Consider the following 118918-nt stretch of genomic DNA (forward strand, 5'->3'; position numbering starts at 1 on the left):
GCACTCAGGAAAGTATACTTGCCAGTGACATACGATGTCGTATGCAAGCAAGACCCACAGAACTTCCTCGTCTGACAGAGTTGATAGCACGGTCCAATCCACGTTTCCATAGCTGGCACAAAGAGTTAGTATCCAACACCCCTTGCAGCTGGGGCAATGAGCAACATTTGGGTTATAGCCCAGAGGGGCAATGCACAACATATGGGCTATGCATATATTTTGATATATTATATTAAGGGAACATGATATGACTAATATAGGATCATATATAGGAGGGTAAATCACCTTTTCTTCAGGCCGAAGACTCGGTATGTAATATTATGGGCTTAGTGTAGCACAAAAAGAGAATCAATATTAAATCAAGTGGGAGTGATGTAAGATCACACAGGCATCAAAATCAGTGATCTCTTAGGAAAATGGTTCCATAATCAATATATTACATTAGGAACACTGATCCCATCACCATTCACCTGACATAAGACACTAAAATAGTCAAAAGAGATAAAAGTCAAATAAAGAAATACTTGCGACAGAGAAAACTGGGTTATATCCCATATGTTGTGCATTGCCCCTTTGAGCTATAACCCAGATGTTGCACATTGCACTAGGGGTTCCAGCTGTATCCAAGTTGTTCCTGGCATCAAGCAACCTTGCCGTTCTCCACGTTGAAGGTCTCCCATCCCTCGACGACGCGTACGAGGCCGTGCCGTGCACAGACACAACCAACTACGCCAGAAACTCTCAGGCCAGTGGTCAATTTGGTCTCCTTCTGCAAAAGAGCAGCAAACGCAGCACAAGCCTGGACCTGAAGTATCGCATTAACATGGAATAGATTCGACTAGAGCGCACTGACATCTTTTTCGTCAACGAGCGTTTTGATATGTTCTTTATATGGTCCAGATCGCATGAAGTATCCCAAGCCATCGGTCAACGCCGGATCCATGCGTTCTCCAGCACGAAGCTTGTTCTTCAGGCGGAAATTGGCATCGAATGCCAACATGAGCTTATACAAGTATCTGCACATTTGTTGGTCAAGAATAGTTTGATTAAATAGCTACTCATGCCTTCGACTCCGGAACCTTGTCCCATCCGGAAGGCAAGTTACGAGAAGCATCTGGGCATGCCCAGCAACGCACAGCCAACGCCCCTGGCGGCGTAGTTACAATTCCATTGGCTTCATGCCCGCGACCTCCACGCTTCATCATTTTAAGATAGCTGTATTGTCGAGCCATTCGACCGAAAGCAACGCTGACGATCTGGGACCTTTTCCAGTCCGGTTGAATCCGTCAACTTCTCCAACGTCGCACATAGTCTTGGACATTGATGTTTGCGATGGAGCGCAGGAAGCGAAATGTCTCCAAAACGTTGAAGGTTGCACAGGTCGCAGGGTTTGTTGTCATGGCCGGATACCACGCATTTCGAAGCAATTGTCTGACGGGGTCGAATCCGAACGGATTCACGCAGCCACAGTACTGCACGTCCAAAGTAAAAATGCCATTGACATCGATGACCACCAACGGTCGACGGTTACTGGGGAATGGGCATGGGGCACCGTCATGACCAAGTTGATAACAGCCCGCCAAACCACGAGCTCCATGCTGGATGGGTCCGGCATAAAACAAGGAGGCCTTCGTCCAGAAGTGACCCGTCCATTCCTAAACAAGCTAGGTAAACAAGTAACAAAATCGGTGAAGAAATAAATACCTGCAATTCATGGAGCGGCAATTTCTGATGAGCGGCTTCCACACAGGTCTCACAATGGAGTCCGTCCCCACATTGCTTGCAGCGAAAAAACGGAGCCCCGTCTCCTCCATATGATTGGCTTGACAATTCACACATTCTTGGCATGCGTTAGGGTTTCCGAGACCGTCTCTTCGTAGCATTTCCTCCAGAAAGAGAGCCGTCAGTGGTTGCCACATTGCCATAGGATCGTCCTAAGGGAATGAGCTTCTGTATAAAGTCGTAGTATCAACCGACCGATGCATAACGTTTTCTCTTCAATGTCGATTCTTCTTCCAGTTGAATCTCCAACGACGACACAGTATCCACCAGCTCTCTTACGTCCTCCAGTTGCGCATCTGGGAATGGCATCCAGTCAGCGAGTTCAGGTTGAGTTTCAATGACCTCTTGATTAAGGCGAGCCTTTTTTTAGGCGATGGATTTGTCTGCTGGCTCAGCACGCGCTGTCCATCCAGAGAATAATGAACTTGTAGGTGGTTGAATTCCTCCTCAGCGGCGTCGTCAAAATATGTGTGTCGCACAACGTTGGGGAGTCGAGGCATGCGAAAAGATGGAGGCATCAACTTGATGCGCTGTCCATTTATTTCACGACAATTATTTCTTTTGGTCCATAAGTAATTACAGGCTACTCTGCGTCAACCTTGGCTGGCGAAGTTGGGGGAAGTTCAGGTCGGGTTGATTCCTTGACCTCCCGCGTCGGCGCTATGTGAAGATAATGGCAGTCATAGAGACTGCCCGTCTCATCGGACAAGGCCCATCCGCAGTCCAATCCACATTTTCATAACTGTCCAAAAATGAGGATTGCATTGCTCCCATAAGCCAAGAACTTGCCGCTCTCCAAGTTGAAGGTTTCTTGGTGTTTCGTGGATCTTGTGCAGGACATGCGACTGCGGCTGGTAGATTCGCATCGTTTCAAAGAAGTTGGTCGGAAGGGGGCACCTCGCGGCGTCTGAAGTACAGTGTAAACCGTCACGGCTGGTGGATACAGCTCGCAACGTCCGAGAGTTTCGCGAAAGGGCTTTAAAGTACTGTGTAAACCGTCACGGCTGGTGGATACAGCTCGCAACGTCCGAAAGTTTCGCGAAAGGGCTTTAAAGTGTGTAAACCGTCACGGCTGGTGGATACAGCTCGCCAACAGCTCGCAGTGTCAAGGAACAAACTAACAATCGGAAGGGACCGCTTCCGAGTCGTCACATCGTCACCTATCGTCACACCTCATCAGACTTCATCGCACCAAGGTCACGATTCTGCCATTTTCTCAGTCTGGATCGTGTTGCGAAGGTACACGCTGAACACTGTTCGTTTCTCATGTCTGACAGTTGGCTGCAAGCACATTCTCACCGTGCTCAAGTTGTGCGAGCGAGCGACGACGACATTGAACACTCTCTTCCTTGTTGCTGGATACTCTCTTCCTTCCTCTCTTGTTGCTGGCTTAGACGCTAAGACGTCGGGTCGGGCCGTTTCTCAGATCTCAAGACTAGCTCAGACGCTAAGACGTCGGGTAACAACCATTCATGGCGTCATGCGAAATGTCGACGTCCGGGAAATTCATTTGTGCGGCTGCTACCTCTCAGCGCTTGATGAGGAGGAGTGACCAAAGGTAACTTAGCTCCCACCAAACCGGTTCTCGACGTTAACCTCTGTTATCAAGACCTCCCCCAAACATTATACTGGTCTTGTGCGAAATAAGCCCGCAATTTTTTTCGTGTTCAACGGCGATCGGGCTGTCATTTACTCCATCCCCAGTCAGCGGCAAGCCCCTCCCACTTCCTCGAACAAAACGCTTAACGGCGAGATGGCCAAAACGGCCTGGCTTAATATGGACCTACCTCACTTGTTATTTATGCCTCGTTTCCACATCTTGCACAATACTCTATTGAAGCCGCTGGACTTTCAGATCGGTGCAACCCCGCAAGAGGAGCTTGTTGTCCCGCATTTTCGTGGTGCGCAGCACGTTCGAGTTAGGGGTATGAAAGGTGACTTGCGTGATCAATGGCTCCGACTCGAGGGTTTTTTGCGAACGACCTTGACTTGGTTAGATCAAAATGTTATGAAAGCGCCAAAGGCTCCGACGGAACTCAAATCTACCGTTCGTCCGTGGCACTCTCTACCATCAACATTCGGGTATACACAACACTTTGACCTTGAATCCCCACAAGATCTACACAAAGCTGTCTTGCAATCTCTCCATGCTTTTCGCCCGCTGCTTGGGGCTATCACATTATTGACTCTAGTTCTCGATGACATTAAAATGCCAGGATGGCGCGAACGCTATATCAAGGAGAGTCAAGTGGATGCGGCACTGTGGGACGAACTAGAAGAAGTCGTTTTCCAGATTGCCGGGACCCATTGGAGGTATCTTAGACTTTTCAAGCCCAGCAGCAATCGAGAAAGCTCGGTCTCTGGATTGGCTATTCTCCATGATATTGAAGAATGACATTCGTGTACCCTTGTATTTCTTCTTGAACAGCACCGATCCCACGTTGTTCAATGCTCTTCCCTCCATGCGATGTTACCACCTTTCTGTCCAATCAGAGCACATACAGAAAGTTCGCAATCTTAGTGGCCAAGATGCAATCATGGAATGGACATTCATCGACAACGCTAGGCGCCGATTTGGAGTATTCCGTGCGCTCAAGCTGAGGAACTGCCAAAGAAGCCGCCGCGCCGGGAAATGCCGCCGGTTGATCCGAATAGCGGCCAAAGATTCGGCGAGAGTTATCAAGATTTTTTCCTGCGGCGCACCAGACACAACACGGCGATCAATTCCGCGGAGGAGAAGGCACAGCTTAAAAAACGACAAGAGCGTGTCACGAAGATGCAAGGACTGGGTCCGAGTTCGAAGAACACACAGGTTTTCATGTGGAATGCTTATGACGGCTTTTTGATACGCAGACCGATAACACATTCATTTGCTGTCAGTGTGTGGAAAGATTATGAGCCCTATCAACGTGTCTATGATGTGGGCTCGAATCAATGGGACCTCTGTCCTGGAATCAGGACTTGGGAAGAGAGCACGGCTTTGACGACAATCGCAGATGATCCGGCACCGAGGACGAGAACCAGTCAGAACTCTGCTCCGGGCCAAGCAAAAACTCTCGAATCGGGTCAAAGTTCTGATGATCAGTCCGATGACTCGAGTCTAATTCGGGCCAGCTGGAAATTCCAAACTCTCAACTTGAATCCCATCCGGTGACTTTCGACAGCGAGTCTGTAGCGAATAGTGTCGGGGATGATGTTCAGCTGGAGCCTGACGACAAGCTGGAGCCTGACGACATCGAGTCTCAAGTGAGCGACTTCGAGTCGAACACGGTTGGGATAGCCAGTGTCAGTGATGTTGCCGACGACTCGGATGCCAGTGGTCGACCTGCCTTCCCAAATCTTCCCGTAAATCTTCCGGATAACATGTCGTTGTTGCTGAACGATGGAGGTGGAGCCTCCGCCAATGTCGTCGCTTTCTACGAGTCTGAAAGAATGGACTTTGAGACAACGCAACTGGAGTCTCTGACAAATTGGGATGATTGCGGTGTCGTCTTAGCAGAACGCTTTGGTCATATAGAAAATCAATCCTTCGACGCTCCAGGACCTGAGGTTATCTCATCCGAGAACTGTTTAAATGTGCTCGGAGACCTCCGTTCATCATACCTAGTGTCAAATTCGACTCGAGTTCTATTCCAGGAGATTGCAAATGCAAAACCCCTAGCCGAAATCCCAGCAGTGTTGCTTGATTTGGCCCAGGCAGAAGAAGAGACGCACCTCTGGAAAGATCGGGGGATTAACGTTGTTTATTTCCGACAACAAGACGCTCCGGTCCACGAGAGCCGCGTTTCGTGATAACCCCCCGTGGAAGGAACAGCGACCATGGCGAAAAGATTCTGCTTTTCAGTGCGACCACTGTTTTGCACCTCATTCGACTGAGATTTCAAGACTGGGAAGATCTATTGTCGGAACTTGTTCATCTCGGTTGCCCATTCCATATCATACTGGCGAATTCCAGAATCCCATATGCTCCTAGATACATGAGATGGGTTGGTCTTGGGGTTCCTCAAGAGGGTTATCGGCCATCTCGACTCGATTTCTTGTCCTATGTGGCCCACCGAGACCGATTCCTTCACTCTCCACGAGGTGTGCTTGCGCTATATTCCGGTGGCATCATCAGCCGTATCGCACGTCATGTTCTCGATGATCCTCTACACAGAATACGTTGGAACTCAGTCGACATCTTGCGGGCTGACGCGGAGATTGTGGATCCAAAGTTCGCCGACCACCACGCGTACTATTACCATCGCCTCACCCCGCAGGAAGAGGACCTCATTTGTGGTGTGTACTTGGTCGAAATAAGTGGGTGTATCCAGATTATTTCCATGACTATCATCCATTCAGTATGTTGTTAGACCACCTGGAACATAGTCGTCACGTCCGAGTGGGCGGTCAGCAAACATCCACAGCCAGATTATCATGGTGGCCTCAGCCCGCAGCATTCTTCAAATCAGGTCTTAATGTTGGATGGTGGATGCCTAATTGCGAGCACTTCTTCCGGAAGATATTGAATGAGATGGAGTCGGGTGGTGGCCGGATGTGGACTCACACAAAATGGCGACGAAATATTAAATACTTTCAGAAGGCCCACCACATTTACGAACATCAGGATCTGTTATGCCAAGAATACCTTTCATCTCGATTGTAAACCACTGCTTTGTATGTACAGGCTTATAAATCTTAAGAATTCTTCCAATCATTCAAACAGCGTTATTCTGATGATGCTGATGATTCTGATGTCACGGGTCACGTCACTCTCATCCTCCTTTCAACCAATGACCACGCGCTTCTGCGAGCGTTGCGGGCTTTGGTTTGCGACTGTCCGCCGTGTTCACCGGCAGCAGTGGTCGATGGGACTTGATGACTTGCCAGCTTTGGTTTGCGACTGTCCGCCGTGTTCACCGGCAGCAGTGGTCGATGGGACTTGATGACTTGCCAGCTTTGGTTTGCGACTGTCCGCCATATTCACCGGCAGCAGCGATGGGCGCCTTGTCCTATGTCTTGTCCTGCCGGTTCTGACCCGCTTCCCGAATGGCCGTAAAACGACTTGTCAGGGACGATGGGTCAGTCTTATCTCAGTAATCGTTGTCCTGCTCTGACCCGCTTCCAGATTGGTTGTGAGTCACGAACGAGAGTCTGCCAGCTGGTTTTGCGACTGCCCGCCGTATTCACCGGCAGTAGTGATGGGCGCCCTTGCCTATTCGTTGTCCTGGCTAGTGTCCGCTGTATTCAACGGCAGCAATTCATCTTAATATATTTTTTTGTCCTTTGTTTCTTCTCTGTTTCTTCCAAGATCGATGCCCAGCTAGCTACCGTTTGTCTCTCATATGCCGACATTCTCCCACAAGCCACAGTCATTGATTACAAGTAAAGAAAACAAAAAAGCAACATTGGTCACAAAGGAAGAGAATAAGCGCTTATGTATTTGACTCTTGATGCACGCCCTCCATCGCAAACCAGGCCCCCTGCGCTGAGCTCTCCAGTGGGCAAGCTACCGAAGCCATAATCCGCTCCAAGTTGCAAGCAATTGAAGCCCACGCCAATAAATGGAGACGTCTACTGCAATTCCAGGTTGCGACCAACAAAGGAGTCAGCGACCGATTGGGTGGTATCGTATTCGACACAAACTCTGCTCCCGTGGAAGTTCTCAATATCATTTTTGAGCACTACGTTACCAACCCTGCGGGTTTCGAAGGAGAAGGAACACCTACGCTCTTAGCGTCGGTCTGTAGACGTTGGAGGGAAATTGTCCTCCACAACTCTCGGCTATGGGCCTCCTTGCGCTTCCAGCGGGTGGATAACCCAGGTTTACCTCAGCTAGTTAGGCTTTGGGCCAACCGTTCTGGCCAACAACTCCTCACATACGTTATCCGCCCTCGGCCTCTCGTTCCAATTCACGACCACTTCATCGATGCAATAAACGCAATTTGCGCCGTCCGAATGCGATGGAAATCTCTCTGCTTGGAATTGCCTGCCGAGCTGCTCTCTCGATTCGACGGACCCGCCCCAAGGTTGAAGGAGTTGACTGTTCTGGGGGAAGGCGTCCTTAATCTCGACTCGCCCAGCCAACTGACTCACTCCTGTTTTTTCGCTCATCAACCAACACTGGCTCCTTCCAATCTTACGGTGCTGTGCATCAACGATACTCATCGTCCCAACGAGCTTGAGGCCGACCTTGTCGCGATGTTGAATTTTCTACCAAACCTTCGGCACCTGAAATGGGCTGTGTGCCGTAGTCAATCCGACCTTGAAGCCACCCAGGTTCATTTGCCCGCTCTCGACACACTGTTCCTCTTATGCTGCTGCTCAGAGCCTGAAAACATCTGATCGCTCTTCCATCATATCGTCTATGGCCGTTTGCAGAATTTGGTGGTTGCCAGCGAATCTATGGCAGTCGCGATAGAGGAATTGTCCTCGCACCCTCCTCCTCCGCATACGCTGATGTGGTTCGAGCCGACTAATTATGGGATCGACGAGCACTTTGCTCGCAATGCGATAATAAAAGCCGAGCAAGTTTTCTCCGGCGCGGACCAACAGCGGATTCGAATAATGGGTAGGACTATATCCGACAAGAAAATATCAATGAGAAAAGCGAAGCAGATTGCGCAAAAATCCTCCCCGTCCTGGTTTAATCCTTCCGAAGATCGGGATAGCCTGCCATGGGAGAAAGCATGCTGGAATGCGATGATCTCACAATCTCATGCCCGAAGCAGGGCTGTTAACGAGGGATGGGGACACCTCCGTGCGGTCGGGTTGGCGGAGTCTCAATGGAGCGTACACTACGGCTGGGGCGAAGCAGGGGACTTGGACGATATGCTGGAAGTCGTGCATGATTGGCTCTGGTGCAATCCGCAACTAGAAGCAAAGATAGCTGCAGCTGGCGAATTTGGTTCCGATTTCGATTCAGATATTGATGGACAACGCCTTATTCAGTAATTAATACATCGAAAGCAGAAATGTGTAATGCAGTACTACAGAGCTGCCAGTGCTACCCACTCGGTCGCCGACTTATTTCCTACTGACCGCGCTCGTGCCTCGCGCAGCCAACAATGTGACAAGTCATGAGTGTCACAACGATGACTTGTCTGATGCACTGTCACCAGCTGCTCGCCAGCGATGACCTCGTTTCCTACTCTTGCTCTTTCATGAATATCACCAGCTGTTCACCAGCGATGATCTTGAATAGGTCTCGTCGATTGTGCTCATCATTCATGGCAATATATACTATCTACCAAGGCAACAAGGACTCAATTTCGTCTTTGAGAATGTCGCTTTCCGGCGCATGCGAACTTCAACGTGAAACAAGGCCCAGTATGCATTGAATGCATCCTTCTCCTCCTTCTTGGCCATCTTAGCTCGAGCTAGGTGGTACGCGATTTCTCGATGGTGTTGATTCGCCTTCACATGATGCCCGACTTCTTCGCACCAGTCCGCCACGCTTTGGTTGGCTCGAATAACCATGCCATGATATTGACCACTCAAATCTCGTTTCTGTTTGACGAGGTCAAAATCTCCAGCTAAGGCTTGTATCTGGCTAATAAGGGTTTGAAGTGCTTTGCGTCGAGTATTCAATCGTTCTCGTCGCTCTCGCTGCCTTTGGCGAATCTCCGCTTTGTCTGAAAGAGAGTCAGAGATGCGTCGACGTCAAGCAGAGCGTACCTTGACCAGTCAAAGGTCTGGGACTTGGCCGTGCGTAGGTTTTTTTACCTCGAATGATTGCTGGAGAAGCGAAGCCTAGACAAGTCAACGACCAAGACTTTTAAGACGACTGCTGGATGTCCTTACGACCAGACGACGGAGGCTTTTTGCGGTTTTGATGGAGGCTGGAAGTGTGAGGATATCTTGCGAGGAGTCGAAGGAACGGTTATATGTCCCTCATCTTCTCCACGAGGGGGCGTCGTAGGACTGCTCTCGCATGGAAGAAATAGGTTGAGGAAGTGAAAAAAAGACGGACTTGAAATGAGTGAAGCATAACATTTGATGCTGACGCGACCGACACCGGCTACGCTGATAGATCCAAACCCCCCCGCTATTCCAAATGAGAATTGGGCCCGTAACTTTCCCAGTCACGCAAAAAAAAAATTTCGTTCCACCACCATGGACTCGGATCCCCCTGCTGAAAACTTGGACGATTCTCATCTCTCCTTCGAGACTAACACCGTTCCTCCACACCTCCACCCCCCGCCATCCTCCTCTTCTCCCATAAGTTTCGATTCAGGTCTATCTCCTACTACTTCAAGTCCTTAAATTGACTAAATTGAGGCACAGACGACTGTATGGACGATGAACTTGAAGACGATTCAAGCCGTGCGTCTGAAGACGATTCAAGCCGTGCGTCTGAGGACAATGCCCACCAGTGTAAGGCCTCGTTTTGTCCCTCGAAGCTGGCTAAATCGTTTCAAAGCTGGCGGTGCTTACTACGCCCCTTCGCGATTCCGACATTATGCGACAACTTATTGCAGTAGACGTCGAGGTTGAGCTCGCCGAGCAACGGGCTCGGGCTGCTGGCCGTCTCCCTCGCCACGGCCCGCCAGCCATTTCCCCTACTCGCAGTGGCCCTCCTCGTTTCAACGTGGATCGTTTTGTCCCGAATGTACCGGCTGAACTTGTGCCTCACATGCAATCCGAGCGTCAACGCCTTGTCGAAGGGGAAGCTATCGAGACAGCATGGGCTTCAAGCCCTGCATCTCGCGGCCGTCGCCAACTGCGGACTCTCAACATGCCCTCGAACCCTTCTCTGGCCCATCTCGAGTATTATTACCTCGGATCACAAAATGCCTCATCCCTACTTCGTCGCTCGGTTTTTGAGGAGTTGTACACTCTGGTCGACGACGAGGGTACGCGATACATCCACGAGGGTCGATTGGCACACACGTTGGACAAAGCCAACACTAGGATCAACGCTCATAATCGAATTGTTGTACAAACGTTGGATGGCCCGGTGACATATACGCGCGACGCGCAGTGTAGTGTAGACCATCATCGCAGTACTTAGTCAGCAGATTGTCGCCCAAAAAGTTGTCATAAAATTCCAAGAAATATTTATTGTGACCACGACTTGTTTTCAACTCTTAAGAGTTGCGTTAATTTTACCTAATTGTAAATGTCCCAAATAAAAAAATGCCGTTATTCGTAATTCAGACAATGTCTGCCCGCCACTGGTGGATTCTTTGTCGCATTTCGCTGTCGCAGTCCAGAGAGTCATTCGTCGACGAAAAGTCTGCATATCAACTAGTATGTAAATTGTACATTTGAACGGATGATGCCACTAACGAGACTGCTTTGCCCTTGCCCTCTCATCTTCTTCTTTCTGCCAAACCAGCCGTTCCATCGGATACGTATAATCGCGTGCGACTTTTTGGGCCAGCCGATCGCTATATATCTCGTCGAAATACTGCTTGGCGTGAGCAAATTGCGAGGAGCACACACGATCTTCTGGCGAATGCCCTGAAGGAGGAACAACATCTCGTAGGAGAAATCGCCGACCGTGCGGTCGAAGTCGGTAGAATAGAGAGCATAAGTGAGCGCATTGATGGGCTGCACATAGTCTAAGTACCAGGCGTGCTTCTGCAGGTTGGATTCAGTCCCTTGAAAATGGAGGACCTGGATTGTGCTCGTGTGAAAGGCGGTTTTGAAATTGTAGTCGGTCACCATCCGATCCTGCTTGGCCATTATCTCCACAGCTGGAACGTCCTTTGTATGCTCCGAGGTTGGAAGTGCACAAATACGATCGCGGTAACTGTGCACGATGTATCGACAAGCGGGGAAGGTTAAAATTGAATGGTCCACTTTCACAACACGTCCGGCACGGACAGAAAGGGAGATGGGCTTTGGACCAATGTGAATGAGTTGGTACAGGTGTCGGAGGAAAGGGGGAGGTGACAAAGACCCTCTCCATGAACTCCTTCGCTGTGTCTGTTTCCGGGTCCCAATATTGATATAAAAGCCAAAGAACCGGCTCCGCGGGTATGAGCGACATATCGCCTTGGTCGAAGGAGTTATGACAGGTGCCACAAACTGTAAGATTGAGTTCAGCAACATTGAATTCGTCCTAAGTAAGTGAAACCTACGCCACATGCCGTTCTTCGTGGCATCCTTTATGCACAGTTCGCTATCACTCTCAATAAGACGATCGCTGACAGCACGGCTTCGAAGTTTGTATGCGACCTTGGCAGCGGCAGGAAGACAATGGGCCATTTGTCCAGACGGATTGGCAACTCTATGATGAGCAGGGCCCATGCAGAGATTGCAGACCCCCGGAGCCGAAAGCACATCCCGAGCCGCGGCGAGATTATCGAAGCGCATTGACTCGATGCCGATTGGTGGTTGCTGGGTGAGACTCGATTCGGCTTCGGAAGGGTCAGTTGCTGATACTGCAAAATTGATTTGCCCGGATTCCGCAGATGGAGATGGAGAAGCCGGAGAGTGGGTATAATTGGGGACCTTCCAGGCTGCACGCTTCGAAGGGTGTCCTGTGTTTTCTGGTGCGGGATTCGCCGACAGGTTGCGACTTAGAATCTTCGGCAGGCCCACCGACTGACCATGGCGTTCCTGGAGCATTGCTTGTGTGCACCTGAGGGACTTGGGGTACGACCTTTTGACGTTTATGTGGAGGTGCACTGGTTGTGTCCGACACGACGGCGGTCGTCATTGAGGTCCAAGGACTATTAGCCGCAACCGTACTACTCTCCCGTTGCACTTGTAAATGGAGTCAATGGCTGAGGAAGGGGAAAAAAACCTCGCGCACCTGCCGCTAGTTGCGATCTGGGGAACTGCGGGAGGAGGCATAGAGTCAGTACTCTGAGAACGGGACCTCTTTTGCCCCCCACTAGTGCTCGGTTCCAGGTTGTGCATGAGCCTCTGGGCCTTGGTTGGACTCTCGCTACGACTGGACGGTTTACTGATGCTACTTGCTGTGAGCGATTCTATTTCGGGAACATGGGGAATACGGTTTACATTGGTCCACGATTGCCACTGTAGAGCGAGTCCGTGTTGCTTCGTCGCCTTGGTGCTGTAGCTGGCGAAAGGATATCAGCGCGGTAGATGTCCGTTGGGTCCAATAACGCCTCAGGCTCAATGCCACTAGCAGCTGTGAGCGATGTTGGAATAGGCAAAAACAGCTTACCTTTGCACTCTTTTCCCTTGAGGATCCGGCATGTTGGACAGATGAAAGGGACGGCCGTGACAGTCACATTACTTTCGTGTGATTACAGCGATGACTCACTTTGTCATATCTAAACCTACCCAAAGGCTATTTCACCAGCTGTTCACCAGCGATGAATATCGAAACCTACCTGAAAGCTATTTCACCAGCTGTTCACCAGCGATGACCTCAAATATCGAAACCTACTATACCCGAAGGCCATTCTGTCTAGCTAGCATGTGGTCACCAGCTCAGGCTGTTCACCGGCGATGACCTCGAATATCATTATATCAAAACCTGCACGAACTCTCTGTAGCTAGCATGCGGTCACCAGCTGTTCATTCACCAGCGATGACCTTGAATATCTATGCAAATTTGAAGGTTGTTACTTATCTACTAAGGCTGCAGAAACCGAATTTCGTCTTTAAGGATCTCGGCGGCATACGGCCTTCGTCTAATAAAGACTAGTGTGTGGATGTGTAGTCAAATTTTACGACGATAACCAAAATGGCGCGAAGGCACTAATGAGAAATTGCCTATCTGGGTGTACTAACTTTAGAGGGTCGGGGCGTCCCTACCAGAGAGAATACCGGGGGGGACATTTACTGGGTACCGACATGCCCTTGGGTAAATAACAACTGTTCAAAAGGCGGTAGGGAGGACGATCTCGTGGGTCGCGGACAAAACAAATTCCTTACTCGGATCGTCTAACAGCTTCACAAGCCGCCGGGAACACGAAGACAGGTTTGGATTTCCAAGCGCAGCATGCCCTTGGGTAAATAACAATTGTTTAAAAAGCGGTAGGGAGGACGGTTCTGTGGGTCGCGGACAAAATGAATTCCTCACCCGGATCGTCTAACAGCTTCACAAGCCTCCGGGAACACGACGACAGACTGTGATTTCCAAGCGCAACAGAACCGTGTTAATTACTGCGTTTCCTTATTGCTGACTCGAACAAGCATACTACTGATCATGATGACTGAACCAACGTTCGTTTTGACTTCCATGTCACACCCATTGGCCACTGGCAGGAACTTGAAGAAACGAGCTAAACAGCGTGACGGTGGGCAACTTCCATGTTATGCCTCCAACCACTTGACTTTATTAGCGTCTGACGATTTGGAGTGGGAACCACCACCAGTGAAGACAAGTAGTCCTAGTAGTAAACACAAAAACTATCGTTTGCGGTACGGATCCAACTAACGCTGCAAACCTGACAACTAACGACGGCCTCTAGTCACGGGGATGCGATCTGAACGGGATAGAATTCGCAAGGCAAATGCCCGGTAATATTGCTTGGAAATAAAGCGACCACTGTTCACTCACTCCCATCAGCCGAAGGCAAAGGCACTGCGTAACGAGCGCAAACTTCCGCTGGGCCGACGTCCGAGTCAATGCCCGCCACAAATTCTTCAAACTACGACTTCGACGGAGACCGTCCCACTGGCAGCGACATGGCCTAGCGAGTTGCTTCCCGACTCGCCAATCTCTGATCTGCCAGACTCATCGGTTGAACCTACTACATCGGAGGCCGATCGTGGCCGACTAGTAGCTCAGGGACGCGTTCAAGTTGCATAATCCCAGTGCCCCGCATTTTGAACTTCAAGTTCAACTTCCTGTTGCTCCGAGTCTAAAAGCTGCAAACAACTTCGATCCCTCACAACTAGCGGACAACATGTCTGATTTGCTAGACCCATTACCTCCGATATCGGAAGCCCCGGCGAGTGCCTCTCACACATTACCACTGGCTGCACGAAAATCTGTAGCATACAATGCACCTCAATCGACTCCTACTAGTATCTCAGACTCCGAGTCGCAACCAGTTCAACTTCTACCTTCAGTGGACCATCCGAGTCAAAATCCCACTAGCAAGCCGCGGTACCAAGACCTGATGATCCTGCTGGACGTGTACTAATGTTTTGCAGACTGGGATATCGCACTGTTTCGATTTTCAGTTACCAGGAGGTCGTGCCCTTTGCCGATTCTGAATGTTATGATGATGTTACTATCTTCAAGTCGAATAGGAAACACTCAAAGACAGACTCCGCGTCCGAGTCGAATCAATCGGCAACGACGATTGAGTCTTTTGGTGGGCTGGGGATGCGTGTGGAGTATGGTCGTTGCTGCGGAGACAGGGTTGGCTTGGATATTGTTCCTGTGCACAGAACTGTCATCGCAGAAGAGTAGGATGGTTCTTGTCGCTGGTTGTATGCTTACTGACGACCTGTGCAGCTATAGGGTGTGGCGGCGTCGCTGGCGTAACTTCAAAGCCTCATCCCGAGCTCACTGGGCTAAATTCTTTACCCCGAACGTTATGGACGACCTAATGAGAGCGTTCAGCCGATTTCCCCCGGGTGTTGCACCACTCACGACACAGCAGCAGCAGCAGTGGGCAAAGCTCGGAGAACTTTCAGTTTCTCCAGTACAATATGGTCAAATGCGGGTCTGGGTATTGAACAATGTATGGATTACAGGGACACCGCCAACGACTCGCGACATGGAGCGATGGAATAGACATCCCATACTGTCTGGAAAGTATCTCAGCGAAGTCAAGATCAAAGTCATCGAAAATTGGAGACATGATGTATTATACCCTATGACTGAGTCAGAGTAGTCTACAAAAAACTTAGAAAGTGCGATTTGCACGTTTTTTTTACTTTGGTGTGTATGTGAGGGAAAAAATACAAGCTTTATGGCCGGTTCGATGAACAGTCTGCAGCAACAGCCAGTCACTCGTCGACGTCACACATCATTCGTGCTCCTTCTCTTGAAGTTCGTCCCAAAAAGATGTCCTTGACTCGTATTAGCAGGTAGCCGTCACACCAGCGCCTGAATTCGACGCAACAGCAAAAGCCAGCTTTCTGAATTCAGCTAATTGAATCGGTGATTCCTTTTGTTGAAGCAAAGTACCACCTGCCTGACATAGTTTTTTGCCCGCTCAAAGTCAATGCCTCCACAGGAACCTTGACTCTTATGAGAAGGCAGCCGTTACACCAGCGCCTGAAGTCGACGCAACAGCAAAAGCCAGGCCAGCCGCCTTCTCGGTCTCCCAGCTCCCTGAATTCAGCTAATTAAATCGGTGATTCCTCTTCGTTGAAGCACCTGCCTGACATAGTTTTCCCCCTTCGAGCTCGAAGTCAATGCCTCAACAGGAACCAGCGAGCGTCGCCGTGCCCAAAGCGTTTTAGGCTCTGGATGTCGCAGGCAGCCGTTTCACCGGCATCTCGAAGTCAATGCCTCAACAGGAACCAGCGAGCGTCGCGCCGTGCCCAAAGCGTTTTAGGCTCTGGATGTCGCAGGCAGCCGTTTCACCGGCGTCTCGAAAATTTTATTGCTCCGTCTGGTGTTGTGCCCTCCAAGCCCTTGCCGTTCTCAGATTCTGCATGTCTTGAGGGCAGAATTGTTCATCCTGATTGTCGTATTCGAGGCGAAGATATCAGTCGGTGTTGTTAAAGCGCGAGTTTTCCTGCAGCGCTTGGCATACTTAGGAAATTTCACTTTAGACGAGCATTCATCGTTCATCTACTACAATCTTTCGTAGAGTTATTTCCTGGGCCAAGTTCTTCATCGCGCCAAGATATTCTACAACGGCGTCCCTGGTGCTTCCTTCAATATCAAATCAAATAGAACTGGGAGACATACCATGTACCCAACATCTGGCGTGTTTTCACTTCGTACACAGTCTCTTCAGGCGTATTGCACGGTGAATCCATTGCTCTCGGCCCATCAATAAACGTCGTTGAAGTGTTAGGAAAGGCGTGAGACGACGAAGTAGTTGCCCCTGCTGTCGTCGTTCTGTCCATCTGAACGATAGGTGACAAGTCCTCCCATATTGGTGGCGAGCGCGGAGAGGGTAAGGGAGATGGTAACGGAGAGAATGTGGTGTGGGACAGTGCTTCAAAGGATGCAGTTTCTGAGTTACACGGGGATGGTGGTTGATTAGAAGACGATTTTGGAGGTAGGGAATGGTAGAATCGCTCAATCGATGGCCCATAATCGCCTTCCATTGGACTAGAGGGTGTATTGCAGCCCGGACAGTCTTCCGCTGCATGCAATGGGTGTGGAATTGGTTTTGCGAATCGTTATCTGCATGAAACTGTCGGCCCAGTGCTGATTGTTGTCTCGATGTTCGTGGTGAAAGACGCAATTGGCAGCCCATAGGCGCAGGACCTCCTGCCAGCTGACTATTTCGTAGCAGGGGATATACGGCGTTGTCATTCCCAAAGCAATAGGTGTTCTGAAGTCGAGTGAGCTCGAATACCTTTGATGCAAGTTGACTCACTCGTGGGGTAGGCGGAAAGTCCTATCTCCTGCAGTTAACTGATGGTAGAATATTGGCTGTCCTTCGTGTCGGTCGCTGACAAGTGCACTGGAAGCAATGGGTTAGAGTGGACCCATCCAAGGATGCTCACATACCGAGAGGCGTATGCGCCAGACCATTGTCCATCCAAAACTACCCAGAATTGGACAGAGGTCTGGCGATTACGCGTAAGATGCTGGAGCTCTTGAGGAGCAAAGAAATGTGGGTGGCAGACGTTCCTTGACAGTGGCTGCATGTTGACGAGGTAGAAGGGACACGTGATGTCTTTTTTTTGTTTCTTCGTTTACATAGACTACAAAATAATCATAAGAGTTTTCAGCGCCCACACGGCCGCAATAGTTCCTCTTCGGAGTCTTATTTGAGCCTCCAGGTCGTTGCCAGAATTGATCGACGGTCAAACGGTCACGGCGTGACATTTCTTTCTCATTCGCACCATGTCGTGCTACGTTTGTGGGAGCAGCAACTTTCTCATGACCAATTTCCTTTTCCAATGCAACGGTTGCATTAGACGCTGTCATGCTCGTAAGTTCATCGTCTTCTCCGCGACTTAATACTTATTGACTGCCTTAGTATGTGCGGTTCCAGCTGTTACACCGGCGGAATTCCGTGAATTATTAAGGGCTTGGGATAAAAAAGCACAACGGTCAGATCGTCATCATGTCCTCCGCTGGTTCTGTCAAGTCTGCAAGGTCAATTTCTGTGGACAGGTAGTTCCGGATTCTCAACGTTTTTTTAGCCAGCGCCGGGCACTAGTTCCTCGTCCGCCATTCTGATTCCCGATGGTCCTGTGCAATCTTCGCCGATCATTCTCACACGAGAATTATCACTCGAGCCGCAACAGGAAGGCCAAACTGTCGAATCTCCAACGACGCAGGCTGTCGTTGACCTCATTCACGACCATTCTGACACCGAGACAACGCGCCATACCCCTGTAAAACTTGAAGATGCTGCACCAGTTCTCCCAGCCCAAATCGGAGCATCGGCCGCGGAGTGGGCGAATTCCGATGCCAAGACCGTTCATTGCGAGACACAGCCGAACGACATTGACGAATGGGCCAATTACGAGGACAACTGGACCCCGACCAGCCCAATAGACCAAAATGCATCGCAATAAACATCTGTCGTGTCATTCTTTTGCGAAAGAAAATCATTGTGCGTAGTTTGCTTAATATGTATATTGAAGTATAAATACGACGAGTATAATTCTTTGCGAAAGTCACGTGTATGCACAGTTCATCGAGTTCGCCATTCGTCAGATGAATAAGTCCGCTAAGGTGAAGCACGAAGGAAAGGACGACAACGCCGAAGACAAGGGGACTGGGAGGGGAAAGTCTACGCGAGAACGGCGGGAAAGGGAATCACACCGCCAGAAGATTCCAGAAAATAAATTGGCACCAGCAGACTGGCATCCGACAGTCAACCACGTTCAAACCCGCAAAACGGGCAAGCTACTCAGACCAAATGGCAAAAGTGAAACCGGCAAGATGTGAGTAGTGAGGGCCTACACAAAAAACGCGTTGAAGTCCTTAAAAGCTTACCATGGCTGGATCGCCAAAACCGCGCAATCGTCCGCATCGTCTACGGCAGCGATCGCGGGTCATACCCTTACCGCAGACTTTGCGCATCATCATGGGTGTGAACCCCATTCAGATTCTCATGGCGGTTAGGAATCAGTACAAGCCGGCTGATGACCTGAACGAAGATTATGGATGCTTGGACAACAGCGACGCATGGAGGGCAGCATTTCCGCCAACAGTAAGTGCCATAGGAAATTGAAAGAATAGAACAAACCATTCCAACAGAAAAACTCTCAGGGGGATCTGCAGAGTCGCGGAGATGCCAACGTTGTCACCACTGAGAAAGCTCTCGCGACCACCAGTTCCGACAACACGCAAAGAGATCAACAGAATTTCCCGAATGTCATTGAGCGGTTCCACCCATTAGCGAATCATGTTTCGCCACCGTCTGCATCATCCCAAACCCCGGCAGCTTCACAAGGCAACGATACTACCAGTTCTGACAACACGCAAAGAGACGTCAGACGTCAACAGAATTTCCGAATGTCATTCAGCGGTTCAACCCATTAGCGAATCATGTTTCGCCACTGTCTGCATCATCCCAAACCCCGGCAGCTTCACGAGGCAACGATACTACATCCGGTTCCGACACTGTCGATGCTCAAGTCCGATCCTTCGTCGCTGACATTGTTGGTTACGATCTCACCCACCATATTCCGCTTCTCCGGGCGGTGGGACTCACTAACATGGAAGGTTTCCGAGTTATGGCGGGCTGGAAGGACGCAAAGCGCCTCGATAATGCATTGAAGCGGTTGTTGGGCGGGGACAACGGAATGAAGGGCTTCGAGTTGATGTTTTTGAGCATGGCCATCGAGGCATTGGCAGAGTAGCTATTGAGTTTAGCCAATTATACGATACAAATATATGTTCCTATAAAAAGAGTCTATCGATAGAAACAAATACATTATCTGAGTTGTCTGAAGAAGAGTTGCAGTCTGTTGCTTATAAGCGATATTCTCCGTCTCAGTCGCAGCTCGGTTTCCACGATGTCGCTCCGCATCTGGCCTCGTCTCGTCTGAAGAGGTATTGGTGTGGAGCAATCTGTGATTCGTTGTTCACCTTAGCCTGGCAGCCCGCTGCTTTTTAGTGATATTCTCTCGGTGTCTAGAATAGTTAGGAATTTGCACGCTTGGATGCTTTTGACGGAGTCAGACGGACAAGGCTCGGTAATTTTGGCCAGTGAGCTTGGCCCTTTCGCGGTCTGCTACACGTTCGCTAGCAGTGCGCTCTGATCATCGACTGCATATGCTGAGTGCACGAAAAGGTTAGAGATAGGAACCCACCGAGCCATCCTCTCCTGTGTCCTCTGCCGAACAAGTTCAGGATTCCTTTTCGACATTAAGTTGAAGCGGAGATGTTTGTTGCCCTACGCACCTGGTTCTGTACCTGGCGCTAGCTCGACGGCGAGCCAGAATCGTCGAAAGAGGACGCGGGATGGAAGTTTTGGAGGGCATGAGTCAGCGTATGTTTGATCGCTGTCATAGCTGTGGATCACAGAGACGAGCAACGTCGTTGGTTCGTTGGTGCAATGACCAGAGCCAGAGACTGGCTGCTGTCACCTCCAGCTGATTGGCTGCCAGGACTTCCACGGTTGTCGCTACTGTTGCAACAGCTGACTTTGTCAAGGCTGTGGGAGCTGCCAGACCGTGGGTGCTGTCAGGGCTTTCACGGTTGTCGCCGTTGCTACAGCTGACTTTGTCAAGGCCGTGGGAGCTGCCAGACTGTGGGTGCTGTCAGGTTGGAGCTGCTATGGGTGCCGTCCACGGTTAGCCGGTCGCTGTTGCAACAGCTGACTTGGACGGTGTGGGAGCTGCCATACAGTGGGTGCTGTCAGGGTTTTCACTGTTGCAACAGCTGACTTGGTGGACGGTGTGGGAGCTGCCAGACAGTGGGTGCTGCCACGGCCCAAAAGCGACTTAAGGTTGCTCAGAGGTACATGGTCACACTGTAACATGGTCACAGATTCGATCTTTCGATTCGATTCTGTTACCACCTCTTGCATTCGTTACACAATGAGTGGCTAGCCGTTGTACCGGCAGCCGTAGCGAGGTTGACTCTGGCGAGGTTGACTCAGCTAGACGGTGGTCGCAAATAGATGCCGAGCGGTGGCCAGCCGTTCTACCGGCAGCTTTGGCGAGGTTTACCGGCGACCGTCCCTAGTTGGTCGTTGGTTACTTCGCAACTACTTTGTGTTCTGACTGTTAGTTCGCGTCTGTTTCGGTCAGCCGTTCTACCGGCAGCCGTGGCGAGGTTCTTGATCAACGTTTGCTCTTATTCTTTACGACGTGCTTTCCTGGCGACCGTCCCTAGCTACTGCGCAAATACATACCGAGAAGTAGTCGTAGGGCTCAAGGATTGATTCGCTTTTTCACAACAAGCGGCAGCCAGTTGGTCATCTTGACGACGATTGCATTATTTGCAGATGTTTGTTGATGTTTGCTAGTGGCAGGTGCCAGAAATCGGCATCTTGCAAAAAACAACAACCTTGCTTGCTTCTTCCAGTCCTTGTCTGCGCGAGCGGTATGCCAACAACTTGCTCACGAGAGTATCCTAACCTGCTTGTTAGATGACCGTCACAAAGACGAATAATAAGTTTAAGCGCATGAACAAGAAAGACCGCAAAAACAAGAAATTTTGGGCGGAGGGCGTCCGAGCGCGTATTCTACAACCTCACGTTCAGCGCTATGCGCTGGCACTGTCACTAGACTGGAGGAAAAATCGCGACTTCATTCAGCAAGTCTGCAACGAGTATCACGCCCGCATCCACTGGCGGCTGGAGGACCACGAAGAGCCTGACCTTCCGGATCCCTTACCGCCTTTCAATCCTCTTGCTCCACATCCTGTCGAGAAATTGTCAACCGAAGACACCCAGTTAATGCAGGAGAAGATTAAATCTGACAACAAGGTTTGCCGCGTCGTTCTATCAGCTTGTCCAGTCTAGTTGATGCTGTTGTATAGCGTATCTCGCGGTATCTAAAATACCACGCGAGGAATCTCCGTGGCAAATACTCACATCCCGACATTGATAGCCCTTATACCCGGCTCTTTTACAAGATGGACTGCGCCCGAAACCAGCGAAAGCGCTCAGCTTCTCAGCAATACATGCACGAAAACAAAGAAGAGTTGCGGCCCAAATATGAAGAAGAGAAAGCCAAAGAAGAGGCGGCAACTGGCCGTAAGGTGACCATCGACGCGCCGTTTCGAGCGAAAGTGGTGAAACCCATTCTTGCCGAAATGGTTGAAGAAGCAATACAAGCATTGAAGGATCGAGCCCAGGCAGACGTCGCAGAGAAGAAAAAAGAATTCGCCAAGTTTAAGAAGGACGGAGTGCCCACGACGCCCGAGTTCCCGCGAGCGGTGAGCCTTTCATACGTGCGAGTCTATTAGTTCTAATGAAGGACAGGTGTATTGAGGAATTCCAAAACTTCTTTTGGGGGATTGCTATGCGACTTGCCGAGTTCACCGGATGTCATGTCTTTTGCATGATCGGTGGACCCAGGCCCTCGCTCGGGGGCCGTATATGGACGAAGTCGTGAGTTGTGTGATTGGTCTGATAAAATTATGACTGATTATACCAGGACCTACTTCGGTGCGAACCAGGCACCTTCCCCAGTGCCGTGGCCTGCTTGGGACAAGGAGCGATTCCAAAAAATGATCGACTTTTGGATGGAGTATCTGGAGACAGCCTTCAGTGAGTTTGGCTTCATCGTGGTTGAGTTAGTGTTAAAATTGTAATGCAGCTGAAGAGCAAAAGGCCGATGCCGCTCTGCCGAAGAAGACAGACGGATTAGATGGGTTGATCTCTATGAATGACGAAACCCAGCATGTCGACTTCCTCCAAGTTACCGAGTCGGACTTGGACGGGTCCGACAGCGACAGCGACGGTAGCAGCAGCGATGATGAGAGCAGCGTTGACAGTGGTGATGACGAAGTCACGTCCAGCCTTCGTAAAAAGCGTGATGTCAAGGCAAAGGAGAAGGGGAAGGGGAAGGAGAAGGCAAAGGAGGGGAAGGGGAAGGAGAAGGCAAAGGAGAAGGCTCAAGAGAAGCCAACACCCTCGACAAAAGCCAAAGCTTCAACCTCGAGGAAGGCGCCAACTGTCAAGAAAGCCAACAAAAGCGCGGCATCGCTGGGCGAGGCCCAGGTCAAATCAGCCACTACTTCCAAGAAAAGGAAACGACAGCAGTCAGGTAGTGATATCGAGACCTCTGAAGGTTCAGACATCGAGTCGTCGCAATCGTTGGCTGCTAATAGAGCTCGGAGGGAGAAGAAAAAGGGGAAATCTATGATGCCGGATTCGCAACCGCCTCCAATTCCTCCCGTTGTTGTTCCTCCTCCTATTGGCATGCAACCGCCGCCTCCAAGTCCTCCTGTCGGCTCGCAACTGCCCCCAATTCCTCCCGTTGTTGTTCCTCCGCTGCCTCCAATTCCTCCTGTCGGCTCGCAACCGCATCCTCCCGTTGGAAATCAACCTCTTCCCCCAACTGATGCGCCGGCATGGTTCCACGATCTACACAACGAGTTGATTAGGATGGAAGCGGGCCCGCAATATCACCACATGTTGCGACTGCTGGGGCAACTAGAAAGGGCCTATGGCTGGATAGACAAACAAGCATCACTGTCTAATGTTGATCGACCTAGCCAGGTTGCGGCTTGGTTCAAACGAGCTAGGAAGTGGACGGCGGCCAACGATGACATTCGTATTAAGGATGTGGCTGCTTTTGCGACCCAATGGCGAGCGTGGTGGACTCGACGCCAGCCCACCTGGCGCAAGGGACCCGCCGGAGAACTTTTTGCGGGTGGCATCGGATGGTCGGGTTGGGGAGATCTTGCGTTGCCAGGCAAGAGCGGAATGTCAGTCATCGTTGCAACCCTTGGGTGGTGGGGACATGAGCTTAGTTTAGCTAAGCTGCCCTTGTCGGTTGTGGGAGGAGGCAACTGCGGAGGTGACCTGGGTGCTGGAAAATCTTGTCAAAGATGCTCCAACAGAGATTATCCGACTCCGTGCTGACTGGCAGCAGCAGGAAGCTAATGGACAAGGCAAGAAGGGAAAACGTAAACTGTAGTGTAGTCGCGGGTTGTGTAAATAGTGAGAATGTCGAGTCAAGTTGTGAAAGAATTCGTCAAACTTTTTTTTTTACTGGGACTGATTTAAATTGTTTCTGCTCTGTCGTAAACTGTAGTTGTGTGTAAATAGTAAGAATGTCGAGTTTGTTTGTTTTGAAAGAATTCGTCATGTTTTACTGGGACTGATTTAAATTGTTTCTGCTCTGTCGAATTCGTGATTCAAATCAAAGGTAGTCAATTTTTTAGACGAAGAATAAGAATGATCATGGCAGTCGTTGGGCATGCTCGACTATTGTTTGTAACATCAGAAGTGACCTAAAGGGTAAGAGATTGGGACCAACAAACACAATTTGATTAACTGTGATCGCCTGACTGGCACCCGTGGTCCGTGTGATTGCGCTGGTGACGGAGTGATATATCACCTATTTGGCAGCTGCCAGAGCCTGGCTGCTCGCAGAAGCTTTGTAATTGAATGGCCTGACAGCTGCCGGGTCATGTTTGATATATATTACAGCTATGGCTCCAATGCTCCGCTTATCGTTGGTCCTCGCCCTCATTCGATTTGTGGTACCCAAGCTCCACATCCACGGCCACACGCTGACTTGTCAACTCCTTTACTCGCTTAATTGGGTCCCAGGAAGTGGACAAACGGATGGAGAAGGGATCGAATGGCCGTGGAGTATGATAGGTGGTGTCGCGGCGAGCACACGAAGTCAGTGGACCCGGCGCACGCGCCGATATTTTGGATGATCATTGGTCTCATTGGAATTGGAAGAAACTATTGGGTTTGCGTACGTGACAACTTTTCAAGTGTTCTGCTTCCTATCTAACTTTCTTCTCCCATAGCTGCTCTTCTTCGTAGACGGCTGGATAGCGCCGTTAACGAGCTCGCCCGTCAACAAGAGGCTTTTTCTCAATTTACGTTGCAGCAAGCCGATCGTGTGCCTCAGTGGAAGGCTATGGTGGAAGAGTTCGAAGCAGACGGTAGTAAACAGAATCCCTATCAGGCAACGGTGAAAGGTGCAAAGTGCTGGCCTCTTCCAATATGCGAGAGACTGACTTTTCTGGCAGGCGCGACTGAGGCGCAAGTGCGCGAAATACTCGATCGTCAAGATGAAGAGCAGCAGGCAGCTGGAATTCAACCTATCCACGATATCAGCCCATCTGCTTTTGTGGTAGAACTGCTGGATATCGAGCAAGAACAGTGAGTAATTCGTTGTAAATTTGTAAAAACATCTTACTCAGAAGTCAAGCAGACGTCGGGTCAGCGCTTACGCTGAGTTGAAGAAGTCCAACTCGACAACTCTATCCTTCAATCTACGAAACTCACGTCAGACATTGAACAAACGTATCGAGCATCTTCGCACCCTCCAGGCAACGTATACTCCCGCCTCATTGCAACGACTTGCACAACTTCGCCTTCCTCAAAGCACGGTCGCGGAAAAAGTGCCTCTTTTACCTCCTTCGGCATTAACTCCCGCTCAACGCGAAAATGGAGGGTGTGGCCCTGCGCTCTTCGAGATGGAGCGGCTACTACGAGATGCGCAATGCCGTTCAGCTCTGGTCAGCTTGCGAAACCAGCTCCACATCAAATATCGCCTCCTTCTTTATAAACGCACCCAGTCTCGGCATCAGAAGACCAATACACGCTCACGAACCCTGGTCACGCGCAATGAATACAAGATTCTTCTACATTCATGGAAGTATCAAGCAGCATGGGCATCGTTGGTGGCGATTGCGGGTGGGAAAGCAGCAGATGTCCCCTGGCCACAATTGCACAAGGACGACATCTGCTGTCTCGAAGACTCCGATGAGCTGGCCAAGCGAGAGGCAAGGGAGAAAAGAGCTCAATTCCGGCAACAAGAACAAGACAGGGCTCTTCAAAAGGCCGGATTGACTCCCCTGGTATCTCACGGACGCCCGGCCGAGCGAAGCGATGATGAAAGCGATTCTTCGGAAGGCGAGCCGGCTACTTTGCTAGAGACGTTTGGAGGAGGTTCGACCGTAGGGAACCACGACCAAGGTGTTCAGCATGGCGAAGCACGACGATCAGTGTCATGGATTTGGACTACAGCCGGCAGGACCGAAACAGATGGGGAGTTGGAGGAAGGTCAGTTTGTTTCCTCCTACTTATCCCCGTTCTGAAACTGATCTACGGCGGATATAGCTTTAAGGATCGAATGGGTGAAGGCTTGGGCTCGCGTTCGGCGCTGGTCGGAAGAAGTTGACATTTTGAAGGAGGAGTGGCGCCGCTTGGCGGTCTCCCTGGCTTATGAACAGAAGGAATGGGAAAAGCGGGCTCAGGGAATCGAGGTGTCCAGCATGTCTGTGGAGGACGATGAGGGACTGATTGCCTATGCTGTGAAGCAGGCAGATATTTTCAAAAACCTCCAGATCCGAGCTGAGCTAATTTGCTCCGAGGTCAAACTGTCAAAAGGAGTTCGAAGACACTGGCCGGCTCAATTTCGCACTGAAGTAGGGATGGACTTGAGCCCAGATGATGGTGATGGAATCATCGAGGACGATGTGGATGACGAGGATGGGAATTTTAGCGAAGGGGAAATGCTGTTGACGGGCGAGGACAACTATAGTTAGGTGTATCATGTATTTGGAGATAATGCGACGCAAGAATCCACCGAATACGGGGAGATGCCGTGTTCACATCCAGGTGGCCAGTGGCCTGCTGTTGCCGGAGTTGGTAGCCCTGGCGAGCCGGCATAAGGTGGAGCCGGCCAGCGAGCGCTACCAGCGCCCGGCAACAACAGGCTGGCCGGCGCAATTTGATGGCCCATCAAAGTGAGCCGGCCAGCGCGCGCTACCAGCGCCGGCAACAACAGGCTGACCGGGCGCAATTTGATGGCTCATCAAGCTGATGAGCCGGCCAGCGAGCGCTACCAGCGCCCGGCAACAATAGGCTGGCCGGGCGCGATTTGATGGCGCATCAAAGTGAGCCGGCCAGCGCGGCGCTACCAGCGCCCGGCAACAACAGGCTGGCTGGCGCAATTTCATGGCCCATCAAAGCACGCCAAGAGGCCGCCCAGGATACCTATTGATGGGATGTGACACATACCTATTTTGGAAGAGATCTATTGATGAGATCACGCCATCAATGGACAGGGACGGTCACATTAGGTCACCCTGGAGGGGAGCCATATCTTATGCATAACACTCTCTGGACCCCACCCATATCTTATGCATAGGTCTGGGTGCACAGGGTGGCGCGGGAGTGGTGAAGGCGCGGACGACGCGTAAAGTGGGTCCCGGACGAAGACACGCGAAAGGTCAACCCCATGCACGGGGAGGCAGATGACCTGACGGGCGGGAAGGTCCACCAAATCGACAAGGCCCGACTGCTGGACGGGGAACGAGGAATGGTTGGGGTCGCTGGTCGGGGCGAACGACGGGAAGGCGAGGGCGTCCAAGAAGAGGAAGTGCTCCAGAAGGAAACCAGGTGTTACCCGTAGCGGCGGGACAGCGCTGGAGTACGGCGGCAGCGTTTTGTCGACGAAAGAATAGTGGGGGGCCATGATGGGGAAACGACAAAAATCGAAGGGAAAAGGAGAATCGACGCAGCCTATATATGGCCCGAAACAGGGAATATTCCATATGGAAGCCCTCGTGAAAAGGAGATCTAAGTGAGACGCCCCGAGGACACCCGAAATAGCAAGAGGAGGACAAAGGACGCAAAATAAATTGGCAACACGAAACGCAGCGCCGCACGTGACCGCGGTGAAACACTTGATGGACAGGAAGAATCGATCTGCGGACGCCACGAGGCAACAGAAGCCGCGGGAGATTAAAAACGCGCAGCCGAAGCTTAGCTTAAGCTTATGGGCTGGATGGAATTTGCGATTGGAAGGACGAGCTAGAGTCAAATTAACCCAAGAAACCGGGGCGACCGAGCCACGCCGACTCGAGACGAGTCGTTCCTAGGGAGGGGGTGATGTCACGGATAAGACCCGGCCCGTCCGCTCCGGCGCTGGTGTCGGGCCATTGCGGGCCCGTAACACGCAGCACGTGATGACGGGGAACATGCGCCCCAGTAGGAGGAATGCACATGTGGGAAGCACGTGACCGAGAACGACGCGTCGAGCCGTCGCCGAGCCCAACTTCGACACCAGGGGACTGGGAAGGAGTGCTTAGGAGGTTAGGAGTAGCGCCTGGCCCGCAAGGGATGTACGATCGTCCCCTCTGCGGCCAGGAACGGGAGCGAGGAGGAGGAGGAGGAGAGGCCAGGGTGTCCAATCACCCCCTTTGCGGGCCCGTGTATATAAAGTGCGATAGTGTACCCTGTACTCTATCGCTTAGATCGTCTAAAGAACCACCTTACTCCATGCAAGGAGGCGTTATCGACTCATCGGGCCCGACACGACCCGATTCGAACCTTCGACTACCGACAGCGGCAAGGGACCGAGTTCACGGGCCCTTTCGGTTTCGATCTACCCCGCCCGCCGTACTTGCGGGCCCAACTATCCGTCTGTTCTGTTCCGGGCGTGCGTTCTTAGGAGAGGTCCTTGCACGGCCTGACCCGCAGTCTGACAGCTATCCTATTTGTCCTACAGGATGGGCCTGGATGGCAATATACCTGTCCTACAGGATAAATAGACCCATCCTGCAGGATAAATGAGAGCCTGACCATCCTGCAGGATGGAATTACAGCTGTTTTCAGAATAGTTGGCCATGGCCCAATTTTTTCATCACATATGAAAATTTGCACAAAATTTACATCTGAGATTGTGGAGGCTCTTCCTCGCGCAAAACTATGTATTTCTATGTAAAATTATATTCAGAATGTACTTGATAAGCAGGACCCAATGACTGGCCCTGGCCCAAAGTGCCTGCTTGCCATGCGCTAGTTTGGGGGCAGATGAGAGGGAGGGAGGGAGTGGCAGGGGGGGGGAAAAATGCGAGAGACAGGGCGGGCATGTTGGGGCTGTGGTGGCAGTGTGAACAGGGCAACTTCAGGCACTAGCGTGTTTGGAGATGGACTGGGGCGAAGAGGCTTGCAGGGAGGTGGTGGAGAGAGTGGTAGTGGTAGGGAGCAAAACACAGGTGATGACATGCTCCCCTTTGCCCTGTACCAATTGTGGTAGGTGGCAGCAGAAAGCAAAGCATCTGACTTACACTTGGCCTTTTAAACAACATGTCCAGTCACATTGTGACATGTTGTTGACACAAAAACCTTGCTGATATGATTCAAGGTAGGGCCGACGAGTGGTGTAGCACAAACTGATTGAAAGTACATAAAAAGTGTCCTACATATACAGCATTGTAGTAGCAATTGGGTCCAAGACTGGCAAATGTTGGTATTTTCAGATTCTAAATTATCCTGGTAGGAGTTTAAGCTTGATTTTTAACTGAGAGCAATATTCCTTCAAAGCATTGAATCACACCAGGGCTTCTGCTAAAGATTCCCAAAGCAGAACATAATTCTAATGTTTAACAGCTTTAATTGATGATCAAGAAAAGAACATTTAATCTCGTCAAGGAGAAATCAAGTTCTGTATCAGGGCATAAAATCTAGAATATTTGTTAATAATAGATGCATCTCACTTAAGCCTCAATAATTATTGCCTGAATTCTTCTCTTAGAATATATATATAATAGGCATTTTTTCACTTATCTCTGATATATTGGGTACATTTTGCTGCTGGACCTGGCAGATCTGGTCTTATACTTTGTAGCATATTTGCCGTATTTATTTGCTACAGATTATGGTTATAAAATGGTCTGTTGATATTATCTTTGACTTATATCCTATCTGAGAAATTAATATATGATCCCATTACTTGCAAATCAAGTCTACTTTCTTTAAGTTTCATTTTCCATCTGTTCAAGTTATTAAAATGTAAATTGTCACTGTCCCTGGTATGAACTGTTATGGGTTGTCCTAAGTACTACTAAGGATTATTTTACATTTGTTACTAATAAAATAATATGTCTTGAACATGCTTTTGGTTTACCATACTCTGGGAATACTGTGGTGCAAAATATTTTCTGGGCAAGCTGTTTTAACTTTTCTTTTGTAAGTATTTTTAATTAGTATTCTAAAGCAAGAGTCTCTTTGACGTGAGAGCGTGATGCAGCATGAGTGATGCGGTGGTCGTCACAGATCAGGGCACTTTCAGTTTGGTCACTCCCGGATGACAAGCCTTTGGCTTGTTGTTGCTTGTTTGTGCTTGTTTGTCCATATTTGGTAGTTGTTCCTGATCTCTCCCTTTATGTGTTCCTTAGTTCCTATATGGTTCCTTCTAGTTCCTGTTCCTGTTCCTTCTCCTAGCTCCTAGTCTAGTTAGTATATAAGCCTGTCTCTAGTTAGTTCATCATATCATATAGTTCCCCAGCAGAGTTTCCCCCCAGAGTTCAAAGTCTTTCCTCTTCTTCTCCCTCTCTGGTTGTGCTGTAGCCTTTGGTTGCAGTTGGAGCAGTTTGAAGGGCTCTTGCTTTTCTTGTTCTTTCTCACACCAGTGAGAAAGCTTGTCATTTTGGAGCCCACCGCGAGGGTACTTCAAAATTGCATCCGACGCGCCTCTTGGCCCACAGCACAGCTACGTGAAAGTCTCAAAAATCAGTCTATTACTTCCCCGCTACAGCTTCTACCGAATCTACGCTCACTCTACTCCTCTCGGATCTCCGCTCCGACACCCCTGCTTCATCTCCAATCCCTCTGACACCCCCTGCTGCCACACACCCCTCTGATCCCCTCTCCGACCCCGCCTTGCACCTCACTCCTTGCACCTCATCCTGCAGCTCGCCTTGTTTCCCATCATGCCAACATTCACGGCCTCCGCTCCCGCTCCCATCCCGATGCCCGCTCGCGGTGCCTTAACTGCACCAACATTCGACTCATCGAAGCCCTCTGAGCTGCGGCGCTACTTCGCGGATGTCGAATACCTTCTCGATCTGGCGCAGATCAGTGACGAACAACAGCGCAAGAAAGCTTGCGCACGGTACCTGTCAGTCGATGACCAAGAACTCGTCGAGGGCATCAACGAATTCGGCGACACCGCAGCCACCTACAACGACTTCAAGACGGCGGTCCGAAAGCTCTACGCGGGCAACGATGAGGACAATCTTTACACACTGAAAGATTGGGAAACTCACCTCCATTCAACGGCTCTAATCGGAATCCACTCTGAGAATGACCTCGCCACGTTCTATCGGACGTTCGCTCGCATTTCCCAATTCCTCGCTGCCAAAAACCGCCTCTCCGAGACCGAATGGAGTCGTGCTTTCCTTCACACGCTCCAACCGACTTCGCTCCAGGCATCCGTGAAGCAACGGCTTCAAATTCTGCGGCCCAACGTGCACCTAGACGACCCCTACAACTTGAAAGACGTGTACGACGCCGCAAAGTTCGTGCTCGCCGGGTCGTCTTCGCTTCCGGAGCACCCGCCACCTCCCCAGCTCGCTTTTGAGCGCCCGCTCAGTCCCGAAAAGCCGCAATCCGCCAGTCAACTCGAAACAGACTTGAAAGCATTACTCACCTCGGTTAATGCGCTCGTTGCTCTCCTCGACAGCCAGACACGCGAGTCCGCTGCCCCACCTCCCGTCCAGACGTTCCTGCACGCTCTCCCGAGCCCCAGAGTCGCCCAGCGCCCGCCCGGCTGTTCGTATTGCAGCAGAGCGTCGCATTTTATCCGCGACTGCCCGCAGATCCTCGAAGACCTGCAAAACGGACTCGTAAGCCGCAACAGCGAAGGCAAAGTGACCCTACCGAATGGCAGGTACCCACCTCGCGACCCCCGACTCCCCTACTTGCGCCAACGCGTCTTGAAGTGGCACTCGGAAGCCACAGCCGCCCCACAACTCGTTGTCGACGTGTTTCCCCACTCCACCTCTCCAGGCTCTCCCGTCCAACTTCCCAGCCACCAGTCCTTCGTATTAGGCGACAAACGGCGTCTTGAGGCGATCGCCATCGAGCAGCGGGTGCTGCTGGCCCGTATGGCCGCGAGACGAGCAGGAGAAACGAGGGGGGCGGAAGCAAAAGTTGCTGCCAGCACAGCCCTATCGCCGGCGATCAGTGATCACCGCCCGAAGGCCGATCTTCGCGCTGATTGCGCCACAACATCCTCGGACAACTCCCCCGAGCGTCCGGCCACCTTCCCGCTGCAAAAATACACTCCAACAGCGACCTACTGGCTTGCCTCAACGGCCACAAACCCGGACCCGGCTCACAACAACACCCAGTCTCCCCCGGCCTCCTTTTCGACCTTCCCCGGACATTATTTCGCCACTGCGCGTAATGCCGCTCACGTACAAACGGACTTTGGCCGTTCAACGTCTCCCTTCAATCCCGCGGACAACAATACCTTCACAGTTACTCGACAATCTACGTTGGCTCTGACTGCCGCTCCCGCCTCTTTAACCACCATTTCCCCGCGCTTGCTAGTGCTTCCGGGCACTCCCAGAACAAATCAACAAAATGCTTGCGTGCTTGATGCTGATGATCCACTGGCCGCGTCGAACGCTTCAACCTCACTTCCGACACTCGTCTCGTACTGCGTGTGACAGGCAGATCACCTGACCAGCATCTCTCATTGACTTAATGCCTTCAACAATTCACATATCTCCCATAACCCTTCACCAAGCCTTCCTCTCTTCTCCATCTTCTTGTCAGTGACTGGGGACAGTCACATTTTCAGTTGGGAGGGGATGACAAGCCTTTGGCTTGTTGTTGCTTGTTTGTGCTTGTTTGTCCGTATTTGATCAGGGCACTTTCAGTTTGGTCACTCCCGGTCAGTATAAGCAAAACTGATAAATGATTGAAGGTGAGCCGACGAGCGGCATTGCACAAACTGAGGACCAGCGGCCTTGTACAAGATTCCATAGCCATATATTGGCTGGTGCAAGTGCAGAAAAGTACAGAGCCTGAGTAGATTATCAATATTACAGTATCTGAATTTATGCTATTACAGTAGGACAGCCGGCACTTGTTGACTCTTTAAAGTTTTCCAGATGTTTTAGGGACCAACAAGCAGCTACAGATTCAATATTCTGGGCTCATTACTTCCAGTTTCCCCCCCCTGCTTCTCATCTTGAAGTTTACTAGTGTATCGACAAAAAAGGGCCGGCCCGGAACATCCAGTTTGACGTGAGAGGCATCAGTGTTACAGGGGTGGGGTCGTGACAATCATTCTCATTCTCGATGGTCCATTAGCACAAACTTAAATGAGTGGAGGTAGAGCCGACTGAGCGGCGAGGCACAAACTGATTAGTTATCATATTTCATTCTTTATACTGGATTTCATGTTAGCCTCAGTTCTTCTTTTAACGAAGAACATTCATTCAAATTGACCTTGGACTCATATGTACACGTCAATAAAGAAAGCGATGGGCACAGCCGTGATTCAAAAATGTTTAGGTGGGAAACATTAGTGGGAATATATAAAGTTTTTTCTTGGCCCAAAAACTCATTGCAAAACATTAAATATTTTGGTCCTAAAGTTCTCTTTGCCCCAGCCATGTTAATATTTTTTGGGCAGAAAAACTCAAAGTTCTTTACACAATAAAAAATTAATTGCAAAACTTTATATATTCCCACTAACGTTTCCCACCTAAACATTTTTGAATCACGGCTGTGGGGAAAACCAAAAAAATCAGGTTCAACGAAAAAGAGTGACAACAACTTCAAGCTTTTTACGATATCAACCCCTACCCTTCAGTAGAGGAATGCGAAATTATGGCGCAAGAATTACAAGTGCCAGGAGAATGCGTACACAAATGGTAACTGCATCGGTCCATGGCAATAAAACCTACCATAAAGAATTCACATGTGTCGGGAACAACATTATCGAAAAAAAGAGACTCATTCAAAAGTTGCCATCACTGAAACGAGTATGCGTTATTAAAACTTACCGAAAAAAAGAAGAGCCTTCGACGTGAAAGTGGTAGAAACATTGAAGGAGGTATACGCAACAGATCGGTATCCTGCCCGGAACACAATTCTGCATTTAACAGAAACATTGAACGTGAGCGCAACACAAATACGAAATTGGTATATACATAAAAGCACCATAACCTGTACTGAAAGATCTATAGGTTCCAACACAAGCGCCAACGAGATATAGAAACTAAAGTTCAACATACACACCACAAAAGTTTAAGTTCCAAGCAACTTGAAAAATTTTGCGTACCGAAGTCGAACGGTATCCGAAAAAAGATTTCTGTCACCAATTGGCAGAAACATTAGGTTTACCGAATCAACAAGTGGATAGTTGGTAGGCATTCATTAGGAAAATTTTGAAATACTGATCATAGCAAAGGTTTCAACAAAAACGGCGAGAAATACAGCACACTCGCTCAATTTATAAAAATATGGGAAATTGAATCAGTGTGACTGTAGTTAAAAGTTAAAATTGGATGTAACGCAAGAACGACGTCAGTGATAGAGGGATGATGCCATTAAGAGATCATGATGTGACACGGCATAGGTGTTGCGGAGGTTGTGACAATGATGGCATTCTCAGAGGTAGACATTCTCGGGAGACTATAGGCAAAACTGATAAATCAGTTTGTGGATCAGTTTGTGAATCAGTTTGTGAATTATTATATAAGAATATGTATATCTATCCTGTAGGATGGGTCTATCTATCCTACAGGACAAGATAGGTCTATCCATCCTGCAGGACAATGTAGCCATCCTGCAGGATGGTTGCATCATCCTGCAGGATATGTACCTATCCTGCAGGACATGCCCATGGGCATATGCCCACCCACGATGCCCATGGGAACCCGCACAGGATTGGGTCCACTCTCTATCCCAGGTGCGAAAAACGTATTCATTCCAGCAACATATTCAACTCCAGGTCTAGTACAGAACTAGTGATAATATTCGCGCAGCCTCGTTTGCAATTGACTTCAATCCACGGCAGTCCGGTGCACACTTCTAGGTTGCCCATGGCATCGTACGCAAGGGCAGCTTCCTTGTGCAAGTCATTTGCCAGAACACTCCTGAGTTCGAGATAGGGATGGACTCTATTGCACTGGTTGAACGCGGGAAGACGAATACGGAGGCGGCTTGGCGCGTCGCCTTTTGTTGAGCGGCATGCAGAAGCGCGCTAAGAGAGTCTGTTGCTTTAGCGCTGTCAGCCAAATGACGAGGAGGGCCACGTATGTTTTCGACGAGAAGCGGGGCAGAAAGCCCAACGACTTCCAGCAGGTGAAAGGTCTTGGGGTACTTGTCGCTAGTGCTAGTGCGAGTGCCGGGCCAAGCAACCTTCCTAATAAGATCTTGTGTGGTGCGGATTGGGGGCTTCGTCATCTGGAATGACGCCCGGTAAGTCTCCAACACTGATTGCGTTACTCTAATACGGGGAATAACCAGTGCATGATCTACGAAAACTCCTTGGGCAGCGGGATCATGATAAGATCTACTTGAGTCAATGGAGGAGTCGGGATCCGCTGGTTGATCAAATTCCGAAATGTGGATGGAAAACTGAGGATTGGAGAGTAAAATGGTCGGATAGTCGGCACGAAGACAATCCACAATAATATCATTGAAGGCATATCCAAAAGCTTCTAAACGGCGAGGGTTCTGTGCCACCGAGTGTTGTAGCGCCAACACACAGATGGCTGCTTCAAGTTGCCAGCCTGCTTCGTCGGTGTTACTCGGAGTATCTTTCATCGCACGAAGCTAGGTAGAGGAAACACTGGGAGCGGGGTTGGAGCTCAAGTTGGGGATGGGGATGAATTTTAAGCGAGAGAGAGTTGGTGCTTAAAAGCATTTCCAAGTGTGTGTGTGTCACGGCGTGTGTGTGAATGCTTGTTGTGCCTGTGCGTGGCGAAGGCATGTAGGCTGACTCAGTTGGTTGAAAACGGCGTTACAAAACGGCGTTTTAAAACGGCGTTTTCAACCACTTGACTCGCCATATATGATTCGATATACGATTTTGAACGCGTGTAATGACACACCTTGCTGAGCGCATCGAATATCTCGTTGAAGTAGACGAGCACTTCGCCCTTCGAAACTTTGGCGATATTGTAGAGACATTCGGCAGAGAAGTAGCGTATCCTATTCTCCGAATCGACGAAACAGTCGAGCAGCGGGTAGACAAACTTATCCATATACGGCGCGACATCGACGCCGAGGGCAATTGCAGTGCCTGCAAGCCCGATGAGACCACCATTGCGGATGTGGAGCGCGTTGTGAGTGTTGCTAAACATGTCGACCAGCTGGTCAATTATCTGGCTTATTCTTCGTTGGTCTCCTTGTTGGTGACATTCTCGGATTTGCCTATGAAAAGTCAGCGGCTGGTTGAGTTACGCCGCATAGCGTACTTTTCGAGGTCAAGCGCTGCGGCCTTCCGCTTCTCATAGATCTTGTCCACGAGTTGTTTGGCGATTGCGGACTCTATTTGCGTATAAGAGCATGCGGAAATAGGCGAAATGGAACTGACCCATGGCTGTCGCATGCAAGGCGCGTCAGATCATGGCCACTCCCAAAAAGGAAGTCTCACCAACTTCATTTCCAAACTCATGGCGTCAAACGACCCTGAGCTGGTCTTCGTTCATACTGTTGCATTACCACCTACCTCACGCTCCCTCTCACCACTGTCCGAGTTGGAAGGAGATATACCTGTGCCGCCACCCGAACCCCTTGCTTCTGGTTCTGAATCTCGTCCAACAACTTCTCCCTACGCGCTGCGCACTCGTCGTATTGCTAACGACGAAGAGGTTTTGCCGGCAGTCTCTCAACCCAAACTGCATGAATTTCGCGGCACTGTTGACACCGTGAATTGCGAATGGAACGACTGTGGCATTGTATTCGGACATCTCCCTACATTCATTGACCATATCCAAAACAGTAAAGTTCTTCTAGCTACTTGTTGCATCGCTTAACCGGCACAGCTCATATTGGCTCCAACAAATCGTCTTATACTTGTGAATGGGCGAGCTGTGCTTCCTCAGACATCTCGATTTGCCGTCCTAGCTCATGTGCGGTCTCATACCGGAGAAAGGCCATACGTTTGCTCCCATGCAGGTCCCTCCTGATTATCTGGCTCCTCATGTTCAGCTTTAAACCAATCATACAGAATGCGACAAGGCATTTGCACGCTCTGACGCTCTTGCAAAGCACATGCGGCAGCAACACGGAGTCGCAGCGTCCCTCCCCGGTCGTTCCAATAAACGCAAGCGTGCAATGGAAGAGCTTGAAATGCAACCTGTCCAACCTACCTCCGAACCAGCCACAGCTGCCGCATCTCAAGTCACCAAACAACCACGTCGAGGTGGGATGCGGAAACCCAAGGGACCAGTACTTGCCCCACCACCACCTCCACCACCTCCAGTCAAACTTATTATCCCACCGCCAAGACAACCTCACGAATGGGAGTATGAGTCCGAACCCGAACGTCCATATTCACCCAAGTCTCCCACCATGCCCCCTCATCTAGAAGAAGACAACGAAGATGATGACTTGAGATTCTCTATAGAAAACCTTCCACCACACATTAGAGCCCGTGTTGACCCTGTCGATGGTCAAATTGATGGGCAGTACTCTGTTCCCAAAGTCATGTATCTGATTCTCAAAGCCAAACATCGATATGCGCTACAACACCAAGAACAACTTAAATTCGAACTCGATTCGATGCGAGACGAGCTAAGGTATTATAAAAGCGAGGAGATAGCACTTAACAACTTAATGCGTGGATACATCGGGTAGGCTCGCCGTTTTTCGTTGCTCAAGTAGCTAACCGATTGTCTTAGTCCAAGATCTGAAATACTCATTGACCCCATCTATATCCCGGAACCAGTTCAAAAACCCCTTCCTCACCACCGAAAGAAGATAATGACATCATCCCTACAGTTGCGGCGCCACCACTCGACCCGCAAATAAACATCCCTTATCGAACCAGAACCGCCAGAGGCCTAATGTATATCACGCACTTGCAATTCTGTCACATCTATTTCTCATTTAAAGATACTAGGTATCCTGCCGAAAACAAAAAATCAGTCCTCCTCCTCTTCTGAAGCGTCTCCTTCTGAAAACTCCGAAATTTTCGCTTCCCACTCAGTGACAGGCATGGCTTTCAACTTCAACATCAACTCGTCGGTACCTGGGTAATGAAGATTAGCGCCTGTCTGCTCATACTTTATCTTATCGGCGTTGGGCCACAATTTCTCGTAAATAGGCATCATGGTTTCATGCCAAGGGGACCGAAACCAAAGTGGCTCATGGTCATCGGGCAGTTGGAGAGTCTTTTTCACAAACTCCACGATCTGGCTCAGCATGCCCTCCAGCCACGTGCGGCTTGGATTATTGAAGGCGAGATGGATGATTTCCACCAATTCTGGCTCTGCATTTTGGCCCAACGATGTGGGAGCAAGTCTTGCATTCCTGACAGATACAGTCAATTAAATGTCATGGTGAATGAGAACAAAGGCTTGCGGGAATGCGGCGCGGAAATGTGGCCTAACCACAGCTGCCATAAAAGTACTTGCTGGTAGGTGGTACTCGAGGCCTTCGAATTTGAGCGACCATAGATGCTTCAGAGGCACGACCCAGCCAAGAATGTATCGTGGCGTGACAGGGCCATTCGCTGGTTGACGTGTACCATGGAGGGCCGGGGGCTTGTCAACAGGAAGAGTGTCAGGGAAGAGCCTGCGAGTGGTTAGTTTAGTAAGTGCGGATGAGTAGACTCTAGATCTATGGATATACTGACTCTGTTTGGAGTTTCTCTTGAAAATGTCCGGTAGCCATAAGTATGATGAGCTCGATTGCGAGTGCGATGTTGGATTCTGAGCCTGATATTCGACTGTCCGAGGCTTTTATAGTCCGTCGGAATGTTCGGGCCGTCCACGAAGGGATTGGGACACGCTCGCTTTTTGGATGGATGATTTGATGATATATATATTTTGTAGGTAATGGGAGGATGACTCAGCTCTGAGCCCGCTATGCTCCTGGAGAGGGAGGGCCTCGGTAGCCCACTGTCTAGCTAGCAAAAACTAAAACAAGCATGCAAAATAAGGCAAAGGGATGGGTGGGTGGGGACAGAAAAGGAAGGGAAGAGAGGCAGTGAGGAGGGAGGTAGGGAGACAGCAACGACGACGACGAGCGCGAAAAAGAGAGTGATGGTGATGTGACAGTGTGATGGTGCTCACTGCCCAATCCCGACGGTCTCGCCAGACCACCCAGGATTGGGACACGCTCGCTTTTTGGATGGATGATTTGATGATATATATATTTTGTAGGTAATGGGAGGATGACTCAGCTCTGAGCCCGCTATGCTCCTGGAGAGGGAGGGCCTCGGTAGCCCACCAAGGAGAGATCTGAGCGTGCGACCAGCCAGAGGAGGGGGAGCAAGCAGCGCAGATGCCAGAGGCACTCCATCAGACACGCCAACCCCCTTCGCGGCGGGCCAACTCTGGGGAACGGGTCGGTGGAGGAGGAGTGGGCATAGCAAGTGTCGACGAGGAAGAGGCAGCTGTCGCAGACAGGCCCCGCGGCGGCTGCTTACGGACAGCCACCCTTGGACGGTCACCCCGCTTGCGTTGCGCTGGAGGGGGATCGGCTGGGACATGACCACTATGTGGGGACAGACTCGGTGGAGGGAGGCGAATAGTGAGACGAGGAAGACGGGGGTCCGGGGCCGGAGGGCGGTTCGGTAGACGTCGGGAGAGGGATGGAGGAGTTGAGACCGGGCGAGGCAGTAGCGGGGGCGGCTTGTGCAGGCGGGAAGACAATGTGCGAAGAACCGACAAAGGCTCATCCACGTACAACTTCCACGCATCCGATTTCCACCGGCCAAGAAGCTTGATTTGCTCAGGCGAGTAGCCAGCCTCCGCGGCAGCAAATGCAGCACCACGGCGGAAGCTATGACCAGAGAACTCACTGGGATCATAGCCCGCCTTGGCCAGATAGTCGTCGAGCGCGCGCAGTGCAAAGGAGCGGGTAAGAGGCGAGCCAGCCGAAGTGACAAAGAGCGGCGCAAATGGGGAAGTTGCAGGGTGGATATCGCGATATGCACGGAAACGTGCGACAGGGCAGGTCTCTGCCCCTGGCGCAGCACCGACCAGCACACATGCCCCACGGCGGCCCACGTCCGTCTTACTCGCCTGAATATTACAGAGCAAGGAGTGGTCTGTAACGGCCGTGACACAAGCTTCCGAAAGGTTGAGCGAAGGGTCGAAGACAGCCCCATCAGCAACCGTAAACTCGCCGCACCGCATGAACGCAGCCCATGCCAACGTAAAGGCTGACGCCAGCATCCTACCATCATGATCGGTTGGGAGCTGCGCCAAGACTGCCGCCAGGATATCCCGAGTGATTGGGCGGCGTGGGCGACGAGGCTTTGTCCCATAGCAGTGCTCAGCCCCCGCAATGATCCTCTTGAGAATCGGGCTATAAAGCGCGTCCATCGACCAGCCATGCTCAGCGTGAATAGTGCGAAGGCTGGTAAGGTACTTGCTGAGGGTGGCGGGCTGGACGAACTCTGCTCGGGTTGCGAGAAAGAGCTGTACTGCGGAGGGTTCGGCAGGGAGGACAGACCCGTCTGGGCGAGTGAATCCACGTTCATGGGCGAACTTGCAGAACATTGCAACATGACCATCGATGCTTGCCCCGAGTTGACTCCCGTAAGCTGAACCAGACGAGGCGGGCGACGGTTGGGTGGAGATGCGCATGGGCCGCGAGCCAGTCCGATGAGGGAGCACCCAGGCCGGGCGGAGGGACGCGAGCCTGGACCACTGAAAACGGGACAAAGCATCAGCGACAGAATTCTCAGCAGTAGGAATCCAAACAGAGTGAAAGGTGAAGCCCTCCGCCGATGCCAATAATGCGAACGTCCGAAAAAGAGCCTGTGTCGGCGGGTGGTCAATGGAGCCTGAGTTCAGACACGTCGCAATAGCTTCATTGTCAACATGAAGAACGACCTCATAGCCCCGCCAGTGGGACCCCCATAGCTGTGCCGCCCGTAAGACTGCCCACATCTCCTTCCAGTGTATTGGCATGGCCATCCTGCGCTTTGGGCAGCGTTCCGCAAAATAGACATCATCCCAGAAGCCCCCAAGGCCCAGCTTGCCGCTTGCATCTGTCCACACCGAGATGGCCGGCGGAGGAGGACGAATAGCAAAGGAGCCATTGAAGATGGGAAGGTACTGCTGCCACCAACGCAAATCCTTCCGGGCCTCGGCGGGGATTCGGCGCTGTAGAGAATGGGGAAGGGCCACAAGAGTCCGCATGAAGTCCCGAACACGACGCGTGAAGAAGCGAGCAGCAGGTATAACAGCCTGAGCAAAGACAAAGTGGCCACAAAGTTGCTCCAACTCATGATAGGAGGAAGAGCCCCGGCTTAGACAGCGCTCGACCATACCAGCCAGGCGGGTGACCTTATCAGCAGGGAGCCGTGCCTCCATCGCCACAGTGTCAAGTTCTACTCCGAGGAACTCCAGGCAGTGGCAGGGACCCTCCTCTTTACGCACAGAAAGCGAGAACCCAAGCTCCCGGGAAGTTGCGCGGAAGCTGTCACGTGCGTGAGTAGCATAAGCCAACCCATCCGACGCGAGCGTGACGTTCAGCCAATCGTCCAGATAGTGCTGGATATCGGAAAGAGACGCATGGCGGTGTTGAAGGATCCAATGATGGGCTTCCGCGAAATAATTGTAGATCCGAGGGGCTGTGCGAAGGCCAAAGGGGAGGAAAATGTCAAGGAGGGTACGGCCGCGCCAAGTAAAGCCCATAAACCTCCAGTCCGCTGGGTGAATGGGAATATGCCGAAAAGCTGCCTCCAGGTCAGCCTTGTAGAGAAAGGCACCAGGCCCCGCCCGGCGGATGCGATCGATGGCCATGGCAATAGAGTCGAAAACAAGAGTGCCGAACTCGACTGGGATAGCATCATTAACTGAGTGAAGACGAGGCCAAGACAGATGATGAATCCTGCGGCGCTTAGTCGTGTACTTTTTAGGGACGGAGCCCAGAGGGGAGAGGAAGGCGGAGGAGGCGAGTGGGGTCCCAGTCACGTCGATAATGCGGCCCAGGTCGACCTCCGTCTTGACGTCAGAGTCTACTGCGTCAGGAAACTCGAGGGCCGAGGGGAGTGGGGGAGGGGGAACAAGTTTTCGACGAAGGAGATGAGTATGAACCACGCCAATATGGACACCATAGCGAATTGCGGCTACCACTGATTGAGCGAAGTGACGATCAGGATACTCGGCCAAGGCGGTCTCCCAGGCTGGAGCATTCAAGCGGACAAGGGGCATAGGGAGGGAGTGAGGAGATGTTAGAGGAAATAGAATATGTGTATTAGGTCGAGCTGGTAGTGACGACAGGATAGGCGGAGCATTAACGATCTTTGAAATTATAGAAAAAGCATGGTCAGCATCGGTTCCCAGAACATAAGAGGGGAGTGAAAAGACTTTCCTCCTCGCAGAGCAAGGGGAGGGTCTAACCTCTCCCCCTCGCTGGCCCGGATGTTGAGGTGCGACACGCAGGGGGCTAGTCCGCGGTGCATGAAACCGGGCTACATTCGGGGAACTCAAGGGACGGGCAATGGGCCGACGAAGGAGGACATCCTGAAGAGATGCCCGGATTGGGGTGGTAGAGCAAACAGACAGTCCCGGCCCAGACTGCAGCGCTACAATACCACCCCCAAGACGCCCTCAGGCAGTGTCACCCCCTACTCCCGCTGCAGGCTGAGGCACTGTACAGAGGGGCTGAGGGTGCAAGCCACCACATTTCCCGCAGACATGACGGGCGGAGACACCCAACCGATTCGCCATTGCAACCCGAATTGTTGTACCGGAAGCAAATCTCCGCTGCAGCGCCTGCTGGCCGGGCACGAGCTGGCGCTGCTGCTGTCGGGGAGGAAGAGGCAGAAGGGGTTGCGATGGGAACGGGAATGGCAAGAAGGCTGGGGGCCAGCAGGTGGGAAGTGTGAAGGTGGGGGTCGCTCTCCGCCCAGAGGACAGGGTTGAAGAAGGGGTCTGCCATTCGTTTCTGCCACGAAGGCGACATGGTAGTCGAGAACGGAAGCCCACGAGTAGGCCTTCGCGATGGTGATAACGTTGCAGAGGTAGATGTTGAGGCCTTGAGTCACCGGAAGCTCCAGGTGCTCATTCTGGAGAATGGCCGTGAATACCGCCCAGCATTCCGCAAAAAGACGAACGTCTGGCACCTCCCGGAGCAGAGCGGAGGCGCCAGTTGGCAGCGGCGGGGGTGAAACCTCGAGTAGACCATTGACCCCCAACACAAGGGAGAGGGCAGGGGGTGGAGGGGCCGAGTAAGTGCGGAGAAGACGGCCAAGATGGGCCGGAGGGAACTTGAAGTCGCGGATTTGTGCAATGGCATCGGCGGAGACATGCGTATAGAGAGCACCAGAAAGAAGTGAAGGATACCCACCTTGTGACCCAGGAGGCATAGCCAACGGGTTTGCCGGTCGGCCCATGACCCGGTCTAGCGGCGAGACAGCTGGCTGATTGGCTGTAATCCTTGCAATAGCCGCCAACAAGTCCTGGTGGTTCTGGTTGATCTTGGCCTCCAAGTCGGTGGTAGATGGTGCCCCAGTCATGATAAAAATGACAGAAAAGGAAGGGAAGAGAGGCAGTGAGGAGGGAGGTAGGGAGACAGCAACGACGACGACGAGCGCGAAAAAGAGAGTGATGGTGATGTGACAGTGTGATGGTGCTCACTGCCCAATCCCGACGGTCTCGCCAGACCACCCATTTCCCACCTGACTCATGCATCGAATCATATATCGAGTCAAGTGGTTGAAAACGCCGTTTTAAAACGCCGTTTTCAACAGGTTTTCAACCAAATGAGTTAGCCTACATGCCTTCGCCACGCACAGACACACCACACACACGCCGTACACTCACACGCCGCCGTGACACACACACACGCCACTTGGAAATGCTTTAAGCACCAACTCTCTCTCTCGCTTGAAATTCATCCCTATCCAGGGAGAAGTGCTGGTATGCTTCAACGAGATATTCGATGCGCTCAGCAAGGTGTGTCATTACACGCGTTCAAAATCGTATATCGAATCATATATGGCGAGTCAAGTGGTTGAAAACGCCGTTTTAAAACGCCGTTTTGTAACGCCGTTTTCAACCAACCGAAGTCAGTCTACATGCCTTCGCCACGCACAGACACACCACACACACTCACACACACGCCGTGACACACACACTTGGAAACGCTTTTAAGCACCAACTCTCTCTCGCTTGAAATTCATCCCCATCCCCAACTTGAGCTCCAACCCCGCTCCCAGTGTTTCCTCTACCTAGCTCCGTGCGATGAAAGATACTTCGAGTAACACCGACGAAGCAAGCTGGCAACTTGAAGCAGCCATCTGTGCGTTGACGCTACAACACTCGGTGGCACAGAACCCTCGCCGTTTAGAAGCTTTTGGATATGCCTTCAATGATATTATTGTGGATTATCTTCGTGCCGACTATCCGACCATTTTACTCTCCAATCCTCAGTTTCCCATCCACATTTCGGAATTTGACATTATGTCTCAACCAGCGGATCCCGACTCCTCCATTGACTCAGGTAGATCTTATCATGATCCCGCTGCCAAAGGAGTTTTCGTAGATCATGCGCTGGTTATTCCCCGTATTAGAGTAAAGCAATCAGTGTTAGAGACTTACCAGGCGTCATTCCAGACGACGAAGCCCCCAATCCGCACCACACAAGATCTTATTAGGAAGGTTGCTTGGCCCGGCACTCGCACCAGCACTAGTGGCAAGTACCCAAAGACCTTTCACCTGCTGGAAGTCGTTGGGCTTTCTGCCCCGCTTCTCATCGAAAGCAAACGCGGCCCGCCTCGTCATTTGGCTACTATTGATGAATATATGCGAGACCTGGACACACTTTTGGATATTGCTCAGCAACAAGCCCAATGTCAGGCTGCATGCGCATTCGTTTGCCCGCGTTTGGCCGGTCAAGAGGATCTCATCCTTGTCATAAACTCTGGGGAGTTCTGGAAAATGATTCACTTTAACAAGACATCCGCACCTCTATGGGATGCAGGCGACTATTATTCGACAGCCCAGGAGTGGGAATATAAGCTTCAACAAATACTAGCCAACGAAGAACATAATTTGTCATCCAAAATGCGGAGGATGATTAATTTTTACGGGTCCTTGAACTTGGCCCCACAATTTAACACCGAGGAGCCAGATACTAGTAGTGAAGTCCAGAGTGCTGAGAGGCAACAACGGGCTGAACAGTATGCTCAGCGAAAGGAACAACCAATGAAGCCTGCCAGTGCCGCAGATCTAGTCATCCGAAACGAGACACATGTACAGCCCTTCCACGATAAGGATATCGATGCTTATTGGATGAGAAAAAAGAATACTTCTTTTTTCGAGCCAAACCCCAAGAAGGAAGTCAACCTCACGGTAGGTGTTTGGACTAAGGTGATGCGATTTGGCACATCAACATCCAACAAGTATTTGGCCTATTTACACAACTACTGCAATAATTTTGCCCAGGAAGAAGCCAAGAGGCGCGCTGAACACTTGGTGTTACCCACTCAACAAGATGGATCAGTATTGCCAGTGTGATATTAGTTCTGGTACTAGGAGATTCTACTGGTGATTAGATTGAGTAACATGTTGTACCATTGCTATAAAATGATTAGTATTGGTGTTCTCTCATTCACAAAGTGACCTGAATTAGTGCTAATGTGGTATGTTGGTCCAAGACTCCAAGTCTTTGAGTGGGAACAATTAATTTCAACACATCTTACCATATAAGTGAGAACCCGTGAGACCATGTGTGACAGCTCTGATGAGCCAATGGGAAGGCCCAGTCAGCATTTTACCTTGCTTTTTCTGCAAGGTCCCCTATGTGAATAATTCGATCAATAAACATGTGTAAATAATGAATCCTAACAATGCCAAACAATTACTAAGTGATTGCACATCCTATTGATGATCTACATAGTGCTTCTCGTCCGAACCATCGTTTGAATAACCAATGGTGTTTGTTGTCAATACTGTTGCATTTTAATCATTTCGTCAACATGTTTTTGGTATGACATGCATGACGAATTTGAGGTTTCGTCATCCACGGATCAATTGTGTGACTGACGAAAATTTTTCGTCACTCATCTTCTTCGCTGTCGCCGAGCCATCCCTGGTCCACCCGCCTTCCACGATGCCTCTTACAGCTGCTCGGCTTCAGCAACTGCGGCTTCCCGGCGATCTTTGCGCTAAGATCCTTCCTGACAAAAAACTATCTGTGCACGACTTCCTGGCCTTCCGGATTCCGGCTCAGCGTGCTTCGACACACTTTACCACACCAGACGATTATCTTTCATCACGACAGCCAACTTCCTCCCACACCGACATCACCGCTCTCACAACACCACCATTAGCCGTCATCCGCACACTGCTTACAGCACTGGACGAGGCCGAAGCAGATGATGAATGGAACTTCGTTGTTTGTCCTCACATCCCAGGGAGCAAGGAGGCCTACCCATTGTATCTCCTGTCATACTGGGCGGAGTTGGTGAAGCTCTGTGAAGTCCGTGGCCTTTGGCAAGCGGCCATTGCTTCGCTTGAGAAACAACTGCACGACAGCGCCGTTGCGTCCGTGATGGAGAAGCTCCTGGGTCTTCCGTGGGATGCCATGCTTGGGGGCTTCCGTGCGAAGGCATCACTCTGCGACCTTGTCCGACTCTGTACTCATGACTGGCTGCAAACGACACACATCAACCTTGCGCTCGAGCTATTAGATTTGGATGGAGACCTGGAGCGTGCTGGAATACAGATTCTGCCTAGTGATCATTCCCAGAGGCTAATCGAGCTCTATGAAGACGGCGGAGAGGGATACGACACCGAGCCCGGCTATCGGAGACTTCGAGAGCAAGGGAATTGGCTGGGACTAGGCGTGGACTCTCAACTGCTGACGATTGCGAACGTGAACGACAATCATTGGGTCGCCCTAGTTATCGATTCTAGCAGCAAGACAGTTCACTATGGGGACGCCCTGGGTGGTAGCTTTGACGAATCGGTCAAGTGCGCGTACAGTTGGTGGATTGCCCAGCACCATGCAGATGACTTTGCATGGCATCAGCTGGAGATCACGCGTCAGAAGGATGTGTTTTCGTGTGGGGTTCTTGCGCACAACGTGCTCAATCATTACCTCCACAATAATGTCCCGCTCCTTGACGTTGGGATGCGAGCGGCGACCTACGAGCGCCTGCGTTTATTTACCGAACTTGTGGAATGACACTATGCTCGGACCAAGCCTGAGGTTTGTGTCGTATTCACCAAAGCTCTTGATATTGATTTATCCTCAGGTTGTCTCAAAAACAGGCTTTGAATTTACATTCCGCTATGATCTTGCGCAGGATGAGCTGATGGTGGTGCCGCCAAACCATCCCCCGTTTGCCCTACATGGTGCTAGTCCATTGCCGACTGCCAACGAGGATTCCAACTCAGCATCATCAGCCTGGCCCCGCGTGATGCCCATCCCAGTCTTTGACCGCGCAGACACGCATGAGGAGGTTGATGAGACTGACGAACTCACTATGGGTTCCTTGTCACCAGCGCCACCGCAACTGGTCAGCCAAATTTCGCGCAAATACAAGCCCTTGCCACGACGAGTAATCCTGTCACCAACCTCAAGCCCGTCTCATTCAGTCACCAGTCTTTCGCCGACTTCGTCAAGAGCATCAGCGGAGCCGCTGGAGCCTGGCCCATCTACGACACCACCACCGACGCCGCGCCTCGCAGAAATCTTCTCGAAGTTGTCACCCGTTAAAGGCAAAGTCAAGCGGTCTACAAGCGACCGGGATCCTCGTTCTGTACCCACCAGCCCTCCCCGAAAACGCTCCGCCCACAATAGTCCTGACAACGGGTCAGAGCATGGGAAACTTCGAATCAAATACAAGGAAGGGATTGAAGAAGATGACAGGCTTGCTCCAATGGATGTCAAGGGCTACACCAGAAGACCGTGAACAGGAGCGGGAGCGGAATCGAGAGTGGGCAGACCGCAGCCGAGAGCGACAGCGGGCCGATAGCCTGAGAGCTCAGCAGAGAGAGATCGAGAAGAAAGAAGAGCTGCGTGCGGCAGCCTGTAGTTGAAAGCGAAAGCAAAGGGAGCGAGAAAAAGCTGCCGAGATTGAGCTGGGAATGTGCAATACTGATGGCACCAAGCGGAAAGTTCGGGTATGGCAGTCCTCGATCGTGACTCAGAGTTTGCACTCATGTCGAATTATAGCTCATTAAGGCTGTCTTAGTCGACCCAGGGGTGGATGTGAATGTCGCTACCAAGTCACGTCTTTGAAGGACTGTCAAGGAGGAGACATTGGCTGGTTTACGGAAGCCCTCGGGGTGCAAGCGAATCCATGAGCCGCGACCAATCATGTATGTCAACTGGAAGACACTGTTCCTCTTCCGCCAAATTCTGTCAGCTGGAGCAGTCAACAACACTCCGAATACCAGGCTCAGCTCCTCGGGAATCATCAAAACGCTAATTGGCCGGGATAAACAAACCTTCAGCAAGCTCTCACATACGACTGTTAACGGCTGGATTGAGAAGAATGCGGATGGGAAGCGTGTGTGGAAGAAAAAGGTTTTGGATGAAGTTGAGCTTCGAGGAGATCGGCCAGGACATGCACTTGGAGGCCGTCGTGGAGCTCTGGCGGGTGATTTTCATACTATCGGCGCACCGACTCATCGTTCGACAGGCAGGACGGGCAGATATTGTTGATGAAGTCAAACGCTGGCTCATTGACTTCCGTGAGGCTGGTGCTGCAGTTTCTACCATCATCGTGCGCGCCATCATTGTCGCAACAATCCAACGAATGGCTCCCGAGATCTTTGAGAAGACCTATCGCGACAACTCCAAGTTTAGAGCTTCGGACAGCTTTTGCCGCCACTTTCTGCGGACGGAAATGCGCTGGTCGGAACGTCACGCAACAAACGCTGCCCAGAAGCTCCCCAATAATTGGGAGGAAGTCTGCGCAAATGCCGCCTTACGTCGAGCGCATATAATTCAGACCGAAGACATCCCGGCCAAGTTGGTGATAAATACAGACCAGACCGGAATTGTTTATAACCCGGGCGGGCGTCTAACATGGGCTCCCCGCGGCTCAAATCAGGTCAGGCTCATCGGTGCTGAAGAGAAGCGTGCCTTTACAGCAATATTGGCTATTTCGGCTTCTGGCGACGTCCTTCCCATTCAAGCAGTATACGAAGGCCTAATGAATCAATCGTGTCCGCCAAAGGATGCTGAAAAGTACGAAAAATGCACTGCTGCCGGGTTTCAGTTTTTTCCATCGCAAAAGAAGAAAAACCATCGGGCCAACCAGGTTACAATGCGGAGCTATGTCTGCGACATTATCGAGCCCTATATCGACCGTCAAATTGCGCATCTCAACCTCTCTCCTTCCCAAAAAGCCCTCTGGATCATCGACATTTGGTCTGTTCACCGTTCCACCGAGTTTCGGAGCTATATGCGCGAAGAACACCCTCGTATCATTGTCGACTTCATCCCTGGAGGGTGTACCGGAGTCTCGCAACCGCTAGACGTTGGTATCAACCGCCCATTCAAGCAGTCAATGAAAGCCTCATATCATGCTGGGGTTGTCGATGACCTTTCGGCGCAGCTCGATAGTGGGAAAGAACTCCACTTCGACACACATATTGGGCCGCTACGCAAGGCGTCCGTTCGCTGGCTTTGGGATGCCTATAACTTTATTCAAAAACCTGAAGTCGTGAAGAATGTGCGTAACCACCACGAGCGCGTCCTTTCTGCATCATTGATCTGATTCTTCTTCAGGCTTTCAAGCGCTGCAAAGCTGGAGGATGGAATTTGTCCTATGACTGCTTATCTTCGTCACGTATTCGTGCCCGTCAGAAAACTGCCTCAGAATCAAGATCAAGACAATATCATGGATATGCAAATGAAATGAGAGATGTTCAGGAAAGTCCTGCATGGCAAAGCCTTGGTAACTTTGTCTTTTCACCAAACAATTTGGTGTGGGCAATTTATGTTGACTAGTTCAATCCCTTCTCCAATAAAATAGCAGGTAAATTATTGACAATAACCTAATTTATATTTGATTGACTGACCAATTTTAGGAAAACAGGTTTCTTGTGGTGCTATTGTTCTTTACTGCTTAAGTCTTCCACCAGAGCTTAGATTCCAGTTGGAAACACCTGTGGATTCCACATATCCTCTCTAATTAGAATGACCATTACCCCCCCACTGGTCATTCTAATTAGAGAGGATGGCTCTGAAACCCTACGCTGTGATAAATACTCCAATAAAGCTGCTATAAAGTGCATAAATCCCAAGCTCTAAGGTAACTGAGGGCTTATTGGTTAGCATAAGACTCAGACTTGAACTGGTATGTAACATCACAAAGTGGTTTGTTAGTTGCTATACTACAAGTATATTATGCTATGAATAATGTTGAATAATTGAACCCCTAATGACTTGTGTTCATCTCAGCGTCTGAGTCACGCTGTTACATAGTGTCACATAGTGTGACAAATTTCCAAAAAAAGGAAATTTTTCGCCATTTGACAGGAGAATCATCAGAGAATGTCACAGATCGTCACAAAACCAAAGTTGTATGTTTTGTCTATACGAACAACTTTCATTAAGTAACCTATAGTCACAGCTGCAAGGTTATGCCAGCATAAGCCAATCACTAGCTGATGTATAACTGATGAGATGATATCTTAATAACTAGACAGGCTACACAGCTGATTGAAGTACTCCTGAGAATACCTGAATGGTAGGGTCTATATTCCCATCAATTTAATATTATTTGTGTATCCACACTATCAAATGATTATCCATCAGATATTTTGATCTAGCCATATCTTCACCAGTTCTTTATGGATTCAGATGATTGTTTTACTAGTAGGCAGGTAGTTATACTGTCTTGAAATGATCGGATGTGAATATGATCTCATTTCCTCTGATCATACTGTTATACCACTTTTCTGTAGCTCTTCTGCTTCAAATCTGATGAAGCACAATGATGACTTGATATCTTGGTGAGGAATATATAGGTAATCTTACTATAAGTCATGTTATGGACTAATAGATATCTATCATAGCTCAGAGAAACCCATCTATTTTTAGACATCCTATATGTTTGTATAAATGCCATGTATCCTATTCTGCCAATCTCCCAATAACTCACTCAAAGATGAGAGACCCCACATGTATTAAAGGTAGGAAGTATACATAGGGGTCCTCTGATGACATGATGACCCTCACACCATTCTATATACATATAATATGCTGGTATTCTCTAATATCCTCCTGAACTGACTTCTACATCATATTGGCCATACAGCTATGATCAGGTAGTTGATTATGGATCAAATATGTAAAAGCTTGGTAAATGAGGTGTATACACCTACCTGGATACTTGGATTAATCTGTGTATATCCTTGGAGGATGAATTGGGGTAAACATTCCAAGACATGCGCATGCAGTACTGGTTTAGATTAATAGTGAGGTCTATAGACTGAGTGTTGGTCCTTGAGGTGGGTGTATGAGGATATTTGGATGTGTACTAGGACCCTGAAACATAATCAGTTATGGTTCTGTCATGTGTCACTGAAGGTAGCTGAAGAGAGGGTAGGTATCCAGAGAGCAAAAGAGAGTGTCTTCGCTCTTACAACTGGTCAGAAAATAATTTCAAGGATGATCCAAGACTTGAATGTAGGATGGTATAGACCTTCAAATAAACCTGTCTAGCACTTGAATCACCCTCATAGCTATCTTGGATCTCTCACAGTACCATTATCAGTGTTATCTATCCCAAAGATGATGTGCTCACCATGGCATGAACCTTGTGAGTCTGAGGTATCTGAGTTTATCTCTTGGTAGGAGTATGGTCTACCTCCTAGAAACTGGTGCCCCTACCCCTCTAGCATATCTCTATCCTGGGTTATATAGCACCTAAGGTCTCTGGGGATTGACTAGCCCAAACACTTGCTCGATGGTAGAAAATGGGTGGGATTATAGTAAACTATCATATCTCATTATATCAACTTAGATCATGAGATTCCATGCATTTAGTCTCATGATATCAGCAAAATACTACTCAACTTAGTCTTCAATCATGCTTGGCAGTCAATAGGTTGATGTGAGCAGACTAGATCAGATGACTAGATGGATAAGACCATGGTAGGATAGTATACCTTTCAAATGAGCACTCTCCCAGCTTTATCTGCCCTGACTAGCTAGAGATCCATGGTTATCTTTCAGAGTTGATGGAGATCAAATACTACTGATGTGTGGATACATTGCATTACCAGTATCATATTCACTCAGGATCCAAAACTCAAATACCAGAGCCCTGGTATGGAGTATCTGAACATATAAGTCACCTACCACATACTAGTTTAAGTACCAGATACTCCCTTTGTTATGACTAAGAACTGAATACAGTCATCATATGGTATGATAGTGATCAAATAGCATGGTAAATTAATGGTACTGCTCAAAACCTTTCTGGTAGTGCTTGAATCATATATTTATCTTAAGTAGTTATGGAGATAGAGGCTCATCAGTTGTGGATCAGTTAGTGATTGGCTTATGCTGGCATAACCATTCAGCTGTGACTATAGGTTACATAATGAAAGTTGTTCGTATAGACAAAACATACAACTTTGGTTTTGTGACGATCTGTGACATTTTCTGATGATTCTCCTGTTAAATGGCGAAAATTTCCTTTTTTGGTAATGTGTCATGCTATGTGACACTATGTAACATGTAACAGTGTGACTCAGGTGCTGAGATGAACACAAGTCACTAGGGGTTCAATTATTCAACATTATTTATAGCATGATATACTTGTAGTATAGCAACTAACAAACCACTTTGTGACGTCACATACCAGTTCAAGTCCGAGTCTTATGCTAACCGATAAGCCCTCAGTTACCTTAGAGCTTGGGATTTATGCACTTTATAGCAGCTTTATTGGAGTATTTATCACAGCGTAGGGTTTCGAAGCCATCCTCTCTAATTAGAATGACCAGTGGGGGGTAATGGTCATTCTAATTAGAGAGGATATGTGGAATCCACAGGTGCGAAGCGTTTGTACAACCAGAAATGGCTCTCGTCGCAGCTGCAAAAGTATGTCGAGGACCTGCAGGTCTCGAAGGAGGCGTTCGAGCTGTTTGTGGCGGCAACTTCACGCATGGTTGGGTAAATGGAGTGTATTGAGTAGTTACTGTCATAGATAGTCCAAGCGAATACAGATTCCTCCAAGAATGTCAGCGAAGAATACTAAGAAAATATTCAGAACAACGCTCCAAGAGATATTGTCAGAGTTTACCCGTCTTTGGGGGCAGTGAACACTTCAGATCATCGATTCCAAGCTGCTGCTGGTCAACGGCAAGCAGTATATGTCGTGTTGTTTTCACCGAAAGTCACGACGACAATCCGGGGACCAGGCAGTGCTGCTGGTCAGCGGCTAGCACGACGTCGAGATAGAGTTCAGACTGCTGACGGTCAACGTCAAGCAGCGAGTAGCCAAGTGCTGCCGGTCAACGGCTAGCACAACATGGAGGCGGACTTGGAGGTCGAATCGGGAAAGCGTGGATGTGACGTATGTCACCAACGCACGTGCACATGATTCCGATCATCTTTCACACAACAACCACCACTCGGAAGATGTCGAAGAACTTCAAGAAGGCTTCCCGCAAACCACAACGACACTTCGACAATGACCGTCAAGTGCCTGGGCCGTCGAGACTGGGGGCCGACCACCACCATGCCTCTCGTCGCCAACTCGAATACCATCCGTACCGACGAGATCAGCACTTAGACGATGACCGTCAGGTGCGAGGATCTGCGTCTTCATCGACTCGGCAGCCACTATCGACGCCGCCCACAAGTCAGAAAACAACAAAAGCGCCCTCTTCGAATAATTCTGCTCCCCGTCCGTTGCGTCTCGTCCCGCTTTCTTCCTTGGACCAGCACGAAATACCGCCGGTAAGTCATTTGCTTTCTAACTCGTATCTATAGTCTTACTCATGAGCTTTATAGCCCTCGAAGACCTTCAATGGTCTTGCTCGATGCGAAACTGGCGTGTTTGCGGTGTTGAATGGGGACCGGGAATTCATCACCAGAATCCCGACAATTTCCCAGTGCCCCGGTCTCGCGTCTTCAGAAACTCCTCCGACGCTTTACCAAACTTCATGGCTGAATCCCGACTTCCCGCACACCCTCTTTCTCCCGAGCATCAACATATTCTCTGGTCCATTGCTTCATTCTCTCGATGTCGTCCCCGCTTCCGTTCCCACTTTGTTCCGAGGCGATGTCTGGCAACTGGACCCAGAAATCCGCCTACGTTGGTGCAGAGCAGAGGGCCTGCTCGAACTTGCTCTCACCTGGGCATCTAAGAAAACTCGGGAATGCTTTCCAAACCATTTTCGCGGGTATTTGCCCCTCGTTCCTGCCGCGTATGGCTACACAATGGGACACACTACTGAATCTAAACTACTCCAGGCTGTCTATGCTTCGCGCGATGCCTTCCTACCTCTGGTGGCCGTGCTTACTTCGAGATTACTGATGCTCAACTTCGCCCGGTACGATTGGTGGACAACTATTACGAGCGAGCTAGCGATGCAACCTTCAACGCGAGATACATTGGAAGATATCATGGAGACTTGTATCCAGAATTGCGTTGGAGGCATCATCGAATTCTCGACGGTGGAGGCCATTAGCAGTTATCGACGGATCGAGTGGTTTGTGAAGGGTATTCTTGAAAATACTATCCATGTTCCATTGTTTCTACATGTCACTATTCCCTTCTGCAAACACCTTGCGACCGCAAGCTCCCTGCAAGTCGTCCGGCTCGAAATCTACAAAGACGATATTAAACGTGTTGAATCTATTCCTGGCCCACAAGGCTTCTTGGAGTGGGTTTATGTGGATCCCGCCATTCGACGCCTTCAATACCTTCCGGAATTGGGATTATGCACCTTCAGTGGTCACCCATTCCCACCCACCGGTTGCTAAAGGAAGCGGACAGAAGCAAGATGAAACTTGGGTCGAGTTTTTTGCCCGTCGAGAGATCGTCAATGAAAAGATGTGTGCTGTGGAAAAATATTCGGAACGACAACGTCGTTCTGCTCGTGAGGCTGAGGCACAGAAGGGAAAGATGTTGAAGAGGGCAACTTTTTGGCGTTGGAAAGACACCAACAAAGATGGATACTTCATCCGTCGGTCCATAACTCGTGGCGAAGCGGAGGAACTTTGGGATTTCTATGGGCCAAATCAACGCCGATTCGATGCATTCCATGATCAATTCGACCTTTGCAAAGCCTTTGCGCCCCACGAACACGAGCCACAATGGGTGAATGAGGTTGCTGAAGACCGTGAAGATCCCAATTTCGCGTTTCTCTTTGGCAAAGAGGAACCTGCCAAACACAACGAGTCCGAAGACCAGCTTAACATGGATAACATTCCCCAAGACACTCTGCAGATACTGCAGGATGGGCAAGCCGCATCCATTGACATTGAAGAGTATTTCACGCGCAAAAAACGTCAACGACAGCGATGACCAAGATCCTGTGCATAATTCTGACACCATCGCCGACTTGACGATGTTCTTCGGCTTATTGAATGTTGACGAGCGGCCTGACAAATACAAGGAATCGAAAATGCTTGATCAAGAGAACGCTCTCAAAGTACTCGGAGATAGTCGAACAACAATGATCCTCTCATCAAGCGCCCGATTTCTGCTCTCTCGTTTGGAGTATGCCCAAGCCATGGCTGATGTGCCAGCTCATCTCTTCGATTTGCGGAGCCAAACGGCCCATCCATGGCTAAAACGTGGCATCAACGTCGAGTTTTGGGAGCAGCACGACTCCCCAGCCCATGAACACCATGGGTGATGGCCATAATGAAGAGTATCGCATCTTGATGTTCGATCCATTGCCTGTTATATATCTGCTGCGCAAAGGAATTCGGCATATGCAGGACATCCTCCGAGCATCAGTTGAGCTCGGGGGAAGATTTCATTTGGTAATTCGCGGTTATGCCCCCGTGGATTGGCATCCTCCCCATCCCTATTGCCAAGGGCTTGGTTCTCGTGAGGAAGATTATCGTCCGCGTGCTATCGAGTATGATGCCTATATCGAACGACGAGATCGATTCCTGGCTACCATTCGCGGCCTTCTAGCCATATATGCCGGCGGCATGATTGCTTGCATTGCTCAAGAGGTTATCAAGAACCACGTAATCCAAGTTCTTGTGGACGTGGTTGATATCCCGTCAGCTGATGCACGGGTGCTCATCCCGGGCACTGATGATGCCTACTACTACCATTGCTTGACGGAAAAGGAGGCAGCGTTGTGTTCGGGGATATACTCAATTCCCATGGGTCAGTTTTCAATATATATACCAAGACATTGACTAATATACAATAGAATGTAAGCACAAGACGAATAGCAGCGGAGTTCAGCAGAAACAGGTCTCATGGTGGCCGCAGGCTCCCGCTTGGTCGCAATCTGGCCTGAATGTTGGTTGTTGAACCGTCAATTGCGAAGACTGGTATTGCGCACAAGTGTCCGATGCCAAGGCCAGTTCAGCGCTGCTGCGAAACAACAACATATGGAAACGAGACATCCGTTTCACGTTGTCAGCTGCTCGGGTCTTCAAGAGTCAATGTCGCCTTGCGGTCAAATATTTGCGTCAACATGCCTTGCCTGCTCCAATGTAGATATCATCAGTCGGCCTATATAATGTACTTTTTTTTACTACAATGCTGAACGAGTGTGTTTGCCTTCGATTGGACTGTTGAGACGCGCGTCGGCCGCTCTGCGGCCAACAACTAAACGATGCCCCGATACTCCGGATATCAGGGCCCATTTTTTTGGGCCCTGATATGTGTCATATAAGTGAATATTTTTCGGTCCTCGTTTTGGTGCAAAAACCAGTCCAAAAAAGGGCGTTTGATATGCCTCAAAACTGGGTGACAAAAACCGAGTCCGTTTTGGCTTGATAATGGAGGAAGAAAAGGGAGGCTTTTTTTGTGTCTAATCGGCTGCTGATCCGGTCCCCGTTTGTAGCACCCATTTCTCATATAAGCAAGTAAATTTGGGACAAATTTTTTGGACGCAAATAGAGGTATAAAAAAAATTATATTTTTTGGTACATTGATTAGAGGCGTATAATCGATCGAAAGGGGCCCCGTTTATTCCGGAACTCCCGCAGTGATAAGCCCTGTTTGTCTCGATGACGTCCGCTGGGTTACGTCGGGTACGAACGACACATGGCGAGCTACGACGTTCATGTTTGCTCCAGAACTGAACCTTCATCAATTCTTGGTGATCACCGGGTATCACTGACCGAGACCCCCGTTCCTCTAATAGGCCCGACAACCCCGAAGAGACACCCCAACAGCTGTGCTCGCAGGCAGACTCCGGTTATATAAGCCCTGTTTTTTTCGGTGACCTCCGCTGGGTTATTGTCGGGTACGAACGACACATGGCGAGCTACGACGTCTTTGCTTACTCCAGTACGAATCCTTGAATGAGATTGTGTGTATATTTCACGAGACAATACTCTCTAGTAAGGAGCGATTGGACTGGGAATTTTCGGATAAGTGTATTTGATGGTTGACGTCACGCGTTTGATAACACTTTTCTCCACACCGTCATGCTCAGCGCACTCTACAGCGGCATTGGACATGTTATAGACTACTTCACCGCCGAAGCCCCCGCCAGCTCCAGCTCCAGCTCCTCAGAACCGCACCAACCAACCATGCAGGATCTCATTGCTGTCCGGACTACCCTCACCAAATTCGTGCCGCCAGAACTGGCCTACATAATCCTTGATTTTGCCAACTACTGGACTTCATACTCGCTCGAGTGCACGAAAAGTCAGAGCGCCTCGGCATCTATGTCGCCCAATACCGACGCGACGAATATATATCTGGTTTCTGACCCCATACTCCCGCCGAATGGAATACGGGTTCGCGGCGTGCAGTTTGTAGTGCGCAGTCGAGATCAGGGATGGTGCAACGATGGAAATCTTCGGGGTGAGTCCTCTACAACCCCGAGCTCCAACGAATAACACTCGGACAGAAACTTATCATGGTGCGACATGGCACGAAGCTGCCATTCTCCGGCCATCGACCCCACAAACCTCGGATGTAATACGGTGGCTGGCCCTCAACTCACCAATGGAACTTGAGTCGTCCGCCATCGTCGCTGGATATACGCCCCAGCTTGAGGTCCACTCGTCCTGGGACGCGGCCAAGTCACGATGGCTTGTGCAGAAGAACTTTACCGCTTCGTACGAGTCGAGGACCCACTCAGTCTCGTGGTATCACGATACCGGGGAAAAGTTTGCAAAGAATGATCTAGATGAACAAACGGGCGCTGGTGACGGGAGAGGTTTCGTCCAGCTCCTAACTCCAGGCGACAGAATTGCGTTGATGGTTAGAGCACGGGTAAGTCTGTGGCCTTGCTTCTGTTTCCTACGTCTCAACTTGTGTGCACAGTATCCTGGCTGGGTTAATCACATAGAAAGAGCTGCGATTATTGTGTATTATGCACTTGCTTAGAATTCAAGTCATCCTATGCTTGTAATCTTATCAACGAGTACACTTTCAACTTTAGCCAATCAATGGTGCTCGAACGAATATCAGTTCAAAATACCACCAATCATCTTCGAAGATTTGACATGTTGACCGTGTCCACGTCGGAGTGGAGTAAAAACCATCTGTTTCGCGAGATTCGCGCCATTTTGCTCCCCAAAGTGGCTCGTTTCTATGGCCAAGTGAATGACCGGCACACGAGGAAAAGATGTCAACTCCCATCCTTTTGCCTCTTGACCTCGTGTCGATACCCGGCCAGCGAGCCCGCCCACATTCGTTCATACCACACAAATGCTCCGAATCCTCATACCCGTGCTCGCCATTGTCGGCGCTTTCGCATCCGGCGTCGAACAAACACTGGAAAGCCGCGCTGAACTCAGCTCCCGCCTCTCCCTCTTCAACACAACCCAGCTATCCTACCTGTGGGGCCACAACAAAGTTCGCGCCACACATGCTGCTCCAGGCCTGGTGTGTCATTATATATCGCACAAAAAAAGGGGAGGCTGATGTAATAATAAAGGTTTGGAACGACACTCTCGCGGACCGCGCGCTGGCCTGGGCGAATCAGTGCCAGCTAGAGCACTCTGGCGGTAATCTTCTCGACGGAACGCCGTACGGCGAGAACCTCGTCGCCGGGACAGGCAACTTCCCCATCGAGGACGCTGTCAAGCAATTCGCGCAAGATAGAGGTGTGTTGTGTCTGTTCTCTCCCTCTTGCTCATTGCTCAGATGCGTAGACTTGTATGACCCCTCGTTCCCCACATATAACCACTGGACACAGGTGGTATGGCGAGACACACGAAGCCTAGGTAAGCAGCAATGTCGAGTGCTTTCTAACTGACGGGTCGCAGGTTGTGCTTCTGCCCAGTGCTCAGGGCTGTTCGAAAGCAAACTTGGGCCCGCAAGCTACTATGTGTGCTTGTACTACCCTCCTGGAAACGTCATCGGGCAAATTTCGTGAGTCTGATCAGCCATAACCTTGATAAACCTGACCCTTTACAGCGACAACGTCAAAGCTTAGATATACCTTTCGGTCAAGGGTCGTCCATGACGCTGGTGTACCCGATGTCCCGTGCTAGCCACTTCTGCAATCAGTCAATCTTACCATGTATCGTCAAACTAGCAATCGCTCTTTTCATAGATCGACTGTTGAGTGGTGCTTCTATTCTATGATTCTATGGCCGTGGTCGAGGTGGCGATACAACAATGTTTAGTCCCGGAACACCCTTCAAGTTCATCTTCCCCACCGTCTTCTTCTCGATATCTGGCAGCTGCTCCCCTGTCCACCCCAGCGCCTCGGTGACATACGCATTCGCACTCCGCACCAACTCCTCCCTGGTCCACTTCATCCCTTTCAGACTTCCGTTGTAAAAACCCAGGAACGCGCGATACGTCTGCGCCTTCGTCTCGTTGCTGACCAGCGGCAGAACCGTCTGAATCGCCTCGCCGGCCTCTGCGAGCTGCGCGCTGTCCAGCGAAGCCATGTGGGGGTTCTCTGCAGAGGGCGACGCGGCAACGGGAGTGATGCCAAATTCTCGGACCGCCTTGTCTCGCAGGAAAAACGACTCGTTTTCCGTTAGGATCACGATTCCGCGGCCGCCTGCACCCGCTCGCGCGGTCCGCCCCAGACGATGGACGTATTGTTCTGCATTTGCGGGGAGGCCGGCTTGAATGATGAGTGTTACCCTGGATAATATTAGCTTTCAAGTTCATCGTGAGGAAAGAGACCAACCCCGGAAAGTCCATTCCGCGCGCTGTTACGTCGGAGCTGATCAGAACACCTTGTTTGGCCTCTTTGAATGCATCTGCTGCTTTGACACGGGCCGGTTGGGACTTGCGACTGTGAATTTCGTAGACCGGAGGCAGAGTGCCGCGTGGCAGTTGCGACAACGCTTCATAGAAGAAACTAACCGCCCGTGCAGTTGGCAAGAAAACCATCGCTTTTGTTGAACCACTGTTTTTAACGCGGTCTTGAAGGAGGAACGCTAGAGTTGCGGGAAGGTGTTGGGGGAATGGGACGATGAGAGATTGTTGCGGGACTAGAAGAGGTTTAGTTACCACATTATCGTCGTCAAAAAAAGCCCCTACCATGTTCATGTGTGTTGACTTCATCCTCTCTGAGTGTGCTGATAAATTTGTAGTTGGGCATCATCGACTCCTTCGCAATCTCCTTGATCTCCTTGCTGATAGTCGCGGAAAACAACAACGCCTGCCTGCGGACCTGCTTTCGATCTGGCATGAATTTGAGGATCTTGTCGAGCTCGCGACGGAAGCCAGCATCCAGCAGGCGGTCGGCCTCGTCGTACACAATCACACGCAGGTCCTTGAATAGGTGCGAAAAGTTGGGCGTGTTTTCGAGATGGTCGACGAGCCGACCAGGTGTGGCGATGAGGATTGTAGGAGGCGTTTCAAGGAGTCTGCGACTGAAAGATTGCATGCTGAAGTAGCAAAGCATAAGAATAGAGAAGAATTCAGAACTAAGACGCACTTGGTACCACCGATCGCGTGGTTGCTGGTGAACGGGTGGTTTGCAAGTAAGGATTTGGCTTCTTCTTCTATCTCAACGAATACCAAAGTCAGTGGTCAGTATGCGGCGTAAAAAGGCAACACACTTGAAGAGCCAATTCACGTGTGGGAGACAATACAAGCATCGATATTTTTCTGCTTTCCAAATCCGTCATTTTGGCGAGCCGTTCAACGGAGGGCAGTAGGAACGCGAGTGTTTTGCCGGTTCCTGTTTTTGCTTGGACAAGAAGGTCGTGGCCGGCCAGGGCATACTAGTCGGGAGTCAAAAACTTGGAATAAATCGAGAAGAAGACACACGTCGATGGTCGATGCTGCAAGAGAAACCTGAGCCTCAAACGGCGGAGGGGAGATGATGGACACACACCTTGGACATCCGACATAAACCTATATTCACGTTCAGGAAACATGTTGAATAGAGGAATGACGGAGGAGCGTACTCGTGTTTAATTCCCTTCTTCGAGGCCGCCGATATTGGGGCGTCGGCGAACCGCTTCGCGGAGAAGTGTGTTTCGTCGCGAGCCTGAGAGGTCGGCGGGATGCTCGCTGTTTGTGGATGGAGCGGGACTAGACTTGGAGGTTGTGTGTTGGACGCGGATGCTTGTTGGGTCGAGGCCAGGTGAGGAGGTGCCGCCCTCGCAGTCGCTGTTGCCGTTGAAGCCATCGTTCTTGCGCTGCCTGCATTGGCCGGGCGTTTGCGTGGCCGGTGTCGGGAACGGGTTGCGGGCGAGGTGGTAGAAGGAATCATCAGGCGAGTGCTCCTAGAAAAGATTGACCTCGTTGTCGAAAGCATGAAAGACAAAAATTCAAGTTTGACAGCATTGATGGGCAAGGTTAGGGTTACATTCTCTACGACTGAATCTACTCCAAGACGATTTTGATGCCTTGTTCCTCCGCCATGGCGATACCGATGGCTTCCTTAGAAGCTGCGAACTCGATTAAATCTTCTAATATATTTCTTTGTCCTACTAGCCCATGAGCGGATGCAAAAAGGCAATAAAACTGACTCGGACCTTGAATGTAATGCTCAATCATGAGCGCTACTTCCTCTCGAATACCTTCTGCAGAGATAACAGGAAGCTTATCCAGCAATCCAATCACCATTTCCGAAAGCATTGAAGAGGCGTCGAGGTATTCCTCGTAGGTGATAGATTTGTCCTCTTCGGAGAATGACTGCAATATGCTTTCCCAAAGACCCTCAGCACCTTTTGCATGGCGACCCACTTCCCACGACTTTCCTGCTAAGCCACCAATCTTAAGAACGATCGTATCATCAGGGTTCTGTCCCTTGTGAACTAGTACAAACAACGAAAAGCTGAAACTTACCTCTGGCAGCGAGAAGCCGTAACCAAGAATGAGCTCTGCGTTGGGCTTGGGACCATAATTATTGAATAGTTCAGCTCCAGCGGGAGTTTTGTCGTGAAGTACAAGCGAAATACTTGAACCAGGACCAGGAATCGCGTCATTGCCGATATAATTCGAAACCCAAGATACTGCCGTGCCGCGAGCGTGGTTTAATGCATCGATTCCAGGGAGGAGCATTGGTTCGCTGTCCGGCGCAGAAAGTGAGGGTGCTCTAGAGAGCAGTGTTGACGGAAATGCGCGTGAGGAAATATGCGTAGCCGCGGTCAGATATCGTTCCCTGGCCTTGTTGTGAGATCGAGCGTCGAAGATATAGAAATGCGCACCAGGTAAACTGTTCTGACCATTCTCTTTTAAATCGGACAAGCGTGTCTCGACATTGCGTCCATTCTCGCCTCCAGTCGCGTTCACCTAACTTCATAGATTGTCTTCCTCAGCCTTGTAAGGATTGTTGCTTACGATCTATGGTCGCGCCATGTAAGTTTGAGCCTCGAAGATCCTCCAACTCAGAGGGTGAGAAATGAAGTGGTGTTCGGAGTTGAGAACAATCAGGAAGCGAATCAACATAAACATGGTGAGCGAGAACTGGAAAGCTGTCCTTTATCAGGTTATGGAACTAAAACATTACTGCAGCATTTACCTGCTTCTTTCTTCGACAATCGCATGGAAGGCAAGGTACGAAGACAACAACTGCCGTGTCGGCCATTCCTCCAATGAAAAACGTGAATCGGAGCCCAAGAGCACAGAGAGGGCGTCCAATGCCAGATCGCGAGTTATGACAAGGTCGAATGGACACGACGCAATCGTTTCGTCTAAAAAATGGGCCAAAATCGCGTTCAAAGAAGGTAAATACCAGCAGCAATGTCTTGGGCGGCGATTACTAAGGCTCCTGAGGGAACTGTTTACGTCAAGCACCGCACAAGTGGAGGAGGTTAAATCACCTTACCTTCCGAGAAATGGGCGTCCAGGTGGAAGTGGCCTCCATGTTCTGTGAGCCAATTCTGGAGCGCGGTGTGGGCCGACATGATGGCAAGATGTAAGTTGCGTCCGCATCTTGATCATTCGCATTTGCTGTCGATACCATTGGCGCAGGAAGATGCTTCAATAACCTCAACACTCCAACTCATATACATATTATCGCAGACGATTTGAAGGTGGGCTTGTAGTTGTACTTTCACGATCACGACCTGCACGTGATCTGGCCCTCTTTCCTTCTGTTTCCTTCTTTCCTTTCAATCCCTTGGTTCTTCGAGATGTTCCCTGTGCCCTCCGAGTTCGCTCCTTCCCTGCAATATTTGAGCAAATGTGCCACTGCTTCAGCAGCCAAAGAGAACGACCCAGAATATCAAACGCTGATCGCTTCTTATGGCACGCCTGAGGCAGTAGACTCGCTCGTCCGACTCCGTAACGAAATACGTTTTTTACAAGGCTAGCTTAGCTCGCCGTATAGAAGTTCATCCGCTGACCAAAGATGAAGCTTTATCTGGCAACAACGAAGATGCGACCGAAAGCGATCTCCCCATCATTGAAGCAGCGTCGCCGCAGCCTGTTGGCACCCAGTCTGAAGATCGTAAGCTTTCGACGCTTTCTGTGGTGTGTTTGCTCATGCAGCGAAAGAAACAGTCTACGATGCCGACGTCGCTCCAGCAGTTTCAAAACTCCAACAGACAATTCTGCGCTTCCACTCTACCGAAATCGAAGTGGGATTGGCCGAGGAACGAATATTAGAAGCTCGCATCAACCTCGCCAAGCAAGAGATGAAGGGAATGGTGGCCAAGCGAAGCTTGTTAGTTATTCGAAATGACATCGCTCAGCAAGTCCGCGACGGGCGCCAGAAATTGAAGGACATAGAAGAGGCAGAAGTGCGCGCCAAAACGACCAAGAGACAGTACCTTGAGTTGCAAGGCGTCAAGCAACTCATATTGGAGAAAGCTGGCGGGGAGAATGCGGATCCAGCCAGACTTCAGCAATTCCTCCTTGTCGGTGAGGTGTTTGCCCGGGCCGCTAGAGGTATGTCGAACGTTGATCTGCTCGTGGGCTTCGACTCATTTCTGTTGGGTAGTGTCCAAAGAAACAGACCATTCCGAGGCGAATAGAGAAGGAGGTGTGGACGTGGCGGCAATGGTGGATGAGGATGAAGAATCGTGCCAACACCTGTCGTCCACAAGTGCGTATTGCCGCTTCAAGTCTCTTTCAATGTTGACATGAATTGCAGTCTCTGAAGGCGCAGAGGGGGAGGACGGCTTGGCCGAAGTAGCTTTGAGCAAAGACAGGTCAGTAGACGAAACCTGGCTGCGACCACCTTCGATGACCCAACAATCAGAACCGCGACTGAAAACTATGGACCTAGCGCTGGTACTTGGTCCGGTCTTCATCTGTTGCTGCCTTGCTCACGGAATTGACAGAAGCAGGGCCATCCAGCCTGACACCACTAATTGCCGGTTGGGATATCGTGAACTGTGCGTACATTATTCATCGTCGAGTATATTGTTGATCCTCTTCGAGTAGTGAATCGTACCGGAGCGGCGAAAAGAAAGTGGCTAGAGGGAAATGTTGAGAGTAAGTTGTGTTCCTCCCATTCCAACACGCGTGCTCACATGAGAGTGGACCACCCTGCCACGAAACGAGTGGCTTCGACTCTCCCGACTTCTGACCTTCCCGCATGTGAGTGCAATTAAAGTCCTGTGTATGCTGATGAATGTACGGTATTGAACTGTCTTTCAGTTAAAAGAAACGACGAGAAGAGTGGCAAGAGAAAAGAAGAACAGCATCGGAAGGTTCAGGCTACTATGAAGCATGATGGAGTCGATGGTTCGAGATAAAATGTGTTTTGATGTCAGGTATCACGCGAACCGACGACAACCGTGTTACTGTGTAGCGTACAAATCTCCAGCATTCATTGTGGTCCATAAGACTTAAAGGCGCGCGGCTCAAGTATATATTGTACCACGCTATGGGTCGGCTTTTAAAAGGGATACTACACAGGAACACTAGGAAGCAGACGAGGTTGCCAACGCCTATTACAGGTCAACTCTGGAACACAGACAGACGTCTAGCTCGGCACAAGTCGTTTGTACTCCGGCACAACTCAGCGGATGTTATCGACACAGCCAGGACTTATATAGCCAGGTAAAACCCAGCTTCCTGCGAGCAGGTTGCCTTTCCACGTCTCGTCCGGCTCGGGAGTCGCAATCTACAGGCAGGAATTGACCCACCTCCCGTCATTCTGACACCGCCATTGCCGTCCTGCGACCAACCATCCCTTCTGTGCGGCGACAGAAGAGCAATCAGGAAAGACGACAATTTGATGCGCCAGCTGACGGGGTCTCCCTCAGAGGAACCGGGACTACTAGAGGGGTGGGGGTCTCGGTCTGTAATGCCCAGGGTTGTCACCAACAAGAAAACTCCAAAATCGACTGGGAAATTTTGGCCAGTCAATCTTGGAAGCGAAAGCCTCGCACCGCGCCACATGACCACCTCTCGCATCCGACCGACCAGGGAAATCGAGGCTTGATGCGGCGACAGCACTTTGCGCATATCGGTGCTAGTGGTCAAGGGCTGGGAATTCAGTCACATTGTTGGACATGTAATAGTCGAAAAGCCAGCCCAGTTGGTAAGTACCGGCCTGGAACACGCACAGACGTCTAGCTCGGCACAAGTCGTTTGTACTCTGGCATAGCTCGGCGAACATTATCGATACGGACAGGTCTTATATGACCGAGGTTTGCCTGCAAGCAGGTTGCCCGTCCGCGTCTCGTTCGGCTTGGGAGTCGCGTTGAAGCAGGCAGGGATTGACCCACCTCCCATCATTCTGACACCGCCAATGCCGTCCTGCGACCAACCATCCCTTCTGTGCGGCGACAGAAGAGCAATCGGGAAAGACGGCAATTTGATGCGCTAGCTGACGAGGTCTCCCTCCAGAGGAACCAGGACTACTAGAGGGGTGGGGGTCTCGGTCTGCGATGCCCAGGTCGTCACCAACAAGGCCACCTGGAAGCTTCTGGAGCATTTGTTATTCAACTTGAAGGAAATCGTTAGAAAGTTGGCGAAGGATCCGCGCTGAAACACATACTAGTAGCGTCGTTTCGGCTTGTGTCTTTCGTACTCGCATCTCCTCATCCACTACCACCATGACCGCCATCATCGTCGGCCCCACCAAACGCACGAACGGTGAATCTGATGGGAGATACAATAACCGGATGCGCAAACTGTAGAGCTCTTCGTCGGGAGATGACAAGGAAACTTGAACGTCTCAGTCAATGTTACCCAGGCTTCACCATTATCGAAGGCTACTGTTGCTCCCAGCCCGAAATGACATGAGAACATGTTTAGACTAAAAAGAGGTTTACCTAGCGTAGAAAAAAAGAACCGAGAGAAGATTGGTGGAAGAAACCTGCAGGCAGATACTTGAACAAATGGCGCAAACGGTGGTGTGACTACGTACGCGTGCAGTCAGAGGTGGCGATGGGTGATTTCGAGACAGTCATTCACCGAGTGAGCTGTTTGAGGACGTCAAAAGTCGGAGTGCCATTCAAACAGTTTCAAACTCGTCCAAAAGATGGCGGAGAGAGCGAAGGAGATGAGAGTTCTGAGCCGGCCCTTCACCTGATCGCAGGTTGCCTTTAAGTATTGGGGTCTGAGTCAACTATATGGAGCGGAAATAATGTCCTAGTCAACTCCATAGCGCGGAAAGGGAGTTGTTCTTCCTTTCCGCACCCTCAGACACCTTATTCCCCACGCCGGGATACTCCCAAATAACAGTTGGCAATGACAACCAGCGTCTATAACACTCTCCTACCCCGAATCAGTCCAACTTGGTCTACGCCGCCAGTAGTGATATAGTATGTTGCCAAAATCGAGTTGACTTTTGGATGTGGAAAGCTGTGACATCGTGACGCACGTGAATTTTGATCACAACCATGAACTTCGAGTCGAGATCGTTAATTGGATGGAGGTCAGGGACATGGCAATTGAATAGAATTTCTCAGAGTGTTAAGAGCATGCATTGCGCTCTTTTTCTGCTTTCTCTCTCGATTCAGATATAGCGATTAGCTTAGTGTCTCCTACGCCCTCAGGCTCTAATCCTACGCTCAAACACGAATTTTACGCGTTGAAACGGGACAACGCCCGAGCCAAACGGTCCCAATAATTAATTTCTCGTCGCGGCATATGGAACATCGCGTTACTTGTTGCCATATCGGGAGCCATTCAAAGACTTCAGCCGTTTGTGGTCTTGGCTCCATTTTCGATGATTTCGTTTCAAGTTTCGCTGACAAGTCTATCTCGTACGTTGTATGCAGTTGTGAGGTGTTGGCCATGGCATGTGGGATTGAGGTGTCTTCTGCTTCCTTGTTTCAATTCCTTGGTTCTGAAAGGCAATCCAGGCAATGCAAATGACCTAGTAGTGCTTCTGATAGAGTATTTCAGGTTACAAGTAACATTAGCTAGCTATGAAGGTGAACCCAATGATTCGCCGTGGAGCAAACGCAGACGTTGGCTAGCCAGGAGTCGTTCGTACCCGACATAACTCAGCGGAGGTCATCGAACAAACAGGTCTTATATGACCGGATTTGCCTGCAAGCAGGTGGCCTGTTTGAATCTCATCCGAATCAAGAGGCGCATTGAAGCAGATAAAACGACGTTTACCTCCCGTTCACATCGACGCCGCCGTCTCGCACTCGTACCACCTAGGGCGCAATTCAACGGTGCCAGATGGGGAATGTGGGACTTGATGCGTCGACTGTCGGGGTCTCTCTTCAGAGCTGCCGAGCTTATTGAGCATACGGGGCTCTCGGTCTGCGCTACCCAGGTTTGTCGAATCGCTTTTGAGAAATATGAGAAGAAGAAGAGTGAATGTCTGTTGGCACTCACCGAATGGAGACCCAGCACAAAATGGCCGTGAAGGATCCGCCATGGAGCAAACGCAGACGTTGGCTAGCCAGGAGTCGTTCGTACCCAACATAACTCGGCGGAGGTCATCGAACAAACAGGTCTTATATGACCGGATTTGCCTGCGAGCAGGTGGCCTGTTTGAATCTCATCCGACTCGAGAGGCGCATTGAAGCAGGTAAACAATGTTTACCTCCCGTTCATATCGACACCGCTGTCTCCCACTCGTACCACCTAGGGCGAAATTTAACGTGCCAGATGGGGAATGCGGGACTTGATGCGTCGACTGTCGGGGTCTCTCTTCAGAGCTGCCGGGCCTATTGAGCAGACGGGGCTCTCGGTCTGCGCTACCCAGGTTTGTCGGATCGCTTTTGAGAAGTATGAGAAGAAGAGTGAATGTCTGTTGGCACCCACCGAAGTAAGACCCAGCACAACATGGCTGTCAAGGATCCGCCATGGAGCAAACATAGACGTTGGCTAGCCAGGAATCGTTCGTACCCGACATAACTCAGCGGAGGTCATCGAACAAACAGGTCTTATATGACCGGATTTGCCTGCAAGCAGGTGGCCTATTTGGATCTCATCCAAATCGAGAGGCGCATTGAAGCAGGTAAAATGATGTTTACCTCCCGTTCATATCGACGCCGCTGTCTCCTACTCGCACCACCTAGGGCGAAATTTAACGTGCCAGATGGGGAATGCGGGACTTGATGCGCCGACCGTCGGGGTCTCTCTTCAGAGCTGCCGAGCCTATTGAGCATACGGGGCTCTTGGTCTACGTCACCCATGGCTTCGCCAGAGGCAGTTCTGACCCGGGTTGTCACAGAGTGGACGGAAATGGCCCGATGCCGAGGCAGAATTTAAGGGAAGAGGGAAACGGGTCTGAGACATTGGCATATAGGGATGTTTGAAAGTCGCGGCTCCCTTGAGTTCCTTCTCTGAGACACACTTATATCGAGATAGTATCGAGATGCGAAGGAATGTTGTGGATGATCTTGGATGATAGAGTCACGGTCGCTGTGACATCGTAGTAACACACGTGAATTTTCACCACAACCCTCAGCCAACCCTCAGCTCAGCCTGCACGTCTGGATGGAGGCCTCATGACTCACAATGGCAAGGGTATACATTGCGCTCATGTTTTGCTTTCTTCCCTGATATTTTTTCGACAGCGATTGGCTTAGTTTTTCCTAATGCTCCAAAACACGGTTCACAAACTCAAAGTCATACTTGGTGTCAAGATATCGGAGCCCTTCAGAGGTTCCACGCTGAAAACGCGAATTTCACGCGCTGAAATAGGACAACGCCTGAAGGAAAACTTCAACTCTGAAAAGGTTCCAACGATCTCTCGTGGCGCTATGGGGAACATCGCATTACTTGTTGCCGTATCGGGAGCCATTCGAAGACTTCAGTCGTTCGTGGTCTTGGTCTCATCTTGCTGTCGCTGACTAGTCCGTCTCCTAGTAGTTACCGGAGGTGTTGGCTATGGATTTGACTTGCTGTTAGAGGTATGTCAACTATTTTTGTGCATTTTTCGCAAGGGAATTCTCATTTACTCACAGAGTTACGAGCGCAATACCAAATCTTTGAAAAGAATACGATGAACTCGCTGGGGGACCTTCACCAACCCCAAGCTGAGATCTATGTTGTCTCCCATGACCTTTTGTCTCTTGTTTGAATCATCGCCGCACTCGTGGACCATCTCTCCGCGATGCGCTGACAGAGCTTGATCCAGGATTATTCAAGCCATGAGTTCAAGCTGAGAACGAGTCGAATTTGTGGATAAGAATAAGTGGGAATGATTGGGATTGAGCATTGGCAGGAAGAATTGTTCAGTGGTGAATTGACGTCAGTGCGAGTCTCTCTGTTTTTTTTTTCACTGAAGAGGCCTTCCAGCTCAATGAAGTATCCAACCTATGACAGTGTTGGAGTGCCTGGTGATTTCAGTGTAACTTGGTGGCGAAGTACATGGTTTTCCAAGGCTTCAGCCTAAAATAACAAGTACGTTGATATACACATGCGTCTGAACCGAATAACGGATGTCAAAAATCTTGCCTCTTACCATGTCCACACAGAAAAAATTCCACTGCGCCTGCACTGGTCTTGCCCTCGAAACTGCACAAAGTCATTCGGCTGCGCAAGATATCACCCTTTTTGCCAGCTGTTTCTCGCCTTTTGCTCAGCGTGTGTGGACCGCAATGGAGTATCTGGGAATACCATATCAAGTAAGTGTGGCCACGACAAAGAACAAGAAAAGTACCAATTTTTTTTGCTGCAGTATTGTAGGAACTTGCTTGCATGGATTAATTCTTCTTATCACTTGACTCTAGATGAGGTCGATATGCGCAAGAGATCAGATTTGCTCGAAATTTCGCCCAAGGGTCTGGTACCGGCACTTAAACTGAACGATCACACACCCGTTCGCGGATTGCATGAAAGCACAGTGATACTCGAATTTCTTGAGGAGTAACCTCATTTCTGCGATCCTGAACCAGTCTTGCTTATTGGCTTCCAGGCTCGCATGCCAATCCAACGGTTTGAGCCTGCTTCCGAAGGATCCTTGTATGTCTTGCCGGAGTTCTTTCTGTCCTTTTATCTTACTAAAAAAATGCAGATGCCCGCGCTCTCGTTCGTCTCCAATGCGACCACATCAATCAGATCATCGTGCCGTCTTTCTATCGCTTTCTTCAACTGGCTCAAGACGAATCCGCACAAGTCACAGCCGCACAGGACTTCCGACAAGCTCTGGAAACCCTCATCGGTCTGCTCGAGCGCGCCGAGAATGATGCTCTGTGTGAGGGAGACACTGAGATGGGAGAGCCCACGGGCCTCGGACTGTGGAATAATTGTGGTGCTATGAACCTTACGGATGTGATGGTGGCTCCATGTTGGTTTTGTTATTTCGGTTCTTCTGTCTACCAGCTCATTTGCTGCAGACTTGTTCCGGGCGACGAACGTCTTGAAATATTACCGCGCATTCCAGCTTCCGGAGGGTGTTAAGTTCAAGGCTTGGACGACCCGGTTACTGGAGCATCCCGCTTTCAAGGTGACATGCAGCACGGAGCAGTTGTATCTCGATAGCTATGAAAGGTGTGGAAGAAACCGCGCTAGAGTGCGCAATATCTGACTTGAACACAGATACGCCTTCAATCGCCCCAACATCAGTCAAGTTGGAAATGCTATCAATTCCGGGAAACCTCTCCCTTAACTCGGATATGACGATCCTACAGTGTCTACACCGCAAAGTTGGAAAACTTCTATCGATTCATTTCAGCAGTACTGGACGTGTATAGTATGCATCGCCCGATAGTAAGTACTAGTATGGGAAGTAAACTAGAATGAATATATGTAAGCAGCGGCGCCCTCCTCGTCAAGGTAGAGGTCTGCCGGAGTTTATGGCGTTGGCGATTTTACTGATGTTCGGCCGATTTTGGGCATATCTGTGTAGTTTGAAGGCTAAGCGTCGGGCAGAAGTTCCGAGAGCATGCGCATACCCTTCGCTGCTGTCGATATAGAGCTCTTCTGTGCTGCACGTTGCCTTAAATGCCGGATGTTCGAACAAGCGGGTTGTCCAGGCCCTGAACTTCGGCTCATTCGGGAGTTCGAACCCTCGGTAGTACTTCAAAACGTTGCTGGCCCGGAACACAACTAAGAAGGAAAAAAGTTAGAAATCGGCTGCAAATTATGGAAGTGAGACCGACATGGAGCGACCATGACATCCGTAAGGTTCATACTCCCCCCGTCGTTCCAGAGCCCAAGCCCTGCAACGCGTGCCTTCTGTTGATCGAGGTTCAACTCCGCTCCACATCCGACGACTTCGTCTTCCGCTCGCTCGAGCAACGCGACTAGACTCCCCAACGCTTGCCGAAAATCATTCTCGGCTTCCATTTGAGCACAATCCCCCTGTGCTTGCAGGAAGCGGTAGTAGTACGGTACGATGGCCCGATTGACGTGGTCGCATTGGAGACGGACGAGAGCGCGAGCGTCTATTGGAATCATTAGCGCGAATGCCATGCGACAAGTTAGCCATACTGTACATGGGTCTTTGGGAAGCAAACTTAAATTTGTGGATTGGGCCGCCAGCCTAACTAACCATGAGCACTATGAAGAAAGGAGTCGAATTTGAATATGGCCGACGCACTCTTCGAGGTAGTCAAGTATGACTGTGCTTTCATGTAATCCACGCGTTGGTGTGCGGTTGTGCAGTTTGAGTGCCGGTACAAGTCCCTTGGGCGAAATTTCCAGCAGGTCGTCTCTCTTCCGCATATCGACCTCGTCTATCAGTGTTGCCCTAAGAATTTGAGGTCGCAATGAAGATCAAAACTCCTACAGTACTAGAAGAAGTCAAAAACTTGGAGATGATTTCGTTCATGACTCACTTGGTAAGGTATCCCCAGGTACTCCATTGCGGTCCACACACGTTGGGCAGAGGGAGAAAAACAGCTGCTAAAGAGGGTGATATCTTGTGCAGCTGAATGGTTTTGAACGGTCTCGAGGGCAACACCAGTGCAGATACGGTGGTAACTTTTCTGGATAGACATAGTGGTGGGGGCAAGTGGCAGCCAAATCGGCCTCTTCTTCGGGTTAAATAGACACCCCTTTCGTTAGCTTCATGTCAAGGTGCATTTCGAACTTCAGAAAAATTGACAAATTTACGCTCTGGCTTGACAGACAACTTGAATGTGCCGGCATGGTCGGCGGGAAAGATAGAGAAGCCCAAGGATCCATAAATGTTATCAGTAGACATTCAATGGAGAGACTGCATCACATCGCTGGATACACTCGTCGAAAAAGCCGAAAAACGCGTCAACCTAGAAAGGACCTCAGTAGAAAGAAGAATTCAAACGACAATGAGGCTGACATCAACCGATTGGGTGACTAGACAATTATTTCCACCAACACCCCATCCATCATCACAGTTTTGGTAGTCCCAGAGATTAACCACCGTTTCCCCAGACGTATGGATCCCACTTTGCTCGACGTCAACTCGGAATCGCTTTGCACTGAAGATGTCAGGGCAGGCAATATATGCAACGGTGAGTGCATCGTGAAGAGGTGGTCCGTCGGCGAAACCAAACGCTTTTCGATATGACTCTGCAAAGGAACTGATCAAAGCGGACAACATTTCCCGCAGGTTGGAAGAGGCTGTTGGTAACGGGAGGTCAGCTCCTTGCCAGTCATAGGCAGGGGAAAGTAGCTTTGCGTGAATCTGGGGCGTTAAAATGGCCATATGGGTCACGTTCAACGGGATCATCGTCTTCTTGACAGGTGCATCGAGTAAAATTTGAGCGGCAAGGGCTAGATAGACGTTCGATGTGAAAAACAATACGGTGGACTGGTACACGTACGATCGCACGCGATGTTATATTCTGTAATGACATCAGTAACAGCCACCCAGAAAGCAAGTCGTCAAGAATTGCCTGCGACAGTGGACTTGTTGCCTATCCCGATTCCCCCACCCATAACTATGAAGCGTCAGTCGAAAGTGTGGTAGCGCAGAAAAATAGCTGGTACAAACAAACAATTTCTTCAATGACTTCTAAAAGGTCAGGATAGACGGAAACAAACAACGCGATATTCGTCATGGGACCGCTGGAGATGATGGAGACCTTACTGCCTTTACCATTGTCCCATGTATTCCGCACTGCGGCGGAGAGGCCATTGATAGCCCGTTCAGCGGTTCCCGCCATCCAGCGCGTCACATTTGGGTCTTGCGCGTTTGGGAGTCCTTGCACACATCCCAACCCATCAACACCATGAATTTTTGGGGCGTGCTTCGTGGGTCGAAGCAAAGGCTTCGCAGCCCCGGGATAGACGCGGATTTCCGGATACGTGGAAGCCGCTCCAAATAAATGAAGACACCGGGCCGCGTTTACTGCAGTCCAAGGACCGCTAGCATTGCCGTATGTCTAGTGGGATTTTCACTCGGAAACAGCAAGAATCGAGCACGTCCGCGTTGCACATACCGTTGATATTCCAAGCAGCTTAATGTGAGGACAATGAAGTCCGAGTAAGATAGCAAAGGCATCATCGTGCCCTGGATCGCCGTCCATCCAGACGAACTTCATGGTGGTGGGTAGTTGCCATGTCACAAGGGTTTGACAAGGCTGATGGCACGGTGTTCGTTAAACTTTGCTTACACTTATTTGGACCTGGCTCGTATTTTCTTGACGGAAAAAGCTCTAAATTATTTATGGACAACTTCCATGCAATTTGAGCCAGGTACTAGTACATCGGAAGCTTGTTTCCTTTTCCGCGGCCCCATCATGATCAGCGTTTGCCTCCATTGAGCTGTCTCAACATCTTCCTTGCCTCCAGCTCGATAGAGCGCAATTTGCGGGCCCGGAGCTCGTATAGCCCACAAGCGCCGCATACCATCGTATTGCTAATTCGTCCCCACCGCCAACTCTTTGGATGTGGATTGAAACAATTGGGACAGAATCGGTCGCCCATTGACCTCACAGGCCTGAACAACAAATTGAGTGAGCGGTGCTAGGATAGTGCTCCATAAGAGCGACTTACGAGGTCGGAATTTTCATTGACAATGATGGGTGTTGGAACGCGCTGTTGCCACTGCAGGTGGCCTCGTAGCCTGTGCCTTGTAGCGGTAGATATCGATGGTCATCGTGAAGGAAGTTCGACATAGCGCTCTCGGATAAGTGGAAAACTTCCCCAAGTCTCTCGCCTTTTTATACGGCGTGGTCTCGTGGTACAGCTTACGGCCAGAATTGAATCGATTCAAATTATTGGTGCCGCGGGACAGGCTGTCTCCGTGTCTCCGCTGTTGGTCCCACCACAAGGCTCCATTGCCCTGGGTCTGATGAGGCAAAGTCTCCATTTCTCTGGTTCTGATTTGACGCGGGGATCAGGAAAGGTCCGCTTTAGTTCGAGCTGTTGTTCTCGACAGCACTAGTACTGATGTCAATGTCAAGGCCCGTCACTAGTATTCATTCTTTGAACAATTGAACACTTTGAACACTGACCGCGGCGAAGGTCGAACAGTCATCGTGGTCTGCATTCGACTAAATCGGAGCGTGTATAGCTTTAGATTTGACATAGATATCTGCGTCATATGTTTAGGAAATTGTTCGTCACAGCTTTCCCTTTAGCTTTGCGTATAACATACTCTCGTCTGAAGAGGTATATTCAGCGTCATTCCGCAGGAAAATACCCCATACGCACAGTTGTTGTTATATAAGTTGTCACCTGGTACGGCAACAATGTGCGATTGAAGATTTCGCGCATCAACCATCTCAGGAACGACCTCCTTCAACGAACGCGCTCCCAGAAGGCGCAGGTTCATCTCAAACTCTTCCTATCATACCACCATTAGTATTACGCCCCAACCACATGGAACCAAACTTGCATGGAGAATTTGCAGAGCCTTGTCGACTCCATCGGACCCATAGGCCGAAAAGGCATAAATGAACGGCCGTCCGACACCGACAGCGGTGGCGCCAAGCGCAACAGCCTTGAGAACATCTGTCGCTCTCCGAACACCGCCATCCACAAAAAGCTGAAACTTTTCGTTAGGGAATGAGAGACCGCGTTTTTCCTTCAAGTTTGCAACAACTTCGACGAGGACTTCGATGCCGGAACGAGCAAAGTCGAGTTGACGACCGCCATGATTGGAAAGTACAACTCCGGCAACTCCAGCGTCGTACGCCATCAGAGCGTCCTGTGACAAGTTAGCCTTAGATGCTGTGGAGGATGATCATGCGGCGTACCTCCCAACATTGAACACCTTTGAGAATCAGAGGCACTGCAAAGGATTGAAGGAAGTTCGAAGGATGCAGGACCTGCTTACTTTTCGTGATGCTTTTAAACCACCTCAGATCGTCCCAGTTGAGTGCAGTATCAATGAAGCTCTATATCAAGTGAGGATTGGGAGTTTTTGTAGCAAATAAACATACACTGATAGCACGGGCTGCGCCTTGTGAGCGATCTACCCCTGATGAGCCCGATTTGCTGACTACGGAAGGGTCATCAGCCTCAAACTTCATGCGCATATCCTAGGACGCAATGAATAAGTACGCGTTGAGAAGATTGCCCATGTTCTTACCTTCTCTCGACGGCCTAACTGAAGATATAGTTAGTATTGTCTGGACTTGGCGGTAGTGGTCTGAATACTTGGGGCGCGTCCACGGTGATGAAAAGCCCTTTGATTCCCCTTTGTTCAGCATGCTGAACTAATTTCTTAGTTATTTCACGATCCTTGTTTACGTAGCTGCGCGTGGTTGGTCAGCAAAAACCAGTCTCGAACAGAAACACACACAGCTGGAAGAATTGTATCTGGTTGGGTTGTGCAGCATCTACAATTTCATCGAACGAGCAGGATGCTAAAGTCGGTATCTTCCAAAAACTGTGAGATGACGCGAGGATCAGGGCAAGACTCACCATTTGGATGACACCGTGCTTCGCAGCCGCTCGCGTGAGATTAATTTCTCCCTCTGGGTGCCCGAGCTTGCCTAGGGCGGTCGCAGACTGATGGAAGCGTCAAAACAATCGAATGGGGAGCTGGTCAACACACTATGTAGACCGGCATACTTGACTTGTGTCCCAGAATGCTCGTAGACCAATCAACACGCGTAACATCACGGAGCACTCGCGGCCTAAACCAGATACTGTCTCGTATATTTAGACTGATTAGCTTCGAAAAAGCTTGTTGCCCACCGGTGGTAAGCAGCATGGTTCTCTCGATGTGTTATCTCGTCGTCGGCAGCGCTGGAGTAGTACGCCCAAGCTTTCTCCGGCATAACTTGTTTAGCTATGCTCTATTAACCAGTTGTCATCGAGGGACTCAGATAAAAGCAAATGCAATGCGCACCTCGAAGTCGTGTAAGTTCAAAATCTCCGCAAGTGAAGGCCGGTTGGCCATGCGCTCCTGCCGGGCCTTTTCTTCATCCGTGACTTCCACTACTACTTTCTGAACGGTGTCCGGTTCCACTTCGCCCAGACTGGCAAGCCAAGGTAAGACTAACATGGAAAGGTTTTGATAAGGTTCTCACTGTTTCTCGGCCGGCAGGTTTGTCTTTATAGCGTCGGGAGGATGTATTGGGTCATATTCCTGCCTGAAAGGGAAGTAAAAGGGATGTCGGAGGAGGAGGAGGAAGAAAACCATACGTAGCGTCCTTGCCTGCGTACTTGAGAATAATTTTGCTCCCACCTGGAATAACTTGAGCCGTAGTGATAGAGCGAAGGTTTGCCGTACCAGGGTGCTCTGTATACCACTTGTTATTCCACGATGAGTCAAAAAAAGTCCTCTGTCCTCACCGTCTAGAAACTCGGTCACGTCATAAACCTTGCCTGGAGACGTCAGGTCTTGTATGTGGCAGGATACGAAACGAACCATGCACGATAATCCAGCAGCTGTCCCTCGAGTTGTGCTGTGCGACAGTTAGCCCAGATATGCGTTCTGGTGCCATGAGGGCCGTCAACGTTGAAGAAAAGCGCCCATCCGGGACGGATGTCCGGATGACTGATGGCGGGCCGGTGATCGTAGATCCCGTGACGAGACTTTTTTTTGTATCTGTATTTATACAAGTATAAACGTCCGTGCCTCTGGCATGGACAAAAATTAATTATTTTGCAGCGCCCGCACGGTCGCGAGCCGCAGACGGTATCCGAGGGGGTGGTCACATGAAATTCACATGCCATCAATCAAAACGCATGACTTTTTGCGTGACTTTCTGTCAATGCCGGCACCGTTGTTGTGAGAAATGGTATTGATGTAAGGTGTACAGGGACTGGTATGACGAGAGAGGCGATAGATTAGTACATGGGTAAGTAGGTATGAACAGGGGTCATACCTGGTACGACGAGAGAGGCGATAGAGGGGCTCTCTCGTCGTCCAGGTCAGATCTAAGACTTGATCAGTAATCCCACCAGATTAGATAGCCAGGTTATCTGGCACGTGCGTCAATCTCTGACACCCCCCCTTGACGCGCGTCTAGGCGCAATAGCTTGACCCATCGAGAGTGCATTACGCGGTGCAGTGGCTTGGTAAATAAGTCGGCTATGTTTTCGTTGCCTGCAATGTGCATGACATCAATCCAGCGGTGGAGTACGCAATCGCGGATGAAGTGTTCGCGTATCGCAATGTGCTTCATCTTCGAGTGGGCGTGTGGGTCATGCGTGCATGCTACCGTTCCTTGGTTGTCACAGAACAATGACGTTGGTTGATTTTGTGGGAATCCGAGTTCTTCGAGAATGTTGCGGAACCACAGTATGTCCTTCGCGCAATGTGTCGTCGCCAGATATTCCGCTTCGCAAGAAGACAGTGCCACTACTGCTTGTTGCTTTGAGCTCCAAGAGACTGGTGAATCGCCCACGAAGATCACGAAGCCAGAGATTGACTTTCTGTCATTGCCCATCCCCCAATCAGAATCACTGAGTGCAGTAATTGCCAACGCGTGTTGTTCCCGACCGCCTAGTCGAATGCCATGTGAAGTCGTCCCTCGCAAATATCGCAGGAGATGTTTTGCTGCGGTCACATGTGCGGGACCGTACCGCGCCATAAAGCGAGCCAATTCTCGGACCGTGTAGGAGATGTCCGGGCGTGTGCAAGTCGCCAGGTACATGCACCTTCCGACGACCGCTGCATACGGAAAGTCCTTCGCTTTGGCCACTTCTTCGTCGGAGGCAGCAGTGAGTCGGGTGCTTGGATCCATAGGTGTTTGCACAGTGTTGCTCTTCTCAAACCCAAAATCGCGCAGTATTGTTTCAGTGAAGGCTTTTTGGTGCAGATGAATCACTTTGTTTGCTCGGTCACGTTCGACTGCACAACCAAGATGCAGTTTGGGTTCGCCATTGTCGGTTATTTCGAATTGAGCTGCTAATGCCGCAACAACTGCATCGGATTCGATTTGGGAGGAGGACACGATCAGCATATCGTCTACGCTTGTCATTATGATTGTCAACGCTTCGCCCTGTCGCCGTATGTAGACACTCCAATCAGACTCAACGCGTTTGAAGCCGATGACTTCTAATCTCTGGTTCAACTCCAGATACCATTGACGTCCTGCCTGTTTCAGCCCGTATAGTCCTTTGAGTAACCGCCAGAAACCCGAACCCGCTATTTCAGGTTTGCGCATGTAGATTTCTTCGTCCAATGGACCGTTTAAGAAAGCGGTTTTGACGTCGACCTGCCGTAAGACCATATCGCGCATAGCGGCCAGAGTAAGGACGAAACGAATAGATTCCCATCGAGCCACCGGTGCGAACGTGTAGTTGTAGTCTTGGCCCGAAATCTGAGTGAACCCCTTTGCAACTAGTCTCGCTTTGAACCGCGAGATATGTCCGTCTCTGTCTCGCTTTATGTGCAAGACCCACTTGCAAGCGACAGCTTTGCGGCCAGGAGGAACTGTTTCGACTTCTACATAGACTCCTTTTGCTCGAAGGGACTCCAATTCTTCGAATATCGCGATAAGCCATTGAGGCCAGTACTTGGAATTTCGTGCCTCTGGTATTGAGTTCGGGTCTTTGGCGTCAGGATCATCGATTGGTTTCGTGAGTGCTGAATAAATCGCTTCGGACTTCTCGATTGCTTGTGCTAGGTCTGGAAGGTCCGCTGGTTCACATTCGATTTCGAGTTCGTCGCCTGACAGCAGGGCGGATAGGATATGATCTTCCGATATGGTGAAGTCCTCCCCCCGCTCGTCCAATGTCGCGTGGTCGATGATGTAACGAGCAGGCACGCGATGGACTCGTGGCATCTTGCGTTCCGCAAGCGGAGTGTCATCGATAGGCTCTGCATCGGGCATAGGGACGTCGTCGTCAACAGCTCTGATGTATGTTAGGTATTCGTTAGCGAATCCTAGATGCGTTAACGCACGGCGCAGAAGCAATAGGCGCATTTATTTCTTCCATTACTTCGTCTAGTACCCTCTTTACGGGTCTGTGGAATGTAATGTGTCAGCTGCATAGACCCAGTGTGTTTTACACATACTCGGGTGTTGCGCTTCTTTGTAATGGTAATAAAGTCTCGTCCGGATTAGAGGGACCCCTGGTTAGACAGGTTAAGTGTTGCTCAACCGTTAACGGTCGGACGTACAAGTTCTCTGGCTCGAAGGTGGGTCTTTCGACCGCCTTGGGCATTGATTGTTGCTCGAAGGTGGGTCTTTCGACCGCCTTGGGCATTGGTTCTCGCTCTCGGAAATGCTCCTCAATTTCCGAGGGCAAGTCCTCCCACAACTCTCCAGTCATCGATGTCGAGGGTGGAATTTCTGGAAAGCCGTGGAATTCGATATCGCGTCGTGGTCTTATTGTCTTGGCCTTGGGAAACCAGATAAGGTAACCTTTGGCGTCCCTCGCATACCCGACAAATTTACCCTCTTCACCTCGCGCCAAAAACTTCATCTGTTCGGTGGAGTTTGGTTTCCGGACAGTTACCAATGCTCCGAATGGTCGTAGATGGGATAGGTCTGGCTTGTGCTTGAACCAACTTTCGAACGGGGGTTGAGCCATCGTCGTTGGCTGAGTGGGGAACCCGATTCTTGATGTGCACGCAGGCCTGTACCGCAAGTGGCCAGAACCAGGTGGTGAGCGAGGCGTCAATTAGCATTGCGCGTGTCATGTTTTGGATAGTTTGATTAAGTCGTTCCGCAACGCCATTTTGTTGTGACGCGTCTGGAACTGTCTTCTCGTACGAGATGCCGTTTTCGAGACAATAGTTTTTGAATTGGCCGTGAATAAGTTCTGGAGCGTTGTCAATGCGAAGGAAGACGATCTGGACGCCCAGTAATTTCTCCGCAGCGAGTCGATATTCATTGAAGCACTTCAGTGCCTCGTCCTTGGTTTTGAGGAAATAAACAGAAGCGAATCGGCGGTAGTCGTCAGTGAATGTGATGAAGTATTTGAAGCCACCGTAGCCAGGGGGAAAAGGACCACAGATGTCGGAATGTATACGGAATAGAACACGTTCAGCACGGTTGGAAGCTTTAGAAGGGAATTTCAGTCGTTTAATGTTGGCTAATGCACACACCCGACAGTCCTTGATATTGACTGAATCAACAGGAAGCCCTAGAGTCGCCCGTTTGAGCCCTTTTTACGTCTAGATGGCCCATTAGACGGTGGAAAAAAACCGCCTGTTTGGCCTCGTCATTGACGTTTGTGCCAAGGATGCCTGACGTTGATGGCGTTGTCGAATTGATGAGTTCCTGCGCAAACTCTGATTCCGCGGGATCAATTGTCGCATTGGTGACAATTTGGGACAGATTTGCTGCCGCGGGAGTTTCGCCCTGATCCTCGATGGTCACGTTCATCTTGTATAAGCCTCCAACTATCTCGCCAGACGCAAACGGAAAGCCTTCTGGAGTGAAGTATTGGATGCGCCCCCCCCCGGTTTCCGTTTCCACACCTCTCAAATCCAATTGTGTCCCAGAGATGAGGTTGCAGCGGGCCGTAGGGATGTGGAGCACGTTGCTAATTGAGAATTTCTTGTCGCCTTCGTGAGTTCCTTCGAGCACTACCTGTCCCTTTCCTAAAGCTTGTGTAGTGAGATTTGTTCCAAAGCCATAGACATTCACCGGGTTCCGAAACGATCTATAGCCTTGGAACGACGACAGTTTATTGAAGACGTGGCGAGAAGCTCCAGTGTCGTGATAGATGTTGTCGGTGCGTGATGTTTCTTCGACTGGTGCTACATTGACTGCGTTGACCCAGACGTCCCCTTCATCATCTTCTTCATCTTCAACAACCAGAGGACCGCTCATAAACGCATAATCCACTCCCACAGTCTCGTTGCTAATCACTGCCAAGATGTCTTCTTCGTTATCCTCTGTCCAGTCGAGCATGCCCGCGAATCGGTCACCGCCACCTTGTCTTGGTGGCCCTTGGCTTTGGGCATTTTGACGTGCTTGCCGTCGGCGCTCTGCAGTCCGTTGGTCCGGTGGAAGGTGAATGTCCCGCGCGCCTCTATAGTTTCGAGGATACTGACCCTCCTTTCCTCCCTTGTAAGCCACGCAGTCTTCTTGTCGGTGTCCAACTGGGTTCCCACACTCGACATTCTCGCAAAACATCCGACCACCGATTGAGTTGGATTGGGAGGAGTAGTAAGGTGTTGGCGGTCCACGACGCCGGTCATAAGGGCCAGCACGTCGGTCGTTTCTCTGGTGCGTTCTATCAAATCTGCGTTGAGATTGATTTGCTGTCTGAGCTAATGACGCGCTTGGGACAGCTGCGCTTTCATCTGCGTTTGGTGTCGATCCATTTGGGCTTGAAGTCGGCACTGGAATCTTCTTGTTCCCTTCTTCGCGTTGCAACCGTTCGACCACTACTGCTGAGCTCAGTGGTTTGCCCAATTTCTCGCTATTCGTCATCTCTTCCAGCAACGAATCACGACAGTATTGCCACTTGTCGTCTTGCGGCATATTCGTGATCAGGCTTTTCGCAAATTCGTGGTCGGGCATCATCGTGGGATCGGCTCGTCGGAGTCTCTGGTACTTCGACAGCATTGTGACTCTCCACGCAATTGGATTCATGGAGCCGCACATGCACGAGGAGATTTCGCCTTTCAAGGTAACGGCTGTCAACGTGTTGGTTGGTTCGTACGCATTTTTCAATGCGATCCAAGCCTCGCGTGCTGACTTGCAGTCTTCTACAACGTAGAGTTTTGCCATAGGAACAGCTTCGACGATTATCGAGAGCGCTCGCTTGTCTTGGATCAACCAAGCCTCTGCGGCCTTCTTCGCCACATTCACCTCAACCTCGTTGCCTCGAGTGGTTATGGTGGTCTTGTCTCCGTTAGCATCGAGGCCCGTGAAGGTCTGACTCAGAGTCAGCTTGGGAATAACAGGTGGGTTGTATTCTTCGCCGTTGATATACTTCCAGTAACCTGCTGCATCCAGTTTGCATTTGGATTTTGCTCGGAATTCCGCATAGTTGTTGCTACCGTCGCTGCCTTCAACGATAGGGGTAATCTTGAGTGCTCGCCACTCTTTTTCGTTGTCTGCGGACGCCATGAATAAGGATTGGTACGGGAACGTGGTTGTTTGTGGGGGTCAGAGGTGTGGCTGAAGTTGGTTTGTCGACGACGGATTGGTAGAGTTGGATACTAGGGGTTGCTTGCTTTGGTGTATTTGCAGGCTGAATTCAGTTCTTGGTGCACAGATTTCAGCCGGGGCCCATAACCTGTGAGAAATGGTATTGATGTAAGGTGTACAGGGACTGGTACGACGAGAGAGGCGATAGATTAGTACATGGGTAAGTAGGTATGAACAGGGGTCATACCTGGTACGACGAGAGAGGCGATAGAGGGGCTCTCTCGTCGTTCAGGTCAGATCTAAGACTTGATCAGTAATCCCACCAGATTAGATAGCCAGGTTATCTGGCACGTTGCGTCAATCTCTGACAGTTGTGTTTTAATATATAAGACAAGTATAATCGTCCGTGCCTGTGGCATGGAACATAATAAGAGGCTTTTGCAGCGCCCACACGGCTGCTCGCCTGCGGCTTGCAGCCGGCGGGCGGTATCCAAGGGTGGTCACGTGAATTTCATGTGTGTCCACATGACTTTTTGCGTGACTTTCTGTCAATGCCGGCACTGAGCTGTTTTCATATTATAGATACCGCAACAAGTAAGGTAGGGGCCGTGGGAACCCCGCACGTTGACTAAGCTGATTGGATCAGATTGATGCGCCAGTGGTGGGCGGGAGGGCGGGGCTATATTCAACAAGTAAATATGTGGAAAAGGATCTTAGACTACCCCTCTACATTTGTTAGGTCCGTACTGGGGTGTAGCTTAAGGTATTTTCTCGGCTCATCACCCCAAATGATGGCGCTGGGACGCCCGGTCCGAAGCCCCACGTGACGCCGGATCAGCGGAAGTAACACATGTCACATACTTTCCCACCGCCGAAAACGCGTCGCACATGGGCAAGAACATCAAACGGGCACGCGCCAGCCGTGCCAATGGTGCAGCTGCTCATCACACCGCCTCTCGCACATCTGCCAACGGGATTCCAGGTGCGTGTGCCATGTCAATTGAGAACGAGCGGCAAGACTGACATCTCTTTGCTTCTCAGATGCACTTCTGACAGAAAACAACATGTGGGAGGTCGAGCTTGGACCAGAGTTCCCATTCGTGGATGATGCGGTCACGAGCTCAGATGACGACAACAACAACAACATCGAGGTTCTCGGGAGCTCACCAGTGGGAGATGAGGATGCAATGGAGGAAAGCTTGGCGACATTCCGGGCATTCCTCGAAAATGCTCAGCAAGCGGCTCTAGATCGGGCTCTCAAAGATGAAGAGAAGACGCGGATTAACGCGCTGGGTCAGACACGGCCGATAAAATACAGCGGCAAAGCTTTACGAACGGGAAGCAACGACACGCGCAACTGGCTGTCCAGACAATGGCCAAGAAGAAGAAGATGAAAACATTCGACAACGCCTTCGCGTTCATGATGCGGAAGCCCGAGAAACAGCAGCGTAAATCGGGTGGGCAGGAAACAGTCGCAATGGATGTGGATGACGAGCCTTCAACGGAGATGGAAGTCGACACTCATGGGCATTCTGCCACGGACCCGGACAACAATAACATTGAAGAGGTGCGTGGCAGTCCTGCCTGTTTCAAGTTCTACACGCTAATTAACTTGCAACAGGTCTCTGAACCATCCACCATTCCCACTCGCGCGCTCCTTCGACAAACTCGCTTCCTAGCTGTCCACCATCGACAACTTCTGCTTCAGCTCCCACCACATTAGCTTTCGGGGAGCACTCTGGGATCGTGCATGGACCCCGTTAATCTGGCCCATGTAAATCTCCGTGGGATGCTTGAAGCGCTTGAGTCTAGCATGGCACCCGACCGCTCTCCCGAATCCGCTGCTGAACGAGCGCTGAATCGGCTCCATCACCAAGACTTTGTGGCTCTGCGCCGTGCGGCTGCCCAGCTCAGTGTCCTGAGCAAGGACAAGAAAGCAGATGTCGTGTTTCGGACACGTCTGGTCTCGATGCATGGCACCCTCAATATCTATCTCAGCTCCGCGTTTAACTACACCTGGCGCCAGGCTTCAACTCTCATCGCCCATTCGCAGGGCCTTGGGAATCATCATGCCCGTCGCATCCGCGACTGGCTTCACACCTTTCTGTCAACTCGAAAGCTACCGGTGCACATTATTAGTGTAAATGACGGCGACTCCCTTTTGGATGACGAAGACTTTGCACTTGCAATCAAATTGCACCTGCAGACAGTTTGCGCGAAGAACAAGCACTTCCGAGCTCAAGACATCGTCGATTTTGTGGCGTCTGCAGGAATGCAGGAACGACTGGAGACGGCGGGCATTCAAAAGAGATCGATTTCTGTCCGCACCGCTCGACGTTGGCTTAAGCGGATGGATTGGCGGTTTGGAGCTCGGAAAAATGGGATGTATGTTGATGGACATGAGCGCGAGGATGTGGTGGCATATCGAGCCGCATTTGTGAAGTGATGGATAGAGGAGTATGAGCCGAGAATCATCACCTACGACAACGATGGCAAGGGAGGCAACACGACCGAATGGTGACGCCTTCAAGCTGACAGGAAAGTACATCGGACAAAGGCTCCAACTCATTCCCGTCACGCATGATGAGTCGACTTTCTACAAGAATGACCGTCGCAAGGTTGGATGGATCAACACCCTGGTTAAGCCGACACCAGAAGCAAAGGGCGAAGGGGACTCAATAATGGTTTCCGACTTTCTAGTTGCGCACTGGGGTCGTCTTCGATTGGATGAGTGCGTGATGCCTTCCTGCTTCACTTTTTTTTGACATTTTACAGCTGGGAGGCTCGTCTCTTCTTCCGAGCAGGTAAAAATCGTGACGGTGATGAGTGCGGAGTGGGGGACAAAGCAAATGAGCCTCTAACTAACCAAACCAACAAAAACAACCAAAACTCCACTTGAGATAGAGAGAAAGTTGTATAATGTCGAGTAGGAAAAGTCACAAAACCCAAAATATCGTCGACTCCTTGTGCGAGAACAGACCCCTGTGAACAGAGCCTTGGCACAAATGTGTAAGGTTGTAGGGTTGATACGAGTTTCTTGCGAAAAACGTTGATTTGTTGTGCCCCAAAGCGTACTATCGACGAAACTCAGCAATAGAGAAGCGCCAATACGATGCCCGGAGAGTTTATACTCGTTGGATCAGGACTAACTGCCTTAAACCCTCTGAGTTGTCTCGAGTCAGGAACTAACTGCCTTAAACTCTCGACCAGCAACCGAAACCCAATAAACAGCAACCGGAACTCTTGTATTCAGCAACCGAAACCCTCAACCAATAATCCTTCCGACGCGATAATACTATTTCGAAAGAGCTAGCAAGATAGATTTGACGAGCTAGATCCCCAGATGCCCTAGTAGAGCGGGGCAATCCGTGAATCCCCCAAATACAAGACAGTGATATAAATACTAAAACGAAATTGATAGAATCAAGGAAAATCTCGAGTAAGAAAAGTCGTCCATGTGCATAATTGTATAGGTATCGTTTCGCCATACGGCCTAGAGTCGAAAATCCAGGTCCAGATGACTGGTATCGCGTGTATTGGAGTCAATGACCTGTGTAAATCTTCCGTGTTCACGACCATCTAGTTTTGCTTGTGAAGAATCCCTCGATCTTGAGTAGGATAAGTGGATAGCTCTGCTTCCCAGCTTTCGATTGACACCCATAACTCGTATCTTGTGCGTATGGCCTCAGCGGTAGTTGTCCCAACTCTCCTGGCGCATTTCCAATGTTCAGATGATCAGTTCCTCGACAGTGTTTTAGAGTCGCCGTTGATCACAGGTCCAGGCCCCAATCAATTGAGTAGGTTTTCGCCGTTCAACCGTCCCTTGGCACTCCCGATCCTCCAGCATGATCCGAAACCACGTTCCAATGATGTCAGTCATCGATACCAACAGAGATAGGGGTGGCCCTAGTCTAGGAGTTGTCGATCTCGAGTCTCCACTGAGCGCCAAACCGAATATGCCTTTTAGAATACACTCCCTTTGGGTATTTTGCATAGAATTGGATGGATTCTAGCGAGAAACGGGCTCTGCGAACTTTTCCTAGTCAAGATTTTGGAATCACCATGAGCGATTTGATAGGATTTGACTGGATTTTGATAGGTTCTTGTGCAGGTAACTCCCTAGTTGACCATTCGGGACTCATGTCAACTCTGAGACGTGCGCTGAGCAACAAAATCGACAAAAATAGTCGTTTCCTGGTCTGTCCCAGACTGCGGCTTATCAACGGCTACTTCACGAATGACGAGCTGCTTGCCCATGTCGATAACGCAATCAACATCTTTGAATCGAAAACGCACAAGTTCGCCACTGGCCTATTCCTCTTCGACAACGCGCCAAGTCATCAAAAACGCGCCGCTGACGCCCTTTCTGCCCGCAAGATGCCCAAGGGACCCCACGCAACATGGACCAACACAGCCAATGGTCCGAAGATGCGCCCCGGACGGATGGCGGATGGATCTGTGCAGCAGCTCTATTGGCCCGCAGGCCACCCGACGATGCCGGGCTGGTTCAAGGGCATGGAGCAAATTCTCTGGGAGCGTGGCCTCTATCGCAATGGGATGAATGCGCAGTGCCCAGGCTTCAAGTGCCAACCCAACGCGACTGATTGCTACTGCCGGCGAGCAATATTCTGTCAGCCCGATTTTGTGGCTCAGAAATCAGCACTACAGGAACTTCGTTGAAGGCCGCAGACATGTCTGCGACTTCTATCCAAAATATCATTGTGAACTGAATTTTATAGAAATGTACTGGGGCGCAGCAAAGGCGATTTATCGTAAATCTGACAAGACTAAAACAATCGATGAAATGGAGGAAAACATGAAGAACGCACTGGATGCTATTCCACAGCTATCAATCTTACGGTGTGCTTTCAATTGTGCCCTTATTCTCAGCTAATTGTAATAGATATGCAAATCGTGCAGCACGCTTCATCTCCGCTTACTCGGGTGGCCTTAACGGTGAAGAGCTTGCCTATGTGCAGCGCCGCTACAAGGGCCATCGTATGCTTCCTCAGTTTATGATTGACCAAGTAAAGGCATCTATTGCTCATATCAAGTAATATAATGTTGTTCACATAGTTTTTGAGCCATAATATAGAAATTAAAAATTTCTTGTGCCAAATGATGGCGCTGATGCCATCAATTGATGGATTAGTCAACGTGCGGGGTTCCCACGGCCCCTACCTTAAGTACACTAACTACTAAGACGCGGTGGCCGGGCCGTCGAAGCTGCCTGGCCGCTCGGTGGTGGTCTGTGCCGGGTTTGGGGTCGGGGCGGAATATGGTGTAGCGAACGAAGGGCGGAGAAGGGGTTGACGGGACTTACCTGTGCTTTCGATCTGAAGTGTTTTACTTGCCGGTCAAGATTTTACCTGTAGTTTTACCATTATTATTCAAAGTCAAGTACAGGCTGAGCCAAGGTAATTAGATTGAATCGGTCACTGGGACTTTATAAGTCATCCGTCCTGAATGATTGATGTTTACATAACCTACGCTTCACATTTGACCGTAACAAATTCAAAAGAGGAAGTCCATTGGGTTAGGCGAAGAACTTATTCAGCGAAACCAGCGGATTACTAGTAGATTAACCTGGAAAGTCGGGTTTAGATCTATGATATCTCTGAGTAGCCCGCTGAGATCTCCTCTTGACGATGATATCTTCGGCCTTTGTCCATATATTTCTCGTTCCCCGCACCTCAGCGAACCACTCCGATATGATATCCTCGTCAAGGGTTTCGTCAAGGATGACCACCCGATCGTCAAAATCAAGATCTTCCTCTAGTTCCTCATCGTAAAAATCAGAGTCGAAAGCGATAAGCACTTGTATGCTGGTGCAAGTTGCTAATATCGCCTCAAGATGTTGACGCATGATTTTGTGTGCCATGACAGAGAGGTGGGTGAGAGCTGGCAGCCTGAAAATGCTACTAGCAACCGCGTCTACTCCAGGCACTTCTGATACCGCCCACATGACGAGGTCGAGATGGGTCAGTCCCAGCCACCGAGATGGTTCAGTGGGAATGAGATTGAATTGCTTGAATTCTATTGAAAGTTGGGAAAGCGGGAGGAGACTAAGCGCCGGAAAAAAATCCGGAAAATCAAGGGAGTTCGCCCAGAACGCGAGTATTCGCACATTCGTGCAAGTCATAGCAATCGTTCTCGCTTGTACGCGTCCAATGTGAGACGTGATGCAGAGAAATTTCACCATGTTCCGATTGAAAAGTGGCGACTGTAGGACCTCCAGAAAAGAATCCGCTTCCTCGTCGGTTTCGAGGACAACTGCCTCATAGATCACTTCATCCACCCAAACCTTGAAGCGCGGTGCAACAGAAGCCAGGTTATCGAGGGACCTTATAGATGCCCATCCAAAGCCATTCTCGATATATAGCTCGCCGAGAGTTTCGCCTACTGCGAGGCGCACGATGATGCATTCCAGTTCAGGAGGCAAAGTCATGATAGATCACGTGCCACCGAGGACTCAAATGCAGCCAAACTTGAACGCGTTCCCCTACCCATCTTCTTCACATTACCACCCTGTACCGGGCCCCAGCTCTCGTGGTACGCTGCAATTCCGGCCCATGCCTGCTCATAGCATCCCCATCTAACAGGCATCCCAGTGGAAGATACGAAAAAAGACCCGGCCAAGAAACGCAAGGAACTATCAGGAAAACTAAACAAAGAGATGAGCGACCGTCGCGACGAGTCGTGCGTTGAATTCATACTCTTCCTACACCAAGAACTTAATGAGCTCAGCCGGCAATATACCGAGACTGTCAACATGCTGCAACGGACTGCAACGCAACTCGCCCACAAGCCGGAGAGTGTTCCCCTCTACGAATTAAGGCTTCTCCCCTTATCAATCGAGCGCTCCTCGCTCCTCGTATCAATAGAGCTTGAGGAGAGGCATGCTATCGACTGCGCTGTTATGGCATTCGAAGAAGAGCGACAGAGAGTGGAAGAAGAATATAAGCGCGGTCGCGATCGAGTTAGAGAACGGCTCCTCGAAGGAATTGAAGAAAGACGCCGTCGAGCCCGAGAAGACAGGGAAGGTGAAGGTACTGGTGGAGGTGCGTCTTTCTTCAGGTTGTTGGCTTGTGTACACCACTCATTTGATGTTTCAGATGCCTCTATGGAGCAGAATAGACCACATATAACACGCAAGCTTCGCAACAAACTGGGTACATCTCCCCCGCCAACTCCACTGGGTGCAGCAGTTCCAAATCCGGCATTGCCGGTCACGACCGGGCCGTTCCTCAATCCACACTCACTTTCGGTCGACGAGATTCCTTCACCATTCCCCATGTCGCTTACCGCTGGGGCGTCCTCAAGTACAACTGGCGTGCCTGTCACTGTCCCAGCTGTGGGTGCTAATGGTCGACGTCGACACAAGGGTAGTGGCACCCATCTCAGTCAAGCTATCGGTGGTCTGGGCAAGAGTCTGGCTGCGTTGACAGGCTGCAAAGAGAGTGAAATAGACAGCGATCTGGGTGAAATCCGCAGGGCAAAGCGGAGACGAGCTGCCCAAGGTAAGTAGCGATGTGGCAGTTTTCCATTCACATTCATCTATTCTACTCCCGTTTTGTATGTCCATGTTGTGTCTACATAGCCCGCGAACCCAGGAACTGTATTTTGTGGATTGATCAGGAACGTGACTTCGCGAAATGCTCTTGTCCCAGACGTCCATGAGGATGCTATGGACGCGATCGAACCTCTCCCCGACGTAACGCGAAGCAAGCTTCGTTCCACTCAAATTCTCACATCTCTTTCTCAAATCGTGTCTGAGCTTTTGCAAAACTCTCTCGACGCTGGCGCTCGACAAGTTGACATTGGAGTGGATTGCGAGGAATGGACCTGCTGGGTTCGCGATGACGGCTGCGGGATGAGCAAGGAAGGACTAGACATTCTCAATCGCGGCCTAGAGGCAGGGAGATATGGTGCGTGTCGTTCTTGCAGTGCTCATAAGCGCCAACATAGACCAGGAACGTCAAAGGCTTACACCCTTGACTCGTTGAACAGTCTTTCAACGTTTGGGTTCCGTGGAGAGGCTCTTGCTTCTTGTGGTGATATTTGTTGCCTTGAAATCGCGTCGCGGACGGCACACGGCAAAGAAACTTGGTCTGTCATCATAAAAGTCAGGGAACTTCCAATTGCAGCCACCTTCTCTTATTGTCGACAGGGCTCTAAATCATTGTACAAAGGGCCGGCTGTCCGATGGAGGCGAGAGAGCTCAGGAACAACCGTATGCATTCGGGATGCGTTCTATAATGTCTGTGGCCCTTGCCGGCATTTCTGTCTTCTGAATCTAACACACTTCCAGCTCCCCGTGCGTCGGCTCTCGCATGCCTCTCCTGCAAGAACTATGGACGCCATTCGACGGCAAATCGAGACTTTCGCGCTCGTGTTCCCCCAGGTCTCCTTCTCCTTGAAAAATATCCACAACGCCAAAGACGACAGGGATATGGTTCTCAGAGTTCCGAAGGTATGCTTTCCTGTAATCATTTTACCAACTCACAGCAGCCTTTCTAGACCACATCGACACTGACCATGTTCCGACATTTGTATGGTCGAGCTTTAGTGCAGCATGTCGAAGAAGTTGACCTAAAATCTGACGGCTTGCGGTTCGAGGGATTTATCAGTCTTGACGGAGCGCAGTCTAAGGTATTGTACGCATTCTGGCAACTTTGGTCTTACAACCTTTGCTTCAAGGCATACCAGTTCTTGTGTAGGCGATTTACTTGCCAGAATTTCCTTCCTTGAACCTTTGGGTCCAGATATTAACCGTCATCCAATCTCGCTCTGCGACTTGCATCATGTTATTGATGTACAATTCGCTTCCAGTTCCTTTTCGAAACATGTAGGTATCCACCAATCAAGTTAGCCAGCTGATTCATATTCTATAGGCATACGAGGAAGATGGCGAAACTAGTGTCCGTAATGGTATGCTCCTCCGCTAGTATTTTGCACCAAGGGTCATTAGCCTTTAGTCATCCGACGGTCACCACGAAAGACTGAGAAAAGGGCTGTCTATGTTATCAATATCACAGTTCCGCCTCAGAATGTAGACAATTGTCTAGAGCCAGCTAAAGCTGTTGTACATATCCGAGTATGCTTTCACTCTTTTGCAGAGATTTTCCATTGATTTCGGGTAGAACAAGACGACTGTGGTGGGACTTCTTATCGAAATCGTTCGGTCTTTTCTGCTTCGTCATGGTTTCACACCTCATGAGCCACCTCGTCCTGGGTCACCCTCGCCTCGCAAGCGACACAAACTTGAACATGAATCTTTCGACGACTCGGGCTATGCTGAAATGGAACCGCCAAGCACCATTAGAGATCTTCAACCGTCAAGGTATAACACTCCAGAGCCTTTTATCACGCGAGAGGTTTGTCAGTGCACCCTGCAGTTAATTGCGAATTCAATGACCTACAGAAAGAACATGAAGTATTGTGGTCGGATCCAAATACTGGCCATGTCTATGTCATCAACACGCGCACGGGAAATTCGTATAAGCAGTCAGACCCTCCGCAGACGGAACGGGCTACTGCTGTGCAGCGTCGGACACTTTCAAACCAGAACGTTGACATAGACAATATGCCTGAATGGATACAACAAGCTCTTGAGGTTCGTTATTTCGTCTTACGACTAATTATTTTCAATGGTCTCCGTAGGCGAATAACGTATTTGCAGTTGCAGAGAAGAGGATCCCTCATTTAACTACCCCCGGCTATACCCACGAGCCGCAATTTTCCGACTATCTTCGGCAAGGTGCAGATCCTGCTGGTAGTACGTCGTACCGGTTCAAGAAATCGGACCTACAGAATGCGCGAGTCATAGAGCAGATTGATCGCAAATTCGTTGCCTGCTTGATCGACGACACACTAGTGCTTATCGACCAGCATGCGGCAGATGAACGTATACGAGTTGAACGCTTCCTCAAGGAGCTGTGTTTAGGGTATCTGGCAAACGCCGCACACAAAGAGCACGGTGGGATAAAAACCCGAAAGCTAGATCCTCCGCTTCCGGTGCTGGTGACATGTCACGAAGCTTCGCATCTGGCAAAGCAGCAAGTCGGAATAGAACTCAGTCATTGGGGCTTTGGATTTGTCGATACAGGAGACAAACCGGTGGAATCGAGTGGTTACACTCAAGTTTTCGTTGACTCCCTCCCGGAAGTCGTTGCTGACAAGGTACGCGCGGTTTCTGCTGCTGTCTACTTGTCAAGAAAATGACTGGTTTGTGAAGTTGTTGATGGACAGCGAATTGCGGGATTTTATCAAGGGCTTCCTTGGTCGAATCGAAGATGATCCGTTTACAATTCAGATACCTCCGCAAACGCAAGAATCTGACGATGAGTTTTCTTGGCTCAATGCCCTCAGATGCTGTCCGCAACAGCTGCTCGATTTGGTGAACTCGAAAGCCTGTCGGGGTTAGGCTCTTTCACTGGCTGTTCCATATCTGAGGTTTTTTAGGTGCCATCATGTTCAATGATCCGTTGACGATTACGCAGTGCCGAAAACTCGTAGACAACTTAGCAAAGACCGCATTCCCGTTTCAATGCGCTCACGGTCGTCCATCGTTAGCTCCTCTCATCGACCTAGGTGTGAGACCACTCGATAGAGGTCAACGGCCAGTGCAATGGTCGAATTTGTAGTCTAGACTCAGATTATGCCAAGCATAATGAGAAACACGTGCCTCCTTCCTTGCTCTCCTCTTACGCTGATGAGGCCAGTCCTCTGGCCGATCCTCTTTCCATTTGTTACCCTCGTATCTGGTGTGCCACGACCTACCGATCTTGTCGCTACGAAGAGGGTGTCGATAAAGTCAGAACGAAGTTGGTTATGGGGATGGGCATTCGGAGCTGAAAGCACTGTTTCGGTTGTGGACCGCTCACCCATCGTCTCTTTTGCCTCTCGTCCTGGTCTGTCTACGTGCTGCTACAAGTAGCAAACCACCCACTAACGCTTGCAAAGCGGCCTTTGGAGCTGAGATCAACGACCCAATCCTGGGTTATGTCATTCCGCTCTCCTCCGTTCGCACCTTTTGCACTACTGCTTTTTTGGGAGTTTTGATCTTTCGAGCAGTTCACCGCACCCTGCGAGGCATCCAACTCGTCGGAGCTTTTTGTGCCGCCAAACAATGCATGTCCACGTTTGTGCATCTCTGGCCCCCATCGACCTGATCCGTCAGAAACCTGGATTGCGCTCGTGCAGCGAGGAGGAGGGTGTGAGTTTGTGAGGAAGGTCAGAGAAGCGCAACGGCTTGGCGCGCGCGCGGTCGTTGTTGGTGGTGAAGACCCCGAAATTTCGGGATACCCCGATGTCTTGGTGAACATGTACAGTCCAGGTATGTCATGCCTGTTCAGTTGAGCATCTTCAAATAAACCAAACCATATGCAGAGGACGCTTCTGACGTGAAGATCGCCTCTACATTTATACGATACTCTGACTACATAACGCTCTTCAACCTGATCCTCGCGTCCAGCACTTCCCATGACGGCTTACAGACGCTGTCCCTGCTTATTACAGCAGAGTATAGTGCCTGGGAGTGGTATTCGTAGGTCAATTTTCAGACAGCTTGCTTTGGATCTAATCCTTTTCAATCATAGACCAATCATCACCTTTATCGTTATTTTGCTTCTACCTTCGGCTCTTACCTTCATAACTCTACTGGTTCACCGCATTCGGGCCGCTCGGGCAGCCCAGCGAGAACGGGCACCCGAGGAGGTGGTCCACAAACTACCCTGGCGCGTCTGGACGGGGAGTGGCTGGGAGAAACATGAGAGTGGAGAGGATCCATACGCTGAAACGGATCCCTCGTTAACCCAAGGCCAGACTGACACCGAGCAAGAGGCGACGGATAAGCCCAATGTGGAGGAAGGCGAAACCAGCAATTCCTCCCAAAGCGATCCGTCGACCTCAGCCGCTACTGAGCTTACCACAACTGCTCCATTACCTTGGTTCGATCAACAGCTAGAATGCGCAATATGTCTCTCGGAGTTTGAGAAAGGCGACAAGGTCCGCGTGTTACCCTGTCACCACATATTCCATCTTGCAGAGGTGGACGAATGGCTCATTCAAAGGAAGAAGCTGGTGCGTTTATCTTTGTTTTGGTGATTGAGTTAGATTTGACCTGCTGTCAGTGTCCCGTTTGCAAGGCCGACGTAACACAACCTCCGGCTGACCCCCACGTGCCCAGTGTCGCAGCATCGTCATCGGAGGATGCAACCGAGAGGACCCCGCTGCTTGAGAATCCCGCTTAACGCTTACGATGTCCTTTGTATGATAGTAATGGGATGTTCCTCTCATTGACGAGCGTCTTTGATTTCCCTCCTGTAACACCTTGTCACACTATCTCTTGACTTTTGATTTCACCAGTGAGCCGGCAAACCACGACGAAAACGACATCCATAGCCGTGCTTCGTCCTCGTATGAACCCTGGGGCTCCTTCCTTGCACATACCTCTCCACTTTCCTCAACAACGCAAGGATGGCAGCCCAACTTCTCTCGACAACAGTTGCTCGAACTCGGTCACCTCAAACTTCGTAGTTCTTTCGGAGGAAACAATCACACACCCGGTGCGGGCTGTAATTGGCTGCGAGGATGGGTCGATATATGCATTTCGGCGAAGTAGCCGCGGCGCAAAGATACAACAGCCAGGACCAGAACCCACGACTCTTTCCATACCGTCTCCAATAACCACCTCCAAGCATCCTTCACGCTCCGGCTCTCCCCTCCCCTCACCAAAGCCCCCTTTCAATGTAGCATCTCGGTCCAGAATCGTTTCTGGAGTTACCACTACACAAGTGGAAGCCCCAAAGAATTATGTCGACTTCGATGATGAACCGGACAAGCTGAAGGATATGCTTCAGGGGAAGAGCAACCACAAAAATACGCGATCTCCTCCACCTTCCACTGAAAACTCCCCACCACCCTCTGTCTTCCAAGCGAAGCGGTTGGACCCGCCGCGTTCACTGCTCTCCGCCACGAACTCTCCATCACAAACACCAAAAAGCGTGTCCAACCCTCCATCACCACCGTCTCAATCTGCCTTCGGGGCAGATACGGACACTCAGAACCTCGCCCTCTATTACCATATAATTCCATCAGACTCAAGCCCCGTTTCTGATCTGCTGTTGCTGCAGAGCAACTCGCTTATTACTGTCCTACAACAATCCGGGTTAGTCTTCATACGACCTACGTTGCCCGAATCTAACTGATCTCCCAGACATCTTTCTGTTTATTCTATGGAGGACGGAATGTGCCTGAACTCTATCAATGTCGAAGTCAACCCGCCACAGCCTCCGCAGGGCTTCCAGGACCAAGAGGCGTCCCATGACGTGTGGATCTGGTCCCATATTCAACACTTTTTCATTGGAGAGGTTGGCCCCTTTGTCCATCTTTGACGCAGTACCGAATGTTTACTAGGTTCCAGATGCCTATGCTCTTGGCGACTGCGAAAATCAATCCCAACTCCGCTTCGTATGGGCCGGTCGATCCATCCGACAACGGCGTTCTAGAGAAATCACGACTAGCATTGTTCCGTTTTCGCGCGGATAATGACCGGGGGCCTTATGACGTTGAGCTTGAGCCGCTGAGCCAATGGCAGCTAGACGGTCCTGCTGCCGGTATAGGTGTCCACCCTGATGCAGACGGTATGCAGTCATCTTATCGATTATTTCGTCTCTCATGATTTTGTAAAGGCGAGGTGTTCTTCTACCTTCGTCCTGACGGCACATTTTGTGTTCGATCCATTCAATGTCTTCCTCGCCTGCCCACAACGCAGAGGGTGGAATCGCCCCCTCTAGAGGAAAGCATTTCCACGAATTTGGCGGCTCTTCCCTTATTCAAAGCTATCAAGTCCAAATCTGCAGAGGATTTAGCTTCAGAGCCAATTCCGGATGCCAGCCGAATCGTGCTGGGTGAAGAATTCATCACTGGCCAACTTTTTGGTGAAGGTCCGTTGCTGGGGCTTCGCTCCCATCTGATGAATGGTCGACTGCGTGGGTTAGCTTGGACAGAACAAGCCTTCATGGTAATCGGTCTTCTTACGTCAACTTACTTGTTGTTTACACTTGCATTCAGATCTTCGAATATGCCAATCACGAGTTTTCCATTCTTCATAGTGGGGAACTAGGAGGCGTCGTACGAGCTCAATGGCTCGATGAGAATATCTATGCAATCACTTTCGTGGTACATTCTCTGTATTATCCACGGCGAAAACTGATTTCTCCAGGAACAAATTCAGTTTTGCAAGATTGACTTCATAGAATCGAACAACATTACAACACCTGTGGGTCATCCTGTCGATGATGTGCTACGTGCCCAGTATGTGTAAATAACTTTGGTTGCTCTTGTGCTTATATCTACAGGCTAACTTTACTGCGCACAGTTTCGACGGACATAAATGAAGCCGTGACTGTTGTTAACTTCCAAGAGGTTTTCGCTACAAGGGCAACGAACGAAGGACGAATTGTTGAATCGCATGTGTTGCATGATGCGAGTTGGATCCGACAACTCATTTACAAAGGAGGTCGCGATATTTCACAACCAACTTCGATCCTCGCTCCCCATGCCAATTCCGTCCTGTTAGGTCGTGGTAAGACCTTCCGCTCTTTTTTGTCGGGGTATTCAGAAGTTGATAGCGGATGGGACACTACAGGAAACCTCGTTGGCTGATATCTGTTCATCGACGCCAAAAGTATCTGCGAAAACTTCTAATGTTCCTATTGACGGAACTGTGGGGGCTCTCCATATCGTGCAAAATAGTCGAACGCGCGAAAAGCTAGTCGTTGGTGGTGGAGATGATGGGTCAGTTGCGTTTTGGGCGGCGGAGTAAGAGCCAGTGGATTCCGTGTGTGCCGGTAATTGAGAGGTCCACAGATCCTTGGCTCTGAAGGCTCGTTGGACGATATTCACAACACCACTCTCCAGGGTGATTCAGTTTCCGGACAACAAGCTCAGTCCGCTGCGGGGTTGTGTTTTGTGCTTATCACAGGACGGTACCATCGCTGTCATCGTGGTAGATGGGTTTCATTTGTGCGTATGGGTCGTTGTGCATTGGCTATAGCTGACTTCCATATAAAGTCTCTACATCATTCCAGGTTCTGCTTTCTCTCTTCTGCGGATAAGTTTGAAGGAAGACAGTCTTCTTTTGATTTATTCCGACCGTCGTGCTCGGTTATGGGACGTCAAAACCAAGGAATTCCGGAGATCTATGGCGCTGGAGAAGGCGCAAGAGTTGATTGCCCAAGGAGGATGGGTGGACATGTGAGGCATCCATTCAATCATTTCATGAAGTTAACGTTCCAGTAGGACTACAAATTCCGGTTCCTGTACTCCGGACATTTATCTCAAGGGTCTGTCGAGTACCACACTCGCGTCTGGTTGGTATTTTTGTCGTGTTGGAGCCCCCATCTTAACGAGCGTTCCAGCCTCGACCGTAACACTTGACCTCGAAAGATTTATCAGCGAGACTACAACTACCGCAAGATTGATAAGCACAAACAGGGATCAAACGAAAGCGATCTATTCTGCTTTGGATCAAATCAGGCTTATTCTCTCAACCTTGCTCACTCCTGGTCTCAACCGCGATACCGATATCCTCTGTGAACAGAGACTCGGAATTCCGCTATCGAGAACCTGCGCAGGCTTAGCCAGGTTTGTTTACGTTATATATAAGGGCTCCCGTTTGACTAGGGCCGAATTATAGCCTTGGTTCCAGCTGTTTGTACACTGGAAATCGATCTCGTGACCCATGGTGCATTTCGCAAGATGCTTCAGCGGCACGGGCGTTGGCAATCGTAGTGCTGCTCCGTGCCATTAGTTTGTTTGCTGGTATTTGTCTCGCTGCTTGTCTGTTTCATTGATCCCAACCACTTATAGAACTCGCTGAACCCGCGGCAGCCGTTGTTGCACTATATGCGACGTCTCTATCCGGAGTTGTTGGTCCGTTCTATCGTCCTCCCAGTCTCACCTATCTGGCTCGTCGGTGGTTTGACTCATCCAGTGCGTTCTTCAACGGAGTATCACCTTAAAGTGCACTTATCCCACAACAGATGAAGTCCGTCATGCTGCGCGTATGTTATTTGATGCCACCATAGCACGGTTATCAGATGAAGAGACCATTGAAGTTGCAGAACACTGGCAACACCATCGTGAGGCTGCTTGTGAATTACAGAAAATGGGGACTTAGACCTAATAGTGCCATGCTTACAATCCACTGCCGATCGAGAATCGCTTCCTGCTGCCTTGTCGCTATTCATGTGTGGCCACATTGCTGCCGAGAACTATAGCCTGCTGTCGAGCAAGTGGGTTTTTTTCTTGGTCTGCATTTTTGTTGTGTCTAATTCGCCTCAGTACGTTAACTGATATCGCTAAATCCATCGCACTTTATCTACACGACGAACAGTCGCTCTATCGTGTCCTCGCTGTCGACTTGTGTTCTCAAGGATTCCACATTTGGCAACACTACATTGATGCGATGGACATTCTCCGAGCACTGTTTACGCTTGCGACAAATTCACGGAAAGAGAGTATCTCTGCTCAGAATGCGGGGCCGCAAGCAAGGCTAGCTGTGCTGCAAATCGCTTCCAACAACACAGCGTTGTTTATGACGACTCTTGCACTGGATATATTGAACCCTTCGGGATTGGAACACCGGAAATCTGTGTTGCAGATTGTCGCATTTCTCATCCGGAAGGTAAGCTCGAAAGGTCATTTGGTGCTTGCAACTGATAAGTTGTGACAGCGGCCATTAGTATTGCAGCCCAACCTACCTCGACTTATGGAAGCTGTCGTCAAATCGCTTGACCCAAACTCAACTTCCCAGAGAGATGCAGTCCTCGACACTGCAACAGAAATTTTAGGACATGTCGTGAAGACGTTGGTCGTCTTTTTGAGTACTATTGGAATTGATTGACTAATCAGACTCTCAGATTCCCCAGCATCGATTTCCATATGGCTAGCCAACGACTTGCTGTGGGAACGAACGAAGGGGCCATTGTGATATACGACCTCAAGACCGCGATCCGACTATACGTGCTTGAAGGGCACAAGAAGAAGATCACGGCATGCAGCTTTTCGCCGGATGGGAGGAGACTCGTCACCCTTTCTCTTGAAGAGAGCGTGGTGTTGGTGTGGAAAGTTGGGTCGAGCTTCTCGAGTTTTTTTAATCCTGGAGCACCACCACGACAAGGTCATGGCGGATCGGACCCGTTCAAGACGTTGTCATTCAATGTGGGAGACGAAGGTTATTTGGTATTTCACTCGTCCTTGCACTATAAATATTGATACTTTGCTAGCGAACATGTCCAATACGGAAGCCCTTACGCTTGTACGGTTTGAGTGGGCGGCTGATCGAAGTGTTCGGTTAAAGATTAGAGACAGTATCTTGACCTTTAGCACGTAGTAAGCAGTTGAGAACAAGGTGGTTGTAATGGGAGCTGAGTCTCGGAATCCAAGCCTTGTTCAACGCTTGAGTGGTTTACTTACAAGACGACCGATCTTGCGGAGTCACGCATATGTCATCTCGTTTCCGAATTTGGCTTACGCCCTCATCGCTCTCAATCCCCATGTCCTCTACCACACTCTAAGAATCCAGTCTACACATATCACGACGCCAGACACTCGCTTCTCCACCTAGGCCGCCCGCTCGCCATGGGAGCAGAGCCATTGATTGTGCCGACTTTGCTTCCGACAGGCAATCTACACTTTGCAACGGTTGAGGCGAACGCGACTGCCCAACACGTCCTCAACGACCTTATAACCAACGAGCATGTCAAATCCGAGATTCTCGGAGACCTTGACGACCGCGGGTGGGCGCTACAGTCCATTAGGGATGAGCAGTTGGGAAGGCGATGGGAGGAGGCGGAATTGGAGGCGCTGGGGGACGGTGAGTGTGGGTTTCTCTGTCTTGCTATCTTTCCTGAGCGCTCATCAGGAATACTACCTCCAACCACACCTATTTCCCCGCTCATAAATGCCACTCCTGCGATCCCTGACCGCCAATTCTCGACATACCACTTGACATCACACATGCACAAACCCGCACTGCGACTGGTCTCTCTGCATCCATCGCTTTCTATAACCTTTTCGTTCTCCCGGGTGCCCGAAATCCATGATGAATTCCAATATAAGATCTTCATCTCGACAAATACGACCGTTGGGGACGTTACATCTGCAGTTGCGACAGAACTTGGACTAACGAAAGGCTTGCCGGGCTCCAACAATCTAGAATATGTGCTGGAGGAGGTGTGGGCCGATGGGCAGACCTCTGGTGCGTTGACTGCTGCCAGTTATCAAACGTGCTGGCTTATTTTTGCGACACAGACTTCACGCGCTTGCCTAGTTCATCCCTGATGTACAAGATCGTCGAACTTCCTTTCAGCACGAATACTCTGACATCTGGGGCAACACGAAGCTTCCGATTAGCTGTGCCGGAGGAATGGTATCGACGGTCCAAGTCCCGGAGTGTTTCTGGAGCATCCCTCGAGTCATCGACATCGACGTTAAAGCAGTTCCAGTCACTATACGAGGAACCTGAAGAAGACGAGGATGATGAGGATGATTCGGACGGGGAAGGGACTGCCAAACTGAAATCGACCATTTCTCCACGTGCAGATGAAGTTCCTGCGGCCCAGAAGCGATTTTCGCTAATGAGTTACTGGTCTGCGCAAAATTCGGGACCTCCATCTCCGGACAATCGCAAAAGTGTCAGCGAACCCAAACTCGTGCCGCACTTTACTGGAGGACCGTGGAAAGGTCCCGGGCTGGATTCTATGGTAGAAGAAGAGGACGAGCCGTTTGATCAATTCGCTTTTGACGCATTTGTTGTGCGTATATCTCGATGCAAGTTTCTCAAATGCTTATATCACGATGACAGGAGGCAACAGTTCCGGAGGGTAGAAGGGCTGCCATGTATAGTCTCCCTCTAGAAAAGCGACAACAGCTTCTCAGTCAGTATCGCGCCGCGAAACCGAAATCCAAGTCGCCCATGCAATCCGCAACGGTTGGTCCGTCTAGCGGAGCTGCCCTCGCGCGGATAATACCACAAGTTACTGGGGATGCTTTCCGACGATTCTCGCTTTGGGGTGGTCCAGCAGAGCCAGAGGTTGTACAGGCAACAGTGGAGAAACCAGTTGAGGAGCTTCAACCACTGCAACCAAACATCACCGGCGGCGTATTCAGCAGCTGGTGGTCCGGCGGCGGAACTGGTGAAGCTAGTGGAAGGGATCAACCCGGGAAGTGGTATGTGGATAAACTCCGCAATCGCAAAGTAGATTCCAAGCTGGCGAAACTTCTCATTGAGCTCAATTCGCATGCATCGTCGAGCGAGATGCAGTGGGTTGTGGAGTTCATCGACGAGAATGGGATGGAAGTGTTGGACTCACTTTTAGCGAGCCTGGTTGGCGGCAAACGGCGATCCCTAACGCAGACAGAGCAAAACGTGGTTTTTAATCTCGTTAAGTGTCTGCGGGTTCTACTGAACACAACTGTAAGCCTAGGTCTTCATTCAGTGCTTTTCAACGTTTGAATTGACATATGAAATATTTAGCCCGGTCTTCAACGGGCATTCTCGTCGAGAACGCTGATCACTCACATGGCCTACGCTCTCCATGGGTCGTCTCTGAAACTGCGTGGCCTTGTTACCAGAATTCTGGCAGCCCTCTGTGGTCTACCTGCGGACCGCCCCGAAGGTCAAAAGCTGGTTTTAGCCGCCTTAACAGACTACCGTATCGAATTTGAAGAGGCATTCCGCTTCGAACAACTCTTGGAATTCATGCGAGATACATTTGATGCCGAGGGCGATTTGGGCAGCGAAGAAGTCAAACGAGAGGCAGAGCTGTGGGAGGCACGGACGTGGTCGATGGCTTTGGTGAACCAGTTGATTTTCCATTCGGAGGCTTTTGAAGATCGGGTCATGCTTCGTGACGAGTTTGCTCGACGGGGCTTAAACGAAGCGGTCGTGGTAGGTTTGCGGCGAACGTTTCATCGACACAAGTTGATTCTTTGGACTATAGACCTTGCGATACCTGGGCCCAACGGATGACCTCAGAACTCAGATTGAGCGTTATGCGGATGACAAGTTCGCTGACGAGGAAAGCATGCGGGATCGTGCGCGGAGTTATATTGGCCAGGCGGGCAGTCCAGTCAACCATGAACGAGGCATGTCGGGTTCAGAGACAGCTCTTGCAGACCTCGTGCGACTGGCTAAACAACACGGAGAGTTATATCCAATGATGATGGACATCATGAACCACTATACCCTCATTTTGCAGCGCGATGTCGGATTGTGAGCTACCCTTGTTCGTACTGATTGGATCATTGACTGATTGTTTAGGCAACTAAAAGCAGATCTGCTTGCAATCTTGGACAAGTTCGTCGAGCAAGCTGCAATGTTGGATGATTTGTGCGTTTTTGTTCTCCTCCTTTGTATTGAATTCTCGCTGATGTCTTTTAGCGACGAGAGCTGGCATTTGTTCATGACACGATTTTCTTCGTCGGTGGTCCATATAACCGGACAAGCGCTCGAAGTTAAGGCGGCATACGAGGACGGCTCACGGACGATTATCGAGCAAGAACTCGAGGCATTGCGTGCGAAGTACGAGGAACTGAGCGATGAGGTGCGACCAAGCTTAACTCAATCAAAAGAGGAATCTAACCATGCGATAGCGAACCGACCTACGAAACAAGTTGAATGATCAGTTGGCAGAGATGAATGCGTTGAAATCTCTCCCCATGAACATGCCTGTCCCAAATGCCAAATCAATAGGGAAAGCCGGCCAAGAGGTTAGTTTCGACATATCATATACCTTGTTATCTAAAGTATGAGGTAGAACTTCCACGGTCTTGTCCAACGCCTTGTTCAACGCGAGAAACAAGTCATCCAACTCCAAGCCGAGGTTGATCGCTTCAAAGCACAGAATCCAGCAGATGCAAGAGAAGCTGTACGAGAATTGTGTTGCTCTATCATTGACCCACTTCATGCTCTCCTAGGATGATCGTGCTAAACGTGAACGCGAACGGGCCCGGCTACAGAAACTCAATGATGAGATTGCACACCAAAAGATCAAGGCAGGTTACATTCCTTTTCTTTCTCTCTCTACCTAACGAATCTGGTTAGATCAGTGAACTTGAGTCGTTGGTTGGGATCAAAGAAAAGGATATCACATACTACAAACGCGCCATGGAAGCTGTTTATGCTCGATTCAAATCGCAAGAGGACATGCGGCAGGAGAGCCGGGCAGCCGAGATGGATGCCGACTTGATGGTATCACGTGTCTTGGAAACGCTAAGTCGAAAGGACGACGAGATTGCTACGCTTTCGGCCGAAGTAACTGAGTTAAAGTCGAAACTTGCCGCTCGTCCTAAGACGGAGAAGGAATTCAAAGCAAGATCGCCTCCTCCACCTCCGCCTCCAAGCAACAAGGGCAAACGGGCATCCGTCGTTCCTGCATCTCCACTATCATTCTCTGCAGCTGGTACACCACCAACACCACCACCACCACCACCTCCGCCACCACCACCGCCGCCGCCACGTAGATCTACGCTCGCTGAAGAGACTACAGCGAGCATGCCATCACCTCCGCCATCACCGCCCCACGTAATATCATCACTCAGTGATGTGCCATCAATCACACCATCAACATCGACATCATCACCTCCGCCGCCTCCACCTCCACCTCCGCCGCCACCGCCACCGCCGCCACCACCACCATCTTTCGCATCTGGACCTCCTCCTCCCCCTCCCCCACCGCCACCTCCCGGTGCTCCAGCACCCCCGCCCCCACCACCAGCTCCGGGTGCTCCGCCAACGTCATTCCGATTCATGAGCTCTTTAAAGCCCAAGAGTAACATGAGAAATTTCATCCACGAAAGTCTCCCGCTCGACTCGGCCAGCGCATCTTCTGTGTGGACGGAGGGTCAGACAACAGGCATCGCTTTGCAGATGGACGAGATCAAGAGCCTTTTCGCTATCGAGACCCGTGCGACGACCTCGAAACTGGGGTCTAATACAGCAAGCAACAGTCCCAAGACAGTGCTAAATAACGCTAGAGCCACTGCTGTTGGTATGTCGCATCTATGTTAATTTGACCTGCAACGCTAAGACGCTACAGGCGTTATGCTCAAAGGCATTAAGATGAGCATCCCTGAAATTAAGCAAGCACTGCTGGAGCTTAACGACAAGCTTCCTGTGAACAACTTAGAAGAGATCGGCAACAAGTTGCCGACTTCCGATGAGGCAGGTTTCAATTCTGCGACGATCTTGTCGCTGACTTTTTTTTCGAAGATCACCCTACTCAAAGCCACGAAGGATATGTCGAAGCTATCAGAGGCGGATCAGTACCTTGCTCAGGTAGGCTATTTATTATCGTGCTACCCATGCTCACGATGACAGATCATGTCAATCCCTCGACTCCCGGGTCGGCTAGACGCCATGATTTTCCGGGCGAAACTGGATATGGACATGGCAGAGCTGGCGCCGGAGCTGGAAATCCTACACAAAGCCTCGCGCGAGCTTCGGTCGTCCGCCAAGTTCAAGCAGATCTTGCAAACTGTTTTAGCTGCTGGGAATGCGCTCAACGTGGATCGCGGGCAGATACGGGGCTTCAGGCTGTCAACACTGAACCAGGCATGCTAGCAACATTGAACAAAAAAACCATTTGGCTGACACTGATACTGTAGCTGGGCATGACTAAGACTGGGCGTGAGGAGTGTCCCTCGCTGCTGCATTTTCTGGCACGGAATTTTCTGCAAAACGACCCATCTTTGTTGGACTTTATGAAAGACATGCCGAATATCCGAGAGGCGGTTCGCAGTACGTGAATCATCGTTATTAAAACTCGTGAAGAAGTGACTTTTTGGCCAGTTTCAATCCAATCAATATTGCAGACCGTGAACAATATGGTGGAACGATTAACGCAACTGAAGACGGAGATCACGAAAGCACAGTCTTTAAGGCTGGATCCTGCCGACCGATTTGTGGTAGTAATGGAGGTAGGCCTCGTATTCCTCATCCTGGTGAAAAAGCTCATTTTATTAGCCTTTCGTGGCGAAAGTCGGCCCCAAGATCCGCGACCTCAAGTCTGCGAGCTTCTCATTGCACCAAGAACTCCGCTCGTTGTTATCATACTTTGGTGAAAACCCGGATGCGCCACAAGCTCCGAGTGTGGAGCTGTTTTTCGAAGGCATCGTTACGTTCTCGCAGTCTCTCGAGGTAAAATGATACTCTCTTTCGTATGAGGTCTCTTACATTGTCGCAGAACGCCGTCCAGGACGTTATCAGACTCGAATCCCAGCGCAAGCCGGCGCCGTCGAAGCCGTCGATCGTGCTTCAGACCAACGAATCCTCGACCGACAGCGAACCAACTGTCAAACGCAGCAAGCCGGAGAGCACCAGCGGTTTGGCCCCGCCGATACACGCGCCCGAGTCGTATGGTCGCGCGTCGCTGAGTAGAGGTGTGTTGGACAACGCGATGCGGAATATGGGCAACAGCACACGGCACCGGAGAGATCCAGCCAACCGGGTATGTCCACAGACTCTTTCAGGAACATGCAATGATTGATCGGCTTTCCCCAGGTGCGACTGAGTGGGATCTTTTTCACGGGCGGGCCTGCGGCTGGGTCATAACTAACGACGATTCCGCGACAACGATATACATATAATGACCTGCGGCGGACACAACTGTACGAACTGACTAACTAATGACGCGCTACACACATTTGACACATACATACATACTCATTTACCTTGACGCAATCTGTATACGATCTCACACGTTTTTTATTATTGAAATGATGCCCACAGGGCCAGAATATAGGTTAGATAAAAAAGGCCAAATTCTTTCAAGAAAATTTCATTGAATTTTCAGCAAGTTTTGCCTGAAAATCAAGTCGAACTCTTCTAGATAACAAGGTACGAGTAAGGGGAAAACCTGGTATGAAATTGCATCTTGTTTTCTACAACTGTTATCAGGATTCTGTGAACAGTCATGTGCTGCTACAAGACAATAGCAGAATAGACAGTCAGTTTACTGGTTCCTCCACACAGCTGATTAGTGTTGCCCGTGCACGCCGTTGCGCAGGCGTTGTCGTTCAACTTTGGGGTCGAAGGGAGCTGGAGGTTGCACCCTGTAAACACGGATGAGGGAGAGGTTCTAGTACTTGAATCTCACTTACAGCACTCCCGTCCAGCCTCCAGGCCAGCAACGTTATAACCTGCATCCTTGCACGCAGCCGTGCATTTATCGACGGTTGCGTTCGCAACCGCTTGCTGGTGGGGCAGGGCTCTTCCGTTGACGTTGTCTGCATAGCACCCTTGGTAAGTATACGTCCCGGCGGTGGGCGGCGCGACGGGGAAAGGATGGCCATTCCAGTATACATCAATGTAGTTGCCCGCTCCACATTTTTCGTTTTTGTTTCCGCTGCAGGGTAGGTTGCAATCCTGGCTGTGTGCGATGATGCCGGTGGACTGGAAGGTATAGTCGCAGTCTGGGTTTCCGCAGGTAAGGACAATTTAAAACATATGAGGAGGAAAATACGGACAGCATTCATCGGCAAACTCGACACCAGCAAGGTTGTACCCGCCGTCGGAGCAGACCTTGATGCAGTTCTCGATGGTCATGTTCGTGCTTGCGGCGGAGCTGGAGGCAAGGGTTCGGGACGTGCTTGTGTCGGTGTAGCAGCCTTGCGCAACCCATATAACGGAGTCGCGTTGGCTCGGAAGCACCGCTGCCATCTGTAGCTCCGCCTTTGGATGAGAATTAACGAACAAGCAAGAGAACGAACAGCAGCGCTAGCAATGGTGAGCGAGGCAATGAGGACGCAGAGCATATTGAAGTTTGCTGGGTAACCACTAAGACCAACCGGTTTTTATAGCACATATCTCGGCACCCAGGCGCACCAAAGGTCAGATTAGCTTCTATCACGATGACAATCCGCTCGTTGTAGTGCTTGGGCTTTCCTCATTCGAGGTAGGTAGGCTAGTAGTACATGCAGCACGGTCCCTCACGGTCCCTGGGCTAGCATGATGTGCCGCTCATAGATGCCTTGTGTTAGTCGGTTCAAGCTGTGGCGGCAGCTTCGTCGAGTCTGCCGATGCAAGGGGTACAAAGCCATAGATCTATCCAAGTGGATTGCTGGCTGGCGGAGCAGGGTCTTGCTTGATGACTCATCTGATTAGTCACGATTTATGTAAGCTGCTTCTTTCGCGCAAACGAAGTTAACTACATCAAGTGCAAGGATATATACGTGTTGCCAGATCGAGTTACGCATCCGTCAAGGTGAGGTACACAGACCGACAGTTCGCCAGCTCATAACGCGGGTGATTCGGAATGGGATCAAACACCAAATCGACCCTTCCTGCGGCCGAGGTATTCGCACACAGAGCCCAAAGGTCGCTCCTGCCGTTCACCGCGAGAACTGTACCGTCCTGGCCAGGGAATGGATTCGGCATCATGCAATATGCGGGAAGGGCCGCCGGGAGTGGGGTTACCATGACGAAGGTGGGTGAGTCGCCGGGGAGGGCGGAGAGAGAGACGGCTCGTGAGGGCTGGGTTGCGGAGGTGGCCTTGAGACCGCCATTTGTCAGTGATACGAAGTTGAACGCGTTGAATCCAGTCTGAATAGTTATCAGTGCAAGCAGAAGTGCGTGGTAACAAGCGCCCCACTGAGAGAATTTCAAATGCAAATCCACGCGCGAGAAAGATGATCAGGGCGTAGATTGGCACGGAGGCAGGTCCTGTCGTCGGAGGGCTGACATACACCGCTTGAACATTGGAAGTCGTTGTGTGGTTGAAGGAGAGACAGGTTTGGGGCGCTCCGTTCCAGTAAATATTGATGAAACCTTCGCCGCCACAAATTTCGGTATCGTCTCCGCTACAAGCCGCATTACAGTTGGCGATATCAGCGGTCGCACCGGTTGCCTGAATGCCATTGTCGCAGACTACCGATAAATCTGAGCGGATGTCGCGGTAATACTAGTGATGAAACCACACTGACAGCATTGAGAGCCGAGTTCTACACCGGCCAAATTGAAACCTCCCTCTGAACAAAAACTTTGACAAGTTTCGATGGTCATGTCGTCGCTGATAGCAGACGATCCCCCGAGAGTGCGAGAGGTTGATGTGTCTGTGTAGCAGCCTTGCAGCGTCCAAGAAATATCACTATCTCGTTGTACGACGATGGCGTGAGCACTGGCAGTCTATATTCGGCTTGTCAGGATGGCGCAAGTCCTAAAATGAATGGGTTCACAGCAAAATATGCGAAGAGCACGAGGAAGACTCGGATGAAAACTTGATGCATGGCGGGCAACGATTCAACAGCCAAATACGTAGCGCTTTTATAAGACTCGGAGCGTCGTATTTTAGCCGAGCCTGTAGGATAGTATTCCAGAATATCGAAGGTACGATTAATTGAGATGTGATAGTTTCCCCTGGCCAGATCCCACTGCATTTATAGCTAGAAGTTATAACTCGAAGACTCTTTTCAGGGCAATCACAGGACACTCTGAGAGTTGAACAATTGTCGAATCCAGAGTGTGAACACTGAGAAGACCTTGTAGCGGATGCCACGTTTCTGAGAATGACGAGAACTTGAAGTTGATTGGCTGGACCATTGGACCAATTCGAGCTGGGACTCTAATGAATGCCAGGGGAGCTTGAATAATAAGCAGCAGAAACAGTGCGCCGCCAGCTTTGGAGTTGAAGAGGTGAAACTTGAAGGTCAGTGCATTGACGTGATCTAGACTCGACTTTCCCAGTGTCGGAGAGTGACGCGGCTCATTCGGTAATCTCCTGATCATATCTTATTATCTTATCTCTGTCTCGATTCCATCGCAACTGGAACCTGGTCAACGAGAGGGGCTCTCAACCCTTCTCTCGTTGTACCAGGTATGACTCCTATTTTATCTATGTCTGCATGTACTTACTCAACCCTTCTCTCGTTGTACCAGACCAATAAACTGTCTTCTGTTCACAGGTTATGGGCCCCGGCTGAAGTTTGCGCAACACACTCTAATTCAGCCAAACATACTTCACTCCTAACCAATCTAACCAACAACCAACCTCGCCTTACTACCTGCTGCTCGCTACTCACTCGTCCCACTCGTCGCAATTCCTAGACACTACGACTTATCCATACCGACACCTATTTGAGATGTCGTCAGCAGACAATGATAAAGAATGGCGACAACTGAAACTCACCTCTATTGTCGAAAACACCGACGGCAGCAACAACTATGCGGAATTCAGAGCAAAAGCCAAGTGTAAACTCGACGCTGCCGGGTACTGGAAGTTCATTGATGGCGACGAATACAAGCCTCCAGTAATTCCCGCATTGGTCCAGAGCCAAATGTACACAGGGGTAGACCCTACTGGGACAACAGTGACGATAACGACCAAGGGCAACGAAGTCGAAGTGAATGTAGCCAAGAAGGCCGCCGAAAGTTGGTTGTTGCAAGACAAGAAGGCTCTCTCCACGATAGTGGACGCCGTCCCAATAGCGAAACTCTATGTTGTAGACAACTGCAAGTCAGCAAGAGAAGCGTGGTTTGCATTAAAAGAAGCCTACGAACCGACGAACACCTTGACGGCCATTACCCTCAAAGGCCAAATATCTTCCCTCATGTGCGGAACAGGGAATCCCATCGTATGGAGAGTGACGATGCTCGAGAAGTATGGAAACCTACGCCGCGCTGACCCCGACATGCTTCCCGACCACGAATTCGCCAAGTGCCTCATTACCAACATGCCGCAGACCGAGAAATGGCAGTACTGCCGCGACTCATTGCTTGAGGAGATGACTAACGCCGAGAAGAATGGGAAACCACTGAGTTCGGCAGCGGTGGTGGCCCGATTACAACGCGAAGAGGCGTTCAAGATGGGTACCGCTTCAACAACGACTCCGTCAAGCGCAGACTCTGACACAAGTGCTGTTGCAAGCGCTTCGTTAGTCCAACCGAGCAATCATAACCATCGACAAGTCCAACGCGCTCACCAACGCAGTGACCGACGACCAGCGCCATATCGTGCACCAAACCCCAATGCTGGTGGATCGGGCCGCAGTCGACTATTTTGCGAGAACATCGAGTGTTCCACTCCCATTGGGCATTGTCAAGCTGACTGTTTTGCTTACAAAGGGGGCAAAGAGGGTCAGTATCCGGAAGGATATCGAGGTTCGCGAATCGTTCACCTGCCACCCGCCGAGAGAATTGCTGCTCAGAGGCGCCAAGCAAGGCAGAACTTGGGCGCTCCACGTCCGAGAATGGGAGGAGATCGATTTGCTGCTGCTGGAGGAGAGCGCTTTGCAGGGATGTTGGACTTCACAGAGGATAGCGAAGAGGATGTGACGGAGGCTGTAGGAAACGAAACAGGCGCGGCGATGGCGTTTATGATGATGAGCGACTTGCAAATCGATGACGACGAAGGAGACATCTGGGTAAATGCTGTGAATGTCCTACCCAACGAAGAAACAACGCGCACCGAGAACATCTACCACGACACGGGTGCTTCGCGACACGTCTTCAATAACCTCGCATCGTTCCGAGAGTACAGGGCATTCAGAAACCCGGTGAATGTTCACGGTTTTGGGTCGAACTTGACTACCCAAGCATTAGGGAAAGGACGAATCTTCTTGGAAGGAACGCACCCGGGAGACATGAGTTTCTCACTGAGCAACGTTTTGCACATTCCCACAGCTCGATGCAACCTCATATCCGGGACACAACTGGACATGAAAGGCGTGCAAACGGAAACGGGGGGTGGCCGCATCCAGTATTACAACCCAGACGGCTTTCCGTTTGCGTCAGGCGAGATAGTCGGAGGACTGTACAAGATGGGACTCAATATTGTCGCAAATCCTAGTCAAAACGGATCGGAACCAAATTCAGACCAAAATCTCGCCAACTCGACATCACCTCCCGCGGAAGCAAATTTTAGTGCAAATCTGATCGCCGCAACAACGCCGACCATCATGGCAATACTTGGACCTGACGGCGACAAGACGTCGAAAGAACAGGTTTTTACCACCGTCTAATGGGGCATTTAGACGTTAAAGGACTCCAACGTGCCACGGTCGGCTTACCCCAGGGCATAGACTCAGTCAAGATCAAGGATTGTCGGGTGTGTGCTCTTGCCAACATGAGACGACTAAAGTTTCCCTCGAAAGCTTCCAACCGCGCTGAGCGCGTCCTCTTCCGAATCCATTCTGACATTTGTGGACCCCTCCCATCCGGCTATGGGGGGTTCAAATACTTCATCACATTCACCGACGACTTCCGCCGCTACTCTGCTGTATATTTTCTCAAGACGAAGGACGAAGCCCTGAAGTGTTTTCACGAGTTTCGCGTGAGTGCCGAAAACTTATTGGGCAGCAAACTCGTCTACCTACGAATCGACAACGCGCCCGAGCTTATACACGGCCAATTCCAACAGTACTGCTCTGACAACGGAATCACTTACGAAAAGACGGTACCTGATGCTTCACAACAAAACGGGCGTGGCGGAACGTCTCAACCAGACAATCGAAAACATGACTCGAGCCATGTTGGTCGATGCATCGTTGACCACATGGTTTTGGCCTCTCGCGGTCCAAGCATGCATCCATATCAAGAATCGAGTCCCGCATTCAGCGAATCCAGACGGGTCAACGCCTTTCGAGAGTTGGTTCAAACATAAGCCGGATCTGTCGCACCTTCGACCTTTCGGCGCACTCGTAACAGTACGAAAGCCCAATTCGACAGATCAAATGAAATTTGCCTCCAGAGGGGAAGAAGGGAAATTTGTTGGATATGCGCGCGACTCCAAAGGATATTTGATCTGGTTTCCTCATACCAGAGCCATACGCCCGCGCCGAGATATCGAATTTCATGGGTTTCCTGACTTTGTCCCATCACCTTCCCACTCCGAACTTCTCTGGGAAGACGTCCCCTCCGAACTCGAAGAACATTTTCGAGAACGGGAATCCGTGGTGATTTCAAAGCCAGCCAAACTGCTGAGCGAACCAATTGCCACCGAGCATAATAACTCCGCCTCTGAGCGTGAACCCGCCTCCGAGCGTAACGAAGCCACTGAGCTCAACTCGTATGTCCGTCGTTAACGACGATGAATACTATTTAACCTGTTTAACCAGGCATCCTCCCACACTGGTAGAGGCAGAATCTAAACGCGGTACAACCCCAGAGTGCGTGTTAACTCGCATGGGAGCCTGTAGCTGACGTAACTTAGACCCGTCCAACGTCTTTTAGACGAAGTGTTCGAGGAAATAACAAAGCCACGAGCTATACCGTGTGTTAACACACTGGTCTATCTAATCATTCTAATTGATGAGCAGGCTTTTCGATCAAGATGTGCCTATGCCTAGCGCGGACGAAATAGATGATACCCCGCTGGCCCAGCGAAAGACTCCTCGCGTACGCCGAGTTCCCCGCACGACATATAATCAACCATGCGATGCTGGACGAGGGGGAGGAGGATCTAGTCATCTCCGAAGACTACCTCTTGTCCGTCCTGCTCTCAGGCGACGAACTCGAGATAGAATGCGCACTCGAGGAACTAGTCGATTTAGTGCACGCAATCGACAAGGCGGAGCATGTCTATTCCACTCTCACAAACCCCATCGACGATCCCAATGCAAAAGACCCAAACTCAATACCCGAAGCCAAAGCTTCGATATACTGGCCACAATGGCTAATCGCCATATTCGAGGAGCTGGAGTCACTACGGGCGAAAGGCGTTTACGTCGAAGTTGAAGAAGTGCCGGCAGGACGCAAACCTGTCGCCTGCAAGTGGGTACTGCACATCAAACGAGACCGAGATGGTCGCATATCTCGATTCAAAGCACGACTAGTTGCAAAGGGATTTACCCAGATCCCGGGCCAAGACTACACATACACATTCGCTCCCGTCGCACGATGGGAATCCATCAGATTTGTCCTCACACTCGCTGCCGCCTACGACATGACTTTGCGCCAAGTCGACGTCAAAACTGCCTTTCTAAATGGCCCACTTGACGAAGAGATATACATGCGGAAGCCTGAAATTGCGGGCCCAGGGTTTTGGAGGCTGCTCAAGGGTCTGTATGGCTTGAAGCAGGCCGGAAGACAATGGTACCTCGAGCTCAACGCACGACTCGAACTTATAGGCTTCAAACGTGTCGAGTCAGACTGGAGCGTTTACGTGAGGAGGACTGACAACAACCTCAGCATCATAACGACCAGCGTGGACGACATGCTAATTGCTTGCTCCTCCCAAACCGAATCGGATGCTGTAGTGTCAGCCTTGTCTGCCCAATTCGAGATCACCGACAATGGCGAACCGAAGCTGCATTTGGGATGCTCAGTCGAGCGAGACCGAAATAACCACACCATTCGCTTACACCAGAAGGCATTCACGGAATCAATCCTTCGCGACTTCAAATTCGACAAAAGCAACTCAGTGCAGACTCCAATGGACCCGAGCACCAGATTGGCGCCAGCTACAGATGCGGAGGTCGAGAAAACGAAAGACTTCCCATATGCTGCCATAGTCGGGCGGTGCATGTACTTGTCCACCTGCACACGCCCTGACATCTCATATACGGTGCGGGAATTGGCGCGCTTTATGGTGAAGTATGGCCCTACGCACGTGGCAGCGGCTAAGCACCTGTTGCGATATTTGCGGGGAACGACGAGCCATGGGATACTACTTGGGGGAAAGAACTTCTCAGAACCCACGGTTACAGCACTGAGCGACTCGGACTGGGGAATGGGGAATGATAGGAAATCGATATCGGGCTTTGTTATCCTGGTAAACGACTCCCCAGTGTCGTGGAGCTCGAAGCAACAAGCCGTCGTGGCTCTGTCCTCTTGCGAGGCCGAGTATCTTGCCACAACACATTGCGCGAAAGATGTCCTTTGGTTCCGAAACATCATGAACGAGCTCGGCTTTCCACAACAGCAGCCCACATCTATCTTTTGCGACAATCAAGGAACAGTTGCTTGCACCCACGACCCACATTCACACTCGAAAATGAAACACATCTCTATTCGAGAGCACTTCATTCGCGACTGCGTGCTGAACCGCTTCGTTGATGTTATGCATGTGGCGGGCAACAATAATGTCGCCGATCTCTTCACGAAGCCTTTACACCGCACGATACACGCACGCTGGGTAAAGATGCTGAAACTGGACCCACGTCAAGGGGGGGTGTCGGAGAGTGACGCGGCTCATTCGGTAATCTCCTGATCATATCTTATTATCTTATCTCTGTCTCGATTCCATCGCAACTGGAACCTGGTCAACGAGAGGGGCTCTCAACCCTTCTCTCGTTGTACCAGGTATGACTCCTATTTTATCTATGTCTGCATGTACTTACTCAACCCTTCTCTCGTTGTACCAGACCAATAAACTGTCTTCTGTTCACACCCAGTGACTTCGGGCCACTGGCACGGAGGGTTCCACAATTCAAAGAAGACACTGCAACAATATAGAGAGCACGGCAAAAAAGGTCAACGGGGCACAGGAAATCAAGGACGTGACGGTTTTTCGGAGAGTCATCACGCCTATCAACAAGGTGCATGTGATCAGACGCGTCTGTCACACGACGTGACTAGTGCTTGGACTCAACCGCAACACGCTTTGACTGCGTATAACTATTTAAACGGGGTGAGCAGCGCTTTGTTGCACTATCTTTACTCTCTAACCATCATGTCTACTCAGAGCGCGCAAACCGCACAAACACCCCCTCCCCAGTCCCAGGCCTCCGTTGTTCTTGACAATCCGGGTGGCACTGCCCAATCTCATCCCCCTCCTCCTCAACCGACTCCGCGTAAGTCGAAACCTGGAAGCAACCTGGTTAGCCAAGCCAACTACAAAGAAGACACCAAGCAGGACAACAAACAAAATCGCAGCATTTGGTTCAAGATGGCAGAAAATGGCTTTGCGGGCATGCTGGAACCGATGGAACTACTTGAAGACTACATGATCACCGCGGAATCGACCAATGCAGAGACGAAGGCCGTCACCGCTATGGTTAATCAAGCCCGACGCCACCTCAACGCTGCGATTGATGTCTACAACGGGCGTGATACCAGCAACCCAAGGAGGAACAACGAGAAGCTTATGATTCCATCTTTCGTGCGTTATCCAGGTTCAGTTGACATTGAACTCGTTCTTATTCCTATGGACAGATAAAATATCTCGAGGCTTTGGTTGAGAAGTTTCCCGAGGACATTAGGCCTCTCATCATCGACTCTCAGTACCGAAGTATTCAGCCTCTCGATGAGAACGACCACGACATTAAGCCTGACGTGCTCGCTACTTACCCGGGTGTGCCACCGCCTGAGCCAGGGAAACCGTGGACGTGGCCCGCAATCGGTACCGACTTCGAGTTCAAAGACAATCTCGACATATTCGACGATGCCACCGAGGAAATCCGCCAGCTCAACCCCAAAAAACCGGAAGATGCTCGCAAAATCCAGAAGGTCGAAGATGCCCTCGTGCAGATCGTCAAGAGCGGTCGCAGCTTACTGATGAGCTCGGGCCGCTGCTATTCGTGGGTTATGGCGATGTACAAGCACGACATGGCGCGCATATTCTGCTTTGATCGCACTGGGTTCGTTGTCTCGAAGGGCTTTGAATGGTTGGCCGGAGAAAATCAACACATTATCCCCACTTTCATGTACCGACTCTATCACCCAGCTGGCCATCTGGGCCGCATCGACGGGGATGACTTCACCATTTCGCGGCCCCTCAAAGACAACACTCTCAAATCGCGTATCTACGAAGCACTTCGCCGCAACTCCTTTTATGCCAAAATGTTTCCAGACTGCGCGAGCGCCACCGATACCACCATCAGTCTCAAAGCTTCCCGCCGAGACGTTGACGGTTTTCCGCAACCCGTCACCTGTTATACCATCGGAAATATCCTCTCGGTCTCCGACGGGCTTTTCGGTCGAGCCACGCGTGTCTATCGCGTGATCTTAGCAGAGGATCTAGACGAAGAGAACCCGCAAATATACGCTTTGAAGGATGCCTGGAGAGAGGCTTGTCGTCGTCCGGAGATCGACTATTATGACTTCATCGCCAAATGCTCCGAAGGCAAGGAGGGAGCTGAGGGAATGGCTACCTGCCATGGGAGTGTTGATTTAGGGGCACTCGACTGCGACATCGACGCGGAAGGGAGCATTCAGCGCACCCGCATAATTCCTCACCCTCTGACGGCGGATGTTAACTCTCGTATTCACGTACGGTCTTTGTTAACGCCGGTTGGGCGGCCTTTGCGCGAGTTTCCTTCGACCGAAGCGATGTGTTGGGCACTGTACCGAGTGGTCCAACGTATGTTCTTTCCTTCTACCAGTCATATTTTCTGACATCTTGGGATAGAACATTTTCTTGCATTTCAAGCTGGGGTTCTTCATCGCGACATCAGCGAAGGAAATGTGATGTTCGTGGAGGCTACTTCGGAGGGCGAGATGCCACAAGGGTTTCTACTTGACTGGGACTATGCCGAGTTCACGGCAGACGGCGCGCAAAGGTTCAATCAGATGTTTGAAAGCCGCCAGCAAGCTGTTTTGGAATACGTGGAGAAGGCATTGAGTGATATGACAGTAAGCCTTTCTCGCATTCGTTTTGCTTCTTATAACGATATTAACCCTAAACTTCAGGGCACCCGACCGTTTATGGCAATTGAATTGATGCGCACCGTGACTCAGCACGCGGCACATCACGATCTCGAGTCGGTATACTGGCTGTTGATGTGGATGATACTCCGTCACACAGCTCACAATGACTCCCGTGGTTCGTCTGCCTGTGGCCACCTTTTCGACCCGTTTGGCCCCGACATGAAGCAAGGCTACCTTGTGCGGCGGGTCCCAGTCGACGCTGCCAAAAACAAACCGCTGTACATGCTTGCGACAAATCTCCGGCGCAAAGTCGCGGATCAGAACCCCGACAGCGAGGAGAAGGAGGAGTACCTAGTCGACGACTCGGATGACTCGGAGGATGTCGACGGTCATGAGCAGTCTGCGAGCCGGCCGGGACGGGAGCCGGTCCGTCCTATGGATCACCCTCACGTCTTGCGGATATTCAAAAAATGTGTTGCTCATCAGTGGTGGCCGCTAACCGGTACGGACCCGGCGATCGATTTCGTGCCGCCGTCAAAGGAGGTGCAAACCGTCATCAACGCCACGGACGAGTCCACCTGGCAGAGCACGGGCCAGAAGCGGGCGCGCGCCGATGCGGGGGAGGAGACACCCAGCAAGAGGCTGAAACCTTACACCCAGATACCGGAACTTGAAGCCAGCGGCAGTGCTGGTCCCTCGCGGCCTGCGACACGATCTCAATCTCGTACAGTCCAAACCCAGACCGCGACGTCCAACAGGTCTGGCCCCAGCCGTGGACGGCGCGGAAGGCACTGAAGGCCTCGGTCACGGTACATAGCGTCGTTTAACATGTAGTGAGTATTATATCCAGGACGACAATGTGATTCCTTTCACGATGTTCAGCTTGTCTGTGGCTTGTGGCCCAATAAACCTTGAAAATTTTGTGTGATCAACATTCAACCTCAGGCTGGAACCACTGACAAACGGGTGCTCCCTAAAAGCTAGCTTGCCCGCTGGAAAAATGAATATCTAGGATCTGCAAAAATGCCTGATGTAAAAATTTAGCAAGAAAAAACCCCAGTCGCTACAGTTCTGCCTGTGTGTTAAAGTATTGAATGTGATGTGATCAAAACGGTCAAGGTCTCTTTGCAACTAAAGCTAATAATATTAA

The 118918-nt window shown here is 50.3% G+C and overlaps 18 protein-coding genes across 18 annotated transcripts; 11 read left to right on the top strand and 7 right to left on the bottom strand.

The window, feature by feature from the left end:
* Positions 1-24412: 24412 nt before the first annotated feature.
* Positions 24413-26482, top strand: MIND_00765500 (CxC2 domain-containing protein; the record flags this gene model as incomplete). Its single annotated transcript, XM_037364349.1, has 6 exons — positions 24413-24599; positions 24663-24678; positions 24750-24907; positions 24959-25091; positions 25144-26001; positions 26062-26482. 6 exons carry the CDS (start codon positions 24413-24415, stop codon positions 26480-26482), a joined length of 1773 nt encoding a protein of 590 aa, XP_037219993.1.
* Positions 26483-35724: 9242 nt separating this feature from the next.
* MIND_00765600 (ARM repeat-containing protein) lies at positions 35725-36289 on the bottom strand (the record flags this gene model as incomplete). Its single annotated transcript, XM_037364350.1, has 4 exons — positions 35725-35745; positions 35801-36122; positions 36167-36239; positions 36286-36289. 4 exons carry the CDS (start codon positions 36287-36289, stop codon positions 35725-35727), a joined length of 420 nt encoding a protein of 139 aa, XP_037219994.1.
* Positions 36290-36364: 75 nt separating this feature from the next.
* Positions 36365-37815, top strand: MIND_00765700 (Zinc finger protein; the record flags this gene model as incomplete). Its single annotated transcript, XM_037364351.1, has 7 exons — positions 36365-36692; positions 36737-36769; positions 36819-36869; positions 36922-37546; positions 37595-37693; positions 37744-37761; positions 37809-37815. 7 exons carry the CDS (start codon positions 36365-36367, stop codon positions 37813-37815), a joined length of 1161 nt encoding a protein of 386 aa, XP_037219995.1.
* A 19664-nt stretch (positions 37816-57479) lies between these two features.
* Positions 57480-58389, top strand: MIND_00765800 (uncharacterized protein; the record flags this gene model as incomplete). Its single annotated transcript, XM_037364352.1, has 3 exons — positions 57480-57861; positions 57908-58275; positions 58327-58389. 3 exons carry the CDS (start codon positions 57480-57482, stop codon positions 58387-58389), a joined length of 813 nt encoding a protein of 270 aa, XP_037219996.1.
* Positions 58390-58713: 324 nt separating this feature from the next.
* Positions 58714-59443, top strand: MIND_00765900 (SCP domain-containing protein; the record flags this gene model as incomplete). Its single annotated transcript, XM_037364353.1, has 5 exons — positions 58714-58890; positions 58943-59111; positions 59160-59231; positions 59274-59379; positions 59425-59443. 5 exons carry the CDS (start codon positions 58714-58716, stop codon positions 59441-59443), a joined length of 543 nt encoding a protein of 180 aa, XP_037219997.1.
* A 154-nt stretch (positions 59444-59597) lies between these two features.
* On the bottom strand, positions 59598-61738 carry MIND_00766000 (uncharacterized protein; the record flags this gene model as incomplete). Its single annotated transcript, XM_037364354.1, has 8 exons — positions 59598-60108; positions 60155-60461; positions 60511-60860; positions 60911-60981; positions 61035-61199; positions 61246-61259; positions 61313-61332; positions 61386-61738. 8 exons carry the CDS (start codon positions 61736-61738, stop codon positions 59598-59600), a joined length of 1791 nt encoding a protein of 596 aa, XP_037219998.1.
* A 68-nt stretch (positions 61739-61806) lies between these two features.
* Positions 61807-63332, bottom strand: MIND_00766100 (SET domain-containing protein; the record flags this gene model as incomplete). The annotated part of the gene is made up of 7 exons (XM_037364355.1): positions 61807-62226; positions 62272-62587; positions 62634-62718; positions 62767-62900; positions 62948-63119; positions 63161-63205; positions 63254-63332. The coding sequence occupies 7 exons, from the start codon at positions 63330-63332 to the stop codon at positions 61807-61809; spliced, it is 1251 nt and encodes a 416-aa protein (XP_037219999.1).
* A 228-nt stretch (positions 63333-63560) lies between these two features.
* On the top strand, positions 63561-64801 carry MIND_00766200 (uncharacterized protein; the record flags this gene model as incomplete). The annotated part of the gene is made up of 7 exons (XM_037364356.1): positions 63561-63711; positions 63758-63877; positions 63925-64317; positions 64370-64474; positions 64523-64580; positions 64631-64662; positions 64713-64801. 7 exons carry the CDS (start codon positions 63561-63563, stop codon positions 64799-64801), a joined length of 948 nt encoding a protein of 315 aa, XP_037220000.1.
* A 5458-nt stretch (positions 64802-70259) lies between these two features.
* On the top strand, positions 70260-71404 carry MIND_00766300 (Glutathione transferase; the record flags this gene model as incomplete). Its single annotated transcript, XM_037364357.1, has 6 exons — positions 70260-70421; positions 70475-70662; positions 70712-70758; positions 70811-71083; positions 71133-71286; positions 71335-71404. 6 exons carry the CDS (start codon positions 70260-70262, stop codon positions 71402-71404), a joined length of 894 nt encoding a protein of 297 aa, XP_037220001.1.
* Positions 71405-71566: 162 nt separating this feature from the next.
* Positions 71567-72737, bottom strand: MIND_00766400 (Glutathione transferase; the record flags this gene model as incomplete). The annotated part of the gene is made up of 7 exons (XM_037364358.1): positions 71567-71636; positions 71691-71844; positions 71898-72182; positions 72234-72280; positions 72338-72473; positions 72521-72530; positions 72576-72737. The coding sequence occupies 7 exons, from the start codon at positions 72735-72737 to the stop codon at positions 71567-71569; spliced, it is 864 nt and encodes a 287-aa protein (XP_037220002.1).
* Positions 72738-72932: 195 nt separating this feature from the next.
* MIND_00766500 (IU-nuc-hydro domain-containing protein) lies at positions 72933-74264 on the bottom strand (the record flags this gene model as incomplete). Its single annotated transcript, XM_037364359.1, has 6 exons — positions 72933-73007; positions 73058-73494; positions 73545-73565; positions 73617-73661; positions 73715-74105; positions 74163-74264. 6 exons carry the CDS (start codon positions 74262-74264, stop codon positions 72933-72935), a joined length of 1071 nt encoding a protein of 356 aa, XP_037220003.1.
* A 10726-nt stretch (positions 74265-84990) lies between these two features.
* On the top strand, positions 84991-85623 carry MIND_00766700 (RNF220 domain-containing protein; the record flags this gene model as incomplete). Its single annotated transcript, XM_037364360.1, has 1 exon — positions 84991-85623. The coding sequence occupies one exon, from the start codon at positions 84991-84993 to the stop codon at positions 85621-85623; it is 633 nt and encodes a 210-aa protein (XP_037220004.1).
* A 4021-nt stretch (positions 85624-89644) lies between these two features.
* Positions 89645-95431, top strand: MIND_00766800 (Mismatch repair-related protein; the record flags this gene model as incomplete). Its single annotated transcript, XM_037364361.1, has 24 exons — positions 89645-89729; positions 89789-89876; positions 89925-90238; positions 90293-90697; positions 90848-91105; positions 91151-91302; positions 91348-91437; positions 91489-91650; positions 91698-91829; positions 91878-91893; positions 91943-92025; positions 92072-92108; positions 92156-92274; positions 92321-92554; positions 92602-92793; positions 92841-93359; positions 93415-93598; positions 93642-93770; positions 93902-94090; positions 94143-94201; positions 94254-94515; positions 94569-94725; positions 94778-95261; positions 95312-95431. Exons 1-24 carry the CDS (start codon positions 89654-89656, stop codon positions 95429-95431), a joined length of 4461 nt encoding a protein of 1486 aa, XP_037220005.1. The 5' UTR covers positions 89645-89653.
* Positions 95432-95599: 168 nt separating this feature from the next.
* MIND_00766900 (WD-REPEATS-REGION domain-containing protein) lies at positions 95600-100578 on the top strand (the record flags this gene model as incomplete). Its single annotated transcript, XM_037364362.1, has 20 exons — positions 95600-96348; positions 96397-96550; positions 96604-96823; positions 96872-97203; positions 97254-97361; positions 97405-97496; positions 97541-97767; positions 97814-98003; positions 98052-98207; positions 98256-98438; positions 98484-98554; positions 98603-98828; positions 98893-99005; positions 99054-99176; positions 99227-99325; positions 99373-99478; positions 99528-99870; positions 99919-100052; positions 100106-100419; positions 100472-100578. 20 exons carry the CDS (start codon positions 95600-95602, stop codon positions 100576-100578), a joined length of 4047 nt encoding a protein of 1348 aa, XP_037220006.1.
* A 248-nt stretch (positions 100579-100826) lies between these two features.
* MIND_00767000 (Formin-like protein 6) lies at positions 100827-106800 on the top strand (the record flags this gene model as incomplete). The annotated part of the gene is made up of 12 exons (XM_037364363.1): positions 100827-101061; positions 101110-101445; positions 101499-102001; positions 102052-102663; positions 102724-103137; positions 103190-103461; positions 103510-103578; positions 103630-103792; positions 103842-103958; positions 104006-104116; positions 104166-104247; positions 104293-106800. The coding sequence occupies 12 exons, from the start codon at positions 100827-100829 to the stop codon at positions 104298-104300; spliced, it is 2922 nt and encodes a 973-aa protein (XP_037220007.1). The 3' UTR covers positions 104301-106800.
* Positions 106801-107169: 369 nt separating this feature from the next.
* MIND_00767100 (uncharacterized protein) lies at positions 107170-108002 on the bottom strand (the record flags this gene model as incomplete). Its single annotated transcript, XM_037364364.1, has 4 exons — positions 107170-107300; positions 107349-107660; positions 107715-107907; positions 107958-108002. The coding sequence occupies 4 exons, from the start codon at positions 108000-108002 to the stop codon at positions 107170-107172; spliced, it is 681 nt and encodes a 226-aa protein (XP_037220008.1).
* Positions 108003-108435: 433 nt separating this feature from the next.
* Positions 108436-109472, bottom strand: MIND_00767200 (uncharacterized protein; the record flags this gene model as incomplete). The annotated part of the gene is made up of 4 exons (XM_037364365.1): positions 108436-108789; positions 108839-109113; positions 109170-109371; positions 109422-109472. 4 exons carry the CDS (start codon positions 109470-109472, stop codon positions 108436-108438), a joined length of 882 nt encoding a protein of 293 aa, XP_037220009.1.
* A 6380-nt stretch (positions 109473-115852) lies between these two features.
* On the top strand, positions 115853-118563 carry MIND_00767300 (uncharacterized protein; the record flags this gene model as incomplete). The annotated part of the gene is made up of 4 exons (XM_037364366.1): positions 115853-116281; positions 116335-117481; positions 117530-117753; positions 117811-118563. 4 exons carry the CDS (start codon positions 115853-115855, stop codon positions 118561-118563), a joined length of 2553 nt encoding a protein of 850 aa, XP_037220010.1.
* Positions 118564-118918: the final 355 nt, after the last annotated feature.

The sequence above is a fragment of the Mycena indigotica genome, assembly GCF_014461135.1.
Source record: "Mycena indigotica strain 171206Taipei chromosome Unknown Mind.scaff0006, whole genome shotgun sequence".
NCBI lineage: Eukaryota > Fungi > Basidiomycota > Agaricomycetes > Agaricales > Mycenaceae > Mycena > Mycena indigotica.